The 144179-nt window shown below is 43.6% G+C and overlaps 1 protein-coding gene across 3 annotated transcripts; it reads left to right on the forward strand.

The window, feature by feature from the left end:
- The first annotated feature begins 6224 nt into the window (after nucleotides 1-6224).
- Nucleotides 6225-96063, forward strand: LOC120914988 (putative ciliary rootlet coiled-coil protein 2). Of its 3 annotated transcripts, XM_040325348.1 has the most exons (14): nucleotides 6227-6366; nucleotides 15053-15141; nucleotides 29595-29793; nucleotides 30481-30608; nucleotides 41591-41714; nucleotides 52702-52899; nucleotides 54080-54300; nucleotides 56516-56654; nucleotides 58557-58624; nucleotides 73600-73676; nucleotides 73772-73854; nucleotides 79146-79244; nucleotides 90070-90192; nucleotides 95438-96063. In XM_040325348.1, the coding sequence occupies exons 2-14, from the start codon at nucleotides 15089-15091 to the stop codon at nucleotides 95519-95521; spliced, it is 1596 nt and encodes a 531-aa protein (XP_040181282.1). In that variant the 5' UTR covers nucleotides 6227-6366; nucleotides 15053-15088; the 3' UTR covers nucleotides 95522-96063. The 3 variants fall into 3 exon arrangements, with proteins under 3 accessions (XP_040181284.1, XP_040181283.1, XP_040181282.1); XM_040325350.1 differs by lacking the exon at nucleotides 90070-90192 and having other exon boundaries at nucleotides 6225-6366; XM_040325349.1 differs by lacking the exon at nucleotides 79146-79244 and having other exon boundaries at nucleotides 6226-6366.
- Nucleotides 96064-144179: the final 48116 nt, after the last annotated feature.

Consider the following 144179-nt stretch of genomic DNA (forward strand, 5'->3'; position numbering starts at 1 on the left):
CAACATGCTGGTGATGGCAGCAGGTGTTAGCACCTGGGACTCCCACAGAGGCTTTATTGCTGGCCCCCTTCCCCCGTTATCCTCTGGGGAATGCTCTGTTATAGAGCCATGGACCAGGTACCTGGGTAGTAAAAATAAAAAAAAGCACATATATGGGTGCGTTTCTCACTGCTGCAAGGCACACTCTTAAGCTGGATAGTGCAGCTGGGTTTTTGCCGAGGGCTCTGACTTTTTTGGATCACACAAATTAGACCGCTCTGTGTAGGTGTTTTCCTTCTGTGCCCTTCTTTGATAATTTCGAAGAGGCAGAATGAGAACAGCCGTTGAGGGCTTTTGTAGTCCCTCACTGCCGGGCGGTTCAGTGCCCCTTTTAGGAGAGCCTTTTCAAAAGGTGGGCTTCTTTTCCGGTGGTGGACCCTCCGGGTGTCATATATAGGTGACCTCTCTTCCTATTGCGGGAACCCCCACTTGTATGGATCTGACTGATAGAAGATCCGAAGTACTGACCCGTTCCATGTTTACCATGCTGGGGTCTGACTTGCGACCTTTGTGGCCACTACTCTGGGGTCTCAGTCACTCACGGAGTGAGCATTTTGCACCAGACAGTGGAGGAGCACCGACTCTCTCCCGAAGTTATTAGGCTAGCGGACCAGCTGGTCCAGGGCCTCATATAGGTCTGTGATTCTTCATTGAATGCTGCGCCCTTGTTATCCAGGGCTTCTGTTTCAGAATGGTTTTATGCACACGGTGGTTCGAATCCGGACACTGACGCCAATTCTGCCTCAGGCCTAGTGGATGTGTTATTCCCATTCAGACCCTCCGAAGATTCGGTTGGGTGTTAAATGTTTAGGCCAGCAGGTGTAGCTCAGTGGCAGCAAGCCTGTCTTCCATGTGTGCGACCCAGAGTTCAAATACTGGGCATGCTAGGTTCCGACTCAGCGTTGGAGTGGCGAAGGTCCTTCTTCCCCTGGAGAAATTGCGGACTCTTTAGTCTGCGGTGAAGGTATTGGTATCACGCAATCGGTCTTCTCTCCGGGCACCTGGTCCGGGGTCCGGGGCCTGTGGGTAGCCTCCTTCGAGGTGGTACTGTATGCCCAGTTCCACACTCAGGTTTTCCGGGAGAAATACTGTCCAGGTGTTAAAAATCGCTTGTCTCTGAAATCATCAGATTCCGGTGCGCCACCTAGTCAGTCTTTCTGAGTTGGTGACAGAGATCCCAGGCTCTTCGGTCCGGGAAGTTGTTTCTTCCCTCCAGTGGTCGGTATTTACGATGCCAGCCTCAAGGGTTGTGGGCCTGGGGGGTCCCGTCGGCTCTGAGTCGCTGGACTTGCGTGGATCTGCGGCCACACCTCCCTGTATGTACCCGCTCTCGTCTGGTCTCTGTAGTGACCCAGGGTCGGGCCTGGCTGGTGCCTGGGTGGGTGACCGCCTGGGACCACCGGGTGCTGTGGACCCTGTCTACCGGTCTTTGTCCTATTTTAGGTGATCAGGCTATGTTTCTCCTTGTGGTTGAGGAGGTTGCAAGGTCGTCTGATCTGGTTTTAGCCAGACAACGCCACGGCAGTGACTTCGGTCTACTTTCAGGTATACCAGCAGGCGGGCTACTGGAGTCGCCAGATGCTGGACCATGGTGTCTGGTCTTTGTGCTGGGCTCCCTTGCAAGTGAGCCTCACAGGGCATGGATCTCCTGGCCGCTCATCTCCACCGCAAGGGTGTCAAAGCTAGTGGCCAGGTCTAGTGATCTGGTACAGACGCGTCAGTTGCGCTGGTGGCCCTGTGGGGTCTGTATTGGCAATTTTTTGTAGTTGCTTCCTCTGCTGCTCCACAGAGTGGGGGCTTAGGAGATCCCGATGATTCTAATCGCTCCAGCTTGGCCTTGGCGTCCTTGGTTCGTCTACACTGGCGGTTACCAGGGCGGGAGGTACCTCTGTCTCGAGGTCCCATGTTTCATCCTGTTGTACAGTCACTGACTTGCTCAACATGGCTATTGGAAGCCAGACTTTAAGAGACCGGGGTCTGTCCGACTCGGTCATCTCAACAATGCTGAGGGCACAGTAGTCTTCTTCCGGAGGATCTACCGTCGCGCCTGGCAGGCTTGCATCTCTTGGTGTGAAGAGATGGAGTGACATCCACGGACGTACTCAGTGCCCAGGGTCCTGCTGTTTTTACAGCTTGGAGGGGATCTAAAAATTGCTTAACCTCCCTGGTGGTATGATTATGTCTGGAATTTTGTACCAAAAGCGGTACAATTATTTTGCATGGAGATTTGGCGTTTTATACTGTAGGCCTGCAATTCTTAGGAATAACTCACTTAAATCTGTCCAAACAAGAGTCTAGTAGACATCCCGGGTATGATAAAGTTTGAAACAGAAAATCATAAATTATAATATAATAAATAACTATAAATAATTATAACAAATAATAATGTAATTATAATAAAAAAATAATAATAATGTAATCAAATCAAAAACACTAAAATTTGCTCAGTTGCAGAATTGTCGCTGTCATTACTTTTATTTTTTTATGACGAATTTCCCCACAAAACGCTATCGCTCAATTCTGCAAGTGATTATAATTTATTATTGCTGTTTTCTAGCTGCTCTAAAATCACTTTTGACATAAAGGGACACTTTTGGTTGCTATGGACAATCTACAGTTTGCAGGGAGAAAGAACAGTATTTATTTTATAAAAGCACATGCAGAACACTGGGCAGACCACTAGGGACAAAGGGGGTGTGTATTTTTTACATACAGTACTGTAATCTGTAAGATTACAGTATACTGTAGGTAATGTGCTTATTTACTTTTTTGAATTTGGCGCCGTTCTCCGCCCCCGTGCGTCGTAACATCGCAGGGAACGGAGATCGGCGGCACATAGGCACTGTTTGAACTGAGCGAGGACGTCGCTCGCTCAGACAGCAGAAATGCATTGCAGGATCCAGGGACAAGGTAAGTAACTTGTGCCTGTGGATGCTGCGAGGCAGCCCCGAGTCTGGCTCGGGAATACCGCTTTTGTATTGAAATCTTACCCCGAGCCAGACTCGGGAATACCGCCAAGGGGGTTAAAGCACCGTTTGGGGGCAGATTTCAGTCTTGGCTGTGTTCTTTTTGTGGCCTTTTCCTGGTGGGTCCCTTGTTTGTGCAGGGGGTTTGTCATATACTTTCCCCTCTTGGCCCATCTCTCCCCCCATGGGTTTTGACTCTGGTGCTCTTGGTTCTTCTGGCACCTTCCTTTTGGAAACATCAGAGAGACTCTCTCTTGACACTATCTCAGAGGGTGGCCCCTTTAGTAGTTAGAGGGGTTTCTGAGTTGACGGTCTTGTCTTGCAAGCCGCCATGCTTGATCCTCAATAAGAATTATGTGGTGGTGCACCCGCGACCTTCCCTTTTTCCGAAGGTGGTTTCAGCCTTTCGCCGGAATAAGGACATTGTTCTTCCATCCTTCTGTCCTCGGCCGGCGCATCCTACGGAGGTTGCCTTTCATACTTTAGGCGTGGTACGTGCTTTGTGGGTGTATCACCCTGCTTCGGCTCCGTTTCGGAGATCTGACTCTCTTTTGTGTAGGTGTCTGGTCCACAAAAGGGCCGGGCGGTCTGGTCGACCACCATTTTTTGGTGGATCAGGTAGGCTGTCATACAGGCCTATGCTCTTAAGGGGCGGGCTCCCTTTCCGGTCACGGCACTTTCGACCAGGGCAATTGGTGCTTCCTGGGGGGTTTTTTCCGACATCATGCGTCGGTCTCACAGGTATGCGAGGCGGCGACTTGGTCGTCCGTTCACGTTTTTTCCAAAATGTACACGGTTGCTGTGAGTGCATCTTCTGATGCTTCTTTCGGCCGCTAGTTTTTGCAGGCGGCTGTTTAAAGTTGCACCTCCTCCGTTGAGGAGCTCTGCTTGTTTTGGAGTAAAATTAAAATTGGTTTTATTTCCCACCCCTCGTTTTTGACACTGCTTGAGGACATCCCACTTGTCAAGATTTAAGGAGCTGTGTCCGTCCATGGACGATAAGAGAAAATAGGATTTTTTGTACTCACCATAAAATCCTTTTCTCTGAGTCCATGGACGGACACAGCTCCCACCCCTCCTTTAGTGCACATTAGCTGTCACGTGTCCCGCTCTATGCACACTACACATCCCTTACTCCTTAGGCCCTGTACTCACGACCAAACATGTCTGCTGAAACTGGTCCGCGGATTGTTTACGCATGGACTTCTGTTCGATGGTGTGTACAGCCATCGAACAGAAGTCCCCGGGCAGACATGTCCGATGAAAACGGTCCGCGGACCGGTTTCATCGGACATGTCTGCTCGTGAGTACAAGGCCTAAGTCAAATTTTAGGAGCAAGCAAGAAGGGGTGACTACTTTCCTATATACAGTGGGACCATGGAGAACAGATGTAACCACCCTCAACAGGAAGTTGGATCTCAGCAGCAAAAAATAAATGTAATTTGGAGGAGGCTGAGAGCAATAGAAGGTCCTTTTTTTGAGCTAAGAATACATACGTGAATAGATTTTTTTTCTTTAAACCAGAGTTTAGTGTCACTTTTTTCCTGTTTAATGTGACAACACTGAAGAAATGATACTTTGCTACAATGTAAAGTAGTGAGTGTACAGCTTGTATAACAGTGTAAATTTGCTGCCCCCTCAAAATAACTCAACACACAGCCATTAATGTCTAAACTGCTGGCAACAAAAGTGAGTATACCCCTAAGTGAAAATGTCCAAATTAGGCCCAATTTGCCATTTTCCCTCTCCGGTGTCATGTTACTCGTTAGTGTCTAAAGTAAAAAAAAAAAGGAAACGGTATTACACTATCGAGAGTCTTTCTTTCATCCGAGTACTTGTGGGATATCGAGTGCAGCAGTGACACCCTCCAGGACGTGGATGACAAACATAATAAGGCCTAATGAGCTCAACCTTCTGGTGAGTAAGAACCCTGAAGGGGTGTGTGGCGCACGGTGTGAGGAAATTAAAGTGAGGTGCACATCTTCACCATCCTATTAGGAACACAATCTGGGCTCATTTGGACTTTTTTGGCTCACCATCCGTCTTCTAAACACGTTATAATGGGAAAGTGATGATAGTGCTGCTTTAGTAACTTTAGCACTTACTGAAAGTACTTGTGGACATTTACTATTTTGGTTTTAACTGTATATTATGAGCTAGATTCACGTAGCTCGGCGTATATTTTGGCCAGCGTAGCGCATCTCATATGCGCTACGCCGACGTAAAATAGGGCGCCCAGACCATTATTCACAAAGATCTGACGCCGTACGTTGCGCCGGCGTAGTGTAACTAGGCAGGCGTAAGCCCGCCTAATTTAAATGTGGAAGGTAGTGGGCGTGTTGTATACAAAGTAGCCGTGACCCCATGTACATTTTTTCACTAACGAACGGCGCATGCGCGCGCATGCTCAGAGTCACGTCGCATATACTCCCTAAGATACGTCGGCTCAATGCTTTCGACGTGAACGTAACCTACGCACAGCCCCATTCACGTACCACTTACGTAAAATTCGACGGCTGTTCCGACGTCCATACTTTAACATTGGCTGCACCTCATATAGCAGGGGTAACGTTACGCCGGACGTAAGCCTTACGTAAACGGCGTAGCGGGCACAAGTACGTTCGTGAATCGGTGTATCTAGGTCATTAACATATTCTATGCGTAAATCTACGGAAGCACCCCCCTAGCGGCCAGCGTAAATATGCACCCTAGATACGACGGCGTACTAACACTTACGTCGGTCGGAGGAAGCTAGAATTCAGGCGTATCTAGCTACCAGAATGGCACGCATAGATACGACGGCGCATCTTTCTACTTACGCGGCGTATCAATAGATACGCCGACGTAAGAGCTACGTGAATCTAGCTCCCAATGTTTTGCTTCTGCTCCTAAATACCAAAAGGGATTTTATGGTACAGTTGTCCAGTTGTGAAAAGCAAGGAAACAACTTTCTAGGGACAAATCTTTACAACCGGTGGCTGACCCTGGAAATATAAGACATTTGGTTATGGTGCCTGCACACAGCAGCAAAGCATCCAAAGAATGTGTTGCTATGGTAATTCCTTTATTCTTATTGACTCAGTTTCCATGTAAAAAAAAAAAAACATGTTGTCAGTAGGCAAATATTTACATCCTTGCTTCTGTAATCGCTCACCCTCTTCAGTGTTTAATTGTGCAAGATAAAAGCTGAGTTTTCTTTAATCTTCTCACGTAGGTGGGTGGGGCGTTTCTCCTAGAGACAGATTCTGTAAGACAGACAAACATAACATTGCACTTTATAATGCTTGTACTAGTGCAGTATAATATATGTGGGGGAAAGATCACAGAATTACTTTACTGCAGAACATAGAATTCCATCAAGGTGAGTTCATTTATTCCTTTTTATATCTTCAGTTTGCCTGCTATAGAGGAAGGTGCAAAGTCTTACCTGCTAGAACCAGAATTCTACAATTATTTTACATGCAAGATGTAAAACATTCCAAAAGTATATATTCATAACAACCATGACATCCTGCCAAGGAGCATGTCACAGATTAACATTAACATATTTGTCACAAGCCCTGTAATTCCAATAAGATACAGGTAGATGTTTCAAGAGTTTATGATTCCTGCACAAATATCAAATAAAACTGTTACTATTGGGATTTCTTCCTTCTGCTACTGTATCAAATCAATATTTGGTGTGCCCACCTGTTGCCTTAAACACATTAATAACATTTTTAACCACTTGAAGACCAAGCCTTTTCTGGCACTTTTTGTTTACAAGTTTAGGGCCTGATTCACACCTATGCAGATTGCAGTTTGCATATTCCAGGTGCATTTTGCATTTTTCAATACACGTTTTTGATACATTGAAGTCTATGGAACCAAAAAAACTGAAAAAAGTCCCTGGCCCTTTCCATAAAATGCACAGATGTGATGATGACCCATAGGAAGCCATGTTAAATGCACTGTAGTGTGTTTCTGCAAAACTGAAAATGCACAAAAAAAAGCATAGGTATGAACCAGGCCTAAATCAGTATTTTATTGGTGGAAAATTCCTAACACCCAAACATTATATATATATTTTTCGCACAGACCCTAGGGAACAAAATGGGTAGCGTTGCAGTTTTTTATGTCACATTTTAATTGCACAGTGTTTTTTTAAAACACTTTTAAATGAATTAAAGGAAAAAAAAACACAATATTTACCCCAATTTTTTTGTATAATATAAAAAGATGATGTTAAGCTGAGTAAATGGATACCGAAAATGACACATTTTAAAACTGTGCATGCTCGTGGAATGGCGACAAACTACAGTACTTAAAAACCTCCATAGGCATAGTTTTAAACACCTTTACAGGTTACCTGTTTAGAGCTATAGAAGAGATCTAGCGTTAGAATTATTGCTCTCACTCTAACGTTCGTGGCGATACCTCACATACGAACACTATTTACATATGAATGCCTGACCTACGTGTGCTTTCGCTTCTACTCGTGAGCACGGAGGGATAGGGGCGGTTTATTTTTTTCTTATTTATTATTTTTACATCAACCCTTTTTTTAAATCAATTGTATTCCTATTACAAGGAATGTAAACATGCACAAGCAATAGGGGGGAAAAAGACCCCACCCTAAAAAGTGGTTACCTAATGGGACTAATGTGGCATGTATTCAGACTAAGTAAAAGGTATTCAAGTTAATTTCAATTTAATCTCAACATATATGTGTATGTATCAAAAACCTCTCAAATCTCTTCTTTACCTTTTTAACCACTTAAGACCCAAACAAAATTGGCGTCCTTTTTCCCCCACAAATAGAGCTTTCTTTTGGTGGTATTTGATCACCTCTGCGATTTTTATTTTTTGCGCTATAAAAAAAAAACAGAGCGACAATTTTGAAAAAAAAACGATTTTTTACTTTTTTGCTATAATAAATATCCCCCAAAAATATATATATAAAAAAAATTTTTCCTCAGTTTAGGCCGTATTTTTCTACCTATTTTTGGTAAAAAAGCATTTATCGATTGGCAATAAGTGTTTATCGTTTGGTTTGCGCAAAATTTATAGCGTTTACAAAATAGGGGATAGTTTTATTGCATTTTTTTTTTTTTTTACTCCTAATGGCGGCGATCAGCGATTTTTTTCGTGACTAAGACATTATGCCGGACACTTCGGACAATTTTGACACATTTTTGGGACCATTGTCATTTTCACAGCAAAAAATGCATTTAAAATGCATTGGCCCAGATTCAAAAAGGTATTGCGCCCGCGCAACCATAGGTTGCGCGGCGCAATAGCTGTTTTTCTCCCGCGTAGCGAATGCCCCTGATTCAGGAACATCGCTACGCGGACTGCAGCCTAGGATATGACAGACATAAGCCTCCTTATGCCTTCATATCTCAGGCTGCATTCTTGCGTTGGCCGCTAGGGGGCGCGGCCATTGTGATCGGCGTATAGTATGCAAATTGCATACTACCACCGATTCACAAAAGTTGCGCGGGCCCTGCGCACGCAAGGTACGGAGTTTCCGTACGGCGACTTTAGCGCAAGGTTGCTCCTGCTAATAGCAGGGGCAGCCAATGCTAAAGTATAGCCGCCCTTCCCGCTCGTGAAATTTAAATTTCACGTCGTTTACGTAAGTGATTCGTGAATGGCGCTGGACGCCATTCACGTTCACTTAGAAGCAAATGACGTCCTTGCGACGTCATTTGCCGCAATGCACGTCGGGAAAGTTTCCCGACGGAGCATGCGCTGTTCGCTCGGCGCGGGAGCGCGCCTAATTTAAATGATTCCCGCCCCCGGCGGGATCATTTACATTAGGCGCCCTTACGCCGGGCTAATTAGCATAGCGCCCGCACAATTTACGGAGCTACTGCTCCGTGAATCGCGGGCAAATCGAAATATTTGCGTGGGCGCAGAGCAAAAATCGTTGCCCTTTGCCCACGCAAATATTGCGCGGATCTACCTGAATCTGGGCCATTGTTTATTGTGAAAATGACAGTTGTAGTTTGGGAGTTAACCACAAGGGGGCGCTGAAGGGGTTATGTGTTCCCTGAAGTGTGTTTACAACTGTAGGGGGGTGTGGCTGTAGGGAACACACAATCGATGACAGCGCCACAGTGAAGAACGGGGAAGCAGTGTTTACACGCGGCTCTCCCCGTTCTTCAGCTCCGGGGACCGATCGCGGGACTGTAGCGGCGATCGGGTCCGCGAGTCCCGCGGCCGAGGTCATGGAGCTTCGGACCGGGGCGCGCGCCTGCGACCCACCGCTGGGCTTTATACAATCACGTACAGGTGCCATTCTGCCGACGTATATCGTCGTTAGGCGGTCCTTAAGTGGTTAAAGCAAAATATGAAAAATAAATGTTTAATCTTTCGCTTTAAAACATTTTTTTTTTTACTTTTGCCCTGGACCAAAAGTGGCGTCATGACATTGTTTCGGTCCTCCAAGGCCAAAGAGGTGATCAAAGTGGATCTACTCTTTGATCGCCTGTGTGTCCAGCCAGTGGCACCGTCGGATTGTTTCTCGGGCGAGCCGGCAGAAACGGTAAGATACCAGGGAGATACCAGGGAGCTTCTGAAAGCATGCCAGCGGTTCATGAGCCGCTCAGAATACTTTCAAATAAAAGACTGAACAACAAAAAATACTGGGGTTATGGCTGATCCCAGTAAACCACTTGCAAACTGCAATGTATATATATACGTATTGCGGTCAACAGGTAGTTAAGGAACTCAGCAGGTAAATTGTTCCAAACATCAACATTCTTCCATGGATTTAGGCTGTCTCTGTTGCCTCAGAATCTTCATGTAATCCCAGACAGACTTAATGATGTTAAAATCGGGTCTCTGTGGAAGCTAGACCATCTATTCCATAACTTTTCAATGAACATAGGGCCTGATCCACAAAAACCCGGCGTAACTTAATTTTTCCCGTTTAAGTTACACCGCAGCAAAATCTCTACCCAAGTGCCCGATCCACAAAGCACTTACCTAGAAATTTTGAGCGGTGTAACTTAAATCCGTCCGGCGCAAGGCGTTCCTAATCTAATGGGGCGAGTCCCATTTTTAAATTAGGCGCGCTCCCGGACGTACTGCGCATGATCCCGACGTTATTTTCCCGACGTGCTTTGCGCGGTTTTACGTTGCGCTGGGTTTTGAGAATCGCGACGGGCGTAAAAAAGAGTTGCGGCGGGAAAAAAATGTTTTAAAAAAAAAATGACAGCGACGCGGGATAGAAGGGTATACTTTTACAAGGTGTAAACAGTTTACACCTTGTAAAAGCAGCCCTAATTTTGCGACGGCAAACTAATACTTACGGAGAAAAAACGAAGCGTGGATCTCCGTAAGTGCTAATTTGCATACCCGACGCTGGATTTCGACGAGAAATGCCCCCAGCGGCGGCTGCGGTACTGCATCCTAAGATCCGACAGTGTAAGTCCCTTACACATGTCGGATCTTCTGCCTATCTATGAGAAACTGATTCTGTGGATCAGTTCCATAGATAGAAACAGGGATACGACGGCGTATCAGTAGATATCTATGGAACTGATCCACAGAATCAGTTTCTCATAGATAGGCAGAAGATCCGACATGTGTAAGGGACTTACACTGTCGGATCTTAGGATGCAGTACCGCAGCCGCCGCTGGGGGCATTTCTCGTCGAAATCCAGCGTCGGGTATGCAAATTAGCACTTACGGAGATCCACGAAGCTTTTACGCTTCGTTTTTTCTCTGTAAGTATTAGTTTGCCGTCGCAAAATTAGGGCTGCTTTTACAAGGTGTAAACTGTTTACACCTTGTAAAAGTATACCCTTCTATCCCGCGTCGCTGTCATTTTTTTAAAAAAAATAAAAAAATTCCCGCCGCAACTCTTTTTTTTTTTTTACACCCGTCGCGATTCTCAAAACCCGGCGCAACGTAAAACTGCGCAAAGCACGTCGGGAAAATAACATCGGGAGCATGCGCAGTACGTCCGGCGCGGGAGCGCGCCTAATTTAAATGGGACTCGCCTCATTAGATTAGGAACGCCTTGCACCGGACGGATTTAAGTTACACCGCTCAAAATTTCTAGGTAAGTGCTTTGTGGATCGGGCACTTAGGTAGAGATTTTGCGGCGGTGTAACTTAAACGGGAAAAATTAAGTTACGCCGGATTTTTGTGGATCAGGCCCGTAGTTCTTTATGACTGGCTCTATATTTGGTGTAATTTCCTTGCTGCAAAATTAATGATGGATAAGTATTTGTACAAATCAGTATTGAAGAAAGCAATGATTCTGTCCAAATCTCCAAATTCCACAACAACTCTGCAGAAATGCAGCCCCAAACTTGCAAGGAATTTTCACAAGGCTTCACTGTTGCCTGCAGATACTCATACTTCACCACTCTTTGGGCCTTTGACAAACAAGCTTTCTTCTGTTGATGCCAAATATTTTAAATTTGCCTTAAGTCCAAAGCACCTGCTGCCATTTTTCTGCACAACAGGTTTTGTGTTTTCTTCATAGGCAAGTCAATTAGTCTTGTTTTTACATCAGAAGTAGTTTTTTTTTAGCAACAAGTCTTCCATAAGGACTATTTCTGCCCAGTCATTTCTGAACTGTAGATGAATTTCCCACTGCCAGATATGAGCTGATGGTGCCACTGGAAATCTTTCGATTGCCAAGGGCAGTCAGCGTGATATGTCTTTTATTTGCTGCACTAAACTTCCTTATCACAAACAACAATTTCCCAGCACACTTACCAGCTAGCTTGCAAAAAAACAACCAAATTGACCCTGTCTAACAACTGTGAGGGGTTGGTTAGCTCAGTGGTAGGTGTATTTTTCAGTGAAGTCTGTGCCAGTCCAAACTGTGTTTTAGGGGCCTGGTAACTAGGGTTGTCCCGATACCACTTTTTTAGGACTGAGTACAAGTACCGACACTTTTTTTTATGTACTCGCCGATACCGAATACCGATACTTTTTTTTAAATGTGTCCCCAAATGCAGCCATGTCCCCTGTATAACAGCCATGTCCCCCGTATAACAGCCATTGTCCCCTGTATAACAGCCAATGTCCCCTGTATAACAGCCAATGTCCCCTGTATAACAGCCATTGTCCCCTGTATAACAGCCAATGTCCCCTGTATAACAGCCAATGTCCCCTGTATAACAGCCATTGTCCCCTGTATAACAGCCAATGTCCCCTGTATAACAGCCAATGTCCCCTGTATAACAGCCATTGTCCCCTGTATAACAGCCATTGTCCCCTGTATAACAGCCATTGTCCCCTGTATAACAGCCATTGTCCCCTGTATATCCAGCCATTGTCCCCTGTATATCCAGCCATTGTCCCCTGTATATCCAGCCATTGTCCCCTGTATATCCCCTGGGACAACTTTGAGTCACCCGAGGAGAGTAGTAAGGAGGCGCGCATAGCGAGCTGCAGTGAACAGTGGCTGTGGCCAAATTGTGTTAACAGTGGAGAGGGTGGTGGACTTAAAGGGGCATGGTGTGCCCATAAAATATGATTAGATTAATAAAATAAATGTCACAGTTAAAATATGAACCTAGCTTATCTTAAAAGTGGACACAGTCAGTGGGGCAGTTAATGGTGTTAGTAGGGCAGTGGATGGTGTCAGTAGGGCAGTGGACGGTGGCAGTGGACGGTGTCAGTGGGGCAGTGGACGGTGTCAGTGGGGCAGTGGACGGTGTCAGTGGGGCAGTGGACGGTGTCAGTGGGGCAGTGGAGGGTGTCAGTGGGGCAGTGGAGGGTGTCAGTGGGGCAGTGGACGGTGTCAGTGGGGCAGTGGACGGTGTCAGTAGGGCAGTGGACGGTGTCAGTAGGGCAGTGGAGGGTGTCAGTGGGGCAGTGAACAATGTTAGTAGACCAGAGGACATTTAATTGCCAAAAAAATAAAAATAAAAGCAATCCACAGAAGAAAGAATATATTAGATAAAGATTACAGAGCTCTGGACAGTGAAGTGATTATGCCAGGATGGGACTGCAGGGAGAACTAGACTGTTCTTCAATCAGCAGCCATGTCCCTGGAAAGAGCAGCATGACAAGTCCCACCACTGGAGAGCTGTGGACTGATCTGCAGGAAGATAAAGACCCTCATATCTGCACTCACCCAGCTGTCGGTGACCCCTTATCTCGCACAGCAGGCTCTGTGTTTGTTCCTCCCGCTGTGCTGTCCAGACAGGTCACATGCTCGTCTTGCAGAGGGGAGAGGGGAAGAGCCCGAGGCTGTGTCTCTGCACGGAGAAGGCAGTGGTGTGTCTCTCCCCCTCACAGCACACAGTCACTCCAGCAATGTGTCCCCGCACACATTTACACAGCACCAGAAACTCGGGCAGACAGTGCAGGCAGGGAGAGAGACACCGGCTGCACGGAACCCTACACAGTAATATAGGAGACTCCTCAGCACTGTTTTCCGGGGCTCAGGCGGACTGATTCCTACTATTAATCACCGCGGCTGGGAACATTACAGACAGCGTTCGTTTGAACAGCTGTTTTTCCCGCTGCGCATAGACACTCCCCCTTGCTCGCGATTGGACAGATCCGTCCAAGGGGGAGTGTCTATGCGCGGCGGGGAAAACAGCTATTCAAACGAAAGCTGTCTGTAATGTTCCCCGCGCCGCGGTGATTAACGTTGTAGCGGCGGCGGCGGTTTCGGCGGCGGCGGGGGGGGAAGTATTCTATTTTAGTATCGGGGGTATTAGCGGGAGTACGAGTACTCCCGCTAATACTCGATATCGGTCCCGATACCGATACTGGTATCGGTATCGGGACAACCCTACTGGTAACCCAATTTTATTAAAACAGATACACAAACTTGCTCATGCGGGTGTTTTGGTTGCACACAACATAAACAGGTAACAAAACACCAAGCTACTTTGCTCTCTCTTCAGCAGTACCTCTGCTCTCAGTATTTGGTCCCTCAAACCAACTGCACTTCAATGCAAATATATTTAAAGGGGTTGTAAAGGTGAAAAAAAAATCCCTAAATAGCTTCCTTTACCTTAGTGCAGTCCTTCACTTGCCTCATCCTTCGATTTTGCTTTTAAATGTCCTTATTTCTTCTGAGAAATCCTCACTTCCTGTTCTTCTGTCTGTAACTACACACAGTAATGCAAGGCTTTCTCCCTGGTGTGGAGAAAGCCTCTTGAGGGGACGAGCAGGAGTGTCAGGATGCCTAATAACACACAGCTCCTTTCTCTATCTGCAAATTAGAGAGCATCCTGACCCTCCTGCTCGCCCCCTCCCCCTCAAGAGGCTATCTCCACACCAGGGAGAAAGCCTTGCATTACTGTGTGTAGTTACAGACAGAAGAACAGGAAGTGAGGATTTCTCAGAAGAAATAATGACATTTAAAAGCAAAATCGAAGGATGAGGTAAGTGAAGGAGGACAGCACTAAGGTAAAGGAAGCTATTTAGGGATTTTTTTTTTTTTTTTTACCTTTACAACCCCTTTAAGCCCGTCAAAGCTAGGGATGAGTCCGATGTTTGAGTCGAACATTGAGCCGAACAGCGAACAATATGGTCCTTCAGGCATTAGGGGGGCCAGACTGTTGCCATTGGGCATAGAAAATGTCCCGATCTCAGTGTGAAAAAACAATGCCCCATCTTTGATGTCATTGAGCCCCATCTTTGGTGTCATTGGGCCCCATTGTTGGTTTCATTGGGAGAAATTGGGCCCCATTGTTGGTGTCATTGGGCCCCATCATTGATGTCATTGGGAGGAATTTGGCCCCATTGTTGGCATCATTGGGAGAAATTGGATCCCTTCATTGGTTTCAGTGGGGGGAATTATTGCCCACTGTTGGTATCAGTGGATGAAAAAGTGCCCCAAAGGCTGGATGAAAGCAAGCAAAGGGCCACATCTGGCCCCCGAGCCACAGTTTGGAGACCACTGCTTTAAACTGTACATGTACTCACTGGCCATACAGATTTTTTACTAAAACACTATTAACCTCTATTTACTATTTCCTGTTGATTTATGCTTTCATACCTATTTAGGTCTAAATATATAGTCTTAATAATTACCGTAGTTCTATGTCATCAATACAAAATACATTTATATTTTATAGAATCTATATGATGATTGTGGTGGCATATTATCGACAATGGAAAACAGTTTTATGTATCATTTGGATGAAGCAGACAGTGGATGCCCAAGGTATAGTTCACTTGTATATTAAAAGATGTGACATGTGCTTTTTACAAGTGCATGTGAGTGGCAGGTTTTGAAGATCTATCCCTGTTTTTTGGGAATCTGACAAACTGGGGGTTTGGCAATGGGATGCTCAGTTTGTAAAGTTTGGGGTTAAGCATGGAACATTAAGGGGGGTGGGGGCTGTGAAGTCCAACAGAGAATGTCAGAGAGGACATGTACAGTACCATGAAAAAGTATTCATACCCACATTGAAATGTTCCACATTTTTTTATGTTACAACCAAAAATGTAAATGTATTTTATTGGGATTTTATGTGATAGATCGACCAACACAAACTGCCACATAATTGTGAATTGTGAAGTGGAAGGAAAATGATAAATGGTTTTCATTTTTTTTTTACAAATAAATATGTGAAAAGTATGGCATGCATTTATATTCAGACCCCTTTACTCTGATACCCCTAACTAAAATCTAGTGGGATCAATTGCCTTCAGAAGTCACCTTATTAGTAAATAGAGCCCACCTGTGTGTAATTTAATCTCAGCTGTTCTATGAAGCCCTCAGATGTTTGTTAGAGAACCTTAGTTAACAAACAGCTTTACATAGGTCAAGGAACACACACACCAGGGATAAAGTTGTGGAGAAGTTTAAAGCAGGGTTTGGTTATAAAAAAATACCCCAAGCTTTGAACATCTCATGGAGCACTGTTCAATCTATCATCCGAAAATGAAAAGAGTATGACACAACTGCAAACCCACCAAGACATGGCCGTCCACCTAAACTGACAGGCCGAGCAAGGAGAGCAATATGTGGAGAAGCAGACAAGAGGCCCATGGTAACTCTGGAGGAGATGCAGAGATCCACAGCTCAGGTGGGAGGATCTGTCCACAGGACAACTATTAGTTGTGCACTCCACAAATCTGCGCTTAATGGAAGAGTAGCAAGAAGAAAGCCTTAAGAAGTCCTGCTTTCAGTTTGCAAAAAGCTATGTCGTGGACACAGCAAACATGTGGAAGAAGGTGCTCTGGTCAGATAAGACCAAAATATAACTTTTTAAGCTAAAAGCAAAATGCTATCCCCACCGTAAAACATGGTGGTGGAAGCATGTTGTGGGGATGCTTTTCTTTAGCGGGACAGGGAAGCTGGTCAGGGTTGATGGGAAGATGGATGAGGCCAAATACAGGGCAATCTTAGAAGAAAACCTGTTAAGCCCTGTACACACGATCGGTTTGTCCGATGAAAACAGACCGATGGACTGTTTTCATCGGACAAACTGATCGTGTGTGGGTCCCATCGGTCTTTTTTCCATCTGTGAAAAAAAATAGAACATGTTTTAAATTTTTCCTATGGATAAAAAAATGATAGAAAAATCAGATCGTCTGTGTGGAACTCCATCTGAGAAAAATCCACGCATGCTCAGAATCAAGTCGACGCATGCTCGGAAGCATTGAACTTCATTTTTTCGGCTCGTCGTAGTGTTGTGCGTCACCGCGTTTTGGCACGGTCAAATTTTTGACTGATGGCATGTAGGCAAGACTGATTAAAGTCAGCTTCATCGGATATCCGATGAAAAAAATCCATCGGATTAGATTCCATCAGATATCCAATCGTGTGTACAGGGCTTTAGAGTCTGCAAAAGACTTGAGACTGGGGTGGAGGTTCACCTTCCTGCGGGACAACGACCCTAAACATACAGCCAGAGCCAGATCAAAGAATATATATGTGTTAGAATGGCTCAAAGTCCAGACCTAAATCCAATTTAGAATCTGTGGCAAGACTTGAAAATTGCTGTTCACAGATGCTCTCCATCAAATCTGACAGAGCTTGAGCTATTTTGCAAAGAATAATGGGCAAAAATGTCACTCTCTAGATGTGCAAAGCTGGTAGAGACATCCCCAAAACGACTTGCAGCTGTAATTGCAATGAAAGGTGGTTCTTCAAAGTATTGACTCAGGGGGGCTGAATACAAATGAAAGCAATAAAAACGGGTGCAACAAGTGTAAAATTAATGTCCATAATTAAGCATACGGTATATTATTAAATTAAAAAAGTTCAAATGAATGCAGATATGGGATTCGCAGTGTAAGGTGCTGTAATCCAAATCTACAGTATGTTCTCCAACCACCGTGCTTTCAAAAGTGCAACTTGCATACATAAAGTGCTTCACCCGATGTAACAATCAAATGCACTCACCGAATGTGTACGGCCATAAATGACCATCAGGCATGTACAGGGTTCTTTAACAGGATCCTCTCTCTTGCGGCCTCTCTCTGAACAGGATCAATCCCCAGTTTAATTCAACAGAAACTGCTCTCCATTAATGTCTGTATATTCCAAATACAGGTTCTCCAATGAGTGAGTGAGAAACTTATATAGTGCAACACATGCGAACTGAATCGCCATCTGGAAAGTTCAAAAGGCTCCACCACAATTAGCCACAAAAACGGAAATAGTGTGATACAGTCTTTTTATTAAGATTACTTACAGGGTAAAAACTTGGTGTAAACTGGCAGGTATACACGCAGCTTGAGGGGAGGCAGTGGTCGGGCTTGTCACTGAGAGCGATACAATCCACGGCATGCGTCTCAGCTGTTTCAATTGGAAAACATACAGCTCCAGTGTCAGACGTGCTGTGTCAATTTTCTATGCATTTCGCGATCCTTGCGTCATTAGGAAAATCTGAATACAAATGCAACCCAACTCTTTTCACATATTTATTTGTAAAAAAAATTTAAAGACCATTTATAATTTTCCTTCTACTTCACAATTATGTGTCACTTTGTGTTGGTCTATTACATAAAATGCCGATAAAATACATTTAAGTTTTTGGTTGTAACATGACAAAATGTGGAAAATGTCATGGGGTATGAATACTTTTTCATGGAACTGTATATGGTTGCCTTAGCAGGGGTCTCCACGCTTTTCAGTATGAGTGACACATCTTAAATTTTACACATTTTTGCAGGCTAAAAAAAAACCTGTTTTATAAATGAATGAATAACATTATTCAATAATTGCCAAATTTAATCGCGGCACATATACAGTATTATTGATTACTTGCTATTTGATTACTCTTGGGGTCACATGTATATAATATATTGTGTATAAGAGAAAGCCGTGCTAATTTTATTTTTTTTTTCACAAGAAAAATGTTTATTCAAATTTTTACAGTACAAGCGATGCATATACACAGTTAATCACAGATATCATATTGTATAGATTGTCATAAAATAGTCGGTTTGTTGATATTAACAGGAGAGAGGTGTTCAAAAGCTGTCATATGTCATTACAATGAGATACTGGTTTGGAAGCAATACATCCCAGCAAGGTTACTTAAGGAGGTCCAGGGGGAGGGGGGAAGGAGGAAAGAGGGGAGTAGGAGTGAAAGCGGGGGGGCGGGGGACCTCATCTAAGCAGTTGGATTTGCATAAAATAGGCAGCAAATAGCTTTCAGGAGATCATAATAGTGGTCCATTATCGTGGATCATCATTGTCACCTGCTAACACAGAGTTCAATACTGAGCACCATGAGGACACCGTGGGAGGTGTAGCATCCTTCCAGTGGAGAAATATCTCTCTACAGGCAGAAACTTAGGAATAATTTAGTGTATTTGCCCCGTATACTAGCGTTAAAGACATTTAACAACAACAATTTAGGGTTAGTTCCCAGATCCAGGGAGGTAATCTGGTCAAGGCTGCCAACTATTCCTGACAGGACCAGACCATGTGGAATAAAGAAGGCGGCCCTCAGGTCACATCTGGGACAGGCCACTGGGGTGCTAGGATTAATAATTGTCAACCGTTTCAGGGGGTAGTAGGCTCTGTGGAGGAATTTGACCTGAATAAATCTGTCTCTAGCCGAGATCATATTGGTAACAACAGAGGATACACATGTTTCCCATTCGTCCTCTAACAGATCAGGAATGTCCATCTTCCATTTGTCCAGGGTTTTTTCAAATTTCTTTGTGGGGGCTATAGACAAATGGAAATACAGGGAGGTAAGGGGTTTTGTCCTGGCAGTAAGTAAACCCCACAGAGTCTGATTCCAGTGTGAGAAGTGTCATGAACTATTTCCTATAAGCATGGCGAAGCTGTTAATATCGGAACAGCATCCATCTCGGTAGTGAGTAGGCATCCTTGAGATCGGAGAAAGATCTCAGCTTACCTCCCATAACAATGTGTTTTAGTTTCACTATTCCTCTTCTCTCCCAGATCTGCAGATCTGGAACAGTATTCATATGTGGTAGATTAGGGTTACCCCAGAGGGAGACGTGAGGGGAGAATGTTCCAGGGGAGCCCTGTGCCAAGTCCTAGCCCTGTGCCATATCGTGATTGTTGTACGCATCAAGTCCGTGATGCCAGGGTGTGATCTCGTCTCCTGAACACCATGTTACTAAGAGAGGAGTATGACCCCATTATGGCTGCTCCCAGAGTCACTGCTGGGTTGGGAGAACCACCATCTAACCGTCACCAGGACAGCCGCCCAGAAGTAGACCTGGAAATCTGGTAGGAACAAGCCCCCCTGGGTGATGGGGAGGTAAAGGGTGAAGATGGCAAGTCATGGGGGCCTCCCGTTCCAGATAAAGGAGGAAATTATACTTTTTAGCAAACAATGAGGCAGGGGAAATCAAGGCGAGTTACGAAAGAAGTAAAGAAATTTAGGCAAGTATACCATCTTAATCAAGTTTACCCAGCCTACCGTTGAAAGGGGAAGAGCCCTCCAGGCCGTACATTTCTGCAAAAAGTTTTTGAGTAGTGGTTGGAGATTTAGCTCATAGTATGAGGATAGCGGAGTCCCAACCCTTACTCCTAGGTATTTATATTGTTGGTGGATGATGACCCGCTAGGTGTAGCGAGAAGAGGAGTGATTTACCCCAATTGACCTTGATGCCTGAAAATGAGCCGAAGACATCTACTATTTGAAGCGCATGTGGAAGGGAGGAAACAACCCTGAGGAAGAGAAGGGTGTCAACGGCATACAGGGATATTTTATCCGTAATCATTCCTACCTCAATTCCCTCTACTGAGGGGGCAGATCTGATGCGGGCCACCATGGGTTCCATGGCTAGCACAAAAACAGACCACGGGAAAGTGGGCAACCCTATCTGGTGCCCCTGGAAAGGGAGAAAGTCGATGACATCGAATTGTTTATGCGTATATGGGCTGTGGGACAGCATCTGAATCCTTCCGATAACTCGGGGGCCAAACCCAAATTTGGGTAGGAAGGCCCAGAGGTAGCGCCACCCAACCAAGTCAAAAGCCTTTTCGGCGTCTAAGGAGGCTACAACCTCCGGACCGTTCCTCATTTGCCCTGGAGAGATGGGTGAGGAGGCGTCGTATATTAATATCAGTTCCCCTGCCTGGCATAAATTCGGACTGGTCTGCATGCACCAGTACTATGATCACAGTGTTCAGTTTGGCATCCACATTGAGGCGAGAAATTGGTCGGTACGAGGAACACTGTTCAGGGGCCTAACCAGGTTTTAGAATGACGACAATAATCGCCTCAGACATTGTTGGGGGGAGAGAGTTCTCCTCCATGGCCTTTTGGAGCAACAGTTTAAATTAAGGGAGTGATTCTTCCACATATGTTTTAAAGAATTTGGCAGGGATGCCATCTGGGCCTGGTGTTTTGCTATCTTGCAGGGAGGCCACCGCCTGCTGAAGCTCCTCTAGCGTGATAGGGCCATCTAATGCTTCCCTGTACGTGGATGTCAGGCAAGGGAGCTTCATCTCCTCAAGGTATGCTGTTAGCTCCACATCCATGCATACCATCCGGGGGGCTATAGAGCTCTTGATAAAAAGATGTAAATCTGTCATTGATAGCGGTGGGGTCGGTCAAAGCCATCTCATCTGAGTCGCATATAGCCAAGATAGTCACCGAAGAGGAGCTTTTCCTTGCTAGCCATGCCAACATACTTGTGAAAAATTCTGAATGAACAAAATAGTAGCGCTATGTGTTTGTATATTGATTGGCGCAGTGGGCTGGAAGAAGGTTGAAGGGCGCATATCATTTCCTTTTTTCCCTTTTTGTTTATTACATGCCAACATACTACCCGTCTTCTCCACATGCTCAAATATTCTTTGGGACTGATGCAGGAATTTAGTTTTAGTGGCCAATGTTTGGAGCAGGAGAAAATCCTTCAATGCTGCCTGAAAGTCTGAGTATACCCTGGGGGTCCTGGTCGTGGAGTACTCCACTTTGAGTGCCCCCACTTTTTCCTCAACTCTCAGGGTGTCCTCCCTCAGATCCCTCTGGGTCCTATGGATGTATGATTGCAGGCTGCCTCTAATGAAGGCCTTAAATGAGTCCTAGGATGTGGTCAAGGGTACAGAGTGTTCTAGGTCCCGCCAATAATGTATCGCCTCAGATCTATATGGCTCCGAAAACATTAAGTCTGACAACCAAAACCTGGACAGTCTCCACAGACTCTCCCCCGGTGCATTGGAAACACACAGCTTCAAGGCTAGCGTGATCAGATATGCCACGGGGGAGAATAGAGATGTCCCGGACTCTGGAGAGGACAGACCCCCCAGCATAGGCAAGGTCTATACGTGAGAGGGTTTTGTGTGTGGCTGAGTGACATGTATAGGCACGCTGAGAAGGGTTATGCCACCTCCACACATCAGTCAGGTTGGAGGCCTCTGCCCAAGAGAGCAGCTCTGAAGATGAGCCCGCTCCGGGTGAAAGTCTGTCCACCCCAGAGTCCGGAACTAGGTTGAAGTCCCTCAGTATCATCACATTATCTGTGGCTAAGGTGTCAATTTTAGAGAAAAGCTGATTAAGTATTCTCATGAAGGCTAGGATTGGGGGGCAGGTACAGTCCCACCACCAGCAGCTCCAACCTGTCCACTATGGCATGTAACATTACGTAGCGGCCGGATCTAATTCCAGTGCCAGCAGTCTAAACGGTAGGGATTTGTGTATAAGGCTGCTGACCTGTCATGATCTGTGTCATGACTCTGGTCACCTGCTGGTGGCACTGTTCTCTTCAGTAACAGGGGTGCAGTTCTGGTGGCCTCCAGCAGGTGTCGCTCAATACAGATTTGCACAGGTATTTAAGCCCGCCCTAAACTGGAGTTCAGGGCTTCAGTATTTGCTTGTCAGCCTGTTCCCTGCCTGACCTGTTGCCCATCTGTTCCTGCTTCGCTCCCTGCCCTGGATCCTGTCGCTTATTGACCCCGGCTTGTATTTTGGACTTCGCTGCTCTCTCCTATCCTTGACCCCTGGCTTGGACCTCGGACTTGCTTATGCCTTATCCCTTGCATTACCTGCTTAGTGGTTTTTGGTTGCTGTGTCACGCTTGCTTCCATTGATTGTTTTTCACGTGTGCTTTAACTTAATAAACATATATATATTTTTCACTATGTTGGTGCCTGTTTCCATTAGTGCAGCCCATTGACCTGTACTCAGTACTCGGATGCCTGCGTGGGCATCCCCTGACATAATACTGAAGCCATATAAACAGGTCGGCTGCACTTGGGAAATTGGCTCTGGGCATTTGGTTTTATAAAAATGCATCTAGAAGAGATTGTGTACCTGTCACTCTTGGCAACAGATGACAGAGATTTCTGCTATCAGGAATTAAGTGAATACACTAGTGAGCAGTTGTTGGAATGTATCCGTATGGCTCATGTTTTTATTGATCATGGCAGTGTTTTGTTTGATGATGTGCAGCCATTGATTCGGATCTGCACAGAGTTGGCTCAGTCTGATGCTGCTACTGGGCGTGACGATTACACACCTCCTTTTAGTGCAGCTCAGGTAGAGTCTTTGGTGTGGCTGTTGGAGGATGATTCAGCCTTCTTTCATGAGCAGTACTCAGCTTGTCCTCAACAGGTGCTTGCAGCATGCATTAATTCTGTGCAGTCTCTGGTCAGACAAGCCAGGTGCAAATCTGATTTTGTACAGCCATTATTACAAGCCTGGTCCAGTTTGTTGTACTCAGCCCCTGCCAGCTTCCAACCATCCATTTCTAGTTACCAACCTGCTGGGATGTCTTTTTCTTTACCCCCAATTCCCACTTTTGCTGAACAATACACCCTGCTAACAACAAAGTACCAGTCCCCTGTTTCCTCCTGCTGCACTTACCCTGCCTTTAACCCTTCTGCTGCTTCTCAACTGCCTCCGTTTGTTCCACCAAAATCCTCTTCACCCCTACCAGCCGTATCCATTACCTCCAACCCTATACCCATATACAAACCCCCAGTGGTGAAACCAAAGAAGAAGAAGAAAACGTTTTTTCCAACCCACTCGATCCTGCCACTAACCCAATCTGCATCCACTTCAGCCAACCTGCTTCAGTCTGTTCCAGTGCCATCTGTTCAGCCTGTTCCAGTGCCATCTGTTCAGCTTGTTCCAGTGCCGTCTGTCCAGCCTGTTCCAGTGCCATCTGTTCAGCTTGTTCCAGTGCCATCTGTTCAGCCTGTTGTGCCAGTTGCCCAGCCTGACGTGCCAGTTGCCCAGCCTGACGTGCCAGTTGCCAAGTTTGTTGTGCCAGTTGCCCAGCCTGACGTGCCAGTTGCCCAGCCTGACGTGCCAGTTGCCCAGCCTGACGTGCCAGTTGCCCAGTTTGTTGTGCCAGTTGCCCAGCCTGACGTGCCAGTTGCCCAGCCGGAGGTGTTCCTGTCTGCTGCCCAGCCGGAGGTGTTCCAGTCTGCTGCCCAGCCGGAGGTGTTCCTGTCTGCTGCCCAGCCGAAGGTGTTCCTGTCTGCTGCCCAGCCGGAGGTGTTCCTGTCTGCTGCCCAGCCGGAGGTGTTCCTGTCTGCTGCCCAGCCGGAGGTGTTCCTGTCTGCTGCCCAGCCGGAGTTGTTCCTGTCTGCTGCCCAGCCGGAGGTGTTCCTGTTTTCTGCCCAGCCGGAGGTGTTCCTGTTTTCTGCCCAGCCGGAGGTGTTCCTATTTTCTGCCCAGCCGGAGGTGTTCCTGTCTGTTGCCCAGCCGGAGGTGTTCCTGTCTGTTGCCCAGCCGGAGGTGTTCCTGTCTGCTGCCCAGCCGGAGGTGTTCCTGTCTGCTGCCCAGCCGGAGGTGTTCCTGTCTGCTGCCCAGCCGGAGGTGTTCCTGTCTGCTGCCCAGCCGGAGGTGTTCCTGTCTGCTGCCCAGCCGGAGGTGTTCCTGTCTTCTGCCCAGCCGGAGTTGTTCCTGTCTTCTGCCCAGCCGGAGTTGTTCCTGTCTTCTGCCCAGCCGGAGTTGTTCCTGTCTTCTGCCCAGCCGGAGTTGTTCCTGTCTTCTGCCCAGCCGGAGTTGTTCCTGTCTTCTGCCCAGCCGGAGTTGTTCCTGTCTGCTGCCCAGCCGGAGGTGTTCCTGTCTGCTGCCCAGCCGGAGGTGTTCCTGTCTGCTGCCCAGACGGAGGGGTTCCTGTCTACTGCCCAGCCTGATTTGCCACCGTCTGCTGATCTGCCACCATCTGCGGCCCAGTCTGGCGGCCTGGTTCCTGTTGTCCGCCCCGACGTCCTGGGTACGGGCTCCCAGCCTGACGTGCCTGACTTTCAGTTCGATGTGTCACTTTCCCAGCCTAATGACCCTAAATTCGCTGCCTGGCCTGTTTCCACCTCTAGATACCAACTTCCAGACCCTGGTGGTGGTAGGATGCAGGTTCCGTTTCCGGACTCGGGGGGCTGGTCTCCCAATGGGTTAAAGGGCTGGGACCGAAGGACTATTTGGGACTCTTCTGCATCCACATGCACTACCAGGGCAAGGGCAGAATGGGGTGTCCAGAGGCCACCCCTTGGGGGGGGGGAACTGTCATGATCTGTGTCATGACTCTGGTCACCTGCTGGTGGCACTGTTCTCTTCAGTAACAGGGGTGCAGTTCTGGTGGCCTCCAGCAGGTGTCGCTCAATACAGATTTGCACAGGTATTTAAGCCCGCCCTAAACTGGAGTTCAGGGCTTCAGTATTTGCTTGTCAGCCTGTTCCCTGCCTGACCTGTTGCCCATCTGTTCCTGCTTCGCTCCCTGCCCTGGATCCTGTCGCTTATTGACCCCGGCTTGTATTTTGGACTTCGCTGCTCTCTCCTATCCTTGACCCCTGGCTTGGACCTCGGACTTGCTTATGCCTTATCCCTTGCATTACCTGCTTAGTGGTTTTTGGTTGCTGTGTCACGCTTGCTTCCATTGATTGTTTTTCACGTGTGCTTTAACTTAATAAACATATATATATTTTTCACTATGTTGGTGCCTGTTTCCATTAGTGCAGCCCATTGACCTGTACTCAGTACTCGGATGCCTGCGTGGGCATCCCCTGACATGACCCCTCTGGAGTAATTAGTATATGTGGAGTGGTATTGAGGTCCCATCCCAGGTCTCCTAAGACTCAAAAGTTTACTGCCCGTCAGGTGAGTCTCCTGCAGTATGCAAATTTTGGGGCAGTATGTTTCAGCCATATGCGTCTAGTATCACATTTTCAAACCAGAATCCATCTACCAGGGTTAGATGCAGGACCACTGCACAGGTCAGGACATGGCATCTCAAATACCTAATGACATACAGTACATGAAGACATCCCTTGTGAGAAAACAGTAAAAAAACAAGTTATACAAAACATTACCACCCAACCCATCCACCCCGCCAACCCCAGCCCCAACCTTGGGGAGGCTTAGGATCCCAACTCAGAACCAAGGTGAACACGTCCGTAATGGTGAAACGCGCACGGAATGGCATCCACAGTTCAGCAGTTAGATAATGCACATTTGGTCTCTTGCTGGAGACCGGATCAGATATGTGGGTGCAGTCTCCCGGCAGCTGCCGGGGGCAGAAACTTGAACGGTAACGTTGCATGAGCTGTCAAAGTTGCCGGCCTTGACCAAGGGAGAGGGAAGGAGGGGAGGATATAGCAAAGGATTGGCAGTCATGTGACCCTCCAATCGAGGTGCCCCATCCACCCATGGGAAGAACTAGGGAGCAATGGCCCCCAGACCCCTACAGTCCATGAGGTAAAGTGTTAGTTGACATATGGGGACCTCCAGGGTTTAGGAGGTATGCATAGGCCAGTGTACAATATATAGGAGGCACGTCTATAAGGCAGCAAACGGCCATAGCTCATGTCAAAAACACCCCCCCCCCCGCAATAGTGATACTTATCTGCGAGGTAACGCATTGATCCACATGGAGGCCTCCTCTGGAGCAGAGGCGGCTCTTAAATTAGGTGGACGCCTAAGGCCTCACGCTCACAGGGGCCTCGTGTTTGCCTAACTTACCCAATGCATTACCCCAGTTTTGAGGGACAGGGGACCTTAACGTTGGTGTGCTCAGGCAGCGTTAAGAGCCCTGACTCAGGAGCGGGGCCGCCAGCGTCCCTAACAACCAGTGAATATCGGTGACACCACCCCTTGTGACGTCAATGACACAGCATGCCCTCAGTCAATGATGTCACAAGGGGGCGGGTTCAGCAGGTGACATCTCCGGGTGGCCCCTGCCCCTTAGGTATTAAAGAGCAGGATCTGGAGGCCACCTTGTTAAAGGGGGCGTTTCCAGATTCCGATAAGCCCCCTGCCTGCAGACCCCCACAATCACCGGCCAGGGTTGTGGGTAAGAGGCTCTCGTCCTTGAATTATTTTTCCCATAATGGGGGTGAGTGGGGCCCCATGTCAAGTTTTGCCTAAGGCCTCACAAAGCCTAAAACCACCTCTGCTCGGGAGATGTAAAGAATCTAACCGATTCGCCGTCTTCCACCTGCAATCTATCCGTCGTAGGATTTGCTTTGCTTCTGAGTTTCCAGTGAGTAATCTGGGAAGATCAGTTTGGCGTTTTCAAATCGAAGTTCACCTTGGGATCTCGCTTCCTTCATTACCGTATCACGATCACGGAAGTGAAGCAGCTTGAAGATGAAAGTGCGGGGTGGCGCTCCCTGTGGCCCACTGGTCGAGGGCATGCAATGGGCTCTTTCCACAGTAAAAATGGGGAAAAACGTGCTGAGGGAAGTAACGCTTATTGCGATTTTTTTTTACCAAAAATAGGTAGAAAAATACGTATCGGCCTAAACTGAGGAAAAAAAAAAGTTTTTTATATGTTTTTGGGGGATATTTATTTTAGCATAAAGTAAAAAATATTGCATTTTTTTCAAAATTGTGGCTCTATTTTTGTTAATAGCGCAAAAAATAAAAACCGCAGGTGATCCAATACCACCAAAAGAAAGCTCTATTTGTGGGAAAAAAAGGACGCCAATTTTGTTTGGGAGCCATGTCGCACGACCGCGCAATTGTCAGTTAAAGCGGCGCAGTGCCGAATCGCAAAAAGGGGCAAGGTCATTAACCTGCATAATGGTTAATAGCGCAGTTTTTTACCTTTATATAATATATTGTAGTTTTATTTCATTTTTATTTCATTTGTAAATGTTCAACCCTAAAAAAAAAAACTTAATGCCAGGGTCAGTGTTTAACTTCTTCTTTTTTTATATATATATATATATATATATATATACTGTATTTATCGGCGTATAACACGCCCCTTAACTTTAGGAGGGAAGTTTCAAGAAGAAAACTTTCCACAGCCCCCTGCGTATAACACGCAGGCACAGTTTACCATCTATTTTCAGGGTAAAAAAGTGAGTGTTATACGCCAATAAATACAGTATATATATATATATATTTGAGAGGCAATTTTCCCTGCACTGGTTTGTGACTGACCATAACAACATTGGGGGAATTCAATAAATCTCAAGAACTGCAGTGCAGCGCTTCTTAAATTATAAAACACATATGTGTACAAACTTCCCAATATTAGGACCACCACGGACACCACCACAGTTTGTGAACAGTTGGGGCTTACCAGGTTCCAATGACCCTCATTAAGGAAAGACCAAACAGTGCTTGTTTAGTACTCCACAGAACCTCCGATCTGCTTCTGGAGTCTCGTCAGGCATTTACACCAGTGTGGCACATCAGGGGCACATCAGATATTGTGATTGCAAAAAAAATAAAAAAAATGATGCCCGGAACCCTGCTTTAAAGCGGGGGTTCACCCTGTTAAAAAAAAAAAAAAATGTTTTTTTTTATTAGACCATTACATTCGGCATCGTAGCGCGAGCTACGGTATGCCGGTCTTACATTTTTTATCCCCGTACTCACTGTGCTATGGCTCATTGAAGATTCCGGGGAATGGGCGTTCCTATGGTGAGAGAAGGTGATTGACGGCCGGCCCTGGCTCGTCACGCTTCTCCGGAAATAGCCGAAATAGGCTTGGCTATTCACGGCGCCTGCGCATAGCCTGTGCGCAGGCGCCGTGAAGAACCGAGACCTACTCCGGCTGTCTTCGGGGAGCGTGACGTGCCAGAGCCGGCCGTCAATCATCCTCCCTCTCCATAGGCACGCCCATTCCCCGCGGGAGTCGGATTCTTCAATGAGCGATAGCACAGTGCGTATGGGGATTAAAAATTTAAGACCGGCATACCGTAGCTCGCGCTACGATGCCGAATGTAATGGTCTAATGATGTGAAGGAGGGTGAACCACCGCTTTAAGCATTGTTGTATCCACGGATTTACACTATGGAGGGTATGGTTTTCTTCCTTTATGGTATCATTTGTGCCTCATTGCATACTGAATTGCCGGACACACTGTGGTATAATTGCCTGATGAGACCCCCAGAAGCAGATTGGAGGTTCTGTGGAGTACTAAACAAGCACTGTTTTACCTTTCCTTAGTAAGGGTCATTGGAATCTGATAAGCCCCCACTCTTCACGCAGTGGTAGTGGTAGTTTGCATTGTGGTCCTAGTATTAAGAATTTTTGAGGCTTTTTTTGGGGATTTACTTTTTTTCCATGATGTACAGGAAAGATTACAATTTCCTGCTCTGCATTGGGACTTTTATACATTTTTTGTACTATACACAGCTTATGCATTGTTCATTATTTGCACATACTGTGTTTTATAACGTCATAAGCACTGCACTACTGTTCTTGAATTTATGTATGCCCTGTAGTAGGTAAGGTATTGTGCTAGCTGCTTTGAACTATTACAATTCCTTTGGCTCTTAGCGCTTTTTTTTAATTCAATAAAGCTGCTGCGCTATTGCCTCTTGTTAATGTAGTATGTCAAATTCTTTAAGCATTTTTACCACTTTTGGTTCTGACTGCAGCTCGTGCACCAAATTCAGGTAGTCCTAAAATGCGTCACTTTTACATTGTAATTGCATTGAATGCACCTAATGTAAAAGTGGAGCTATTTGGAAAAACAGTCTCTTGTACATTCTAAAAGTGGTGCAGCGTGAGCCAAATTCAAGTACAAATTCTAGACAGGTACATGGATTCGGCATTATCGCCACCACTTTTAAAATGCGAGACAAAATCGCAAAATCTGCCTATGCCAGTCTTCATGAATTCCAGGGATTGTCTTGCTCTTGTAACTGGATTTTCCAGTTATGTTCGCAGTGTACATTATTACGAATCTATGCAAACTGACTCTGTCATTAGATGAAGCTGGCCTTTAAATACCCTCAACTGGTGTTTCTTGTCATTTCCAAAGTTGTTCTTCAAGTCCAAGATATTTTGAGGATGAATTAAAAAATGAGTTTGCTTGGTCAGAGAACAGGAGGTTTGCTCTTCACCAGAGCCTAAGGAACGCTCGCCATGCCTTACAGCATCAGAATGACTGCTTACAACAGCAACAAAATGACAAAGCCAACAGCGATGTGACACTTGAACAATTGTTACGGAGACAAGAGGTAAATTTCAACAATGGCATATTTGTAAAATAGACTGTGCACATATAAGTCACAGTTTTAACATAAATGATCTAACCATACCACGATTAGAAAGAAAAGTTGAATATAATCTTACGTGATACATGTTCCATGTTATGTTTTCATATGTCATTTTTGTTTTGTGCTTTTTGTTTAACCCATTTCTGCTGCCTCCTCTCGACCCTTTTGGATCTTCTAAATGAAGACGGGCATTTTGGTCATGTGATCACTGTGATTGGCTGTCATAGCGGTCACATGATCGGAAAGCTCCCGATTGCAAGAATGCATCGGGAAGTTTCCGATCCCCACCAGTGACTGTGCTGGTAGCGCACATGGCACGCGCTCTGAGCACAGAAGTGTCTTTACATAGGGCCTTATATATACAGCCTTTCAGTCTTAAGGCCACCCACCAAGAAGCTGTATATATTCCCCACATTTGCAGGAATAGGTTAATCAAATCAATGAATTGAACAGCACAGGATATAGCATATTTACATTTGTTTTTTGCCCCATTTGCACACAACAAATGTACATAAACTTTCACTGGGCAAATGGCTGAGCAAACTCTTTCTAAATCAACCACTGTTAAGAATGCGCTATGCTTTTCTTTTATATCAGTTTGCACAAATGGAAAAAACTACAGCAGAAACTAGCATTTATTTTTTTCAGATTTTGGAATCAAGATTTTCTTATTTGAGAAACAACAATTTCAGCCCAGGGTTTGTCAGTCGAAATATAACGGGAACTAAAGAAAACCAGTGTATTCATTTCTTACCAGCTATCACTGATTCCAGCAGGTATGTACAAAGAGATCATAATATCACATTAGATGCAAATAAATGATACTGTACCTTAGTCAAAACATATTTATGGCGTTTTTATTGTAGGTTAAGAAGCATTGGCCTAGGCTAGTGGACTGACGCTTATATTACATTTATATCACTTTTCTTTGACAAAAAATCAATATCTAACATGTGCTTTCATGATCTCCTCCATTAATACTTTGGTACATTATTATGATTACAATTATTATTTATTACTAATAATATTATTAATTATTATTATATTAATGCAATTAATATAGGATACTTCACAAAAATATTCTAGCTTGCTAAAATATTATAATGTCTTGTCTGGATTTTGCTGCAATATTAATTTTATTTACCAAGTAATTACACAAAATCGCACTCAAAACAACTGCACTAACTGTTAAAAAAGGTGTAAAAATTGTACAGTTCTATGTCCCTAAAATATGTTCTTAGGTTGCCATTAACTACACACTTTGTGACGATGGGGTAGATACAATTAGATCGGATTGTGAGATGCGCTACGCCACTGTAACTTACATTAGGCCGGTTCGAATCCCCAAAGAATTTGCGCCATAAGTTACGGCGGCGTAGTGTATCTCAAGCAGCGTAACGGCGTGGAATTCAAATCGGCGATTAGGGGGCGTGTTTCATTTAAATGAAGCGCGTCCCCGCGCCGAATGAACTGCGCATGCGCCGTCCCTAAATTTCCCGCCGTGCTTTGCGCTAAATGACGTCGCAAGGACGTCATTTTTTTTAACATAGACGTGACTTAAGTACATTCCGATTCACGGACGACTTACGCAAAAAAAAAAATTCAAATTAAACGCGGGAACGACGGCCATACTTAACATGGCAAATCTAACTATACGCAACAAAATACCAGCTTTAACTATACGCCGGGAAAAGCCGACTACAGACGATGTAAAAAAATGCGCCGGCCGCTTGTACGTTCGTGGATCGTCGGAAATAGCTAATTTGCATACCCGACGCGGAAAACGACGTGAACGCCACCCAGCGGACGCCGAAGTATTGCATCTTAAATCCGAAGGTGTACAAAGACGTACACCTGTCGGATCTAACCCAGAAGTCGTCGTATCTTGTTTTGAGGATTCAAAACAACGATACGACGCTGGAAATTTGAAAGTACGACAGCGTATCAGTAGATACACCGGCGTACTCGCTCTGTGGATCTACCCCTATGTGTTTATCTGTGCTTTGTGGTCTCAGATAAGCATGGATTCAACCATACAGGTCATTTGACTGCCAGCACCAAAGATAGCACATGTATTTCGGGAACATGTAGAAAACTGTTAAAGCTTTCTGTTTTTTTTATCTCTATCTATGTCTTGCCGGAGACATAGCAGGGTGCGAAAATATCCTTTAGACCAGCCTTTCTCAACCTTTTAACCACAGAGGAACTCTTTATATAATTCCCAGGGAACCCCTGCTAAGATGAATTGATCAGGGTCATTGGGAAAATGTCCCTTACATTGGTGGACAGTGAGAAGAATACACCACTTACAGTGGTGGTATGTTTTTTTTTCGGCACGAGAGAGGGAGGAGTCTAGAGATGGCGCGGTCAGTGTGGAGGAGTAGCTAGACGGGATGCCTGCTCTCCAGCCCTGCTCCGAACTGATGCCGATATGAGCGTGAGCTGGATCCCCCGCTCCCTCCACTGAAGAGTCCCCCCCCCCTCCCTCCCTCCTCCCCCCCACCGGATTGTAGCTCCCGGCCGGTCGGCCGAAACGGACTTGCACGGGTCTCCCCGAACTGCTAACCTGGCGGGTGGGCTGTTGCGTGGGTTAGGCGGCTCCCCTGGTTTCCCTGGCTTGCAGGCTGGCTGGCGGTGCGGCGGTGCTGCATTGTGTCGGCCGGTGCTGCGTCTCCCTGGTCTGCCTGGTCTGCCTGGTTCTCTGGAGCGGGCGGGTGGATGAGCTGCGGAGGTGTGCCGAGCGGCTTCGGGAGGGGGCCTGGGGGGAGGGGGCGTCACGCAGTATCAGGTGGCCCAGTGGCTCCATAGCTTGCAGCCCAGCGAAGTGAGGCACTGGCCCCATCATTAAAGCCAAAGCCAAAGCCATAATAGTAGGTACAGAAATAACCTGGAACTCACTGCAGCAGCTCGTAAGCTCTTCTTAGTCAGACAACTATTGGACTGGTGAGTACATTCTATGAGCACACTTCATCCATCAAAGTGGTGAGTACAAATGTACAAATGTCCTTTTAAGAAATATGAACTAAGAAAAAGAAATATACGAATTGGATACCTCTTTCTGAGGAGATTGACAAATGGATGGGACTGACATGAAAGCATGAAATAATGCTCATAAGGGACATGTGCTCAACATTGTCATTTGAAGTGTCTGTAAAGATGTCGGTAACTTTATAGTCTCCCCGGTGGTTCCCTCTTGATACTTTCCCTCTTCCCATGGGGGTTAATTAAAAACACAGTGAAAAACTCTTTTTTGCAAAACGAGACATACGGAACGTTGTTTTTTTTTTTTTTTTGGCGCACTATATTCAATAGACGGGCACCAGAATCGCAGAGAAGAGGGGGGCCAGTATACTTGCTTGTGGCTCCGAATACCCTTATCCAAGGCCACAGACAAAGAGCGGAAAAATTATAGCAACCCTAAACTGTGATAAAGGAAACATCAAAAGGCACTGTTTGGTGCTATACGCAACACATACTGTACTCTTTCCACGTTATACCGCAGTATTCACAATATATAGGCGAGTCGGCAGAAAACGTGTTTAAAAATCCCTTGCAGATATAACTGTAAAAGCGAAGTACACAGTGCAAGTAAACAAACCATAGAGCCCTGAAAACCCGTAGAAGGAGGTCTTTGAGGTATACGGGTGCTGGAGACCGACAAGAGGGGGGGTCAGTATACGAGTTGGGTGCTCCTAATAGCTCCAAGTCAAGCTAAAGATTAGAAATACTATAACAACTATAAATTAAGATATAAGAAACATCAAAGGGTATTGTCTTGTGCAGTAGACACCAATCACAAGTTCAAACGGTCTTCCCATAAAATCTCTCTAAAGTGACGCAGTTACAACCCAGGTGTGAGGATGACCACAAGGGGAAAAATAGCGAAAGGTGGGGCAATCCCAAAGGTCCCCCGCTTAAGTCAAAGCCCAGGCCCGATGTGTAAATTTGTGACCCATGGGACAAATGGAGATAATCAGCACATAGAAAAACCACCAATTGGTAGAGGAGGCCAAGCAGAAAAAGAAAAGAAAAAGGATAAGAAAAAAGGGCCTGCGAATACCTTGGCGGACTCAGAAATATTCTCAGAGTCACTCTCAGAGATTAGAACAGACCAAGATAGAGAAACAGACAAAGAAACAGACTTCGAACAGGGTAATAAGGAAGAAACACAGGATATGACACTTTTGCCAACAAAAAGGGAAATGGAAGGAATGTTCGCTGCCCTAGAAAGATCACTTAAAACGCAAATGGAAAAAATGGAGAGAAATATGGGGCATTTATTGGAAAGAGTGGAAGAAGTGGAGAAAAAAGTCGAATACAATGTAACCTCAGTTAAAAAACTAGAAGATGAAATAAAAGCATTAAAAATAAACCAACGAGAACAGGCGTATAAATTAGAAGATCAAGAAAACAGGGATAGAAGGAAGAATATAAGAATACGCGGAGTTCCAGAAACGACACAGGCTGAGGACCTCCCAGAAATAATAAGAAAAATTTGTAATCCAATACTAGAGAGAGAAACAACTTCCCCACTAAGAATAGAACGAGCACACAGGATAAGACGGCCCAGGGAGACAGCACAGGGCTACCCAAGGGACATTATTGTACGTTTTGAAAGTTGGGAAGAGAAAAACCACCTATGGAGAAAATTGAGAGGGAAATCACCGCTAGAATATGACCAACAGAAAATTCAAATTTATCAAGACCTGTCACAGGAGACGTTAAAACGAAGAAGAAGCTTAAAACCACTGTTAGGAGTGCTGCAGGAGCATGATATTCAGTATAATTGGGGATTCCCAGCGTGCCTAATAGGCAGGAAAAATGGCATTTCGGCAAGACTGAGGTTTATTGAGGAAATACCAGAATTTTGCCATAGTCTGGGTATTCCAATACCAAAAAATTATTAATGTTGATTGGCCGAGGAGGGGGGGAATGGTGGGGGGGGGGGGTGGGTGGGGAGGGAGACGGGGAGGGTCAACATAGTAAACTACCAGAGTGGGACTGGGGAGAGGGGGGACCCAGAGAGCACTCCTTCCCCAGTTCCCCAGTATTGGGGGATAGGAGACCGGGCTAAAATAGAACTCCACCTTAGCCTGAAGAGCAAAAGAGCGCCAGGAGCGCCAAATAGAAAAAGCTCTAAATGACCATAGGGTCAGGGATTGATTGGGGGGGAGGGGGGGGAGGGGGAGCGGGTGAGAAAGCCCCAAATGAAGAACAAGGGGGCAAGGTATGGGTGGAGGGGAAGGTGGGGGGAGGGAGTAGGGAGGGGGAGGAGGAGTTTGGGAGGGAAAGGGGGGGGGCTTGGGCGGGAGGAGGGAGGGGAAGACCAGGAGGGGGGGGGATAGGGACTCAGATCTGTGTGTCATGCAGCAGGAAAGAATATACATACTGGAGAAAGACGGAAAAAAAAAAAAAAAGATATGACAAATATAAACTTTTTAACATACAACGTAAGAGGTCTCAGTTGCCCGGAAAAAAGGCATATGGTATTAAGAGAGGTCGAAAGATATTCCGCGGAAATAGTTTTTTTGCAAGAGACACATATAACACTGGATTCTAATGTTAGATTGTATTCTCGGGCAGTTCCCACTTGGTACTATGGGGACTCTCCAAAAAAGAGAGCTAAGGGGGTCGCCATAGGAATAGGGAAGAACATCTCTTTTACAGTAGAAGATAGGAAGGTAGACCCGGAGGGCCGCTATTTGTTTTTAAAAGGAGTACTCCAAGGAAAAAAATATACGCTAGCTAATATATACTGTCCAAATAGCCAACCACATAAATACCTGAGAGGGATCTTGAATGTCTTAATGGATTTTAAACTAGGACACGTAATACTAGCAGGAGACCTCAATTTCTCAATGGACTATCAACTGGATAGTACGTCCGGGGCACTGAGGCGAAATATTAAACAGCTGAGATTATTAGAAAAAAAAATGTACAGCTATTGTTTAATAGATCCGTGGAGGATTACATACCCAAATAAAAGGGACTATACATATTATTCCTCTGTGCATGGAACATACTCAAGACTGGATTATATAATGGTAGACCACGAGTTACTGGAAGAGGTAGTTAAAACCTCAATAGGGGTAACTACAATCTCAGACCACGCTCCCGTAATGGTGAAAATTAGATTCAAAGAGAAAGAGCAAAGAAAAGGATCATGGAATTTAAACGAAGAACTGATAGAGGATACAGAGGTAAATAATACAGTGAGATTGGATTTGGATCAATATTTCACCTTTAATAATACACCTGAAGTAAGGGTGGCTACTGTATGGGAGGACCATAAGGCATATATTAGAGGGAAACTAATTTCAATAGGAGCAGGGAAAAAAAAGATAAGAAAATTAAACATGAAAAAATTAATAACAGAGCTAACTGACCTGGAGCAAACTCATAAAGAGCAAGGAGAAGGTGAAGTATATCAAGAAATTGTGTTAAAGAGGGCCCAGCTCAGAGATTTGATGAAGGTTGAAACAAGGGACATATTCAAAAATGTTAGAAAAGAGAGGTATAAATGGGGGAACAAACCAGGGAAACATCTAGCCAGAGTATCTAGGAAAAAAAAAAAAAAAAACTATATAGAAAAAATAAAAAACCAAGACGGCCATATGAAATATAAGACGTCTGAAATTGCGGAGTCCTTTCGGACTTTTTATAGTTCATTATACTCAATAAGAACCAATGAAACTCAAGAGCAAGAAAATATCAGAAAAAGGAAAATCAGGGAATACCTAAAAGAAGTGAAATTACCTAAAATTTCTCAAAATGATATTGAATCCTTAGAGGCCCCAATAACGCAAGAGGAGATATACAGAGCCTTCCAGGAAACACCGTGTGGTAAGAGCCCAGGTCCTGATGGCTTGCCGATTAAATATTATAAAAAATTTAAAGATCTCCTAGTCCCAGAGATGTGTAACTATTTTAATAAAATAGGAGAAGAAGAGGAAATAAGAAAAGAATCTCTCTTGGCAAATATCTCTATTATCCCCAAAACAGGAAAAGATGGAACCTTGTGTTCCAACTATCGACCAATTGCATTATTAAATGCAGACCTGAAGGTATATGCGAAAATATTAGCAACCAGGATAAAAGATTTAATGCCGCAACTAATAAACACAGATCAGGCGGGTTTTGTAACAGGCAGAGAAGGAAGAGACAATAGCATAAGGACTCTGTTGTTGTTACAACAGGATCCAAAAAAGAAACCCCCAGTCGTACTCATGTCTCTAGATGCTGAAAAAGCATTTGACAGAGTCGACTGGGGGTTTATGATGGAAACTTTACAAAATATAGGCCTGGGACCAAGGTTCATGAAATGGGTAAAGAACTTATATAGCCAACCGACGGCAAGGGTGAAGGTCAATGGGAGTGTGTCGTCGGTGTTCGAAATGAAAAATGGAACCAGACAGGGTTGCCCGCTCTCGCCTCTCCTGTATGTAATAGCGCTGGAACCATTGTTAGCAAAAATCCGGGAAAACCCGGGTATAGGGGGGGTGAGAGTGGGTGACGAAGAACATAAGGTGGCGGCGTATGCGGATGACATACTCCTATATTTGACCAAACCTAGAGTCTCCCTCCCCAATGTCATAAAGGAAATAAAAAGATATGGCGAACTCTCAAACTTTAAAATAAACCCGATAAAAACGGTAATTTTGAATCTAGGGATAGATAAAAAAGAAGCAGAAGAACTACAGAAAGAGTTCCCATTTACATGGGAAAAAGAAGCTATAACTTACTTAGGAATAAAAATTACACCAACAATTGAAAAACTTTATCCGGTTAATTTTGTCCCTTTAATCAACGACATTAATCAAGACCTGAAAAATCTCGCAAAAAAACATATCTCCTGGATAGGTAAGATTAACGCGTTTAAAATGATGATATTACCGAAAATAACATATAAACTTCAAATGCTCCCAATAAAAATACCGCAAAGTTTTTTTAAAGTAATTAAAACAGTAATTTTGAAATACATATGGGCAGGTACAAAGTCTAGACTAAGCTACTCAATGTTGAGCATGAAAAAAAAAGGAGGGGGGTTGGGGCTCCCCGATATAAAAAGATATTATCTTGCTGTTAATTTAGCCAGAATGGTAGAATGGACAAACATACACACCAAAAAAAAATGGGTACGTATGGAAGAAATATTAAGTAGGACACAATTAAATAGAAAGGTATGGATACCACAGAAAATGAGGGAATTGGGCACAAATACACACAGTATAACAAGGAACGTATTTAGAATATGGGACACAATAGTTAGACGGGAAAAATGGGAGTATAACTCTCCATTAATCCCATTAGTAGGCACAAATTTTTTTCCACCAGGTAATGGAACACGTTTTGGAAAGCAATTGGGGGAGAAAAAACTAAAAGATATTGTCACACGGGGAAAAATTAAATTAAGACAAGATATAAAAATAGGAGAAGGGGAACAAAGGATGAGTGAATGGGAGTATTTGCAGTTAAAACACTTCGTGAGCACACTACCACAACCGATTAGAGATGACAAGACACTACACCCAATAGAAAAAATATGCAACACAGACAAACCCCTGACACATGGTATATCAAAGACATACGGGATATTAACGGAGCTTGAGACCCAGGAAACACTGTCCTTCTTAGAAAAATGGGAAAGCGATTTGGGTATAAGGATTGACAAATCACAAATGATAGGTGCAGTATATAACCACGCTCTAGATATGACTACCATAGAAGCAAACTATAAATGTATGGTTCGATGGCACTTGACTCCATCTAGAATGAATAAGATCCACCCAAAAAACTCAGAGCTATGCTGGAGAAACTGTAAACAAAAAGGAACAACTCTGCATATATGGTGGGACTGCCCGAGAATACAGGAATACTGGAAAGAAATTTTGGAATATATTGCCGAAATAACAGGGGAGAAGATTTCAGGTAGCCCGCTGCCCTGTTTGTTTCATGGAACAGAAAAAACAAAAAAACAATATGGAACAACTTTGGTCCCAGTGCTGCTAAATGCAGCAAAGGCCCTGATCCCAAAAAATTGGCTATGTCCAAAGAGGCCATCAATTAAAGAATGGATAGAAAGGGTCGATTATATAGAAGAGATGGAGTATCTTGCCTGTGGAGAGACTGGAGGAGAGGATAAATACAGGGGGGTTTGGGAAAAATGGAAATGGTTTAAATCTACAGAAAAGTTTGTCCAGGGAATGACAGAAACAGATAGCTGAGAAACCAAAGAGAAGATTACATGGCACACAGATCTAGGGACGGGGGGGATGGGGGGGGAGGGGGGGGAAGGGGGGTTAAAAAAAAAAAAAAGGGGGGGGTCAGTTATGTTAAAACAGCAAGTAAGGTAGTTAGACTTGTTAGTCGGGAAAAGAATAATGAATGGCTTAAAAATGACAAATTGGTAATTATATAAAAGAAAGGAAACCCGAACATATGATATGGAAAAGAAAAAACAAAAGAAAAGAGTATAAAATACCAACACGGAAAAAAAAAAAGTATCATAATATAAAAAAAAAAAAAAAAAAAAAAACACGGATGATGCGAAGCCACAAGAGAGACGCTATGGGTGGTCGAACCGTGAGCCAGTCTCGTTGCTACATGTGAGCAGAGTCTGACGTGGAAAAAAAAAAAAAAAAAAAAAAATACAGTGGTGGTATAATAAATGCCATCTTTATCGACAGCTGAAAAGATCACTGGTATCATGCTGCTGGCTTTGCCAACTGACGTTGGACCCAAAACTTTGCAGGAACCATCAGATGGGAGATCAACCAGCCATAGTTTAAGGAACTCTTAGCAACCTCTGCTATAAAGCCCAATTTAAAGCAAACTTGTTTGTTTCTTACCCATTTTCTACTGTAACCCCTCTGTTTCATTTAAAAGCCAAAAACTAGGAAAATCCCTGGAATTTTCAAGCATAGAGAATTATATAACTCACTCCCATTCATGTGACAGTGCTTGTGCTTGGTAGTTGGTCCAATGCTGTCACACAGTGGCGTAGCGTGGGGGTTGGGGTGCCGTGGCCCCGGGTGTGATATTTAAGGGGGCGCCATTTCAAGCCAGTGTGTATCACTACTGGTTGTGTCCTCCTAAATTTAATTTCTTGTGTCCCCGGTCGCCCGAAGCTCCGGCCGCCATCTTTCAATGTCCGGTGCCCTGTGATTGGGCCATGGGGGTCATGTGCGGCGTGGGGCTTTCCTGTGCATGATCCTGAACTCCCACCTCTGCACATGACCTTCTTGTGTCCCTGGCCGCCCGAAAGCTCCGGCCGTCATCTTTCAATGTCCAGCGCCCTGTGATTGGGCCATGGGTGGGCGTCATGTGCGGCATGGGGCTGGCCTGTCTGTGATCCTGAACTCCTGCCTCTGCACATGACCTCCATACGCCTGATCACAGTGCGCCGGGCACTGAACAAACATGGCGGCTGCCTCCTCCTATCCTCCGGACCAATGTCATGATGCAGCACAAGCAGGTGAGGAGGAACATGGACTGAGGAGAGAGAAACAGAGGCAGAGGCAAAGTGAGAGAGAGACAGAGGCAAAGAGAGAGAGAGACAGAGGCAAGAGAGAGAGACAGAGGCAAAGAGAGAGAGACAGAGGCAAAGAGAGAGAGACAGAGGCAAAGAGAAAAAGAGACAGAGGCAAAGAGAGGGAGAAACAGAGGCAAAGAGAGAGAGAGAGACAGAGGCAAAGAGAGAGAGACAGGCAAAGAGAGAGACAGAGGCAAAGAGAGAGAGAGAGTCAGAGAGAGAGGCAGAGAGAGAGGCAGAGGCAAAGAGAGAGGCAGAGAGAGAGGCAGAGGCAAAGAGAGAGAGAGAGAGAGAGAGAGAGGCAGAGGCAAAGAGAGAGAGGCAGAGGCAAAGAGAGAGAGGCAGAGGCAAAGAGAGAGAGGCAAAGAGAGAGAGAGAAAGAGAGAGAGACAGGGGCAAATAGAGAGAGAGAGAGACAGAGGCAAAGAGAGAGAGAGAAACAGAGGCAAAGAGAGAGATAGGCAGAATTAAAGAGAGAGAGAGAGACAGAGGCAAAGAGAGAGACAGAGAGAGAGATACGGCAGTGAGAGAGAGACGGGCAGAGAGAGTTACTGTAGGCAGGACAGTATAGTGGTCAGTGTAGTGGACAGTATAGTATTGTGGTCAGTGTAGTGGACAGTATAGTATAGTGGTCAGTATAGTTTTCAGTGTAGTGGACAGTATAGTATAGTGGTCAGTGTAGTGTAGTGTAGTGTAGTTCTCAGTTTAGTTATCAGTGTAGTGTAGTGGTCAGTGTAGTGGACTGTATAGTATAGTGGTCAGTGTAGTGTAGTTCTCAGTGTAGTGGTCAGTATAGTGGTTAGTGTAGTGGAAAAATAGTATAGTGGTCAGTGTAGTGGACAGTATAGTGGTCAGTGTAGTGGAAAATTGTATAGTGGTCAGTGTAGTGTAGTGGACAGTATAGTGGTCAGTGTAGTGGAAAAATAGTATAGTGGTCAGTGTAGTGTAGTGGACAATATAGTATAGTGGTCAGTGTTGGAATAAGGTTGATCAGTACTATTGTATTTGAAGGGACTCGGGGGGTGCTAAAAGTCCACAGGTTAGGGGGGGGCGCAAATTACATTTAGAATCCTCAGCCCTGTGTAGGCTCTGACTAGTTTACACAAGGCTTCCTCTTCTTAGTGAATGTGCAAAATTGTGGGAACAAGAGTGAAAGATGATTATGTTTTCCTGAGCAAACTAGCTGTATACTGTACTGGTATTCAAAATAATTATATCTGTTTATAGAATTACTGATTTAGAAAGGGAGATAAATGACATCAACATGAAGATGAGAAGATATTCTTTATTAAAGGAAAATAATGTACATAGATGGAACTTATATGAAGAAAGAAAAAAACAAGAAGCAGAGGTACATTACAAGAAATTGCAAAAATGTTTTGCCATAGAGAACATAACACTCTCTAAAGATGACACAATCAGTTACAAAAGCTTCTAAAAGTGCTTATTGATTTTTTTTCACCTCTCTATCTATATAGTAAATGTGAGAGAATTGATGAATGCTCCATCTTTTATCTATCTTTATTACCATGACAAAAATGACATCCCAAACCTGTAGCTACCCTCAGAGGCTGTTGTCATTGACAGAGGTTTACCATGTTTTGATACAATACCTAGACCTAGATTGTAATCTTCAAAAACCTAACTAGATTTAATTAGAAACATAAAACTCTTACATAAACTAAATAAATACATAAATATGCTTCTAAATAATAATACATTTTATTAATAGTTAATAGTGCAAAAAGGAAAATAGACTGTGCACTTTACAAGTGCAGTTGCTTCAATGCTAAGTAAATGATGGGAAGCACTGCTGAACCCCATCATCCAATTATTTTCAAGCAAGGATGCTGTTTTTTAAAAAAAAATTCCTTGCATGTTATTGTGTATTCTTTGCAAAGTGAAGCGTCACCTGGTTTACTAAACTCCGGAGCAACTACACTTGCAAAGTGTATAGCATATCTGCCTTTAGTATCTCTACCCCATAGTGTCCATAAACATATATTATACAGTATGTGCAGCAATAAATCAGTGCTTATCCAGAGATATAATCCAGTTTCCAATTCCACATTTTCCCTTTTTCATACAGTGTACAGTCTTCACAAGAAATGTTTGTCTCCCATTTCCTTTGACCCCTTAACTAAATACCTAGGTAATAAAAAAGCAAAAAGCAAAACACTGGTATATGATGAAGAAAGAAACATGAAAATCTGGTTTACGTCCCTTTTATGTCCCCCATGCAAGCTCAATTTTGAGGTATAGGAAGAGGAGAAACACATAGTATAACTTCTTTACATCACACAAATTAAAACCACTGACAAATATAGTGCTAAAACCCAGCAATAAGGATAAACGCTTAATCCCGTCTAGGAGTGATGCATACCTCCCAACTTTTTGAGATGGGAATGAGGAACACCTGTCAGAAAAAGTATGCAGGCATAGGACACACCCCTTGCCACGCCCCCTTAAAGGAGAATTGTGCAAAAAAATAAGATTAGTTTAACCCATAAGTCCTTTTTTTACCACTACTATTCCTTTATATTGGATTTTTGAATTTACAAATGCAGCAATTTAGAAATCAGATGAAAGGTTTAGGGCTGGAAAACACTTTTTGATAAAAAGCGCATTTTATATACAACTCTATAGATCAGACCAAAATGAGGGACAAATGAGGAGGAATGAGGGACAGAGGGACATTGCTCCAAATCAGGGACAGTCCCTAGAAATCAGGGACAGTTGGGAGCTATGGTGATGCACCATCAGCTCCTACTTTCATGCTTGGTGCATAAGCTTCATCCAACTCGTTTCATCTCCAAAATACTTTATCAGGAGCATCTACCTGATGCATATGAACACATTTAATTTATGTTTATGGACATTGTTCTGTCATATTTGTATTTTTCTGTGTTGTACCGAACTGCAAAATGTATTTAATTGTTTTTATGTATGCTGACTTCTAGTGGTGGCTTAGGATCATTACAATTTCTTTGCCTGTTTAGTGTTGGTTAGTTCAGTGCTTGCTATATCTTCTCTGTTTCTTCCATATTTTCTCAGTTGATGTTAGTATTTTAGAGGGCTTAGGAAAGTCATTGTCTACTTACACTTCAAAAGACTAGGAAAACATCCTTTATACTGCAATTATGTGAAGCAAAATTGCATTGGATATAACTTCTGTGACTTATTGGACTTATTGAAGAGTAAAGCTGCATGTGGATGGTGCTATGTCAGCAGGTGACCAAACTGTCCAGACAGACTGGATCTATGGAGGTATATTAATGAATAAAGTAACATTTGAAACATAACAGTAAGAAAACATATTTCTATTTTTAGAAGCCACTAAAGATTAGACTACAGTTATCTGCAACATTATAATGTGTCTGATCTCACTAATTAGAATCAAAACTTTCAATTTTGTAAAGCTGTGCATGCTTTTGATTATTCTGTATATTGAATTTGCTTGGGGAATTACAAGAATTACAAGAACGGTTGTTGCTAGACTTGTTTCTAAACTTAACCTGCCTGGCGGTATGATTCTTTCAGATTTTAGGTGCTGAAAGCGGTAAAAAATTTTGCATGGAAATTTGGCGTTTTATATTGTAGGCCTGTAATTCTTAGTAATAACTCACTTAAATCTGCCCAAACAAGAGTCTAGTAGACATCCCGGGTATGATAAAGTTTGAAACAAAAAATCATGAATTATAAAATAATAAATAACTATAAATAATTATAACAAATAATATAATTATAATAAAAATTATTCAATAATGTAATCAAATCAAAAACACTGAAATTTGCTCAGTTGCAGAATTGTCGCTGTCATTATTTTTATTGTTTGATGACGAATTTCCCCACAAATCCCTATCGCTCAATTCTGCAAGTGATTCTAATTTATTATCGCTGTTTTCTAGCTGTCTAAAAGCACTTTTGATGTAAAGGGACACTTTTTGGTTGCTATGGACAATCTCCAGTTTCCAGGCAGAAAGAACAGTTTTTATTATATAAAACTGCATGCAGAACACTGGGCAGACCACTAGGGACAAAGGGGGTGTGTTTTTTATTCATACAGTACTGTAATCTGTAAGATTACAGTATACTGTATGTGTATTGTGTTTTTCACTTTTTGAATTTGGCGCCGAACTCCATCCCCATGCTTCATAATGTCGCAGGGAACGGAGCTTGGCGGCACTGTGAATCGAGCGAGGAGACACAGCGGAGGAGCCCGCACACACAGCGGGGACACATCGCAGGTTCCAGGGACAAGGTAAGTAACTTCCCCCTGTATCCTGCTTTGCAATCCCGAGTCTGGCTCGGGGATACCGTTTTTGGTATAAAAAATTCACCCCGAGCCAGACTCGGGATTACCGCTAAGGAGGTTAAAACTATAAGAGAATTTCAGTAAAATAGTCTTCTCTTCTATGGAGTTTCGGCAAAAGTTAAATAATTCAACTACTCTTAAAAAAGAAAGATACATATCATCTTTGTAAGCCAAGTCACAGGTAGATTGCAAGATATCACAACTTTATGTAACTGCATTGTGCCACTATACTTCCTCCAAGCACGCTAAGATACAGTATTTCACAAAAGTGAGTACACACCTCACATTTTTGTAAATATTTTATTATATCTTTTCATGTGACAACACTGAAGAAATGACACTTTGCTACAATGTAAAATAACTCAACACACAGCCATTAATGTCTAAACCGCTGGCAATAAAAGTGAGTACACCCCTAAGTGAAAATGTCCAAATTGGGCCCAAAGTGTCAATATTTTGTGTGCCCACCATTATTTTCCAGCACTGCCTTAACCCTCTTGGTCATGGAGTTCACCAGAGCTTCGCAGGTTGCAGCTGAAGTCCTCTTTCCACTCCTCCATGACGACATCATGAATCTGGTGGATATTAGAGACCTTGTGCTCCTCCATCTTCCATTTGAGGATGCCCCACAGATTTACAATCGGGGTTAGGTCTGAAGACATGCTTGGCCAATCCATCACCTTTAAACTCAGCTTCTTTAGCAAGGCAGTGGTCATCTTGGAGGTGTGTTTGGGGTCGTTGTCATGTTGGAATACTGCCCTGCGGCCCAGTCTCCGACGGGAGGGGATTATGCTCTGCTTCAGTATGTCACAGTACATTGGCGTAAAAATGAAGGATGGATGGCCTCACTCCAAACCAAACAGGTTGTCTTTATTTAAACGAACAGCAAAAACATATTGGATCACAGCAACAGAAACAGGAGGATAACCGACGTTTCGCACTGACTTAGTGCTTATTCATGGCTTATTCATATGTCACAGTACATGTTGGCATTCATGGTTCCCTCAATGAACTTTAGCTTCCCAGTGCCAGCAGCACTCATGCAGCGCCAGACCATGACACTCCCACCACCATGCTTGACTGTAGGCAGACACACTTGTCTTTGTACTCCTCACCTGGTTGCCGCCACACACGCTTGACACCATCTGAACCAAAAATATTTATCTTGGTCTCATCAGACCACAGGACATGGTTCCAGTAATCCTTAGTCTACTTATCTTAAGCAAACAGTTTGTGGGCTTTCTTTTGCTTTATCTTTAGAAGAGGCTTCCTTCTGGGATAACAGTCATGCAGACCAATTCGATGCAGTGTGTGGCGTATGGTCTGAGAACTGACAGGATGACCCCCCAAAACTTCTGCAGCAATGCTGGCAGCACTCATACATCTATTTCCCAAAGACAACCTCTGGATATGACGCTGAGCATGTGCACTCAACTTCTTTGGTCGATCATGGCGAGACCTGTTCTGAGTGGAACCTGTCCTCTTAAACTGCTGTATAGTCTTGGCCACTGTGTTGCAGCTCAGTTTCAGGGTCTTGGCAAACTTCTTATAGCCTAAGCCATTTTTATATAGAGCTGCAATTTTTTTTTCAGATCCTCAAAGAGTTCTTTAACATGAGGTGCCATGTTGAACTTCCAGTGACCAGAGTGAGAGCGATAACACCAAATTTAACACACCTGCTCCCTATTCACACCTGATACCTTGTAACACTAACGAGTCACATGACACCGGGGAGGGAGAATGGCTAATTGGGCCCAATTTGTAAATTTTCACTTAGGGGTGTACTCACGTTTGATGCCAGCGGTTTAGACATTAATGACTGTGTGTTTAGTTATTTTGAGGGGACAGCACATTTACACTGTTATACAAGCTGTACACTCACTACTTTACATTGTAGCAAAATGTCATTTCTTCATTATTGTCACATGAAAATATATAATAAAATATTTACAAAAATGTGAGGGGTGTACTCACCCTTGTGAGATACTGTATTCTCCAGATCACTAAAGTCCCACTCACAGCAATTGCCACTATGATCCTGCTCGCAGTAATCATCTCGAAGTAACCCACTGAAAAGTAGAGGCAGGAAAAGTGCACGTTTTCTGCATTAAGAGGGAAGCAGCCATCAAAGCACAGGCTGTCCAAGCTTGTTCACTGGCAGAAGAGTAAACTGCCCAGGCAAAAGCACAAGCCACTCAAGCTCCTGCACAGGAAGAGGCACAAGCTGCCCAGGAATAAGTGTAAGCTGCCCAAGCTCATAAAAAAGCAGAAGAGCAAGCTGTACAAGCACTAGCCCAGGTAAAAATAGAAGCTGCCCTGGCAGGATAACAAGCTGACCACACACGATTGCAAGCAGTAACAGCTCAAACAGAAGCCCAGCTAGAAGTCCTAAGAAAGAAAGGGAGGAAGCAGCAGTCATAGCTGAGCTATCCATTTTATAACAAGCTGCAGAGGAAGAGGAAGATGTACATTGTGACAATCTAATGCTCCTGAAAGGCAGACCTTGAAACGTATCCTAAGCCAGAATGATGTCAACACAATTGCAAAGGACCAAATACTGTACACCAACCCAAAAGTACATTTGGCAGTGGGAGAAGTTGCAGCAATCACCACACCTGTCATCCTGGTGCAATAGACAGTTCTCCACCTCCCAAACTATTAACATCCTATGAAGCAACTCATGTGTAACCAGAAGTTCCAGGAAGTGCTATTTTTCTTGAGCTTGGAATCACCAAGGAAGACCCACACCTACCAAAAGGTCTCTTTCTTGTCTTGTAGTAAGTTTATAAAATGTTGTCCTTGCACTGTTCCTTCAGTTACCACTACACCAGTCAATTTCACAGTGATTAAAATCACCATTATTAACACTGTTCCAGCCTGTGCTGCCCTTTCGATCTGCAGCACTCCTTTTCAGCTTTGTATTTACAGTAGCTCTTTATTTAGAGTTTTGCTTTAAAAAATTCTGGGTGTCTTTAAAACAAACAGTCATTGCCTGTTCTGGATATAAATGATGCTCTTTAGTAAATAATGCTTCTAAGGCCTCGTACACACGACCGAGTTTCTCTGCAAAAATCAGCAAGAAACTTGCTGGGAGATATTTTTTTGCCGAGGAAACCGGTCGTGTGTACATTTTCGTCGAGGAAACTGTCGAGAAACTCGACGAGCCAAAAAGAGAGCATGTTCTCTATTTCCTCGACAGGAATGGAGAAACTTGCCTTGTCGAGTTCCTCGACAGCCTAACAAGGAACTCGACGAGGAAAACGTTGTGTTCCGCCCGTCGTGTGTACGAGGCTTCAGGCTCATTTACACCAGCAGCTTTGGACTGCATTGCCCAATGTAGTCCCAATGCAAGGTCAACGCAAAAAGCCTTATGTTTTATGGTTCCAGTTTACACCAAAGCACTACATTGATTTGCTTTGAAAAAACTAGGACATTTCAATGTGCTGTAGCACAATTCGCTGTAGTGCATAGCAATAAAATGGAAGTAGTAAAGAAAAAAAGGAGCATTCCAGGGTTTTTGTTTTTTTACCAGACTGTCTTTATTGGTGATAACTGAAGACAATTTAGTTTTTTCCTTTTGTGTCCTTTTTAAAAAAAAAAAATTGTATGTTTTTGGTGTATCTTTCATTATTTGAGCTTTTTTAACTATAGAAAAAAGGGAAGAGAAAATTTAAATGTTTAAACTTTTAACAAATATCCCCAAATTATTAAAAAAAACACAAATTACTTTATCAGTTTAGGCTGATATATATTCTTCTACATATTTTTGGTAAAAAAATGTCAATAAGCGTATATTGATTAGTTTGCGCAAAAGTTATAGTGTCTACAAACTATGGTAAAGATTTATGGCATTTTTTTTTTTTTTTACTAGTAATGGCGGTGCTCTGTGATTTTTAGCGGTACTGCGACATTGCGACAGACAGATCAGACACTTTTGACAAATGTTTGGGACCATTGACATTTATACAGCGACAGTGCTCTAAATATGCACTGATTACTGTGTAAATGTGGTCAAAGCAAGAGCTGTGCTGTTGTAAGCTAAATTGTGACACTAGTGATAGTGAAATGCTAAATAAATATCAATTAAAATTATGAAACACTGACTGAGTGAAAAGATTTTTTTTTTTCATCAGTCAGTGTTTCAGATTTTTAATTGATATTTATCTAGCATTTCATTATCACTAGTGTCACATTTTAGCTTACAACAGCACAGCTCTTCCTTTGACCATTATTATTAATGTTGTATAACATTTTAGTTGCCGCTTTACTATTTATCGAATTAGCGCAGTACACCCCTCTTTTTCATACTGTGTAAATGTCACTGGTGAGGAAGGTGTTAACACTAGGGGGCGATCAAGGGGTAAATGTGTGTTCCCTAGATGTGTTCTAACTTTATGGGGAGAGGACTGACTGAGGAGGAGACATATCGTTGTTCTTACTTAGTAGGAACAAACAATATGTCTCCTCTCCCCAAACAGAACAGGGATAATCCCTGTGCTGGCTCTCGTGCATGCGATCTTGCGTGACCAGCGGCGATCGCCCTCTGGTGGCTATTAAAATGGAAAAAGTACCCGTACGGGGTTTCACCCAGTGGTGCCATTCTTACGCAGTATATACATGTGAGCCAGTTGGGAACTAATTAAAGGTGGACCAGATCTAGCTTTTTTTTAATATAGTGTCCTAGTTAACCACTTCAGCCCGGACCATTTTGCTGGTCAATGACCGGGCCACTTTTTGCGATTCGGCACTGCGTCGATTTAACTGACAATTGCACGGCCGTGCGACGTGGCTCATAAACAAAATTGGCGTCCTTTTTTTCCCACAAATAGAGATTTCTTTTGGTGGTATTTGATCACCTCTGCAGTTTTTATTTTTTATAAACAAAAATAGAGTGAGAATTTTGAAAAAAATTTAATATTTTTTTACTTTTTGCTATAATAAATATCCCCCAAAAAAATATAAAGAAAATATGTTTTCCTTAGTTTAGGCCGATACGTATTCTTCTACATTTTTTATGTAAATTTATTGATTGGTTTGCGCAAAAGTTATAGCGTCTATAAAATAGGGGATAGTTTTATGGCATTTTTATTAATATTTATTTTTGTACTAGTAATGGCGGCGATCAGCGATTTTTATCGGTACTGTGACCTTATGGCGGACACTTCGGACACTTTTGACACATTTTTGGGACCATTGGCATTTTTATAGCGATCAGTGCTATACAAATGCATTGATTACTGTAAAAATGTCACTGGCAGGGAAGGGGTTAACACTAGGGGGCGAGGAAGGGGTTAATTATGTTCCCTAGGTGTGTTCTAACTGAAGGGGGGGTGGGACTGACTAGGGGAAATGACAGATCGCTGTTCATACATTGTATGAACATGCGATCAGTAATTTCTCCCCCTGAAAGGACCGGGAGGTGTGTGTCCAGCGGTGATCACGCCCGCCCTTCACTTTTCATTCACTGATCAATTATATTTCAATCAATGAACTTCACATTATTATTTATAAGGGTACGGTGATAGTACATCAGATAAGGATTGCCTTCTGAGTATATGTGAAATCTCCATTAATAGCTGTAAAATAATTGTAATTATGAATATATTTAATTTAGATTTGTATCTATGTAGGGGTGTAACATAGCGTCCAAGAAGGCCATGTTAAACAGATGATTTGGTTCCTAAGCTTGTGTATCTAAATAATGGGACCCAAACCTCTACACATATTCACTTCAAAGGATCCCATGTTTAGATATGCAATGAAGGTGCCACGCCAAGCCAACCAATGAGGCAGTCTGTAATGATATACATAGACTAGATGGGAGGGAAGCACACACTCTATGGTAGAGCAGTCACCAGAATGGAACCTTTCGGGAAATGGTAACTATGGGAAATCTCGTATCTAAATGTTTGTCTTATGACTTGTTTGTCCTGTTGTTTTGTAGATTCATGTTTTAAGTATTATACTCTGGATTCTGTTACTTTAACCTAAGATTTTATTCCTTTGTATAGGCTATAGATAGATTGATGTGTATTAGTTAAGACTTCCTTACTATTAACCAATGCATTTTTGTTATTGTGTTAAAGCGTTCACTCATGGTCGAAGAACTGTCATTAACCCAGATTTTAATTCTCAAATATAACTTATGGGTAACACCATTATTCTTTGAATTATTATAAGGCTTTGTCACAACACTGCAAACTACATGGTGATTCCATAATATTTTCCTCAGTATTGATGATTCCATATTTTTCCTTTGCTTGATCTGCAAAAACAGTTACAACTGACTACAGTTCTTTTTCTTTTTTTACGTTTTTCTTAAAGCCAGAAGGTTGGAAAGTTAAATGAAAATATTTTTTTACACAATTAAAGGGGTTGTAAAGGAATTTTTTTTTTCATAATAAGCATCCTTTACCTGCAGACATTCTTCTTTTCACTTCCTCATTGTTCGTTTTTGCTCAGAAGTCGCTCTATTTCTTCTCTGTTCTGTTCACTTCCTGCTTGTCTGATTTTACTGACCACCGTGATGGGAGGCTTTACTGTGGTGGTCAGTGACGTGCTCGCCCCCTCCTGGGAACTACATCTGTGTGGCAGGACGCTCTCTACATGTTAGAGACTTCAAGGAGGTGTGAATTACTGGGCGTGCCGCAATTCATACTGGGAAATGTAGTTCTTACATGAACAAACGATGCAAACCAGGAAGTGAATGAGAGAACAGAAACTAGAATGCCGAAGGTAATATAGATGAAGGAATTTAATAGGTATTTACTTGTTTTTTTAACAGAATCATTACACTATTCTGTCTGTCTACCTTGCAGACATTAATTTTAGGCAAAACATTTTTTTTCCTTTAGTGACCCTTTAAACAATTGAATGAACATTTTCCAAGAGTGGTGGTTCCATACTTTTTGCCAGGGGTTGTATATCTAACATATGGGCAGATCTTCTTTGACTGCCAAGGATACCTGAAATATAACATATGCAGTATGAAGTATTTTAAAATTGTAAAAAAAAAAAAAAAAAATTATGCGAACTTCACATAATAAATTAATTGAGTGAGGGTGCAATAAGCTTACAGTAAGGGCTTGATTACACTTGACCAAATTTATAACGCTTAATAAATGCTCCTATAGCGTTAGTATGGGTGTTAAACTTGCGTTAATGAGCTTTAGTGTGGGTGTTAGACTTTCATTTTACAAGTTAAAAATGCTCCCAAAACAACCTATAGCCAGTTTTGAAGTGTTTGATGAGCGTTAAGGCGCGTTAAAACCACTCTACAAATGCCTTTTCCATTATGGGAAATACGGTAATCTTAATGCCCTACAACTGCATCGCAACTGCCTGCCAGAGCATTTGCAAAGCGTTACCATAGACTTGAATGGGAGGAGTTGAAAGGCTTTAAACGCCTCCTGACTCGACATGAGGCTTCAATTTTGAAGCGTAGCAACGCGCCTCTAACGTTTCATGTTTCAATAGTGTGAACAGCACCGTGTGCTGTACATTATATCTTTTGCATGGGTGCTTAAGGGGCATTTTTAACGCCTCCCAAATGCCTGCTTTTAATTACAGTGTGAATTTAGCCTAACACCTATATGCAGTCCACATGACTCTCTTATACACATAATCACATGGTTTGAAATTAGTAATATGCTTGTGTACAAGTGTCTGTTATTTGTTTTGCTCCTGTGCAAATTTGCAGCGGAGCCGCAGCATTGTAAGAACAAAGTCAATTATTTATATTATGCTAATGAATGCTAGAGGAAATTTGTTCAGAGGCCGAAGTTTCCAACCCGCATTTAGCTGCGTTTTGTATTTGGCCGTTTAAAAAAAAATGCTTCTAGACGTAAACGCGGTTAAACGCGGCATGTAAACATGGCTAAATGGCCGTTTTTAGACACTGATTTCTAGCTGTCAAGTTAAAATGTTAGCTAATCTTACATTTTTTTCTAAAAAGGTGAACCTACATTTCAAGCAGAAAGTAAAAGGTCTGTTCTAATTAATAATTTCTACGATATGTCCTTAGAATGCGCAGATGCAGGAAGAGCTGAGACAACATGCAGAACTTGTGGAAGCTAAATGCAACAATGCACAACGTGAGAAAGATGCCCTAGAACTAGAGATCACGTCACTTCATTCTGGACTTCACCGAGAAAAAGTCACCTCCAAGGAACTGGAGAAGAAATGTGTGAAACTTCAGTCGCAAATACTGGCAAACAGAAATGTTAGTGCATAGACAACAAGTCATTATAGTTCCTTCTTGATTTAGCAGCATATACATTGCTGTTCAGGGGTCTTGTTGGCAACTGCATACAGATCCCACAAATGTATTAAAATTTTAAAAATATGACATTCTCAGGTCAAATTAGCTTGAAGCAGCTTAGAAGGAGCTCAAATGAAGGCCAAATGAACCTGCCAATGAACTCTAGTACACATTGCTGCAGGCGTGATGCGTTGCATTTTGGTGCAGCAATTTTAACTTGAAATGCTAAGTTTGACAGGCTGTCAAACTCACTCACGGAAGTCAGTGCAACTGCCTCACAACCGTCATCCAAATCCTTGGTTTGCAATTGTAGCATGGTCGATCAGGGCAAAAACCTTTGTTTGGTAGTTAAAGCCTAAAAATGTCAGGAGGTGGCAGCATTGCCTCTTAAACGCATGCAAACGTCCTCTCATCAGCCTCTAAAATATTATCCACTACAGATAGCTTTTCAGGGGGGTGATAATTACTCCTGCCAGTGTGAAAAGAGCCAGAGATACCTCTCTTCACCTGGAAAACCTTCTTTTCTACTCTATATATTCATAGCTATAACCTTTGATGCAATTGCAATTTTTTCTTGAAAATATTTCCTAATAATGGCTAATTTTACAATTTGGTTGTCCTTAAAGTAACATTTAGTTTTGAGCTATGATATCCTTTGCAATATTCAACAATTGACCTGCAGTTTGCATGCCATAAAAAAAAAAAATCCACTACACGTGAAGATGACCAGCACTGCCTGCTACTAATCTGATTCAGTGTAATTTATTATGACTGTCCAACACATGACTTTAGACTTACAAAAAAAAAACCTCACATTTTGAAATACACTAGACGTATTGTATGTACTCTTGCAGGAGATAATCTTATGACATAAAAAGGCTGATTTATTGTTCCTGTTTTACCATGGGGCATTCTGAATGCTAATATAACACATCATATTATATTGTAAATTATGACAGATGAACATAATTCAATTGCTTCTAAAGTTATTATTGTGTAAATTAAAACCATATGGTCGTGTGCTGCATCTGGGTGACATTGAGGGGCGTATTAATGAAGGCATCAATGATAAGGGCAAATATAATATTATCTTAGTGGATATAGGATAAATGTCACATGTCTGTGTTTTAATTGAAAACAGATTAATGAGAGTCTTCATCTTGAAGTGTCAGCTCTGAAGAAGCACAGCCACACACTGGAAAATGCTGTCACAACATCGACAAGCGAAAAGAAATCACTCCATTCACAAATAAAAAATCTACAACAAGAAAATCAGAGTTTGTGTTCTCAAAAAGAACTTCTGTATAGCATAATGAAGAAAAAGGGTAAAAGGAAACATCACCGTGAGGAGCAAAGCAAAGGGTACAGTAAATCAAACATTTAGTGGTAATTCAATTGTAAAAAAAAAATAATTTAATGACAGGCCCATGAACGTCCGGCCGTGTGTGAGAGCTCCTAGTGTTGTGTACATGTTTTACATGGGAATGGAACAGCTTTACAGTTTTAAAATAAGTGATTATACTTCAAATTTGTTGCACAAGAGCGTTGATACTGTGTGGGAGAAAGTGGAACATGTTGTTTAAAGTGAAGAGAAGTTCATAGAGATATGAAAGAGTTTTATTAAAAGATACGGTTTTCATATATTAATTTTATTCTATTATTGCATCTGGGCATATAGGACTGTATATTTGTACACATATATAGACTGCTTGTCACGATTTAGCCTGCAGCTTTCCTGCCTGCCTAAATCTTATCGCCTTACTGCAGTGCCTAGTCCTCTGACTCCTTTCTAATGTGTTGTTTGGCTTCTGAGCTTGCCGATGGGTGCCGCCTGCAATTCTGCAGGTTTATATTTCCTTTCCTACCATAAATTTTTGGCCCGCTTCCCAATTTGTTTTCTTATATATACATGTGCTTAGTGCAGCCCGTGTTGCCTGAGCAACTTTTCACTTCTCTGAGCTCCTGTTCTCTTACTATTAGGTGTATTCTTGGTCTGATTTCATGTGCACTGACCCTGGCTTTGTTTACTGTCTGCGCTTACCTGCCGCCCACCCTGACCTTGGCTTGTTTTCTGGATTTCCTTTTGTCTTTTGCCATTGTACTCTGCACACATGAGTGGTCTCCACATCCTCTGCAGGGCATACCTGGGGGCCACAACCTGGTTCTAGCTTGCTGCAAGTCCATCCCCACCATCAGGGGCCCTGGTAAAGAAGTAGGCTGGGGTTTAGATTCTGCACCCTTGAGAACCCCCATTTGGCAAGGACTCACTATCACAGACTCCTGACACTGGTCCCATGTTATAATTTATAGAAACAAAGCAAGCTTCTCTCTGAATTTGCACCTAACCTAGCCCACAGTAGTATTATTCCCAAGAAAACCTGCCATCCGCAAACTAAACAATGTAACTTCTGATATTTACGCCATATTTAGGGTGACTTTGTATGAACTCTTTTGTAGAACTATCTCAGAATGTTCTGGCATGTTTTCACTGTGAGTGGTATTTGGTGAGTTTTCCCCTTTAGCTAAATACCCTGCAGACACCTTCAAACTAAAAATGTACAAATGAGACTACACTGCATGGGCCAAATTCTCAAAAGAGATACGCAGGCGGAACTGCTGTTCAGCCTGCGTATCTCTGTGCCTAACTTTGGAAACGATCCTCAAAAGGATTTTTCCAAAGTTAGGCAGAAGATCTGACATCTGTAAGACACTTACACTGTCAGATCTTAGGATGCAGTACCGCATCCGCCGCTGGGGGCATTTCTCATTGAAATGCCGCTTTGCGTATGCAAATGAGGACTTAAGCAGATCCACAAAGCTTTTAAGCATTGTGGTTTCTGCGTAAGTTCCGATTTGCTTGCGCAAAATTAGGGCTGGTTTTACAATGTGGAAAGTTAGTCCACCATGTAAAACCAGACCTTTTTTTCGATCGCCGAGTTTTTTTTTTAAATTTGATTTTTTTTCCCGGCGCGTATTTTTTTTTCACCCGTCGCAACTTTATTGTCCCGTCGCAATCCACAAAGCCCGGCGTAAATTACGTTCGCGCACTGCACGTCGGGAAAATTACGTCACACGCATGCGCAGTACGGCCGGCGCGGGAGCGCGCCTCATTTAAATTGTAATCGCCCCCCGGAGAGGAGGACCGCCTTGCGACGGAGGCACTTAAGTTACACGGCGTGTAATTTCTAGGTAAGTGCTTTGAAGATCGGGCACTTAGGTAGAAATTTAGCGCCTGTGTAACTTAACTGCTGAAATTTAAGTTAGGCTACGTTTTTGGGAATTTAGGCCTCAAAAGTCTAGAAAAAAAGTTGATGCTTGTATATGCGCCTTTACATGATTTATATGCTAATTAATAAAATGTGATCAGTGGGTTAATTGATCCAGGTAATGAATGTAAGGGACAGCCATTGCCGGTGTCATCAAAATAAAAAAAAAATTATTACCCGCAGTCAGGATAATTATTAGCTCCGTGATCACGTTTTTTGGATAAACAGAACAGTTTCAGAGTTAAAATAAATTCACAGGATTGAAAGACTTTAGGCTTTTTTCTACCTTACTAGGTTACTGTTTGTTTCAGAGCTACTAGAGACATCCAGATTGAGCAACCTGAAGATAACAGTTGTGTGAGCCCTATACATGGCAGTTTACTCTCTGGGTCATCATGTGATTCTAGCTTCAGAAATTCTAGGAGGCCACAAAAGCTAAGAAGAAAAAAGGTATATTATATTGTGGTGGAAATTTGAAGATGTATTTATTATGTATTGTCATAATGGCACCCAGTTTTAGTACTTCCTCAACCCGCTCTAAATAGAACTGACTGGGGCAGTCTGAGGCTGGTTTAATAAGGGTATAATCTGGATATGCATTATTCTATGGAATGGCGCAGATTAAGGATTCTATTAGCAATTAATATGAGAGCTTGTGATCGTTTCTGGAGTCAGGGGGGCACATGCACTCCCTGCCCAGACACGCCCATAAGACTTTAGCCAGCATTGTATGTATTTGTATTCATTGTATGTAGTTCTATTCATTGTATTGTATTGTGGTTTTGTTGTATTATTTTGTTATTGTTATATTACTGTATTGAATCCCTGTTGGAAGGGTTTCCGTATATGGGCATCTGCTGGGTGGAGCTCACACCCTGTGAGCTCACTTCCTATGGAGGAGGTCACATGTTGTGACATCACTTCCTGCTGGGTCTTTAATAAAACTGCCTGTGAGGGCGTCGGCAGACCAGTGATGACTGGGAGCTAGAATGGAATGAGAACAATTGGTGAGGTCTCTTGACTTGAATGGATGGGCAGAGAATGGACGGTGAGTGAACTTATTTAGCTTTAAGATGGCTTATTTCATTAAGACGGAGTATGTGCTTTTTAGCACAGGGCAAAATGGCGGTATGCTCTGCACAAAGCCAATTTTGCCACCACAATATCAAAGGAAAATTGTGAATTGAGACATTTGGTTGATGTGTAAAGGGGTAAATATAAAGCAAATATAAGGCCAGACTGCACAAAATAAACTAATGCAGACCTTAAACAACAAACACCTTTAGGTTCTTTTCACACTAAAGCCTCGTACACCTTACAATTGTTGGCCAACCGAGCATCAGCTTTTTGTCAAAAGGGTGTGTGCCAGGATCTTGTCTTGCATACTAACGTTACACAATTGTCATGCCACAAACACAAACGTAGTGACGTGCTACGAGGAATTTCAGCTCTTGAGTGCCACCCTTTGGGCCCTTTCTGCTAATTTTGTGTTTGGTGAGCACTGATTCCAAGCATGCGTGTTTGTACTTTTGACTTTTGTGTGACGGATTTGTGTACTGACCATCAGAAAATCTGACCTCAAACCGTTGTATGTCGCACTGCCCGCACTGCACAGGTCAACTACTCATTGTTGTCTAGGGGATTTGAGAACAGCGATATACTTACTTAATTCTCTGATCCTTCCCACACAAGACCAGTCCCTGTGGCTCCTACCCCCAGCAGTCTAGCATTCTTGTGCTGTGGTCTGTCCCTGCTCCTGGACAGGAGGACGTCAGGAAGAGTCCACCGCTGGATCATGGCAGAGTGCCGTTTGCCAATGGAGCAGAGGATCGGTTGAATAATCAGCTTTCTCCTCTCCCCTGGACAAAACGCGCAGAAATCCTGGGAATTGCTGGTACAGCTGCACTGCATGGAAAAACTTATTTTTGCCTGTAATTGGACTTTAACTTCTGCAGGCTGGCCAAAAAATATCTGTTTTGAGTTATTGCTTATTTTTATCTTTTGGAGATTTCAGAACTGAACCCCTCTAATTATGATGGCGTCTCACAATTACTGAATAACTTTTTTACATTACAGAAGATACAGCAGAAATATTGTGACGTTATTGGTTGCTTCATAAGGGCAATTAGGGCTATTTTCAAAAGGCTCTAGATTTCAGAAAGATACACATTGTCAATTCATTATTACTTCTACAGCCACCTGTCCTATATCAGACTATAACCTGTGATGAACTTCTAAGAAGAAAACACTGTCAACTACCTTTTGCAAATAATTTAGATTGATAGTAAAAATGTTTCCTTTTCTATGTAAATACTATCTAGCCATATCTAGTCGCTTATAATGTTTCCACAGGAAGTGAAACGTGAGTCAAAGGATGATGACCGTAAAGATATAGATGGACTTCAATTGGATTGTGAGAGGTATACAATTTATGATAAATGGTATATTTATTATTATCATTATTATTTTTACATTGGTCATATTTCTGTATATGCCAGACATGTTGTGGCCTAGAGTGACTCAGGTGGTGTGCCGAGTTGACTTATTGCCATGCTTTGACAGATTTGTCCCATAGCCACTCCTTTGTTATCTTGGCTGTGTTCTTAGGGTCATTGTCCTGTTGGAAGATAAACCTTCACCCCATTCTGAGGTCCAGAGCACTCTGGGGCAGGTTTTCATCATTGTTGCATTAATCTTTACCTCGATCCTGACATGTCTCCCAGTTCCTGTCTCTGAAAAACATCCCCACAGCATAATGCTGCCACCACCATGCTTTACTGTAGGGATGGTATTGGCCAGGTGATGAGCGGTGCCTGATTTCCTCCAGACATGATGCTTTCCATTCAGGCCAGAGAGTTCAATCTTTGTTTCATTAGACAAGTGTGGGGTGTCATGTGCCTTTTAATCAGGAGTGGCTTCCTCCGTCTGGCCACTCTACCATACAGGCCTGATAGGTGGAGTGCTGCAGAGATGGTTAATCTTCTGGAAGGTTCAGCACTCCACAGAGAAATGTCGGAGCTCTGTCAGAGTGACCATTGGGTTCATGGTCACCTTCCTGACTAGGGCCCTTCTCCCTTGATTTCTCAGTTTGGCTGGGCAGCCTGCTCTAGGAAGAATCCTGGTGGTTCCAAACTCCTTTCATTTATGGATGATGGAGGCCATTGTGCTCATTGGGACCTTCAATGCTGTAGACATTTTTCTGTATCCTTCTCCTGATCTGTGCCTTGATACAATCCTGTCTTGGAGGTCTACAGACAATTCCTTGGACTTTATGGCTTGGTTTGTGCTCTGACATGTACTGTTAACTGTGGGAGCTTATATAGACCAGGTGTGTGCCTTTCCAAATCTCATCCAATCAACTGAATTTACCAATCAACTGAGTGTAAAACTGGGTAAAACTCCTGCGCTGTGTTGGATAAGTGGAAGGGGAGCAAGGGGAGATAGTGAGGGTGAATATGGGCACTGCAGCAAACAAAAAAGGGTCTATCCTATTTAGACAAAGATAATTGTGCGAAAAAAGTTGTGATGTCTGCGCTGTGAAATACTACTAATAAATGGGGGAAGGGGGAGGGGGGAAGGGATATGAGAATAGGGGGTGCAAATGGGTCTGTGGGACGGGGAAGTAATGAGATGTACATACACAGTAAAAGTACAACCTGAAAACAGTGATTAAATAAACATAATCCTCGGCAGAATTGAAATAGAATATACAAAGTGAAAAATCTTCAGTGGATACACATAAACAGTCCCGAATTGAATCAAACAATAAAGAAGGAGACCAAAGTTCCAAATGAAGCTGATAAAAAAGTGGATGGGTGAATGATCAGAAGTAAAAAGTTCCAAAGCCAAATAGGTGGAGATGTGCAGCACAATCGAATCCAAAAACGTGCAACCCTCACCGTTAGTGATCCTAGCAGCTTACCTCCCGGCTGTCACTCAGAGCCAGATCAATTACCAGTGCTCCAGCCTCCCAATGAGTAGATGTCTTCCTGGTAGATCTCAATAATCGACCATACATGTGGGAAATATAATAAAGATTCTGTAGCGTTGTCCTACTGCCACAAAAAAGGGGGGGGGGGCTCTGTAATGGGTAAGTGGATGTAAACTTACACAACTTACACAATGTATAGAAAAGAGTGGCTATCTCCACGAGCGCCGAGCTCGTCACCCTAGCTTCTCACTGCCGCAACTCTCTCCCTTCAGTATCCGTGGAGCCGACCGCTCATGCGAAGGTAGAAGGGGCGGGGAGGGAGAAGAAAGGGGGCACATCGCGTAATTCCGTACAACAAAGTTTTATTAAAAGGACATAAAACCATCAGTAAAAAAACTCACATGGGGCAGGGGCACATGGCGGTCTCATATCCTACGAGCGCCGCGCTCGTCCACCGTCCGTCAGGTGCTGCTACCCAATCAGTGCTCAAAGTCCCGACGTGTGTTCGTCACATCACGTGACTTCATCAGGGGAATCAACTGAGTGTCATTGCAAAGGCTGTGAATACTTATGTACATGTGATTTTTTTTCATTTTTTATTTTTAATAAATTTGCAAAGATTTCAAACAAACTTTTACACCCTTATGGGGTATTGTTTGTAGAATTTTGAGGAAAATAATTAATTTAATCCATTTTGAAATAAGGCTGTAACATAACAAAATGTGGAAAAAGTGAATGCTGGGAATACTTCCCGGATGCACTGTACATCTCACCTACCACTATCAAGCTGGTTCACACTGGATGCATTATATTTAACCACTTCCCGCCCGGCCCATTGTCAAATGACGTCCACAAAGGACCTCTACCGATCCGGGTGGACGTCATATGACGTCCTGGGCTTTGTGGGGGGATATCTGAATGATGCCTGCAGCTAGAGGCATCATTCAGATATCCTTCTCTTCTGCTGGCGATTCTACACAACGTAAGAATGATCATAGCGGCGATTCCGCTGCTAGATCGTTCTTACAGGCGGCGGGAGAGGACATCCCCCCTCCCGCCGCCATCCGGTACTTCTCCGGGCTCTCCCGTGCCATCGGGGGCCCGGAAAACGAATCGTCCGGCGCTGGCAGGAAGCATAGAGATGACTGGTGACCAGATGGTCACCAGTCATCTCTATGACCGTCGGAGGACCCGGGCGCGATGTGATGACGTCACGCCCGGGTCCCCGTAAGTAAACAAAGCCGCAATTGCGGCTGCTAAGCAACAGCAAGCATGAGATCGGTGAATTTTTTTTCACCGATTTCATGCTTTCCAGCCTGGAGGAGAGATGTGGGGTCTTATTGACCCTGCATCTCTCCATAAAGAGTACCTGTCACACACATTCCTATTACCAGGGATGTTTACATTCCTTGTAATAGGAATAAAAGTGATAATAAAAAAAAAAAAAATTAAAAAAAAGTGTAAAAAAATAAATAAATATGTAAAAACAAAAAAAAATAAAAAAATTTTTTTAACGCCCCTGTCCCCAGTAGCTCGCGCGCAGAAGCGAACGCACACGCAAGTCCCGCCGACATATGTAAACGCTGTTTAAACCACATATGTGTGGTATCGCCGCGTGCGTTAGAGTGCCAGCAACAATTCTAGCACTAGATCTTCTCTGTAAATCTAAACTGGTAACCTGTAAAAATTTTCAAAGCGTTGCCTATGGAGATTTTTAAGTACCGAAGTTTGGCGCCATTCCATGAGTGTGCGCAATTTTAAAGCATGGCATGTTAGGTATCTATTTACTCGGTGTAACATCATCTTTCATATTTTACAAAAAAAATGGGCTAACTTTACTGTTTTGTTGTTTTTTTAATTCATAAAAAAAAAATTTGCCCAAAAAAGGCGTTTGAAAAATTATTGCGCAAATACCGTGCAAGATAAAACGTTTCAATGACCGTCGTTTTAATCCCTAGGGTGTCTGCTAAAAAAACATATATAATGTTTGGGGGTTCTGCGTAATTTTCTAGCAAAAAAATTGTTATTTGTACATGTAGGAGAGAAGTGCCAGAATAGGCCTGGTATGGAGGTGTGTATAAAAGCCCTGTATGGAAGCGGTTAACTGCATAAAACAAAACAAAAAAATAAATAAAAATTAATGGACAAGAGAAATATATTGTTTCCAGTATCATCTTTTGTTGCAGTACTTAAGAAAACATTCTTGCATAAAGCCTAAGTTATAAATGGAGAAAATGGGTTAAAAGGCAAAAAATATTACAAACATAGCTTGGTAATATATATAATATATAATACTAGCATCAATATGAGATGTATACCTTGTTATAATCCAGCTGTGGGCTGCAGTGTTTTGGATCAAGTAGACCAAAGAAGAAGTATGTCACACCTGGGGGTGGAACTGGAATATTGTGAAAGAATCTCGTCCTCCAAGTTGTTGCATGCTGATAGGTGGGTATTTCCCGCCCCCCCAAGAGTCAAGTAACTCTTTAACCACTTTCCCCCCGGACCATTTGTCAGCCTTAAGACCAGAGGTGTTTTTACAATTTGCCACTGCGCTGCTTTAACTGGTAATTGCGCGGCCATACAATGTTGTACCCTTTTTTTCCCACAAATACAGCTTTCTTTTGATGGTATTTGATTGCCTCGGCGATTTTTAATGTTTGCGATATAAACGGAAAAAGAGCGAAAATTTTGAGGAAAAATGATATTTTCTACTTTTTGTTATAAGAAAAATCGAACAAACTCAATTTTAGTCATACATTTTGGCCAGAATGTATTCAGCCACATGTCTTTAGTAAAAAAAATGCCAATAAGCGTATATTTATTGGTTTGCGCAAAAGTTATAGCGTCTACAAACTAGGGTACATTTTCTGGAATTTACACAGCTTTTATTTTATGACTGCCTATCTCAATTTTTGAGGTGCTAAAATGGCAGGGCAGTACAAAACCCCCCCCAAATGACCCCATTTTGGAAAGTAGACACCCCAAGGAAACTGCTGAAAGGCATGTTGAGTCCATTGAATATTTTTTTTTTGTACCAAGTGATTGAATAATGACAACAAAAAAAAAAAGAAATTTCAAAAAGTTGTCACTAAATGATATATTGCTCACACATGCCATAGTCATATGTGGAATTGCACCCCAAAATACATTCTGCTGCTTCTCCTGAGTACGGGGATACCACATGTGTGAGACTTTTTGGGAGCCCAACCACGTACGGGGCCCCGAAAACCAAGCACCGCCTTCAGGATTTCTAAGGGCGCAAATTTTTTATTTCACTTTTCACTACCTAAGACAGTTTTGAAGGCCATAAAATGCCCAAATAGCACAAAATCCCCCCAAATGACCCCATTTTGGAAGGTAGACACCCCAAGGAATCTGCTGAGGGGCATATTGAGCCCACTGAATATTACATTTTTTTGTACCAAGTGATTGAATAATGACAAAAAAAAAAAAGAAAAAAGAAATTACAAAAAGTTGTAACTAAATGATATATTGCTCATACATGCCATGGTTATATGTGGAATTGCACCCCAAAATAAATTTTGCTGCTTCTCCTGAGTACGGGGATACCACATGTGTGGGACTTTTTGGGAGTCTAGCCGCGTACGGGGCCCCGAAAACCAAGCATCGCCTTCAGGATTTCTAAGGGCGCAAATTTTTTATTTCACTCCTCACTACCTATCACAGTTTTGAAGGCCATAAAATGCCCAAATAGCACAAATCCCCCCCAAATGACCCCATTTTGGAAAGTAGACACCCCAGGCTATTTGCTGAGAGGCATGTTGAGTCCATGGAATATTTAATATTTTGCCACAAGTTGCGGGAATATGACAATTTTTTTTTTTTTTGCACAAAGTTGTCACTAAATGATATATTGCTCACACATGCCATGGGCATATGTGGAATTACACCCCAAAAAACATTCTGCAGCTTCTCCTGAGTACGGGGATACCACATGTGTGGGACTTTTTGGGAGCCTAGCTTCGTACGGGACCCCGAAAAACCAAGCACGGCCTTCAGGATTTCTAAAGGCATACATTTTTGATTTCACTCCTCACTACCGATCACTACCTATCACAGTATTGAAGGCCATAAAATGCCATGATGGCACACAACTCCCCCAAATGACCCCATTTTGGAAAGTAGACACCCCAAGCTATTTTCTGAGAGGCATGTTGAGTTCATGGAATATTTTATATCTTGCCACCAGTTGCTGGAATATGACAAACTTTTTTTTTTTTGCACAAAGTTGTTACTAAATGATATATTGCTCACACATGCCATGGTTATATGTGGAATTGCACCCCGAAATACATTCTGCTGCTTCTCCTGAGTACGGAGATACCACATGTGTGGGAGTTTTCGGGAGCCTAGCCGCATACGGGGCCCCGAAAACCAAGCACCGCCTTCAGGATTTCTAAGGGCGCAAATTTTTGATTTCACTCCTCGCTGCCTATCATAGTTTTGGAGGCCATGGAATTCCCAGATGGCACACAACCCCCCCAAATGACCCCATTTTGGAAAGTAGACACCCCAAGCTATTTGCTGAGAGGCATGGTGAGTATTTTACAGCGCTCATTTATTTTTGAAAATGAAGAAAGATATATATATATTTTTTTTCTTTTTTCAATTTTCAAATCTTTGTGACAAAAAGCAAGATCTGCAAAATACTCAACATACCTCTCAGCAAATAGCTTGTGGTGTCTACTTTCCAAAATGGGGTCATTTGGGGGGGTTTTGTGCCATCTGGGCATTCCATGGCCTCCGAAACTGTGATTGGCAGTGAGGAGTGAAATCAAAAATGTATGCCCTTAGAAAGCCTGAAGCCATGATATGCCCATGGCATGTTTGAGCAATATATCATTTAGTGACAACTTTGTGCAAAAAAAATAAAATAATAATAATTCTCTTTCCTACAACTTGTGTCAAAATATAAAATATTCCATGGACTCGAGATGCCTCTCAGCAAATAGCTTGGGGTGTCTACTTTCCAAAATTGGGTCATTTGGGGGGGTTTTGAACTGTCCTGGCATTTTATGAACAACATTTAGAAGCTTATGTCACACATCACCCACTCTTCTAATCACTTGAAGACAAATCCCTTAGTGAGACTTTTTGTTTACATGAAGACATATTTTTTTTTGGAAAGAATATTGCGTTGAACCCCCAAACATTATATATTATTTTAAAGCAAAGGCCCTACAGATTAAAATGGTGGGTGTTGCATTTTTTTTACCACGCAGTATTTGCGCAGCGATTTTTCAAATGCATTTTTTTGGGCAAAAATGCATATTTTTCTATTTTAATGCACTAAAACACACTATATTGCCCAAATGTTTGATGAAATAAAAAAGATGATCTTAGGCCGAGTACATAGATACCAAACACGACATGCTTTAAAATTGCGCACAAATGCGCAGTGGCGACAAACTACATACATTTTTAAAAGCCTTTAAAAGCCTCTACGGGTTACTACATTAGATTTACAGAGGAGGTCTACTGCCCTCGATCTGACCTTTGCGGTGATACCTCACATGCATGGTACAATTGCTGTTTACATATGACGCCAGACTGACACTTACGTTTGCCTTTGCGCGAGAGCAGGGGGGGACAGGGGTGCTTTTTTTTATTTTTTTATTATTATTATTTCATTTGCTTTTTTAATTTTATTTTAAACTGTTTCTTACTTTTTTTATTATTTTTATAATTTTTATTGTTATCTTAGGGCAGTGATGGCGAACGCGTGGCACGCGTGCCGCTCCCGGCACGGCAAGCTGTTTCGGTGGGCACGCCATGAAATGAAAGCATACAGTGAAAAATCTAATTGTCCACACCGCACTGCAAACTACATCCCCCATAGTTCTATCTATTGGCTAGCGGTGACGTACCTGAGTGGGAGTGACAAAGAATAAGCGACGGGGGGGGGGGGGGGGTGACGTGCGCACGCTAATCCAATCCACACTGCACCCACCAATCAGCGGCTAGCTGCCGAAATAATCAGATCTGCGCTTCTAATATTTGCTTCACCCACCAGCCAATCAGTATTGCTGTTACCCGCCCTCCTCCTGCAGCCCGCCACATTTGACAAGAAGATGCAGGCAGAGATGAAAGCGTGGCTGTGCTGTATTGAGGTGGGCGGGAGTGTGCTCTGCTCGGCTCTGTTCCCTGCACTTGCCGTGTTGTAGAGAGCCTGCTTCTCCTCTGTCAGGACCAGAGCTGCTGTGACTCTGACAAGAGCCATCACAGAGCAGGCTTTCTGTGATGGCCCCCCCTTCTCCGGTCAGCAGCACCAGCAGAGAGACCTTCCTCGGCAGGACTGAGTGGTTTGCAGAAGGGGACTGAATTACAGGTAATCATTGTTCAGTAACTTTTCATTATGCAGTAATTTTTCAGTGTGCAGTCATTTTTCAGTGTGCAGTATGTTTTATTATGCAGTCAGTTTTCAGTGTGCAGTCAGTTTTCAGTGTGCAGTCATTTTTCAGTGTGCAGTCAGTTTTCAGTGTGCAGTCAGTTTTCAGTGTGCAGTCAGTTTTCAGTGTGCAGTCAGTTTTCAGTGTGCAGTCATTTTTCAGTGTGCAGTATGTTTTATTATGCAGTCAGTTTTCAGTGTGCAGTCAGTTTTCAGTGTGCAGTCAGTTTTCAGTGTGCAGTCAGTTTTCAGTGTGCAGTATGTTTTATTATGCAGTCAGTTTTCAGTGTGCAGTCATTTTTCAGTGTGCAGTCAGTTTTCAGTGTGCAGTCAGTTTTCAGTGTGCAGTCAGTTTTCAGTGTGCAGTCATTTTTCAGTGTGCAGTATGTTTTCATTATGCAGTATGTTTTCATTATGCAGTATGTTTTCATTATGCAGTATGTTTTCATTATGCAGTATGTTTTCAGTGTGCAGTATGTTTTATTATGCAGTCAGTTTTCAGTGTGCAGTCAGTTTTCAGTGTGCAGTCAGTTTTCAGTGTGCAGTCAGTTTTCAGTATGCAGTCATTTTTCAGTGTGCAGTCATTTTTCAGTGTGCAGTCATTTTTCATTATGCAGTATGTTTTCATTATGCAGTATGTTTTCAGTGTGCAGTCAGTTTTCAGTGTGCAGTCAGTTTTCAGTGTGCAGTCAGTTTTCAGTGTGCAGTCAGTTTTCAGTGTGCAGTCAGTTTTCAGTGTGCAGTATGTTTTCATTATGCAGTCATTTTTCAGTGTGCAGTATGTTTTCATTATGCAGTCATTTTTCATTATGCAGTCATTTTTCATTGTGCAGTATGTTTTCATTGTGCAGTATGTTTTCATTGTGCAGTATGTTTTCAGTGTGCAGTCATTTTTCAGTGTGCAGTCATTTTTCAGTGTGCAGTCAGTTTTCAGTATGCAGTCATTTTTCAGTGTGCAGTCAGTTTTCAGTATGCAGTCATTTTTCAGTATGCAGTCATTTTTCAGTGTGCAGTCATTTTTCATTATGCAGTATGTTTTCATTATGCAGTATGTTTTCAGTGTGCAGTCATTTTTCAGTGTGCAGTATGTTTTCATTGTGCAGTAACCTAATGTAATTCTGAAACCTACATTCTGAACAAATTTGGCTGAAACGTAAATTTTTGGTCCTTTTGGGGTGAATTAAGAGGGATGATCAGTCCCATCCTCTGTACAGAGACGCTGGCAGGTTTAATTCTGTGTTGGCACTTTGAAAGAAATAAGTTGGTTTTGTCGCGGTTTGGGCACTCGGGCTCAAAAAGGTTCGCCATCACTGTCTTAGGGCATGTAAATATCCCCTATGATAGCAATAGTTAGTGACAGGTACTCTTTTTTGAAAAAATTGGGGTCTATTAGACCCTAGATCTCTCCTCTGCCCTTAAAGCATCTGACCACACCAAGATCGGTGTGATAAAATGTTTTTCCACTTTCCCAATGGCGTGGTTTATATCCGGGGAGGGGACATTCCCTCCCACTGCTTGTAAAAGCAGTTTAGAGGCTAATTAGCCACTAGGATTGCTTTTACATGAAAGCTGGCTGAAAAGAATGATACCAAGATGATACCTAAACCCGCAGGCATCATTCTGGTATAACCATTCAAAGTCCAGCAACATACCATACGTTGATGGTTCTTGTTGGACATGTATTGTAATCTTTTTTTTTTCATGCAGCCTGTTGGCTGAACGAAAAAAAGAGATTGATCGGTGGGTATGCCCACCATTAGAATACCTCCCTTCATCCACCCACTTCTAATGATGGGCATACATGCACCATTTATATATGCCGAAGCATGGGGGCATCCTCCCACAAAAAAGTTATGCTGCTCACACACGTATGTACGCCGCATAAAAAGTTATGGCGCATACACACGGTCGGACTTTTCCACGGTCAAGCTTCCGACGGAATTTCGACCGTATGTACGCGGCATTAGGAGCAAAATCGCTCCTCCGCCCCTAATGCCCCCATGCTTCGGCATATATGCTCTTTTTTTAACTGTGGTGGTGAAATCACCTCCCACAGTGTTAGAGTCGCGGCTTTATGTATCGTGGGAGCAAACGCTGTTGCTGTCACGCTAAATAAATCTGTGCTGCAACTGAATGGCGTACCTGCTAAGCAAATGATGGTTAACATTATAACAAAGTAACATTACATTTTAACATTAAGATCTTACCATACCATACCTGCAAAGCAAATACCAAAAAAATAAAAACAGTAAAAAATAAAACATTTTTTAACGCAACCTGTGCCTAAAAAATATACATGCCGAAGCATGGGGCCATCCTCCCGCATAAAAAGTTATGCCGCGTACACACGGTCAAACTTTTCCACAGGCAAGCCTCCGTCGGAATTTCGACCGCATGTACGCGGCATTAGGAGCAAAATCGCTCCTCCGCCCCTAATGCCCCCATGCTTCGGCATATATGCTCTTTTTTTAACTGTACAGCGTTGGAGTCACAGCTTTATAAATCGTGGGAGCAAACGCTGTTGCTGTCACGCTAAATAAATCCGCGATGCAACTGAATGGCGTACCTGCTAAGCAAATGATGGTTAACAATAAAACAAACATTACAGTATAACATACCATACCTGCAAAGCAAATACAATAAAACATTGTAAAAATAGAGAGAATAGATATAGAACAATAGTGAGTGGACAGTAGAGAGTGAACATAAGAGAACAATAAAGAGAGGAGAAAAATACAACCACAACTATTTTTGGATTTTTTATTTTATATTTTTTTTGTGTTTTTGTGTGAGTTTTTTTATTTTTATTTTCACTTTTTTTCACTTTTATAAAAACTGTAAGAAAACTGTAAACTGAACGTTGCAGATTATGGTCTCTCAAAATGTGATGGCCATCACATATTCCGAGACCCTGTGTTGGTGTGCCTAGGACTGTGTGGTGCTGTACCCTACGCTAAAACTCAACTAGTGTGTGGTAGCGTTTGAAACATACACCAATGCAGAGACCAGGTTGGTCAGGACAGTCGGGACAATAAAAGCGTGTGTCACGCCTAAATCCGAGTTTGCTGCAGACACGACATCTTTTTTGGCGTTTTTTTTGGGTAGGGGTACCAGGGAGGACAAAAGGAAAATGCCTCTCATACAGCCGGCTCACTGCATTTGCGTTGGGAAGGTGGGGCACAGCACCATCTGGAAACAGAAGGGCTTTGACGATCTCTTCCTGGAATTTTAGGAAGGATCCAGTCCGTCCTGAAGCTCTGTATAGCACATGAGCGTTCAGCAAAGCCAATTGAAACAAATAAACAGACACTTTTTTGTACCAGCGTTTGGACCTCCGGGCAATTAGGTACGGCGCCAACAACTGGTCATTGAGGTCCACCCCTCCCATGTTAAGGTTGTACTCGTGGATACAGAGGGGTTTCTCCACAACACCAGTCGCCGTAGGAATTTGGACTGCCGTGTCTGCGTGAAGCGTGGACAGAACGAAAACATTCCGTGAATCCCTCCACTTCACTGCTAACAAATTATTACACTGTAAGCAGGCTCTCTCCCCCCGACTAAGACGGGATTCTACAAGCCGTTGGGGGAAGCCCCGGCGATTAGGTCGCACGGTGCCACATGCGCCAATTCCATAATCAAAAAGGTGACTAAAAAGTGGCACGCTTGTGTAATAATTGTCCACGTACAAGTGGTACCCCTGTCCGAATAAGGGTGACACCAATTCCCACACTATCTTACCAGCGCTCCCTATGTAATCTGGGCAATTCTTCGGCTCTACGTGACTGTCTTTTCCCTCGTAAACCATAAAGCTAGATGTATAGCCTGTTGCCCTGTCACAGAGCTTATACATCTTGACCCCGTATCTGGCACGCTTGCTGGGAAGGTATTGTTTGAATGACAAGCGGCCAGAAAACTTAATCAGGGACTCATCAACGCAGACAACTTGATGGGGATTATACAAGGCTGCAAACCGTTCGTTGAGGTGGTTTACGAGGGGCCGAATTTTGTAGAGCCGATCGAATCCAGGGTCTCCCCGAGGACGACAGAGTTCATTGTCACTAAAATGCATGAACCGCAAGATCTGCTCGTATCGTGTCCTGGCCATGGAGGCAGAGAAAATGGGCATATGGTGAACTGGGTGTGTGGACCAATACAACCGCAGCTCACTCTTTTTAGTAATGCCCATGAGGAGGGATAGGCCCAGAAAGATCTTAAATTCGGAAACCGTAATTGGCTTCCAATCTCTGGCAAGGGACAGCTGGGGATTAGCGGCGATGAATTGACCAGCGTACAAATTGCTTTGGTCCACAATAGATCTATAGAGATCTTCGGTGAAAAACAGCGAATAAAAATCCAGTGACGTAAAATCAACTGTATTCACCTGAATTCCGGGTTGGCCAGTGAATGGGGGAAGTACGGGTGCTGCAGAAGTGATGGGTACCCAATCAGGATTGGCGAATGCAGCAGGAAGGGCACTATGGGGACGGGCCTGTCTTTGTCGTCTTCTTCTTGGTGGCAGCGGGACACTACTCGTGCTTGCCACCTCTCCAGCTTGAACTGCACTTATGGGACTCGCCACGTCACCAAGTGTTACTGCAGTGCTGGATGTATGACCAGGATGTCCTAGGCCGCTGGTGCTTGCCAGTTCACCAGAAGGAATAGCGGCGCTAGTACTTCTCTGCTCCATACGAGAGCCCTGCGGTTCTTGCACCTCAGCGACAGCAGAAGATCGGGGTCTGGTACGCCTAAACCCTAGCAGGGACCACAACTCCGTCGTCAGAGCTATCTGTCAGGGAGCCACTGTCGTCTACAGGATCGTATTCTGAGCAAGAATTTGACAGATGCGTGACCTCCTCATCACTATCTGTCAGGCTCATAAACAAGTAGGCCTCTTCATCACTGTACCATCGATTTGCCATTTTGGGCTCTAAATTTAGGGGTACGGTGGTGAGATTCACAGGCAAAAAAGCACCTGACCTGTTAGCGACTGAGTCAAGCGCTACCAAAAAAACTGTTAGCGATCACAGAGATCAGGCCTGACTCTGCGAACGCTGCAGTTATGTGTTTTTGTGTTTTGTGTCAGTGATCGATCGATCGATACTGCACTTCGGTGGGCTGGGCGAAGGGGCTAAACGCAGGTGCTAGCAGGTATCTGGGCTGATCCCGCTAACCATGCGTTTTTGGGAACCCTAAATTGCAGGGGACGCTAGTATAGATCTGATCAGATCAGGTATCGATCCGTTCAGATACTATACCACTAAAGGGAGGCGTATGGTGCGTGCGTGGGTGTTAGCGCTATTGGCACTAATCTGACGCTGCCTGGGGCGACGCAGACCCTATCTGGCGCTAAAACCAAACTTTGATCACCCGCCAGGCGATCAGGGGGTTAAAACTTTATTGCAAAAAATATGGCGGGTGCCTTGATGCTATAAAAAATGAACTAGCTAAACTGCGTCACCCGTGACACTTATACTGTGATCACTGGTGACAGGGGGTAATGAAGGGGTTAAACCTTTATTGGGGAGGGTTAGGGGGGGTCCCTAGACTTTTTGGGGCCTAAGACTAATTACCCTAACAATTATTTTTGTCACTAATGACACTAGTACAGCGATCAAAAAAAAATCTGATCGCTGTACTGGGTGACACAGTGACAGGCAGTGAAGGGGTTAATTTGGGGGGTGATCGGGGGGTGATCGGGGGGTTAAATGTATGCCTATGTGACCTGGTGTTAGTGTAGTGTTGTGCAACTCACGTTTCAGATGCTCTCTCCCTCTCAGTCTGGAACGAAAAGACCGACACGAGGGAGAGAGCAGTACTTCCCCTGTCAATGTTTACAAAACATTGACAGGGGAAGACAACCATTGGTTTAGAGTGATCACCAGGTCCAGGCCTGGCCTGGACCTGATGATTGATCAGTTCTGCAACGAATCTGATCATCGGGAACGGCGGGGGGGGCGCGCGCGCGCGCCCCCTTGCCGTTCACGCGCCCGACATTATACTATGTGCTTCCGCCTAGGAGAGCCAACTTGCCGACGTAGAATGGCGGTGCGCGGTCGGCAAGTAGTTAAATGTAACAATTTGGGAATATATTGCATAAGATGGGTTAAATGTTTCCATAGTACACATAGTAATCATTGTGGGCCAGATTCACGTACAGCGGGCGCAAGTTTACGTAACCGGTTTACGTTACACCGCCGCAATTTTTCCGATTTAGTGCCCGATCCACAAAGCACTTACCTGGAAATTTGCGGCGGTGTATCGTAAACAGGTCCGGCGCAAGGGGGTCCAATTCAAATGGGGCGGGTACCATTTAAATTAGGCGCGCTCCCGCGTCGGACGTACTGCGCATGCTCCCGTCGCAAATTTCCCGACGTGCTTTGCGTGAAATTACGACCCGCCGACGTTTTGTGAATCGCAACGTGAAAAAAGATTTACGCCAGGAAAAGTAAAAGATTGAAAAAAAATTCAAAAGCGACGCGGGAAAGACAGGCATACTTTAACATGGTGGAGTACTTTTACACCATGTTAAAGGTGCCCTATCTTTGCGACGGAAATCTAACACTCGCGACGACGTAACGACGGGAAAAATCTTCGTGGATCGCCGTAACTCCTAATTTGCATACCCGACGCTGGTTTACGACGCGTACCCCCCCCCCAGCGGCGGCCGCGGTACTGTATCCTAATATCCGAAAGTGTAAGTCCATTACACCTGTCGGATCTTCTGCCTATCTATGCGTAACTGATTCTATGAATCAGTCGCATAGTTAGAAACAGAGATACGACGGCGTATCAGGAGATACGCCGTCGTATCTCTTTTGTGAATCTGGCCCTGTATTCTTACCCTAGTTTTGTTTGTGATAATTATAGAGTATACATTTAGATTGGAACACATTACTGTTGTGCATACCAGTGTAATTTTCAATTAACATTTTAATGTGTGCTGACTGCTCCTAGGTTTCTGTAGTCTTGAACACGTTAATTACAAGATGTGAGCTGAAATCAGCATTGCTTCATTCATTTTTGGGTACTAAGACATTTTGTTTTCTTTCCAGTAAAAGATCTGAAATGAATGCAGAGATTATTCTTTCCTGCTATCAACATCTGGCAGATTTACTGAGGAAACTGGAATGTAAGTTTGGGTTGTACATATTGAAATATTACACAAATGGCAGTAAAGATGAACACCATTTCTAGTAGTGTTTAATGTTCTTGTTATTTTTATAGGTCATCTCAAGAGCAATGTTAAATTAGATAAGGAAAAGGAACAGATTTTTACATTTCTTTTGGGAACTGTAAAGGAACTCCAGGTAAGATATGTTGGGTATCACAAAGGTAGAGCAGACACAGACATGAACGGTATGTCCCTACATTTATATATTCTGGGTTGATTGCAAAGCTTTTTGGGTTTGGTAAAATATTAAAAGGGGGAGAAGGGTGCTGAAAAGTGGTACAGTTGCAAACAGGGCAGCCATCAGGAATTATGGGGCCCCTTACACAGCTTCAGGCATGGGCCCCCTGGAGCAGAGAACGGGGGGGGGGGGCTGCCGCCTGAAATTGAGAAGCGGGGTGGGTGCTGGTGCGAATTGAGAAGCGTGGGGGGCCCTTTACAATAAAAAGAAGAAATAAAGTGGGGTAGCCATCCGGGGCCCTGGGGACCTCTGGGCCCTTTAATGAAAAATAAATATATATATATATATATATATATATATATATATATATATATATATATATATAAATATATAAATTATTTTTATATAAAAAGAAATTCCAAAAAAGGGGGGTTGCCATCCGGGACCTCTGGGACCTTTAATAAAAAAATAAATATATATAAAAAAAATAAAATAAACATATATAAAAAAAAAAGGTGGGGGTTTCCACATGGGGCCCTGGGGACCTCTGAGCCCTTTAATAAAAAAATAAATATATTTATATATAAAAAAAAAAGAAATAAAATAATATAATTTTTTTTTATTTTTTTTTATAAAAAAAAAGGGGGGTTGCCATCCGGGGCCCTGGGGACCTCTGGGCCCTATAATAATAATAATAATAATAAATATATATATATATATATATATATATATATATATATATATATATATATATATATATATATATATATATATATATATATATAAATACAATAAAAAAATACTTATTTTTTTATAAAAAAATACTTATTTTTTTATAAAAAAAGGGGGGTTGTCATCCTGGGCCCTGGGGATCTCCGGGCCCCCCGTACCCCTAAAAAAAATGGCCCTTTAATAAAAAATAAAATAAAAATATATTATAATTTTTTTTTTTTAAATAATAAAAAAAGGGGGGGGTTGCCTCCGGGCCCCTGGGGACCTCCGGGCCCCTTACAGGTGTGCTGCCTGTACCCCCCTGATGGTGGCCCTGGTTGCAAAAGGGTCTTGAGGGGTGGTAGGACCCAGAGTAATAACTCTTGTTACCTGCAACTGTGAATATTTAGAAGTCCCCATACATCATTGTTGTATATATGTAGACATCAGAGTAGGGTTTTTGTAGGCAAGGAATCAAAATGGTATTGAATACATTCTTTAAACCTCTTCCTATAAACATTGTATGCCTATTTATGGTGTTCTTTGAAACATGTATGTAAAATAGTGACTGTATGGGGTTGATTTATTAAAATCGACAAAATCTACAAAGTATGATGCAGCTGTGCATTGTAGCCAATCAGCTTCTAGCATCAGCTTGTTTTATTAAGCTTTGACTTAAATTTTGCACTCTCTATTTTTAGTAAATCAACCCCTATGTGTCTGTGTAAGTCCCAATGTCTGATAGCAAGCAATAAACACCAATCACAATTTTAAGTAAACAGGGTCACTTTTCCAGCACTTAGATGTGAAAATAATCCGAATAAACTAAATAGCTGCTATATTAAGACAAAAAATCATAAACAGTGAGAAAAAAGTTCTAATCAATAGTTCTTCTGGCTTAAAGGAGTTGTAAAGGAAAACAACTTTTTGCCTAAAATTAATGTCTGCAAGGTAGACAGACAGAATAGTGTAATGATTCTGTTAAAAAACAAGTAAATACCTATTAAATTCCTTCATCTATATCACCTCCGGCATTCTAGTTTCTGTTCTCTCATTCACTTCCTGGTTTGCATCGCTCGTTCATGTAAGAACTACATTTCCCAGTATGAATTGCGGCACACCCAGTAATTCACACCTCCTTGAAGTCTCTAACACGTAGAGAGCATCCTGCCACACAGATGTAGTTCCCAGGAGGGGGTGAGCACGTTACTGACCACCGCAGTAAAGCCTCCCTTCACGGTGGTCAGTAAAATCAGACAAGCAGGAAGTGAACAGAACAGAGAAGAAATAGAGCAACTTCTGAGCAAAAACGAACAATGAGGAAGTGAAAAGAGGAATGTCTGCAGGTAAAGGATGCTTATTATGAAACAAATTGTTTTCCTTTACAACCCCTTTAAGCAGTGCTTCACATTAATTACATACAGAAATAAACTAATAGTAGTGTGAATCCAGGTGAGAGATGTTAATCCGGAGTACTTGTATAACAGTTCATAGGGAAAGCATATGTTTAAATATTAAACCTTCACCACACCAAGTGATTCCACTCCTTTAGGAGTTGCACTCTCCAGATTTATAATTAATAAATGCCTTTGGATACATTATGTCTTTGCGATCACTGCCTAGAAGCCATCTGCCCGAATATCCAGAAATGATAAACAAAAGCATTTCAAACGTTGCGGTCCTGTGATTCACTCAGCTCTACAAGCCATAACCATTCAGTGTGCTTGGACATAAGGAAGGAAACAATCCTCATAGTGTGAATCCGTTATAACTTTATTCATAAACGGAACCCCTTCCCTTATCCCTATGAACTTACAAACAAATTTAAAAGATAGCGTTCGGTATAAAAATATTGCACTGTGTATTAAGTTCCAATAGTCTCACCACCATTCGTGAAGATCTGATCGTTCATGGTGGTTCCTGGGAGGAGATCAAAACAGATGACAGATGCAGAAAGCGGTGTGGTCAATTCCGTCTTTGTCAATAGGCGTGGCCCCACGGCACAAACTTGCATCTTTATAGCCTCCCAATATTGCACATTAACCCCCTTATGAAAGTTGGGACAAAATCCTCAATGGCTCTCACCACAAAAGTCCCCCATTGGTTCTCTCCATCAGTGGTGCTATTTTGACTTCTTAAGGCGATCAAGTCAAGTGTAGGAATGGCAGTTCCAAAGATCCCCACATCCACATGCTGAGGCTGTCCAAACCACTCGCCCACAAATCGCCAAGGTAAAGCTATTGCCAATACATATTAAAGGCAAAACATAAATTCATATTAGTTCATAATTGATTCTTATAGTACATTTCATAAACTTTACACAACAATAAAAGCCTAATATCTATGGAATCTTAGGTACAATTCCTCCTGACCTGCATGAACTGCCCCTTCTGTATATTCTGTAACCAAGTTGAATGATGGCCACTATGTATCGACAAATAACTATTTCAATCTGAGGACTTGAAATATACCTTAGTAATTAGTTGTTTTGGCTGTCTGAAAACAGTGACATACAGGTAGTTGACCTGATCTGTACTGGGCTGATAATCTAATTTGATATTATTAGTCCTTTAATGACTATTCCGTGCCTGCCCAGACCAGGAATTAATCATCAATTTACCTTTTATAAAACAGGAGTTCAGTTCTCCTTTGGGCACAGATTAATTTATCCTCCTACTCGCCCATGAAGAGGTTAGCTAGACTGGGCACTCATTTTGTGCCCATCGCAACCCCATCTTCTGAGTATAGAAACAATCCCCTTACCAAAAGTAGTTGTGTTGTTCCTTATATCCGAGCACACTGAATGGTTATGGCTTGTAGAGCCTGAGTGAATCACAGGACCGGAAATCCTTTTGTTGATTGTTTCTGGATAAACGGCCAGATGAATTCTAGGCAGAAATTGCAAAGGCATAACATATCCAAAGGCGTTTATAACTGTTATTGGCGTATAACACTCACTTTTTTACCCTGAAAATAGAGGGTAAACTTTGCCTGTGTGTTATACGCAGGGGGCTGTGGAAAGTTTTTTTCCTAAAACGTCCCCCTTAAAGTTAGGGTGCGTGTTATATGCCTGTGCGCGTTATACGCCGATAAATACAGTAATTATAAGTCTGGTGAGTGCAACTCCTAAGGGAGCGGAATCACTTGGTGTGGTGAAGGTTTAATGCTTAAACATCTGATGTTTTCCATATGAACTGTTATACAAGTACTCTGGATTAACATCTCTCACCTGAATAAACACCAATAATAAATAATTTATTTAGTAGAATTTATGTAGTTTCATGGAAATAAGGAATAGCATTCACTCTGAGTGGTTTGAAAAAATGTGCTATTAGAAAGATTTTGCAAGTGCACAGCACAGCCCATAAGATGATAGACAAGGTTAAGAACTCTTATGCCCTGTACACACGATCGGTTCATCCGAAGAAAACGGTCTGATGGATTTTTTCATCATATATCCGATGAAGCTGACTTTCATCAGTCTTGCCTACACACTATCAGTTAAAAAAACGATCGTGTCAGAATGCGGTGACATAAAACACTACGACATGCTGAGAAAAATGATGTTCAATGCTTCCAAGCATGCGTCGACTTGATTCTGAGCATGCGTGGATTTTTAACCGATGGATGTGCCCACAGACGATCGTTTTTTTCTATCGTTTTTTTAACCATCAGATAATTTTAAAACAAGTTCCTAGTTTTTTCACCGATGGATAAAAAACTGATGGGGCCCACACACGATCGGTTCATCTGATGAAAACAGTCCATCAGACCATTTTCATCAGACGTACCGATCGTGAGTATGCGGCATAAGCTCTGCTTTACTGGAGGAAGAGTAGTTTTTCAGGGGTTTGTTCACCAGAGGGGTCTAAGGAGCCCTCAGTGTCAAGTTGCTCAGTGCCACAGCCCTCTTCAAAGGATACTGGCAGTTAGACAGAGGTGAAAAAAAACTGTGAGTCCTGGAGCCTCCTGGTTTTTCTAAACCAATTCTATTGTTTTATTAGCTTTTTCTTTAAAGGGGTTGTAAAGACAAAAATATTTTCCTCTTAAATTAAAGTCTGACAGTAGCTGATAAAGTAAAAAGTAATGTTTTGCATTATAACTAGTTTGATACCTGTTGAAATCGAGCTGTTTTATTCGCCTCCGTCACTCCTGAATCGTTATTCTCACTGACTTCCTGGTTTGCGGTGCGCATTCATTCTTGCTACATCACGGCCTAATGGGAACTACAGTTCCCATTAGGCTTAGCCTCCATGCCTGTGAGGGATAAGAGAGCATCTTCACACAGGGCTGTAGTCATAGGGAGGGGGTGAGCACATTCTGCTTTCCACCATGGAAAACAGCTCAGATGCTGGTGGAAAGCAAGAAGAGGAGAGACAGGAAGTGGCATTTTCAAACCTGGATTACTGTATTTTGGAGGTCAAAAGGAAAAACGAGGTAAGTGATATTTAAATGCTCTAGCTTACAGCAATCAATTGATCTAATAAAAAACAAACCTTTAGTGTTCCTTTAACTTCCTTTTCTTCATTGTATCACAGGATGGTAAGCTTTCAAGTAATAAAAGCAGAGATCAAGTGGAGGAACTTCTAAATGAACGTAAGGATTTGCGAGAAAATTACCACATGAGACTTAATCAGGTAGATGATATATAATATATACTGTACCTATGTCACAAAACAATAGTAGAATGTTGACTCACCAAAAACTAATAATGTTTTGGTAACCAAGTTGGGGGATGTTCTTTCAGAAGATTCACCTTTTGCAGTACTTTAGTATGTGCTGGATTTGCGTGATCCTGCAAATTAGGAGGGGCTAACACCATATGTGGTCAAATAGGGTTTTAGGAAAAAAAATATTTAAAGAAAGAAAAAAAAGTTAAATACACTTTGAGGGGTCTCTCACTTTACAAAAAATATTATATTTTTAAAATTGCTATTTTCAAGTCCTCAAGGCTATTATTCGTGCACTGTTATTTAATACAAACTGTAAAATAGTGCATACAGTATTTATTTTATGGATTGTTTTGCATAATGTCAGGAAATGTCATATGCTCTATCACGTATACAACTTTGGTTTATGTGCCGGTATACATAATCTAAGTATGGTTTTCGGATGTGGTTGCTACTGCTGGTTTTGTCTGTGCACATTGACATATCTGGCACTTTTTATACCTACAAGGAAATGTGCCATTTTTCTCAATTTCCAAATCTCTGATGAGGAGGGTGCTCGGTTTTTTTTGCTGTCTATATAGAATAAGTGGTTGGGTTCTGAGAGGATTTCTTTACTTCTGTAGTCCTTATGTAATATTGGCTGTAGTTTCTTGGACTTCTTTCTCAGTTAAAGAACTTTAATGCCTCTTATGCCGCGTACACACGATCATTTTTCGGGTTGTAAAAAACGAAGTTTTTCAGGCTCTAGAAAAAACAACGTTTTTTTCAACTTCATCATTAAAACAGCCTTGCCTACACACGATCGGTAAAAAAAAATGCTCTAGCAAAGCGCGATGACGTACAACACGTACGACGGCACTATAAAGGGGAAGTTCCATTCAGATGACGCCACCCTTTGGGCTGCTTTAGCTGATTTTGTGTTAGTAAAAGACGATTCGTGCTTTTCTGTCTGTTACAGCGTGATGAATGTGCTTACTCCATTACGAACGGTAGTTTTACCAGAATGATCGCTCCCTTCTCATAACTTTCTTCTGAGCATGCGCAGGTTTTTCACGTCGTTAAAGCCAACACACGATCATTTTTTACAACCCGAAAAACGACAACGTTTAAAACGTTGTGGAAAAATAGAGCATGTTCGAAAAAAAATTGGGCTGTTTTTCAGAACCCGAAAAATGCTTTAAAGCACACACGATCGTTTTAAATGACATTTTTAAAAAACTTCGTTTTTTACAACCCGAAAAATTATTGTGTGTACGCGGCATTACACACATTTCCGAGAAAAAAAGTCCAACAGGCTTTTTTTCTTGGAAAGTCAGGCCGTGTGTAATGCCGCGTACACACAAAAACGAAGTTTTTTAAAAATGTCATTTAAAACGATTGTTTTAAATGACGACCCTTTGGACTACAGGAGAGTCAGGATGCCCACTAACACACAGCTCCTTTCTCTATCTGCAATGTAAAACCTTTATTCCAAAACAAAACTGTTGCTGTAAGTGCTTTTAAAGTGTTAGATGGAGTTTGGCTTCAATTTGCTAGGGCATCTAAATCGGCTAGTACATCTAATACTCCCCTTCCCCCAGATTAACATTACTGCTGTCCAAAGGTGCCTCTCTTGTTGCTCCATCCAGAGTCACTCTAAAGGCCCATACACACATTCAGACTTTTTGACAACAATGGTCCGACGGACGTGTTTTATCGGACAATCCGACCATCTGTATGCTCCATTGGACAATTGTTTTCGATTTTTCAATGGACAAATGTTTGCTGTGAATGCTCTCAAACTTTCCGACAACAAATGTCCGATGGAGGATAATCCAATCGTGTGTACACAAGTCCATCAGACTAAAATCCAAAGTTCAAACTAGCATGCTCAGAACCAATGCTAAACATCAGACAACAATAGCAGAAGTTGCCCAAAGGGTGGCGGTAAAGAACTGAAAAACCACGTGGTTTGGTGAATGTGGGCTGAAAAAATTCTGCAGACCAATATCATGCCCAACGCCCCTTCGGACAAAAATCCACGGAAAAGTCAGATGGAAGTCCGATCGTGTGTATGAGACTTAAGACAGGAGCTTTATTACTGGCTTGATTAGATGAAAACAGAGGGAAAAAAGCCTAAAAAACAAAACGAATGCAGCCACCACATCTAAGGATTAGTAAGCTGCAATATATTACATTTTGGTTTTAGGTTTAATACCACTTTAAGTTTTTGACCTATGTTCAATCAGGACTCCCTGAGTGTGTGCTTAATTTGCTTCCCAGATTAGAAAAGAGGACATATGTGAGGTATTCAAATGTGTGAAACAATCAGAGCCACCCTAATAATTAATCAAGTGCAAAATTGCAGCCGCTATACACTCTAAGTGAAATCACTATACTTTAAAAATCTCTCTCTCTAAATATATATATATATATATATATATTGTAGCAGGGCGGTACACTGTCAGGATGACGGTCTCATAGACAGCAAGTTCACTAATGAGTCAGCTATGTTCTGGGCTTTAAGTAATCACTAGACCAAGGCTATAGGCTCCCAGTTGGAGACGACTCCACCCTGCAGACAAGAGGTCTGGGTATGGGAGTCAGTACGGCTTCACCTAGTAGAGAGAGGTGAGAATCAGTGTAGCACGAGGCTACTTGCTTCACGCACTGAGGTGCTGAGCATCCGGTCTGTGGGGGACAGACCAAGGCCCTAAAGCATAAGGCCTGAGCTGGAGAGCTGTGTTTACAAGCCAGGAGGGCTGAATATAATTTACTTTGGTAGCAGGACTGAAGTACTGAATACCCCTGCGAGGGAATCTTCTGTTTGTTTTAAACTTTGTTTTAAATAAAAGTGTGCGAAACAAGTCCTGAAAAGGAGTTGTTAATCGGTTTCAGCGGCTTTGCTGTAAATTGAAATTAACAACAGGTGCACTAGATGGGCAACAATGAGACAACCTCCAAAACAGGAATGGTTTTTCAGGTGACCTCCACCTGAAAACCCATTCCTGTTTTGGAGGTCGTCTCATTGTCAAAAACAGTCAGAAAAGATGAGTAGGGAAAAAAATGTCAGACACGTCTCCTCGTCTGACATTTTTTTCCCTACTCATCTTTTCTGACTGTTTTTGACTAGTTTTGCATTTGGCTTGGGTCAGTGTCACTACTGGTAGCACAAGGCAATACTTGGACCCTATGCAGGTTGCACAGGCAGTCCAACTCCTGCAGGATGGCACATGAATACGTGTCATTGCCAGAAGGTTTGCCGTGTCTCCCAGCACAGTCTCAAGAGCATGGAGGAGATTCCAGGAGACAAGCAGTTACTCTAGGAGGGCTGGACAGAGCCGTAGAAGGTCCTTAACCCATCAGCAGGACCGGTATCTGCTCCTTTGTGCAAGGAGGAACAGGATGAGCACTGCCAGAGCCCTACAAAATGACCTACAGCAGGCCACTGGTGTGAATGTCTCTGACCAAACAATCAGAAACAGACTTTATGGGGGTGGCCTGAGGACCTGACATCCTCTAGTGTGCTCTGTGCTCACTGCCGGACACTGTGGAGCTCGATTGGCATTTTCCATTGAACACCAGAATTGGCAGGTTCGCCACTGGTGCCCCATGTTTTTCACAGATGAGAGCAGGTTCACCCTGAGCATATGTGACAGACGTGAAAGGGTCTGTAGAAGCCGCAGAAAACTTTAGGCTGCCTGTAACATCGTTCAGCACGACCGGTTTGGTGGTGGGTCAGTGATGGTCTGGGGAGGCATATCCATGGAGGGATGCACAGACCTCTACAGGCTACACAATGGCACCCTGACTGCCATTAGGTATCAGGATAAAACCCTACGCTGATGCAGTGGGTCCTGGGCTCCTCCTTCACGACAATGCCTGGCCTCATGTGGCGAGAGCATGCAGCCAGTTCCTGGAGGATGAAGAAATTGATACCATTGAATGGCCCCCACGCTCACCTGACCTAAATCAAAAAGAACACCTCTAGGACATTATGTTTCGGTCCATTCAGTGCCGCCAGGTTGCACCTCAGTCTGTTCAGGAGCTCAGTGATGCTCTGGTCCAGATCTGGGAGGAAAAACCCCAGGACACCATCCGTCGTCTCATTAGGAGCATGCCTCGATGTTGTCAGGAATGCATATAAGCACTTGGGGGCCGTACAAACTACTGAGGACCATTTTGAGTTGTTGCAATGACATTTCAGCAAAATGGACTAGCTTTCTGCAGATATGTTCTGACTTGATCTGAAGAAGGGCGTTGGCATGTAAGCCCGAAACGGACATCCATGTCTGAATATTTTAAAAACTTTTTTGGTATGTAACCTAACGAGAATATTTGGAAAAATAAAACCATTTGCAGCAACTCTTGAACTTTTCTTATATATATATATATATATATATATATATATATGGTCGGTGGGAAGACCTGTTTGCTGGCACTATACCGAGTATACCGAGTGCAGTTCTCCTCCACTTCTTTGCATATATTATATATATATATATATATATATATATATATATATATATATATATATATATATATATATATATGTGTGTGTGTATATATATATATATATATATATATTGTGAGGGTGGGACTCTGTGCTATGGGAAAGATTGCTGGTTTACGCCAGATTTTAGAGAGAAAGGCACGCTGATTGTACAGCTGTGTGTTGGGCTATTTAGTTGTGACCTGACTATGGCTCAGGGCCCCACCCACAGACAGAAAGTCTGTCCCGGGAATCAGGTGTAGTGATGAGAGGTTATTGCGGTCTGTCACTGCTGGAAGAAAAAGTCCTCATGAGTTTAATGAAGCGCCACCTGAGCAAAGTGGTGAAGTTATGTTATTGCAGCCTGCTGTATTTAAAAATGTGTCTGCAGTGGAGCCACTCTGTCCTGTGTCTCCTTTGGCAGTTGGAGCCGTACTGCATAGTACCTCAGATGGGAGCCCAGAGAAAGTAGACTGGGACAGATGGGCCATAAGTTTGTTGGCTATATTGAAAGAAGGCTCAGTGGGTAAGAGTGGAGTGGACACAAGTTCTGCTATGCAAAATGGAGAATGGAGAGACTGCAGGGCCGGTAGACATGGGTGCGTTGGCTTTTGCAGAAGTTAACCCTGTCCAGTTGGAAGGATCTGAAAAGGACGCATACATAGCAGAGGTTTTGTCCACAGCAAAAGAGATGAGGAATGTTGAGCGTCAGGTTGATGGGGTAATGGATAGCGATTTGGAGTCGCTCAGTGTTGCTCAAAGTGAGAGGATGAGTGTGACACATGCAATTTGCAGTGCTCACGGGGAGCCGCAAGTTTTGTCAGTTGCCATTGAGGTAGAGGTCTCTTTAAATGACTCAGCCTCTCACGTTTTAGTAAATGAGCCCATCCACATCGTTAGTAAAAGAAAAGTTCCTAGAGTTCTGTGTTTAGATGTGGCATGTCTAGAAATAACTGAGATGTTGTTGCAATTGGTGTACACCTGCATGTATCCACAGCGTAGTAGCAATCGGTGGACACAGGTGGTACAGGCGGTGTTAGGCAGTGTTGATGAAAATTGGTTGCTGTACTGTTGGTTAATTTTGTGCAAAGTTGTCTCACAGTTCTCTTCGAGAGTGCTTCCAGCGGCGGTTGTGTGCAGAAGGCGCTCAGGAGAATTGTTAGAGAAATCAGAAATAATAGACATAGTGGAAGTCTCTCCGTATGCTAATGTCATGGGGTGTATTCCTACGGGTGCGGTCCGAGGTATGGCTGAGCAGTGGTTGGTACATGACGCACGTACTGTCTCACCCTCTAGACCTCATGTAAAGGAAGGGCTCGGAATGGACGTGGCAGTAGTGGGAATTCAGTCCATCACTCGCAGAGAGGTGCGGTTTAACGTACCCGGAGACACTTTGACAGGAAATGACAGTAATGGTAACTGTAACGGAAAAGTGTATGAGAAGCACTGTAGAGCACTATCGGACAGCTCAGAGGTATTGGTTGAGGTACCAATGGACACAGAAATGGTTAAAGAGATTGGTGTGGGAAAATGTGCATTGGTAGGACAATTGCTATTGAAGTGTTGGACAACAGGGGGCAATGTAAAAAACTGAGGGACTGTCCCATAGGGAGTAACTGCTTGCCTGTAGGTGGTCCCTCCATAGACACTGTCCTAGCAAACAAGGAGACAAGAGGTCCCAATGACAATGTTGAGTTGAATAACCCCTTGTGGAACATTGTTAGTGAGGTTAAACAGAAGGATGTGGTGTTGATCTCAGATGGTTTGGTTGCCAAAGGTAACCACATAGGGGTTAGTGAACCTGAGAAACAAATGTTGTTGGTTAATGTTGCGTCAGGTAGTGAGAGCGATCAGTCCCTGACAGATTTCATGGAAGTGGGTCCCCAACAGTCCCAGGAGAGTAGGTCTGTGGGAGGAAAAATAAGGATCTTGAGGCCAGAAGGTAAAAGGGGCCTACGCAGCCAATGGCTGGCACGGAGGTGTCCCATTTATGATGATGGGTTTATGTGTTCCTCCCTCCGGTTCGAAACAAGAGGGGAGGAAATGTGAGGGTGGGAAAGATTGCTGGTTTACACCAGATTTTAGAGAGAAAGGCACGCTGATTGTACAGCTGTGTGTTGGGCTATTTAGTTGTCACCTGACTATGGCTCAGGGCCCCACCCACAGACAGGAAGTCTGTCCCGGGAATCAGGTGGATTCCCAAATCCCTCTGAGAGGAGTCAGAGGCTGTATGCATGTCTGCAGGAGGCAGATGTCATTAATGATTGAGCAGCAAGAAGCTGATAGGAGTAAGCTAGGTGTGTGCTTAACTCTAATAGGTAGATTCAGGTACGGCCGCGCAATTTTAGGACGGCGTAGCCTAGCGTGTTTACACTACGCCGCCTTAAGTAAGAGAGGCAAGTACATGATTCACAAAGTACTTGCCTCCTTACTTAGGGCGGCGTAGTGTAAACGCGGCGGGCATAAGGGCGTCTAATTCAAATGGGTTGGGGGGGCGTGTTTAATGGTAATGAGGCTTGACCTCACGTTTTTTATGTTTTTTTGTCACTGCGCATGCGCCGGGCGACTACATTTCCCAGTGTGCATTGCGGTTACGTACGCCGCACGGGCCTATTGATTTCAACGTGGACGTAAACGACGTAAATCCCAATTCGTGGACGACTTACGCAAACAACGTAAAAATTTCGAATTTTGCTGCGGGAACGGCGGCCATACTTGACATTACTATTCCACTAGAGCCTAGCTCTAACTTTACGCGGCCTATCTCTTACGTAAACGGCGTAAAAGTACTGTGTCGGCCTGGCGTATGTTCGTTAATCGGCGTATCCCCTCATTTACATATTCTACACCGACCGCAATGGAAGCACCACCTAGCGGCCATCCCAAATATTGCAATCTAAGATAGGACGGCGCAAGCCGTCGTATCTTAGATAAGTTTAAGCGTATCTCTGTTTGAGCATACGCTTAAACTTAGGTCGGCGTAGATTCTGAGTTAGGTCGGCTTATCTACTGATAAGCCGGCCTAACTCTTTGTGAATCTACCTAGAATAAACTATTTGTTCTGAGGAACAGACTTTAGGCCTAGGCTAGAGGCCTGAAACAGCCGGATAGCAAGTGTGATAGCCAGGAGGCTAAACTGTTGATTTGGCAAGATACAGGAATGGTGGAACCCCCTGCGAGGGCTGCTATTGTATTTGTGAACTTTTGTGCTTTTAAATAAAAGTGGGCTACCAGGCCCTTAAAAACTCAGTTCTGGACTGGCGTACTCACTGGAAAACGCACCTATCCCTGGAGTCTAATAACCCCAATCTTACAATATATATATATATATATATATATATATATATATATATATATATATATATATATATATATATATATATATTTTTTTTTTTTTTTTCATTTTCTGAATCCGCATTTTTGGGATGTGGATATTTTAGCACTGCTGATCGCTTCAAGTTTTCTTAGGTGATATTTTACATTATTGATTTACTTACAAGCAGCTGCTTTTTTGTGCATTTATTTTCTTATAGTTGTCATCTATTTTCTTTTGAGCAATAGGGAACAAGTGATTGGTTTAATCATTGGTTCTTTTTTACACATATTTTATAGTGTCTGAAATATTTCTAAAGGAGTTTTGTGATCACAGCATACACTTTTTTTTTTTTTTTTTTTTTAAACATCAGCATTGTAATAGCAGAGAAAAATAAAGGAAGAAATTACTGTGCTGCTAAGTGGGAGTGGGGCAGCTGCTAGCACTAAAACATACAGAAAAATATGTGACAAAGGTAAAAAAAAAAAAAATATGCAGCGCTAAAGGGGTGAGCAAACCCTGGTGGACAGGATGTATAAGAGGGATATAAATCAATATATACACAAGTAGGAAAAAATGCCACAATAGCGACGTTGGTAAGAAAATCAAAAATGGGTATAACAGAAAGTGAATTGCTGTATATACAAGCATCTCAGCATAAGTGACTCATGTTGGTCCAAACATCAATAAAATGTGAACGTAAGCTGATCTTAAAAAGTCTAATGAAAAACTGCACACAGCAACAGATGAAATGTCTATGCGACAATGAGGTTGATATTAACAGATCTTCCAGCTGATTGGGAGGTGGGGTGTAGAGCTTGACGATGGACTAAGATATAAACAAGGAGACAATCCTATACAGATAAGTTGGATACTCTTAGGCCCCGTACACACGGTCGGACAAAACCGATGAGAATGGTCCGACGGTTCACCGCTGAAGTGGCCTGATGGTCTGATGTGTGTACACACCATCCGTTCAAAATCCGATCGGGTCAGAACGCGGTGACGTAAAACACACAACGTGCTGAAAAAACGAAGTTCAATGCTTCCAAGCATGCGTCGACTTGATTCTGAGCATGCGCGGGTTTTGAACCGATGCTTTTGTGTACTAACCATTGGTTTGGTCCGATCGGGCAGCGGTCCATCGGTTCAGTTTTGAAGCATGTTTTAAAATTTTGGACCGAAGGAAAACAGACCGATGGCCTATACACACGGTCGGTTTGGTCCGATGAAACTGAACTTCGGTTCATTCTCATTGGTTCGGTCCGACAGTATGTACCGGGCCTTACCGTGTGGCGTGGACCCAAATACCTTTCAGTCTGGGTCAATCAAGCAGAGGTAAGAGTGATGTTGCAACAGGCTCTTCCCGTCAACGTCTCTGTCAGTGTTTTGTAGCCTCTCCCGTCATAAATCCTGATGAGATCCTCCACATTCATGAACTCCCGGCAGCTTGCTGGTGTATGCTGAAGCAGTAATGTTACTCTTCCACAGCTTGAGGGTATGGAAAAAACATGGAAAAAAGCAAAAAAAGCCTCCACATGGCGTAGATTAGAATAACCAAAAAGGGGTTTATTAAAACACAGGAACGAAACAAAAATATAAAAATGGCAGATAAAAAATAGTAAACATCCGGCAATGGTTACACAAATCACAGATCACAGATAAAAAAAAGCGCAGTATAGGCAGCAGGCGTAGAACCCTATGCATTTCGTCCTATAGGACTTCTACAGGGGTATACACTAGCCAGCCAACGTCCTCTCATAGCCATTCAATTATGTCTACAAATACTATATAAGCGCAGAGGTGGCTGGCTAGCGTATACCCCTGTAGGGACGAAATGCATAGGGTTCTACGCCTGCGGCCTATACTGCGTTTTTTTTATCTGTGATTACTTTGTGTAACCATTGCCGGATGTTTACTATTTTTTATCTGCCATTTTTATATTTTTGTTTCGTTCCTGTGTTTTAATAAACCCCTTTTTGGTTATTCTGATCTACGCCATGTCGAGGCTTTTTTTGCTTTTTTCCATTTTTTTTTTCTATACCCTCAAGCTGTGGAGGAGTAACATTACTGCTTCAGCATACACCAGCAAGCTGCTGGGAGTTCATGAATGTGGAGGATCTCATCAGGATTTATGATGGGAGAGGCTACAAAACACTGACGGAGACGTTGACGGGAAGAGCCTGTTGCAACATCACTCTTACCTCTGCTTGATTGACCCAGACCGAAAGGTATTTGGGTCCACGCCACATGGTAAGAGTATCCAACTTATCTGTATAGGATTGTCTCCTTGTTTATATCTTAGTCCACCGTCAAGCTCTACACCCCAACTCCCAATCAGCTGGAAGATCTGTTAATATCAACCTCATTGTCGCAAAGACATTTCATCTGTTGCTGTGTGCAGTATTTCATTATACTTTTTAAGATCAGCTTACGTTCACATTTTATTGATGTTTGGACCAACATGAGTCACTTATGCTGAGATGCTCGTATATACAGCAATTCACTTTCTGTTATACCCATTTTAGATTTTTTACCAATGTTGCTATTGTGAAATTTTTTCCTACTTGTGTATATATTGATTTATATCACTCTTATACATCCTGTCCACCATTGTAATAGCAATACAAGCAATGGATATTTGATAGGCCAATAAATACTTACTTAAAAAATCTCCATTCATGTTCTCAGTTCTTCCTGTCTGCTGGCCATCTCTTTCCATGATGTCTTGTTGCCCGCAAGCAGTGATTCCTGTATTGACTCTTGAAACTTTTCCTCTCAGCACCTCTATAGTCCCGAAGGCAGGCTCTGTGAAATGTGTGATGCAGCCTACTCACATTAAAAAAGTGTCATAGAACTCAAGGAAGTAAATGACTGAGATTTCTTCAAAAAGAAAGGTTACTTCAAGATTGTTTGGATTAATAGGAATAGGCTAGAAAAACTTGAAATACAATGTGGAAATGAATATTATGGCATTTTGACTATCGATACACTTTAACTCTTAATAGATTACAGCTGTTATAATTGAACTGAAACATCTGAGACAAGCATATAATGGGATTGTAAAGAATTCTTTGGATCCTGATGACAGGGATGCAATAGCGTGGATAAGCAGAGTACAAGCAATTAAGGTAGGAGTTCCAATAGCTAAGGTTTGCCATAAAACAAAATTGTTCTTCTAATCTAGTACACTTCCAGAATTACAAAAATTGTGGACAACATGATTGAAATGTATTGTTTAGACTCACCTCAGTGCCATTGACTCCTTATTATAAAACATTTAGAGATCCATTTCCTAAGTGCTTTATCAGCACTGTTTTGTTTAAATGGGCATATCTACTACCTGTGTGACCTTGTGCACAGGAACCCAAAAGTACCATGGTCACCCAAAAGGAATCTTCACATAACAAGGCAAATTGTCAGGGTGGAAGAGGGTCTTCCCCTGTGGTACTCATAGTCTATGCTGCTCTGTATTGGGACCTCATCCTTGTTATGCCTTGTACACACGACCGGTTTTCACAACGAAAAAACTGAAATTTCTTATATTGGTCGAGAAAACTGTGTGTATGCTCCCTGGCAGTTTTCTCGATGAAAAAAATTGCTGCAAAAAAATTAAAACTTGCTCTCTTTTTTCTCGTCGTGTTTCACGTCAGTCGTTTTCTCGTCGCAAAAAATGGTCCTGTGTATGCTTTTCCATGGGGAAAAAATGCGCATGCTGAGAATCAAGTATGAGACAGCAGCGCTCGTTCTGGTAAAACTAGGGTTCGGAATGGAGATAGCACATTCATCACGCTGTAACGGACTGAAAAGCACGAAGATTGAAAAACGCGAATCGTCTCTCACCAAACTTTTACTAACACATGGATCAGCAAAAGCAGCCCAAATGGTGGCACCATTTGAAAGGAACTTCCCTTTTATAGTCCCATCGTACGTGTTGTACGTCACCACGCTTTGGTCGGACGTCAAGCTGGAGAGGAATCACGTTGTGAAAAACGACGGGTTTTTGAACGTCAGGAAAAACGATGGTGTGTACGCGGCATAAGAGTTTGTTCATACCAGTTCAGTAAAGCTGTGTTGATTGTCACAGGTCACACAAAAAACAATTGCGACAAAATTATTTGCTACAAAATAGCAAACATAGATTTAAAAAAATATTTATATCTTTTTTTCTTTTTTTTAAGTCCTGACCACAATGATTAACCACTTCAATACAGGGCATTTTCACCCCCTTCCTGCCCAGACCAATTTTTAGTTTTCAGCGCTGTTGCACTTTGAATGACAATTGCGCGGTCGTGCAACGTGGCTCCCAAACAAAATTTACGCCCTTTTTTTCCCACAAATAGAGATTTCTTTTAGTGGTATTTGATCACCTCTGCAGTTTTTATTTTTTGAGCTATAAACAAAAGAAGAGCGACAATTTTGAAAAAAACACAATATCTTTTACTTTTTGATTTAATAAACATCAGAATTTTAAAATAAAAATTTTTTTTTTTCCTCACTTTAGACTAATACGTATTCTTCTACATATTTTTGTTAAAAAAAATCGCAATAAGCGTATTTGATCGGTTTGCGCAAAAGTTCTAGCGTCTACAAAATAGGGAATAGAATTATGGCATTTTTATTTATTTTTATATTTTTACTAGTAATGGCGGCGATCTGTGATTTTTATTGTGACCGTGACTTTGCGGCGGACATATCGGACACTTTTGACACATTTTTGGGACCATTCACATTTACACAGCGATTATTGCTATAAAACTGCACTGATAACCCCTTCCCTGCCAGTCACATTTACACAGTTAACACTAGGGGGCGCTGAAGGGGTTAAATATGTTCCCTAAAGTGTGTTCTAACTGTAGGGGGAGGGGGACTCACAAGGGGAGGAGTTTGATGTGTGTTCCTCTGTACTGGGAACACACATCTGTCTCCTCACCGCTGACAGGACATGGATCTGTGTGTTTACACACACAGATCCATGGTCCTGCCGTGTTTGCGGGTGCCCGGTGGACATCGCGGCCGCCGCGCACGCGCAACGGGTCCCGAGCAATGCGGCAATGCGCGCCCCCTAGCGGCCGGTAAAGCAAGGACGTCATATGAAGTCCAGTCTGAAGGACGAAAGGTCCCTGCCGACGTCATTTTACTATGACTCGGTAGGGAAGAGGTTAAAAAACATACATAGAAAGCCATTATATAATTTATTTAGGTAAAGTAAATCTTTGAAATAATTTTTGCAATTTGACTTTACAGGCAAAATACTACAAAAAAAGTAAATAGATACTAATGAAAGTATCTAATGCCTTTTTTTTTATTTATTTTTTATAATTTTTTATTTAAAGTATTTCATATTTCATATTACATGTACATATACATATAAATATCAACACCATTGCATCTCCCATAGGTGAACTCTCATTCAAATGTTATTAAAGCGGAGTTCCGGACACAATTTCACTTTTTAAATATAAATACCCCTGTAATACACAAGCTTAATGTATTCTAGTAAAGTTAGTCTGTAAACTAAGGTCCGTTTTGTTAGGTTTTTACAGCATTTAGACACTTTATAAAATAGAAATTGACTGGGGCCATCTTAAGTGTGGGCATCATGAAGCCAGACTGTATGACTTCCTGGATTTCAGCCTTGCAGATCTCGCACATGCTGCACAAGCAGTGTAATAGGTTTCAGATCAGGTTTCAGCACCTGTACTGTCCAAGTCACATGATTCTTCGAGACTGGGGAGTGCACAGACTCCTGGAAAGTTACACCCACTACATTCCCAGGAGTCTGTGCGGTGTAGGTTAGGAAGCTTAAGCACCTAGGTGCAGGAAGTGGGAAGATTAACTATTCTGCCTAGCAACAACACTTTGAAGGCATCTAAAAAAAAAAAAAATTTTCTTAAAGGACTAATGACATTTTTTTAAAACTACTGATGTAATGTTATATTTATGGGTGGAACTCCACTTTAACAAAAGCCAACTGTAAAAAGTTCTCCTATATCATTGCACCCAGTCTGGGTTGTGCTCTATGGGCCTAATCCTCAAAAGAGATACTCCGGCGTTCCTGGGGGGGAACCCATGCCGTATCAAAGCCGGCATGGGTTCCCCCCCAGGAGCATACCAGGCCCTTAGGTCTGGTATGGGTTGTAAGGAGACCCCCCCTACGCCGAAAAATCGACGTAGGGGGTCCCCCTACAATCCATACCAGACCCGTATCCAAAGCACGCTACCCGGCCGGCCAGGAATGGGAGTGGGGACGAGCGAGCGCCCCCCCCCTCCTGAGCCGTGCCAGGCCGCATGCCCTCAAAATGGGGGGGTTGGGTGCTCTGGGGCAGGAGGGCGCACTGCGGGCCCCCCCACCCCAGAGCACCCTGTCCCCATGTTGATGAGGACAGGACCTCTTCCCGACAACCCTTGCCGTTGGTTGTCGGGGTCTGCGGGCGGGGGCGTATCGGAATCTGGGAGTCCCCTTTAATAAGGGGGCCCCCAGATACCGGCCCCCCACCCTAAGTGAATGGATATGGGGTACATCGTACCCCTATCCATTCACCTGGAGGCAAAAAGTTAAAGTTATTAAACACACAACACAAGGTTTTTAAAATAATTTATTAGTCTGCTCCGGAGGCCCCCCCTGTCTTCTTTATTAGCTCTAATACCAGGGGGGGCTTCTTCTTCCACTTTCCGGGGGTCTTCTCCGCTCTCCGGGGGGGGTTTCTTCTTCGACTCTCCGGGGGGGGGGTCTTCTCCGCTCTCCGGGGGTCTTCTTCTATCTTCGCCGCTCTCCGCTGTTGACTCGGCGCACCCCGGTTCTTCTGCAGCTGTCCGGTGCCTTCTTCTTCAGCGCTGGCTGCCTGCTATCTTCGTGTGTTAGCTCAATTACTAGCAGGCAGCCATCACGGTCTTCTGTGACGTCAGGTTCTTCTCTTCCCTTCTTCCGATGTTGACACGTCGCCTCTTCTCACTGCAATGATGGAAGCGCGCCTTGCATCCCATTTATATAGGCATCACCGTCCCATCATGCTCCGGTAGGTACCCACGTGGTGGGTGCCTACCCACGTGCACCCACCACGTGGGTACCTACCGGAGCATGTTTAATAACTTTAACTTTTTGCCTCCAGGTGAATGGATAGGGGTACGATGTACCCCATATCCATTCACTTAGGGTGGGGGGCCGGTATCTGGGGGCCCCCTTATTAAAGGGGACTCCCAGATTCCGATAAGCCCCCGCCCGCAGACCCCGACAACCAACGGCAAGGGTTGTCGGGAAGAGGTCCTGTCCTCATCAACATGGGGACAGGGTGCTCTGGGGTGGGGGGGCCCGCAGTGCGCCCCCCTGCCCCAGAGCACCCAACCCCCCCATGTTGAGGGCATGCGGCCTGGCACGGCTCAGGAGGGGGGGCGCTCGCTCGTCCCCACTCCCATTCCTGGCGTAGGGTTGTCTCCTTACAACCCATACCAGACCTAAGGGCCTGGTATGCTCCTGGGGGGGGAACCCATGCCGGTTTTTTCTTTGAAAATTGGCATGGAGTTCTCCCTCTCAGGAATGCATGCCGAGCGACGCTGACAATTGTTCTTTTTTGTTTTTGTTTTCCCGGCGCTTTTTTTTTTTTTCATCCGTCGCAACTTTAGTGTCCCGTCGCAATCCACAAAGCCCGGCGTCAATTACGTTCGCACGCTGCACGCCGGGAAAATTACGTCACACGCATGCGCAGTACGGCCGGCGCGGGAGCGCGCCTCATTTAAATTTTAAACGCCCCCCGGAGATGAGGACCGCCTTGCGACGGAGGCACTTAAGTTACACGGCCTGAAATTTCTAGGTAAGTGCTTTGTGGATCAGGCACTTAGGTAGAAATTTTAAGTCAGTGTAACTTAACTGCTGAAAGTTAAGTTACGCCGCCTGGCTGAGGATTAGGCCCTATATGCCCATCTGCTCCAATCTGACAAATATTGCTCCATTATTCTTTCCAGAAAACTTCAATTCATTCTTTACCTATTCTTTTTTTCCCTGATCTTACTTTTTACATTATAACTTGTTCTCAGCCAGTTACGGGTTCTTCTAACCAACTAGACCATATCCTTTTAAATTTCTTCGGGCAGCCTCTATTAAAATATGTGTCTCTATATAGTGGTAGACTGCTATTTACTAAGGACTTCCAAAAGATCACAGAAGAAGGAACGTTTTTTTTTTCCAATTCAGCGTAATTGTCTTTCTTGCATAGAAAAGAAGCAGATTTATTTTGTGTTTTTTTTCCAATTATGAAAGTCCTATTTTCAACTAGCCCCAACAGTAATACCTTTTCTTAAGTGAATTGTAGCCAGCGTAGCTTGTATAAGAAACATTTTAACAGACAATGCATGCTTCAACATGGTTTTCAATTTCAGGACTCTTTAAAACTCCTTAAACTTCACGATCAAGCACCTATGAATTCCCAGAAAGGAGGAAATTTTCTAGAAGAATCACGCTGAAACGTATCAAAACCTACCAAAGGTTTATTCACATTTTACACTTTTTACTAACAATGATTATTTTGATGTGACACGTTTTACCTTCTATTTTAAACAAATTTGTTGATGTTAAAAATGCATATAAAATCCAGTGTAACATTATGCTATTGAATTACATCATGAAGTACACTACCATCATTATCACATAGTAGATATAAAATCAAACACATAAAGCTCTAGTAAAAAAAAAAAAATTATTTGTCACATTTTTTATTTAGTAGGTTTAATGGTAAATGCACAATATGCACTAATAAATAGCAGCAGGTAAAACTAGTTTTACCTGTTACTTGTTTTACTTGTTATGGTCACAGTATTTCATTGTTATTTGCACAACTTTACTAAATTAAAGCGGACTATGCCAATGTACTGCAACTAATTCCAGACCTGGGTTTACAAATAACAAGAATATTGAACTTCTATTGCACCATATCTATCCAAATAATATATATTAAATAGTCTAACTACCGTATTTGCTGGCGTATAAGACGACCCCCTGATTTTACAGTTTTACGATTTTTTGCCTGTACCCACAGTATAAGACGGCCCCCCTTCCGAGGCTTCGAACGCTTCATATTTCTTTCTTCTGGAGCCATAGTCTTCTTCATTCTTGCTGGAGCTGGAGCCATATCCTTCTTCCTTCTTGCTGGATTTGTAGCCAATCACAGCGAGCAATGTATTCTATTAATGAATACAAAGCCTGCTTGGATTGGCAGAGGCTGTAACATCATCTGCCCACGCATCTCTGACTCTCAAAGCCAATCCGAGCAGGCTACTGTATGTAGCTTGCTCGGATTGGCAGAGGTTGTTACTCGAATCCGAGCAGTCTCTATATTCATTTGAATACATCGATCACCGGGATTGGCTAAGCGGTATATACTGTATGTAGCCAAAGCTACATACAGAATTACCGCACATCCAGCAGGCATCCGAGCAGCTGACCCGTCGTATAAGACGACCCCTGCTTTTTGGCCAGTTTTTTTAAGTGTAAAAGGTAGTCTTATACGCCAGCAAATACTGTATATATTATTAGAATACTATAATATCAAGGATCTAATATCGTATCATAATACAACTAAGTGGTTTTAAAATCAACCAACATGCCCATATCTTTAAAGGTTTGTCAGCCATACCTATGGTATTGCACCTAAATTCTTCTTTATAACATACAGTATATCAATTTTTTGTAACCATTGAGCTAAGTTCGGTATAGACTTTTGCTTCCAATACATAGGTATATGCATTGGCATCCCCCCCCCCCTTTTCTTCTCCCTTCCTCCTTCTTTATTCTTCTTTTCCATTTTTTTATTTCCTTTTTTTGTGGAAGCTAAAAGGTCTAAATATATTTTTCTGTTCTTTTTTTTTTTTTTCTTCAATTTTAAACTCTTTATTTTATTTCAATGAACAACATTTCATCATATCAATTTAATTAAACAAAATAATCATAAATCAACCTTGTCTTGATCAGACATATTATTCATCGATTCCCCCCCCCCCCCAAAAAACAAACAAAACAAGCAGCATCTCTAATTTTAATATTAAAATTATCAATATCTCTCCTCTGCCCCCCCCCCCCAAATTCCCCAGGGTTCACCCTCAGTTACATGCTCCCATTCCGAGATCTCACAATTTCTTGATGTCTTCTCCTCAACCCTCTAGGTCCTCAACAATGAGAGTCTCTCCCTCTTCTGATTTGATAAAAAGATTGCGTGGAGACCATATCTCCCTATATTTCTCTTGTTTCTGCCTTCCTGTCCACACCAGGTTCTCTAACCTGTTCTTTTTGTATTGGTGTTTGGAATGGCAATAAAAATAATAATAATAAAAAAAAAAATCATATTTTTTTTCAACTTTCCATCAATTAAATCTTCGACCCTTGTTGTTGTTTTAACTTTGGATAGTAAAACATTTTTTTCTGCCAGTAAATACCTTATACAGCCCACTTCCTGTTTCTTGTCTGGTCATTAGCCTAGGCTTATGACATCATGCACAGCTCTCTCTCTCTCTCACTCTCGTGAGATTTTTCCAGGAAGGGAGGGGGGGATGAGTCATAAGAGGGCCAATGAGAGCTGCAGAGCTGGAGGTGAGTGTCTGTGTAAATACAGGAAATACAGGCAGCAGCTTCAGCTGCCCACAGTAAAAATGGCTGCATCCAGACTTAGTGGAGGGAGATTTCTGCAGCATATTTGGCAAATACAGAAACATAGTATAAATAAAATAATGTGCAAAGTGGTTGGAGGGAAGCTTTAGAATGACAAAATATGTTTTTATTACAAATTATGTGAGCAGACTGCAGTTCCTCTTTAAGGTTTGTGTGTTATGTGCACAATAGTGGCAAATGCAATATCTCAATTCCTAGAGACTCCAGCACTCATGTATTTATTTGCAGCAATCTCCTATAGGAGTACCACATAAGTCAGTAGATATTTAGGAAGTAGAGTGCAGGGAAGCACATTTGGATGATATTCTTAAGACACAAATTTGGTTTACATCAATTTCTTCTATTTTACTTTATGTTAACATGTACTAGTGTTTGAAATAAATTGATGAAATGCTAAAAAAAATTCAGGTGCTACACAAATGTATTACACATACATCAATTATTGTATTAGAAATCTTAAATTGTATTGACATAACCATATTTAAATAAATATTTCAAATGTTAATAATAAGGTATATGGTGTAGTGAGTCATGAGGTCAGTCCAAATTTATATTTAATAACATGAGTTGGCACATTTTTGTGATTTAATAGTTTGTACTGAAAACAAATAAACAGTTATATTTCTAAAATAAGTTGCACTGTCATTTCTGTTGTACTATACTGTATATGGGGCTTAAACCAGTATGCTGCTTTCCCTGTTTACAGTTGTATACATATTCTGGACGACCTGCTGTATGCGGAAAAAAAATGTTGATGGTTTCAAATGCATTGTTGCTACTAGGAGTGAAATAGCTATATGTTTCATATCATATAACATGACATTTAAAATAAGTGTTAACCGCTTCCCGACCGTATTAATTACAAAATACGGCAGCAAGGTGGCTCTGCTGCGCAGGATCTAGTACGTGATCTTGCATATCTAGGTTTAGGGCACGCATGCGCGCCGCTGGCGACCCGCTCCCACTGTGATTATGTACAGCAGGGGTTGATCTACAGGTACCACAGACTCTATGTCCCAGGGCCGGTCCTGGGCGGGTGCGGGGGGTGCTCCGCACCCCGGCACTGCAGAGGGGGGGCGCTGAAGTGTCAGACTGCTCTCCTCCCTCCCTCCTCCTCTCCTTGCGTAACACACAGAGCCAGTTCTAGTGTAAGGCAGCTGCTAGGGCACCAGGAGGGCACTGAAGCCGGGAGTGACAAACTGTTCCTGAAGCAAAGTTACGCTGCCAGACAGTGCCGCCGCCCTCCGCTCTTATTTAGGTCAGCAGTACAGGCACAAAGCGCACCATGACAGACAGCACAGCCCCCCCCACAATATGAACTTCAGCCGCTGTTTCCACTTCCCTCTGTACCGCTGGCATCTCTTACTATACAGGGGAGGGGGGCAATCAGCAGCTATGTGATGTCCCTCTACCAAGCACAGTTCACTTCCTGAGTGTCAGTGTGTGTACAATGGACAGAGGAGGAGGGGCCTCTGACCCGAGCAGACACCAGATTCAATGCACAAGTTTGTCCCTCTGCTTGTACACTCTGCAAACTTGTCGATACATGCTGGGGTCAGAGGCTCCTCCCCTCTCCATTGTAAACATGACACTCAGGAAGTGACCTGTGCTGGCTGGAGTGACATCCTGCAGATATCGCAAGGAAACATGTACAAGGGCTGCTGCATTTATACTTCTCATGTAAGGTAAGCCTGACACTTCCCCCTCCACATGTGACACTGGCCTCCCCCACCTGTGACACTGGCCTCCCCCACCTGTGACACTGGCCTCCCCCACCTGTGACACTGCCCCCACACCTGTGACCGGCCGTCGTGGCTTTTATTTTCAGAACACCGGCCCCCACATCCTCCCGTACTGCAGGTACTGTACCAAACGCACACCATCTACCCGGCGGATAAGACCCCGCCCCCCGTATTGCGTAGGCGCATCACAGAGTCGGCTCTACACGGCGCCTGCACACCGACTAGGAGTCGTGTAGAGCTGACTGCGCAGGCGCCGTATAGAGCCGACTCGCAGGTTTACCTGTTCGGCTCCTTTCGGAAACTCTGTGACGTGCCTACGCAATACGGGGGGAGGGGCCTTATCCGCCGGGGGGGAACATTTTCTGATAGACATCAATCATCTGGGCCCAGATTACATTGCGGCTCAGCTTGGAAACGCCTACTCCTGCGGGAGAAGTACCCGGAAGCCGGATTGCAAATATAGATTATAAGGGATGTACAGCCTAAAAAAAAAAGTGCAGACTGTACATGCTGGTAGTATAAAGAATTTGGTCTTATATAAATGTTATTTGGGTGAACCTCCGCTTTCAAATAAGCCATTTGGCCTGATTTACTAAAGAAAAACTACAATTTTGTATGGAAAAAAAATCCACTCAAATTCATTTCTGATTCATGAATACTTGTGTGTGAACCAATAAGAGGCAACGCTGTGCACATTACTCTTCCCATGTCATTTGCAGATAAAGTGAAGCGTGTTCAAAGTTGTTGTGTGCATAAAGTTTTGTATGCGCAAATATTTTATGGTGCTCCACTGTTGGACCTTTCAGCTAATAGGCTTTCACCATACTTGAGGTGTTGTGCCTTACTCAGGACACTAGATGTCACTATTTATTCATAATTCAAAGTGAACACTAGGAAAATATTTTATACTAGGTAATTGGTGTATCAGAATGGTTCTAAAATGTAAAGACAAGCAGAGAAATTCTTAACATAACTACATAGTTGTTTACTGTCTCCTTTCCAAAGCCTCTGTACACACAGTACTGTATATGGTATGTTAGTTGCACAATAAAGTTGATTTACTTTGCAAGTGAAGGTGCAATCTGCAAGGGAATTTCCCTAAGTAAATGGGGTGAAATTTCACTTTATAAAGAATAACCAATCACGTGCAAGGGAAAAAAAAACAAAAAAAAAAAAAACAAGCATTTTTGCTTGCACAATATTGGGTGATGGAAGTCAGAAGAGCTCTGGGGATAATCCCCCTGCAGAGTGAAACTGCACTTACAAAGTGACACAGTCTATCTGCTTTTCGTAAATCAACACTAATGTGTCTGATTGGTCAAGTAAACACATTCTCCTCCAGTCTGGTTTAAATTAAACTCTGGGGTTGATTTAATGAAGGTAAATAGGCTGTTCACATTGCAGGGGAAGTTGCATTTTGCAAGGGAATTATCCCCAAAGCTTTGTGAATGTGGTGAAATTTCACTTTGCAAAGAAAAAAAAAAGAAAAAAATGTTGCTTGCACATGATTGAATGATGGAAGTGAGCAAAGCTTTACCTCATTTACTAAACTCTGGGGAAAATAAATTTTCCCTTGTGAAGAGAAATAAATCAACCTCTTTGTCTGTACATATCCAGACTGACTTGTGAATGTTAGGTCGTTATTAAAAAGGCCTGTAATTCTATAAATACTAATTCAAAGGCAATAAAACACACACATATATGGATAGTAATTGGATATAGTACCAAGAAATATTCCAGTGTTAGCAAAATACAAGAACAAAATTGCAGACCACCTTGCAAAGTCTCCAGTAATTTTAGCAGATAATAAGCATGAGCAATTTCCCTTCACCTTTTTTTATTTTTTGGTGCACTCCTTTTTCTCTCTTTTTCAATTCAACTCAACCCCTCTTGATTCCTTAAAGCAGAGCTCCAGACCCCCCCACACCAACATTTTGTAAGTCAACAGCTACAAATACTGTAGCTGCTGACTTTCCTATTAAAGGGGTTGTAAAGGTTTGTTTTTTATTTTCTAAATAGGTTCCTTTTAGCTAGTGCATTGTTGGTTCACTTACTTTTTTCTTCGATTTCCCTTCTAAATGTTTTTTTTCTTTGTTTTCTTTGTCTGATTTCCTCACTTCCTGTTCCTCCTCAGTAAGGTGTTTAGTAAGCTGTTCTGGCTGATAAACCACCACTCAGATGATGGTGTGAAGTTTACTGAGGAGAAACAGGAAGTGAGAAATTCAGACAAAAGGAAAAGGTAAGTGAACCAACAATGCACTAGCTTAAAGGAACATATTTAGGAAATAAAAACAAACCTTTACAACCCCTTTAAAGCACTTTCCTGTTTAGAGATCCCACAGTGTCCTCACCCAAGCTGCTTCTTGAATCGGCTCTCAGGTTCTACACCACCATCTTGGGTAAGGGAAACATGCGCTTTTTCGATGGGCCGAACTTCTGGCTGAGTTTTCTGACAGAAGTGGAAGTGGGAGGTGCCAAATGTGACACTGGAGGGGAGGAGGGGGGGTATAGACAAGCAGAGCTTCCACTGGCTGTCAAATTAGGAGCATTGGTGGTGGCCTCGGTTCATTGAAGAAAAAAATACCACCCTTTAACTGTGGTTGAACTTGAACATGATTAGACCTCACTAACGATAGAAAACGTAACAAGTGCTCCTCACACCCTTCTCTCTAGAGTACTGTACTCATGCAAATTTAAACCTAGATCTCACATCTGTATGTCACACACAGCATGACTTCCATTAAGAATATAATCCTAGAATGTAACTTTAGCCATAGGAACCAAGGTAAATGCTTGTAGGGCCATGCAGTGTCTGGTGTGTGGAGGAAAAGGACTTGTTAGCATTACTTAATGGTACATTGGATTTACTGACCTAGTAGGCTGCACAGAGAAGCATGCTATTCCTTTCACAGCCTGGACTTATTGCAGAGCTCAAGCCCTCTGAAAATAATATTACAGGTACATTTCACTGCAGCTTTTGCCACATCATACTGAATAGAGCAGGCATGTCCAAAGTCTGGCCCGCGGGCCAATTGCGGCCAGCGTTTAGGTTTTTAAACAGCCCCACTGGTAATTTGGATATATATATATATCTTTTGTGGCCCCCAATGGATGCCCGAGCACGGCGGAGGTCACAAAAGATATATGTGTCTCGGAGGGGACAGGGAGGGGGCGGGACGAGGCTGCATTTATGTCCTTGGTGAGGCTGCATTCATGCAATGGTGAGGCTGCATTTGAGGCTGCATTCATGTCAATGGTGAGGCTGCATTCATGCAATGGTGAGGCTGCATTCATGCAATGGTGAGGCTGCATTCGTGCAATGGTAAGTCTGCATTCATGCAATGGTGAGGCTGCATTCATGCACTGGTAAGGCTGAATTCATGCAATGGTGAGGCTGCATTCATGCAATGGTGAGGCTGCATTCATGTCAAAGGTGAGGCTGCATTCATGGCAATGGTAAGGCTGCATTTGAGGCTGCATTCATGGCAATGGTGATACTGCATTCATGGCACTTGTGAGGCTGCAGATGGGCACTGACCCTTATTTTGCTTCACAGTTCTTTATTTAAAATTTAGGCTTTTTCCTGAAACGTCCCTTTTTAAAGTGAAGGTGCGTGTTATACGCCAATAAATAGGGTATATCCAAATGACACGCCGTCCTTAGTCCTGAGCGGCGTTCGGGGATTTGCTGGGGGCCACAAAAGATATATACAGTATATATCCAAATACCACGCCCAATCTCATCTCTTCACCACACACAGCCACAAAGGCAAGAGAATTCTTGTTGGGCAGTGTATTAGTGCTCGGACGAACACACTTAGTCCGAATTTTAATGGTTCAAACAATGTCGGGCAAAATGGTCGGCCCTCACGCATGTTCACTTCATGAAATCTGTCCCTCTTTGAAAACAGTTTGGACACCCCTGGCATAGATCATACTACAGAAACATCAAGACATCATACTTGAATTTATAACTTTACAAGTGATAGCAGTAGCGAGAACTCAAGTAACTTCCAACATGGAATGGCACAGTGGCTGTGTTTGGCATGGTACAGTGGCGACAATGGCATGGCACAGTGGCTGCCTTTGGCATGGCACAGTGGCTGCCTTTGGCATGGCACAGTGGCGACTATTGATGGCACAGTGGCTGCGTTTGGCATGGCACAGTGGCGACAATTGATGCGCACAGTGGTGACAATGGTATGGCACAGTGGCAACAATTGATGGGCACAGTGGCGACAATGGCATAGCACAGTGGCTGCTTTTGGCATTGCACAGTGGTGACAATTGATGGGCACAGTGGCGACAATGGCATAGCACAGTGGCGACAATTAATGGCATGGCATAGTGGCAACAATTGATGGGCACAGTGGCTACGTTTGATGGCATGGCACAGTGGCGACAATTAATGGGCACAGTGACTGCGTTTGATGGCATGACACAGTGGCTATGTTTGATGGCATGGCACAGTGGCGACAATTTTATGGCACAGTGGCGATAATTTTATGGCACAGTGGCGATAATTTTATGGCACAGTGGCTGCGTTTGATGGGCATGGTGGCTGCGTTTGATGGGTACAGTGGCTGCGTCTGAAGGGCACAGTGGCGACAATTGATGGGCACAGTGGCGGCAATTGATAGGCACAGTGAGGCTGCAATTGATGTGTTTTTTTTTCGTTTGTTTGCCCCCCCCCCCAAAAAAAAATTTGAGCACCAGCCGCCACTGCTCTCAATAGAACAATACTTATTAAAACAGCATATTAAAACTTAAAAAAATCAATATTTCCATAATCTTTAGAGTCTCGTTTTGTTAAATGTAATCTTTTACAATATTTAAAATGTATCAACATATATATATATTTTACAAGTATATTATATTTTATTCCTTTTTTAAATGGTGTAAGAATATTTTTAATAATTGTAAGTTGTGTGTCATTAAAGGTGACTTTATTTTGGTAGAATGCAGAACATTAGTTGAACCACTAGATGTCCTCAATAAATTAGACACATGATCCCAAGTCATTGATAGTTCTATGTAAAGTCATTTTATATGCACATGTAAATGATTTAAAAGGGAAAATACACTTTAGTCACATTAACTCTGTATAGTAGTCATCGATAATAGGACAAGAGTTATACTTAAGCTGCTATAGTCAATCTTCCAGTACTAAAACCTATTAAGTGCTAAATGTAATTTTTCCATTTAAATTTGTATTAAACCCAAAAGCAAACATTTAATACATTGCAGCTCACCATTTCTTAGATGTAATGACTGCATCTGTTTTTTAGGCCTTCTTTCTTCTATTTTCACCTGGGGATCCAGCCAACAAGTCTACTTGCTATCCAGCAGATTGTATCAGTTACAGAGATAAGGAAAACCATTTAACACCGACAGGGTGCTTAAAATGAGCAGCTTTTATTTATTCATGTAAAACCTTTATCCCAAAAGGAAAAAAAATAGTTTGCTGTAACTGCTTATAAAGTGTTAGCTGGAGTTTGGGTTCAGTTTGTTAGTTTATCTAAATCTGCTAATCTATCTAACACTCCCCCCAATGATACCCGCCATGCCCCTGTGTGCTCATTCATCCATAGTGGGGGCACTCTAATACAGGAGGTGTGTTACTGACCAGATCACCAGGTGAAAACAGATACAAAAAGGAAACCAGGATACAAAAGCCTAAAAAATTAAATCTGATGCAGTCACCACATCCAATGGTAAGTGAGCTACACATTTTGGTTTTGGGTTTAATACCACGTTTGCTGCCTCTGAACACACAGCCAGCGCTGAGGACTTGGACTAAAAATCCAAATAAGGACACCGTAATTTTCTCCTTCACACACTCCAGCAGCCATGATTTTTTGTGGGGTATACATGTGTGGAATCAAATTAAGCAGGCTGAGTAGTGGATGTGATTGAGCCAATAGTGAGGGGTGAAAGCTCGCTAATACGCATATAGACACTGGAGGGTCTTAAAATCTGGTAAGCACATATACTTGCCCTGTCTATTGGGGAGTACCGGGTGTCATCACAGATTGAACATTGGATCAGCACACGTTTTGAGTTCACTTTATGGATGTGGAATTGGGACATTTGGAATATTAGGGCTAGATTCACATAGAACCGCGTATCTTTGCGGCGGCGTAACGTATCCGATTTACGTTACGCCTCCGCAACTTAGACAGGCAAGTGCTGTATTCTCAAAGCACTTGCTCCGTAAGTTGCGGTGGCGTAGCGTAAATCGGCCGGCGTAAGCCCGCTTAATTCAAATTTGGATCAGGGGGCGTGTTTTATGTAAATGTACTTTGACCCAACGTGATTGACGTTTTTCCCGAACGGCGCATGCGCCGTCCGTGGAATTTCCCAGTGTGCATTGCTCCAAAGTACGCCGCAAGGACGTAATTGGTTTAGACATGAACGTAACTGACGTCCAGCCCCATTCACGGACGACTTACGCAAACGACGTAACTTTTTCAAATTCCGACGCGGGAACGACAGCCATACTTAACATTGGTACGCCACACTTACGCCACCATATAGCAGGGGTAACTATACGCCGGGAAAAGCCTAACGTAAACTGCGTAACTTTACTGCTTTGGCCGGGCGTACGTTCGCGTATCTAGCTGATTTACATATTGTGACGTGTAAATCAGCGTACACGCCCCTAGCGGCCAGCGTAAATTTGCAGTTATGATCCGACGGCGTAAGAGACTTACGCCTGTCGGATCTAATAGATATCTATGCGTAACTGATTCTAAGAATCAGGCGCATAGATACAACGGCACAACGCAGAGATACAACGGCGTATCTGGAGATACGCCGTCGTATCTCCACTGAGAATCTGGCCCTTAACGTTTTTCTTTTTTTCATTTTTCACGTTTCATCTTTATTGCAAAATAACTGTTTTTTTTATACTTTAATCATTAAGGTCACGTTTTGACAGCGCTACATGTTTTGATTTAGATTTTTTGCTATGAAGTGTACATTGTTGTGAGAGCTGCTGTAAAAACAGCAGTTTTACTTACCTTTTCTCTTATTCCACTGGCAACCATCACTCTCCTCTTCTCTCCAATGCTCCTGGTTGTGGGTGGGTCCTCGCTTACAATGCAGGACTGCTGGTCTTGTATTGTATGCGATAAGGTCATAGGGCCAAATCCTCAAAGGAGATACGCAGGTGGAACTGCTGTTCAGCCTGCGTATCCCTGTGCCTATCTTTGGATCTGATCCTCAAAAGGATTTTTCCTAAGATAGGCAGAAGATCTGACATCTGTAAGACACTTACACTGTCAGATCTTAAGATGCAGTACCGCATCCGCCGCTGGGGGCATTTTGAGTCGAAATGCCGCTTTGCGTATGCAAATGAGTACTTAGGCAGATCCACAAAGCTTTTTAGCTTTGTGTTTTCTGTGTAAGTTACGTTTTGCATACGTAAAATTATTTCTGCTTTTACAAAGTGTAAACTAGTAACACCTTGTAAAAACAGACCTTTTTTTCGATCGCCGCGATTTTTTTTTAATTTAGATTTTTTTTTCCCGGCGCATAACTTTTTTTTTACCCGACGCAACTTTATTGTCCCGTCGCAATCCACAAAGCCCGACGTAACGTAATTTCGCGCGCTGCCCGTCGGGAAAAATGACGTCACACGCATGCGCAGTACGTCCGGCGCGGGAGCGCACCTAATTTAAATGGGAATCGCCCATTTGAATTAGGAACGCCTTGCGACGGACGGAGTTAAGTTGCACTGCCGCAATTTTCCAGGTAAGTGCTTTGAGGATCGGCACCTAACTTCAAAGTTAAGTTACGCTCCGTTTCTGAGGATTTGGCCCATAGTGTCTGTGACTGATGGAGGAAGGGAAAAAAAGGGGCTTTGGGGGAACAAAAAGACATAGGCCCAGATTCACAAAGCACTTACACCGACGTATAACAAGTTACGCTGACGTAAGTGCAAATGTGCACCGTCGTATCTGTGCGCCAGACCCACAAACTAATATGCGCCTAAAAACAGGCTACACCCCGCCGACGTATCTTGCTTACGCCAGCGTAGGGTGGGCGTACATTTAGGCTGGGAGCATGGTGCCACTCCCATTGATTAACCATTTAAACATGCAAATGAGAGAAATACGGCGATTCACGAACGTGCGTGTGCCCGGCGCATGCTACGCGAGATGCGCGTAAGTTGTACGTCCGGCGTAAAGTTATTCCCCATAAAGGAGGTGCAACCCAGCAACAGACATGCTCAGGTCTGCACCAGGGAACACAAGCCGGCGTATTGTGCGTTGGACGTGTGTCTGGCTAGGCGTACGTTATGTTCACGGCATACGCAGTGATCCGGCGTAGCTTAGGCAGTTGTGCCGGCATGGTTATGAGCAGGCGCAGGGGGGTGCATCCACTTCACGGCGCATGCGCAGTTCGTGATACGTACCTGTCTGGCGATCGGCCCATCATTTGCATGGGGTCACGCCCACTTCCACCTACGCCGGCGTACGCCTACGAAACCCACGCCACGCTGGCGCAGCGTTGGGAGCACTGGCTTGCTGAATGCAATGCTTGCCTCTCTGCACTGCGTTGGCATAGCGTACAGTGTTTGCTCTATGGCGGCGTAATGTGCGCCTTGCTTTCTGTGAATCTGGGCCACACTATTTACCATTAAACATCTGGGGGCAGATTCAGGTAGAATCGCCTTACTCTGCGGAGGCGTAACGTATTACATTTACGTTACACCGCCGCAAGTTTTACGGGCAAGTGCTTGATTCACAAAGCACTTGCCTGTAAACTTGCGGCGGCGTATCGTAAATCCGTCCGGCGCAAGCCCGCCTAATTCAAATGGGGCGTGTATCATTTAAATTAGGCGCGTTCCTGCGCCGAACGTACTGCGCATGCGCCGTCCCTAAAATTTCCCGACGTGCATTGTGCTAAATGACGTCGCAAGGACGTCATTGGTTTCGACGTTAACGTAAATGGCGTCCAGCGTCATTCACGGACGACTTACGCAAACGATGTTAAATTCCAAATTTTGACGCAGGAACGACGGCCATACTTAACATTGGCTAGACCACCTAGGGGGCATGTTTATATTTACGCCGCGTATCTCTACGGAAACGGCGTACATTTACTGCGACGGGCAAAGCGTACGTTCGTGAATCGGTGCAATGACTCATTTGCATATTCTACGCCGACCGCAATGGAATCGCCACCTAGCGGCCGGCCTAGAATTGCAGCCTAAGATCCGACGGTGTAAGTCACTTACACCTGTCGGATCTTAGGGAGATCTATGCGTAACCTGATTCTATGAATCAGGCACATAGATACGACCGTAGTATCTCAGAGATACGACGGCGTATCAGGAGATACGCCGTCGTATCTCTTTTATGAATCTGCCCCCTGATCTTTACTCCAGTCAAGCAGAGATAATGTGATCAATTTCCTGCAGGCACGATTAAGCATTTCCTCAGTCTCCTCATCCAGACTGATCAGACTGTAACATTGCAAGTTTATAGCAAATATCAAAAAGAGAGACTGTGCCATGCATTTGAGACCACAACCAGGAACTGGACAGGTACAAGGATTTACATGATTAGGTCTCTCCAAGCCAGCTGTGCTTTACTTCTAACAATTGCTCTGAACCATATTATTATATAGGTCTCTATGTGCCTGCGTAATTAGCTTTTAGCCCTGCGGTCACGTGTTATGTCTATTGTTAATATTATGATCCTATGGTATATCCTTTTCTGTTCATTTTTCAAGAGAAGCATCTTCTTGAGATGCTGGTTACTTAGTAGAGTAGCAAATAGTATCGCTCAGTTCAGAGCTTTTTTTCTCAGAAAATAGGTGCAGGAACTCAACCACGACCCTGTTCAGCTTTCACAAACAGTAGAAGGGTCTTAAAGGGGTATTAAATACCAGGGTTACATTACATACAGAGTGCAGAGTTCAGGGGGTTACATACAGAGTGTAGAGCTGTCACTTGTAAACACAAAAACTGGACTTCTGTGTTTACAAGTGATTGTGGTGAGCAGGCATCAAAGGGTCTGAGCCAGAGGTGGTGGAACTGAGTTCCCCCAAGTTCCCCCAGAAAAAAAGCCCTGGCTCAGTTGAAGAGAATGGTAGAACTGTAATTATTAACTAACTCTGGAGAATTATATGGTGATGGCATACACTTCACCATGCGTAAAAGGAAAAACCCAATGTGGAGGAAACCACATTGGGGCTGTTTCTGAAGAAATGCCCTTCCTACTGAATATTAAAAAGTTACTTGAGACATTGCTGGCATAGAAGTAGTGTTGAGTTGTATTTTTCTGTTGGAGAATTACAAGGTAATGTAACATTATATAGCAGTCAAAAGGAGAAAATGCACTGTAGAACCCTGGAAGAGATTAGGACTCAACCACTTCCCTTGCTCTGGAGTTTAGTGCCCATTCACACCTAGGCGTATATACGCCTGAAGCGCGATGACGCAGCAGCCCCTGATACGCTGGAGGGGTGAGTTTACATTGTCGGCTATGGAGATGGTTCACATCTCCACGCCGAACGGCGAACGCCGAAACGCCTGAAGCCCAAAACAAGTCCCGGACCTTTTTTTCAGGCGGCTTTCGGCGTTCGGCCATAGCCGACAATGTTGATCACCCCTCCTGTGTATGTACCGCGGCGTATTTTACCGCGTTTTGTCGCGGCAAATCGCGGGACAAAACGCCGCAATTTGTCGCGGCAATTCGCGGTAAAATACGCCGCGTTGTAGTGTGAATAAGAGATTTCAAGAGACAAAGCCAGGGTACAATTCTTCAAAACCTTGTAATTTACTATAACTTTATATATTATTATGTGTTTCATATAAAAAATAATGTACAGCCCTCTGTGAAATACAGCAACAGACTATTTAATCCACTCCTGCTAAATATAAATTCCAGAAACAGTGGCCCAGATTCAAAGAGCAATTGCGCCTGCGTAACCATAGTTACGCAGCGCAATTGCTTACTTGCCCCGGCGTAACGACTTCTTTTGATTCAGAGAGCTTGTTATGCCGACTGCAGCCTAAGATATGCGTGGCATAAGACTCTTATGCCCTCATATCTTAGGCTGCATTCTTACGCAGGCCGCTAGGTGGCGTTCCCGTTGTGGTCAGCGTATAGTATGCAAATTGCATACTAACGCCGATTCACAATGTTACGCAAGCCCTGCGTACGCAGTTTACGTCGTTTGCGTACGTCGGGTTTCGGGTAAGGCTGCACATGCTAAAAGCAGGGGCAGCCAATGCTAAGGATACCCGTCGTTCCCGCGTCGCAAGGTTTACATTTTACGTTGTTTGCGTAAGTGAATCGTGAATTGCGCTGGACGCCATTCACCTTCACTTTGAAGCAAATGACGTCCTTGCGACGTCATTTGCCGCAATGCACGTCGGGAAAGTTTCCCGACGGAGCATGCGCCTACGCTCCGCGCGGGAACGTGCCTAATTTAAATGATTACCGCCCCCTACGAGATCATTTAAATTGCGCGCGCTTACGCTGGGCATTTTGCTGGAGCGCCCACGCAATTTACGGAGCTACTGCTCCGTGAATCGAGGGTAGCGCAGAAAATTTGCGGGGGCGCAGGGCAAAAACGGTGCCCTGCGCCTACGTAAAAACTGCGCAAATGTTACTGAATCTACCCCAGTGGTTCTACATTTTAGAGTACACCTAGAGTGACGTGCTACGTCACTTCCGGGTTACGTCGGGTGGTTCGGCTGGAGCGCAAGCCAAACACCCAGACAGCACACGCTGTCGTGCTTACTAGCCAGGCGACGGTACCCATACGCCGGCTACTAGCAGCCTTCCCAGCTGTTAGATTGCAGACAACGACTTCGCCCTTTTTGGCCCTTGGCTTTTAATTTCAATTTTGTTTTTCTTTTTCCCTTGTATATATTTTTTACTTGTACCTGCATATATACTGAGTGCCTGCTCTGCACACCTTGGCGCTAGAGGCACGTGTGTATCCTGGCTTTATTACATATTTTGTAGTAACCAAACATATAGCAGGTTATATTTTATTGTCTATTTTAAATAAATATAATTTTTTTGAACTTTGGATAAGTACATTTTTTCTGGCCATACGTTATCACACTATTGGAGCCCCTGGTCTTGTCTCCTTTGAGGAATCAACACAGCATAGGAGCGGAGACTCTGGATATCTGAAAGCTGTAGGAGGGAGCAAAGTTGGAGCAGAGGAGCGCTTAAACTACGTACCTGCTACCCCAAGAGGGGACCTCTTTCTGGTGAGTGGGGAACCTGGAGGGGAGCACCGGGAGCACGTCGGAGTGTGGTATAGGAGCACCCCCCTCTTTTCACCATCTAGACCTCTACACTGGACTCCAACAAGATTCCCATATTCCAATATTATCTCCTTTTGGACATTGTACATCACTGGCCTAGACAGGCAACCAGTCAGCCGTTTATTGTTCCATTTTACATTGTCCTGTGTATATCACAGGGTGGACTGGTGTTGTTGGCTGACTATCCCTTATTTGTGCATGTACTGTTTATGCAACTGTTTCCAATTATTGGTTTAATGTGGTTATTTTATTTAGCCATTTACAGTGACCATTTGCATATATAATGTTTGATGAAGATATATAGGGCTTACCTATTGTAATTTGTGTATGTTTAATTACTGATGCCCATATACTGTGCTAGCGCCCACATTACACAGGCATATTAGCCCATACAACTCACTGACCACCAGCACATTACCAGAGCACATTTGTATGGTTCTTTCCTCTTTTCCTAGTGCTCTTGGTATAGCTGTAGGTCACGTAGCTCATGTTCCCTCAGTCTTTCGACCCCATGGGATTTCTACCAATATAAGACCTCAGTTGGTTCAGTTACTAAGTGGAGTACACATTCACAACTTCGGTCTAGGCAGATCCATACTGGGACTTTAAAGTGTAGCAATACGCTTAGGCAGCGCCATTATTCCTAACTCTCTACACACCACACCTAGAGTGATGCCTTCTCAAGCCCTCTGTGCTGGAAGGAGTTTAGGTTGCTATTAGTGTTAAAATAAGACATACCAATTACCCATAGCTTGCAATCGAAAGTGTATCTCTAGGCAAAGCATTTTTGGGGTTTTGAAAAGAGGGAAATAGTTAGGCCCCGTACACACGGCCGAGGAACTCGACGTGCCAAACACGTCGAGTTCCTCGTCGAGTTCAGGGATGAAGCCGCCGAGGAGCTCGGCGGGCCGCCTTCTCCCATAGAACAACGAGAAAATAGAGAACATGTTCTCTATTTTCTCGACGAGTTCCTCGGCGGCTCCATCGAGCCAAAAGTGTACAGACGACAGAGTTTCTCGGCAGAATCCGGGTTTGAGCGAGTTTCTCTGTGAATTCTGCCGAGAAACTCTGTCGTGTGTACGAGGCCTTATGCCGCGTACACACCATCACTTTATGTGATGAAAAAAAATGACGTTTTTAAAAACGTCACTTTAATTGACTGTGTGTGGGGGAAAACGTTGTTTTATGTCTTGTAAAAAACGACCAAAAAAAATTGAAGCATGCTTCAATTTTATGTGTCGTTTTTCAAAAGTGCACTTTTTACTTCACAGAAATTGACCGTGTGTAGCAAAAAACGTCGTTTTCTAAGACGTTTTTCCATCCACGCATGCCCAGAAGCTACTTATGAAGCAAGCTTCAATGGTAAAACGTGGTGGAACGTAACCTCACTTTGCAAGATCATTGTGAGAAAACGATGGTGTGTAGGCAACTTCGTCTTTGAAAATTGAAGTTTCAAAAACGTCATTTTTTACTTCACAGAAAGTGTCGTTTTTTTTCATCACATAAAGTGATGGTGTGTATGCGGCATTAGACTTTCTGTCAAGTTCTTTGTTTTTGTCTGTGTCCCCATTGGGAAGATCTATTGCTGTTTGTAGTGGTCAACAGTAGTTGACCATTGTTACTGAGAAAGAAATGAGGGAACATCCAAAATGTTATGCCGCGTACACACGATCGGTCAAACCGATGAGAACGGTCTGATGAACCGTTTTCTTTGGACCAAACCGATTGTGTGTGTGCCCCATCGGTTATTTATGCATAGGTTAAAAAAAAAGCAATCTTGTTTTAAATTTAACCGATGGATACCTAACCAATAGAAAAAAAAATGATCGTTTGTAGGCACGTCCATCGGTTAAAAATCCACGCATGCTCAGAATGAAGTCGACGCATGCTTGGAAGCATTGAACTTCGTTTTTTTCAGCACGTCGTTGTGTTTTATGTCACCACGTTCTGACGCGATCGTTTTTTTAACCGATGGTGTGTAGGCACGACTGACCATCAGTCAGCTTCATCGGTTAACTGATGAAAACGGTCCATCAGACCGCTTTCAACGGATGGACCGATCGTGTGTACAGGGCTTTAGAGTTGTCTCCAGAGCAAGAGGTAAGAAGAAATCTTCTAATGGGACATCAGTTATGGGGAAAACTGTCTAGGGGAGATTTTCTACAACTCTCTGTTGTGTCTCTGGGAAGGGAAGATACATTTCCCTAATGGTACGCAGACAGGAAAAAAGGACCTAGCAGAGGGTTTTAACCCTTCCATACTCTATCCAAAAATAAAATAAGCTTTTACATACTGTATATCTACAACTTCAACTTTGAAACATTATGCTTGTGCTGAAGTAATAAGAGCAATAAACCCCTAATTAGGAGGTAAATCAAGAATCAGAGCTAATTAGATTTCCAAGACATTTCACCTACCTTATATCCATAGACTGCATGATGCTGCATCTGTCCCCTGACAGCTCTGCAGAGATAACTGAGCCTACTGACCGCTCAGTTCTCCCCTTCGCTATGAGCAGAGAGCCATGACTGTCAGTCACCGACTCTCCACCCCTCCAGCACTCACTGGAGCACTGGGCTGTGGAGGGGGCGGGAGTGACTGGCTCAGGCTCTCCAGGCATCTGGTGGATCCCAAGCATATGGTCATGATCTTTTCTGAGCCTGGACCGGCTGAGTGACCTCAGCCGACAGCCAGTGTTAATTTTGACATTTTTGGCATCATTTTCATCAGCGGCATCTTTCCAGTGATGAAAACTAAACAAAAATCAATTCCAGTTTTCATCACGAATGAAAATGGAACAAAAATGTGAGGTAAGGACATTTACTAATGTGAGCTTATGCAATATTCTTGTAACTAAACTTGGTTTTATTTAAAAATACATTATATGACGACTAAATCTCTGTCTTTAGTTTGTTCAATCCTTAATACCATAAATAAAAACATGTTTTAAAATTTTTACTCCAGGAGTATATAATGTGTTTGGAAATTCTAGAGAAATGCTTAAATAGTGCATTACAATTTAAATAAACCCATTCAATTATAGTCAACTAAAATGTACTGGAGATTTTAATCGACTAAAATGTGACTAAAACTAAAACAACTCACATAACTAAAATACAACTAAACTAAAATGGCAAAAGATTCCATAAAAATATCCCCATGTTTGTAGACACTATGGGGCAGATTCATCAAAGAGATACGACGGCGGATCTCCTGATCCGCCGTCGTACCTCTGAGTCCAGCCGGTCGGATCTATGAGGCTGATTCATAGAATCAGATTCCGCATAGATCTCCCTTAGATCCGACTGGTGTAAGTGACTTACACCAGTTGAATCTTGGGCTGCAATGTGTCGTCGCTTTTTTTTACGCGTCGGATATGCAAATGAGGAGAACCGCCGATTCAAGTCCGTACGCCCGCCCGTCGCTTTTTTTTAACGTCGTTTGCATTCGGCTTTTTTCGGCGGATAGCTACCCCTGCTATATGAGGGGTAGCTAATGTTAAGTATGGCCGTCGTTCCCGTGCCGAGATTCAAATTTTTACGTCGTTTGCGTAAGTCGATCGGGAATACGGATGGCCACAATTGACGTAGCCGCCGCAAACAATGACGTCCTAGCGACGTCATTTGGAGCATGCACACTCGGAAATTTCGCCAGCGGCGCATGCGCAGTTAAATCGGCGCGGGAACGTGCCTGATTTAAATTGTACACTCCCCCTAGCCGCGGAATTTGCATTCCGCCGGGGGAGTTACGATCCGACGGTGCAATTTTCGAGGTAAGTGCTTGATGAATACAGCACTAGCCACGCTAAATTGCAAGGGCGGATCGTAAAACACGTAGATCGAGCGGATCTAAAGATCCGCTGATCTACATGAATCTGGCCCTATAACTTTTGCGCAAACCAATCAATATACACTTTCTGTTTTTTTTTTTTTACCATAAATATGTAGCTGGATACATATTGTACTAAATTGATGAAGAAATTCGATTTTTTTTCATTTTTTTAATGGATATGCATTATAGCAGGAATTCTAAAATATTGTTTTGTTTTCAAAATTGTCTCTCTTTTTTTGTTTATAGCGCAAAAAATGAAAACCGCAGAGGTGATCAATTACCACCAAAACAAAGCTCTATTTGTGGGGAAAAAATTACTGTATTTATCGGCATATAGCACACACTTTTTTACCCTGAAAATATAGGGTAAACTATGCCTGCGTGTTATACAGCAATATCTGTTTACTACCAACAGGGGGCGGGGATAGGGCGGTCGGCCCCGGGTGCCACCCATGTTTTTAGCTATGACTAAGCATTGGTTATCAATGTGAAACTAGTTAGCTCTATTACCCCACTGTCTGCTGTTTTTCCTTGCTTTTGTAGTATTTTTTACCAGAATAAAAGGCAACACCTTTTTACCTTTTATTGGAGTGCGGCTGTCCAAAATTTCTTTCCTCCCATTTATGCTCTGTGCATTGCCTGCACCCACTGGATTTTGGGCTATTTTATTTATCACTGAGGTACATCATCTGGAGCGGCAGTTCTTTCTTTCTATTGCCACCCATTGGAAGAGTGTCAGGCCGGCCGGCCGACCTGCCTCTCCTGGCCAGGGGACAGTGCTGGCAGTAAAGCCCAAATTCCAGAAAACATGACCTCTCCTCCTGTGTAACTCCCAATGTAAATACAAGCCCCCAAATCCCTCAATCAATGCCACTTGTTGTGGCTGCTCTCCTCCTCCCACTCCACCTCCTCGTGTGTAGCTTTTGATTGGAGGAGGAGAGCGGTCACGTGACCGTCAATAAAAGAGAGGAGAGCAGTCACATGATGGGGTCCATGAGAGAGAGCAGCGTTAATGGAGGTATTCAGAAGCTCTGATCCACATTGAGAGTGACACAGGAGGAGCGGTGTATAATAAGGGGCTGATAGGCTGACAGTGTGAAGTTGTCTCAACTTTAGAGTATGCTGGCAGCGCTGTCCCATTGCTGAGAGTGCAGGGCTGTGCTTGCAGCCCTTTATGTTACTGTGCCATGAAGACTATTGTTTTTGCTGCCGTAAAGGTGACACAAAAGACAGCTAGTAATTATGTTGCGTGGTATCAAAGGACAGAAGTTGGCCTTTTGTTTTAAAGAAAAACTGAAAATGGTTTCATGTCAGTTTTATAAAAAAAAATTTCTCAGTTTACAGTATCTCACAAAAGTGAGTACACCCCTCACATCTTTATAATGAAAGAGGGCTGTGGGTTGTACAGGGGTCCACGTATTGTGCAGGAGGCCCGTGTACTGTGCAGGGGGTCCATGTATTGTGTATTATGCCGGGGGCCTGTGTAAATTTTTTCCCCCGAAAATTCCCTCTTAAAGTTGGGGTGCGTGTTATACGCTGGTGCGTGTTATATGCCGATAAATACTGTACATCACTTTTATTTGGGTACAGCATCGCACGACTGCGCAATTGTCAGTTAAAATAATGCAGTGCTGTATTACAAAAATGGCCTGGTCATGAACTGAGTAAAACCCCGAAGTGGTTAATTCACTTTAGCCTTAAATTTCTAGAGAAAAAATCTTTAAATAGTTTTTTTTGGGAACATGCAGAAGAATAAAATCTTGAAGATATGTAGTATCCTCCATACTAAAGCTGGTTGTTAGGTTTCTCCTAATTACGAGGGTGTCGTTTGCTTCTGTCTGCTACTGTTGCGTGTTTCCCAGTAGGTAGAATGCAGAGATACAATGTTTTAGGTTGTGAAAATGTATTCTGCCCTGGCCAAGGGATTATGCCAATGATGTGAGATGAAGTAGAGGATATATACTTGGAGAGGCCTTCAAGAAAGGGTGCTTGCCTTCCAGAGTTTACCTGGTAACAATGTGAGCAGCAGGGTGCAGTGCTTTCCAGGTTGCTGCCTGGAGAGAATGCAGATTCAGAGCTGTCCAGTCTTTGCTCCCAAGTCTTTTGCCTAGATGTGGAAACCAGAGCCCAAAAATTGTTTGTTCTTCTATCTGCCCATCTACTTCTAGAATGTCCTAAACTAGTTTGTGCCTGAGCAGAAAGGCCCAGATTCACGTAGAGCGGCGCATTTTTAGATCGGTGTAACGCATGTCATTTAAGTTACGGCGGCTGAATTTTGTGGTTTTAGTGCCGTATCCACAGAGTATTTGCGCCCAAATGTGCGCCAGCGTAACGTAAATTCCGAGGCGTAAGGCGGGGTAATTGAAAGTGGGAAGGAAGTGGGCGTGCTCCATTGAAATGAGCCGTGACCCCATGCAAATGAAGGGCCGGCCGTACTGCACATGCGCGCACGAATCTGCACCTCACTGGGCATGCTTAGAACTTGGCCCGGCGCAATCAGTGAGATAGGAAAAAGGCCAAGCAGACTTAGTGAGATACGCCCTGTGTATAAATAGCCCCACACAAACGCCCTTCCATTGCAAAAGTACATCCCTGTGTTCCCCTTCCTAAAGCAAGTTGCTTTTGCTCTGTTGTTTGTTGGTGTTTGTTGGTGAGTGTAGTATTGCTACATTAAAGATTTATTGTAGTAGGAGGTTGTAGTAGCTGTGTGTTTTTTCTGAGTGTTTTTTCTGGGGTTTTTTTCTGTTTGTTTTTTCTGTGTTTGTTTTTGATTTTGTATTAGCTGTCTGCTTGTGTTGTTTGATATTGCTGTTTGATTTTTGGGTGTGTTTGTTCTGTGTCTTTTTGTGTGTGTGTTTGTTCTGTGTTAGTATTTGTGTTTGTTTGTTGTGTTTGTTTTTTTTGTCTGTTTGGTGCTGAGTGTTGGGTGAGATGGCACCAAAGAGACGAAAGTTTAATTTTTCGGTGAGAGAAAAGCAAATACTTGCCAGGGCCATCACCCGATTTGGGCGTTATTTACATGGCCCTGAGAGCCGGGACACCCCCCCGGCCAAGAAGAAGGCGATCCTTCAGCAAATTACGGACGAGATCAATGCGGGGGGGGGGGGAGACGAGGACCACCAGTGGGATAGCTAAGAAGATCAATGATCTCAGGAGCCTGGTCCGTGACAAGATGGCCAAGATAAATGCCCATGCCACGGGCACTGGTGGAGGACCACCCTGCTCCGTCAGGCTGACTGAGGAGGAGTGGGCAGTGGCCCGGTGCTTTCACAGCCAACAAGTGGTGGGCCTGCCTGGCTTTGACTCCGAGGAGGGCGTGAGGACAGGTAATTTTTTTTTTTCTATCTGGTGTGTGGGTGGGGGAAGGGAATATGTGCCAAGTGTGTGGATCCTCCAACCTGTGTATGTTTTGTGTCATCCACAGATGGCCAGGAGATTGCTGGGCCATCAGGCCAGTCTGCACCAACCCCCGGACAACAGACTGCAGAAGAGCCCCAAGAAGGGCAGGAGTCCTCAGGGGAGGGGAGTGGCCACACCTCACATCATGAGGAGGTTGAGGGGGAGGAGGATGAGGGGGGGAGGATGGGGATGATCGGATGGACCTTGCCAGGGAAATCCTTTTGACTTTGGATGTGGTTCCCCCTGAGGCTACCCCTGAGGCTGGCAGCAGTCACGCCTCCATCAGGGGTAGCCCCTCCCACTCCTCCCTCAACAGGTCTCCCCCCACAAGGGTCTCTCTCTCCCCTTCTTCCAGGCCACAAGCCTCAGCTGCAGGCAGGAAGGCTACCCAGAAGACCAGGGGGGTGGCCGAGTTCCTGCCGGCCAATCTGCGGAGGGACCAGGCCCGGCAGACCCAACATCTGGGTCAGGTCACCCGTACTTTGGCCCAGATGCAGGACAGCCTGGGCTCAATTATGGACTCGGTCAGTGATGTGGGCACAAACTCCTTGGCGGTCATAACATGCATTTGTGACCTGCAGACCGCCACAGCAGGCTTGGCCCTGGAGGTGAGTGCCCTGACCCAGGCTTTCCACGCAAACACCCAGGCTGTCCAGGCCAATACGGCTGCCCTCACTGTGGGTCTGACCAGGATAGCCGTGGCCTTGGAGGGCAGGCCAGCAGGAGGACAGTCACCAGGGGAGGCTCCTCCTTCCCCTGCTCCCCCCCATGAGTCTCCCCTGGTTGGCCGTGGCCGTGCCCGTGGCCGGCCCAGGCGTAGCTCACGCCGCTGCCGTTAATTTTGGTTGTACTTTTTATTTTTTATTTTTATTATTTTTTTTATTCTACTGTGATTATGATTTGTTGTATGTGTGTGAATGATGTATGAATGTGGGGGTGGCATTCCTGATGAAAAAAGGGTGTCACCCTCAGTTTTGGTGGATTAGGGATTGCCAGGTCCATGTGAATGGTGTATGAATGCACAGTAACATAATTGGAGCCGTGGCGTGGCGTTGCTGCTCCCTAGTACCGTGGGGGGTACTTGAGTCTAATCCAATTAGATGAGGATGTGATGTGTCTGTGCTAGGGACCACAGTGGGTGTGCATGCGTGCATTCTCATGATTAATGTGTGTGTTTACTGTGCAAAGATGCATTCTGCGAGGCGTCTCCTGGCTGCTGTTCGAGGGGACACCCTCGGTTACTAAAGTTACTAAAGTCACTAGTATAGCTATGAGCATGGATTCCCCTGGCATTTTGGCATACAGATTGTTGTCCTGCAAGTGTGTGTCCTTAGCTCTTCCCTAACGGTGTTGCTTTAGCTGACATTTACACGGATGGTGCAAAGTTAGGGCAACTTTTATAAGGTGTAACTTTACACCGTGAAACTAGCAGATGCGCACAGGGCGTAGCCTACGCCGCACAAGCGTACTTTTGTGGATCGCCGTATCTCCCTCATTTGCATATTAGCATAGAAAATCAATGGTGTGTCTAGTGTATTTTGCGCTTCAAGATGCGCCGGTGTAATCGTTTTACGTCGGACAGAAAAATCTGGTTTTCAGGCGTATTTCGTTTTGAGGATACGGCGCAAAGATACGCACGGCGCATTTTTGAATTACGCCGCGCATCTCTAGATACGTCGGCGTAAGTGCTTTGTGAATCTGGTCCAAAGATTTTTGCTGGGCATCTGAAAATCATTTAGCACTGCATCCCATGCCTTATATAAGCATAAAATATCAAAGATCAAAGGGTTTGTGATTTTAAAGGTGCAAAGATGCAACGACAAAAGTAGAAAAAATATATACAAATTTATTTAAAGAGCATCAAAAACAATATAAAGACATAAAAAAATGTCCGATATGATCATACAATACATAAACAGGTGCAGACTGATTAGATCTCGAAATGTCTTCAGGAGAATTATTATCAGGCACTATAACATATGATCACTGGAGAGTCAAGAAATAGAAAAGATTTAAGAGATAAAAAGTATTTTGCATACATCACAAATATCAAATATAAAAATACACCTTAAATTTTATTTCCTACATTGGTGAAGAGATTGAGGGGGAAAAAACCTAGGTCAATTAATTACCAGTGTGTTCAATGAATACATTTAAAAGGATTATAGAGGCTCCAGATTCATGGGGATGAATCAATTTGGATTAATTGGTGTAACCATGGAGATATATATATAGCCAGATTCACGTATGGCGGCGTATCTTTATGCCAGCGTAGCGCATCCCATTTGCACTACGCCGACGTAACATAGTGAGGCACATACTGTATTCACAAAGCACTTGCTCCCTAAGTTATGTCGGCGTAGCGCAAATGGCCCGGCGTAACCCCGCCAAATTCAATGTAGGCATGTAGTGGGCGGGCTTCATTTAAATTAATCGTGACCCAATGTAAATGAGGCCCGTTGGTACGGCGCATGCGCGCACATGCTCAGAATCACGTCGCAAATACTCATTGCTTTCGATGTGAACGTAACATACGCCCAGCCCCAATCACGTACGCTTACGAAAACGACGCAAAATACGACGGCTGTTCCGTCGTCCATACCTTGCATGGGCTGCGCCATCTTTTTGGTGGTTTATCTTTATGCCGTAAAAACGCCTTACGTAAACAGCGTTCGTGAACAGTACGTTCGTGAATCGGCATATATAGGTCATTTGCATATTCAACGCGTAAATCCACGTAACGCCCCTGGCGGCCAGTGTAAATATGCACGTAAGATACGATGGCGTAGGAGACTTACGCCGGTCGTATCTTAGCCAGATTTAAGCGTATCTGGTTTCCAGAATACACTTAAATATACGACGGCGCGCATTCGGACTTACGCCGGCGTATCTACTGATACGCAGTCGTAAGTCATACTGAATCCGGCTAATAGTTTGTGCCTGAAACCTAATGTGTCCTAGCCTGGCCTGTGCATTGGCCTCTGAAAGATAGCTGCTCTACTGGGTCTACAGAATCTACGTTGGGCTGTGGCAGAAGCCAAAATATTCCAATGTCAGAGGTCAAAAATATACTGGTGGATAGTAGCCCATCTAGGCCAAACATGTTCACTGAGAAGTCTACTCAGTGGAGGGAATTTTTGCTGCTTGTTTTGGGTACCCTGTACCCCTAACCCTTTCTCCCCAAGACATATAGGTACATTTTTTGTAAGTAACGTTTTGAAGGATACTGAAGTTTGTCTGTGTGTCGCTGTTGGTAGTTCGGCAATTACCCAGGTGCATCTACATGGCAGGTCACTATTGGGAGGGCTAGGAGAACCTCCAAAAACCCAGAAGCTCATAAGAGGTTATTGCTACATATACTAAATTAAAATATATAGGATAAAAATATAAAGGGAGAAGAAACTCATGCTATTCATAGTCACATTTTTTCCAGCTAGCTGTGGTTTGGTATGACTAACTACATACACCGTCTTCCATTTGTAGCTGTCACACAAGAACACATAATCCTTCTGCATGTGCATTAAATAGAAGAACATGGAAGTTGTCATAAATGACTACTATGTACATTTCATTCAAAAGATTAAGGGCCAAATCCACAAAAGAGATACTCCGGCGTAAGCCGTCGTATCTCTGGTTCTAACTTTGGAACTGATCCTCAGAAGCAGTTTTCCAAAGTTAGGCAGAAGATCCGACATCTGTAAGGGACTTACACTGCCGGATCTTAGGATGCAGTACCGCATCCGCCACTGGGGGCATTTCGAGTCGAAATGCCTCTTCTGGTATGCAAATTAGCACTTAGGGCGATCCACAAAGCTTTTGTGCTTAGTTTTTTCGCCGTAAGTTTTAGTTTGCCAAGTGTAAAACTAGGGCTGCTTTTACAAAGTGTAAAGTTAGTAACACCATGTAAAAGCCCATTCAAGCGACGGCATTTGGTATGCATTCCCGAGGGAGAACTCCACGGCAATTTGTAAAATCAAAACCGGCATGGGTTCCCCCCCAGGAGCATACCAGGCCCTTAGGTCTGTTATGGGTTGTAAGGAGACCCCCCCTCCGCCGAAAAATCGACGTAGGGGGTCCCCCTACAATCCATACCAGACCCGTATCCAAAGCACGCTACCCGGCCGGTCAGGAATGGGAGTGGGGACGAGCGAGCGCCCCCCCCCCCTCCTGAGCCGTGCCAGGCCGCATGCCCTCAACATGGGGGGGTTGGGTGCTCTGGGGCAGGGGGGCGCACTACGGGCCCCCCCACCCCAGAGCACCCTGTCCCCATGTTGATGAGGACAGGACCTCTTCCCGACAACCCTTGCCGTTGGTTGTCGGGGTCTGCGGGTGGGGGCTTATCGGAATCTGGGAGTCCCCTCAAATAAGGGGTCCCCCAGATACCGGCCCCCCACCCTAAGTGAATGGATATGGGGTACATCGTACCCCTACCCATTCACCTGTAGGCAAAAAGTAAAAGTTAGTAAACACACAACACAAGGGTTTTTAAAATAATGTATTATTCTGCTCCGGAGGCACCCCCCTGTCTTCTTTATTAGCTCTATTACCAGGGGGGGCTTCTTCTTCCACTCTCCGGGGGTCTTCTTCCACTCTCCGGGGGGGGTTTCTTCTTCCGCTCTCCGGGGGGGAGCTTCTCCGCTCTCCGGGGGTCTTCTTCTATCTTCTCCCCTCTTCCGCTGTTGACTCGGCGAACCCCGGTTCTTCTCCAGCTGTCCGGTGCCTTCTTCTTCAGCGCTGGCTGCCTGCTATCTTTGTGTGTTAGCTCAATTACTAACAGGCAGCCGGCGCGGTCTTCTGTGACGTCAGGTTCTTCTTCTCCCCTCTTCCGATGTTGCCTCGTCGCCTCTTGTCACTGTAATGATGGAAGCGCGCCTTGCATCCCATTTATATAGGCATCACCGTCCCATCATGCTCCGGTAGGTACCCACGTGGTGGGTGCACGTGGGTAGGCACCCACCACGTGGGTACCTGCCGGAGCATGATGGGACAGTGCGCCCCCCTGCCCCAGAGCACCCAACCCCCCCATGTTGAGGGCATGCGGCCTGGCACGGCTCAGGAGGGGGGGGGGGGCGCTCGCTCGTCCCCACTCCCATTCCTGACCGGCCGGGTAGCGTGCTTTGGATACGGGTCTGGTATGGATTGTAGGGGACCCCCTATGTCGATTTTTCGGCGTGGGGGGGTCTCCTTACAACCCATACCAGACCTAAGGGCCTGGTATGCTCCTGGGGGGGGGAACCCATGCCGTTTTTTTCTTTGAAAATTGGCATGGAGTTCTCCCTCTCAGGAATGCATGCTGAGCGACGCTGTCATTTTTTTTTATAATTATTTGTTTCCCCGGCGCGTATATTTTTTTCACCCGTCGCAACTTTAGTGTCCCGTCGCAATCCACAAAGCCGCCCGGCGTCAATTACGTACGCGCGCTGCACGTCGGGAAAATTACATCACACGCATGCGCAGTACGGCCGGCGCGGGAGCGCGCCTCATTTAAATTTTAAACGCCCCCCGGAGAGGAGGACCGCCTTGCGACGGCGGCACTTAAGTTACACGGCCTGAAATTTCTAGGTAAGTGCTTTGTGGATCAGGCACTTAGGTAGAAAGTTACGCCGCCTGGCTGAGGATTTGGCCCTAAATATTTAAAGGCTGAAATGATGATTTATAGGAGCACTGCCATGAAAAAGGTTTGGTGTAGGAGGAAAGCATGATAGTATGGCCTCTTTCAGGAAGTGTTTGTACTTGGTGTTTCTATGGAAACACATTACATTATTTACAGTGTGTAGAAGCATGTGCACAGAATATAATATATGAGCCAATTCATAATTTTCATTTGAAAATCATGAATCCAGTATGACTTTTATTAGTACCATTGCAAGATGTGTAACAAATGCCCCAAAAATGCCACATTAACACTGTGAGGCCCTGTACACATGACCGGTTCATCCGATGAGAATGGTCCGATGGACCGTTTTCATTGGTCCACCGCTGAAGTGGCCTGATGGTCTGATGTGTGTACACACCATCAGTTCAAAAACCGATTAGGTCAGAACGCGGTGATGCAAAACACAAATCGTGCTGAAAAAAACGAAGTTCAATGCTTCCAATCATGTGTCGACTTGATTCTGAGCATGCGCGGGTTTTGAACCGATTCTTTTCTGTACTAACCATCGGTTTGGCCCGATCGGTCAGCGGTCCATCGGTTCGATTTTAAAGTATGTTTTAAAATTTTGGACCGAAGAACAACAGACCGATGGGCTATACACACGGTCGGTTTGCACCGATGAAACAGAACCTCGGTCCATTCTCATCGGTTTTGTCCGACCGTGTGTAGGCGGCTTTAAACGAATTTCAACTTAACACTGAGGTGTGCACAAACTTCACTGTTAGGTTTTAAAGTATAAGTAGTACTCTAGCTGTTTTTAGAGCTACTACTCCGTTTTAAAGGAAACTACAATGATTTGAACAGGTACACATTTGCGCGTTAGCGTTAAAGCACAGCTAAAATGTTTTAGCGGCGCTTTACGGCTTTTTATGCAGCGATATTCAGCCGCTAGCGGGGTGCTTTTAACCCCGACTAGCGGCCAAAGAAGAGGTTAAAAACACTCGTGTTGGTGTGCTTCTGAATCGCTTTTCAGGCGTTTAGGAAGCGCTGTCCATTCATTGCAATGGGCAGGGGTGTTTGGGAGTGCTGTTTATATTTACTACCCCAAAGATGCTGCTTGCAGGAATTTTTTTAATGTCCCGCAAGCACACTCGCCCCAGTGTGAAAGCACTTGGGCTTTCACATTCGGGCTGCATGGGAGGCACTTTACAGGCTCTATTTCTAGCACTAAAACACCTGAAAACTGCCTTAGTGTGAAAGGGATCTAAATGAAAATAAATTTTGATATATTTTTTTATATTGTATATGATTGCAGGTTTATGATTTTTTATTTCATTTTACATAATGATCCATGGGTTATTTCTTCAACTTTGTATAAAGTGTGTTTAGTATGCCTGGTAAACATATCGTTTTAAATGTATGAGCAGAGAGACTTGGCACCTCAGTGTGCTCTTTAACTTTTAGGAGTTGAATTCCTTTTAGGACAAGGCATGTCTTATATTATTCCGATGCCCTCAGGACAAACTGCCTAATGACCTTCCATTCTGTACCTTGTCAAACAAGGCTGCTAGAATCTGTAAAGAAAGTGAATGCTGGTATTAGAATTAGAAAATTAACATAGTGTATAGGACCCCCTTTCTTAGCTAGGGTTCCTCCAGAGGTGGCTAGTCATTCCTTGAGCAGTTATCAATTTCTGCTTCTCAGGCAAGATGACATTTTTCCCATTAAGCACCAATGTAAGGGACATTTTTCCCATTGACCGCCGATGTAAGGGGCATTCCTCCTTCTGACCACTGTGGGAAGGCCCCCTTGGCAGAAGTGTGAGAAAGTCCTTTTTCTACTGACTGCCAATATAAGGGGGTCCTTCTCCATTGGCCACCAATGTAAGGGGGCACTTCACTTTCCACAACAAATAAAATAAATGCTACAACTTTCACCATCTGCATCTTTTTCTGGCCATTATTATCATTTTTTTTATTTCATTATTATTAATGAAAATATCTGTGTCATTTAGACCAGCACTAAGTGACAAATACATAAAGTATGCAACATTCCATATTATTTCATATATTTCATATATTCTCATATATAAAATTACTGTTAACCATAAATTATGGTGAATGGTGGATATAGTAATTGTTAGCAGTGGTCCTCTAAAAGATATTTCAAGGGTTTCGCAGAAAGTTTGAGAAAGACTATTGTAAAAATAAACTTTGATAAAAAAAAAAGGAGCGCCTGGTGTCCAGAGAAATGCAACTTCTAAAGTATGGTTCATAGATGTTTATTAAAAAGTAGTAACACAGGAGGGGTCGGGTAGAAGATGGCTGCCTAGAAGCCGAGCTCCTCACCAGCACAGACAACCGGAGCTCCAAACCGCACACAGGGACACAGGAGATCGCCGGTTTCTGCTCCTCATGGTGGGGGAACACATCCCAGACATGTCCTGCAAAAGAAAAGAGAAAAGCTGCCTGGCGCAGCTGATGAATTTCCTTTCCCGGTCGCCCGGACACAGCAGCCAAGATTGCGGCAGAGGCTCTCCATGCTCTCCAGGCAAGTAGCCTCAGGGGACAAAATAAACAGGGCTGTCGGACAGAGGAGGTCACACTGATTCGCAACATGCCAAGGTGAGCTTACAATTTTCATCCAGTTTTACCAGCCTCACTAATAGTAAGTAAATAATTGTGAATTATTGCGCTCAAGAAAATACATCAATCAGGAAATCCCAAATGGAAGGTGGAGGAGCGCAATGTTTCTAACATCCACCAGCTCCGTGATGTCTTCATGGAGGAGTGGAAGAGGACTCCAGTGGCAACCTGTGAAGCTCTGGTGAACTCCATGTCCAATAGGGTTAAAGCAGTGCTGGAAAATAATGGTGGCCACACAAAATATTGACACTTTGGGCCCAATTTGGACATCACTCACTTTGTACTCATTTTTGTTGGCAGCAGTTTAGACATTAATGGCTGTGTGTTGGGTTATTTTGAGGGGACAGCAAATTTACACTATTAAACAAGCTGTACACTCACTAATTTACATTGTAGCAAAGTGTAATTTCTTCAGTGTTTTCACATGAAAACATAATAAAATATTTACAAAAATGTGAGGGGTGTACTCACTTTTGTGAGATACTGTATATGAAAGAGTTTAAAGACATACTACTAATTGCTTGTGCTATTACAAAGCATTTGGCTTTGGTTTGATAATGAATATACTGATGACAGCATTTTTGAACATATGATGATGGTTATGACATTGATGTTGAACTGTCTGTAAGAAAATTTTATAAAAACTATTTGAAAGAATATCTTTGTAACAAAAAAAAGTAGCAACACCTACATCAAGCCAGCTTGTTTCAGCGAATAGACTCCTTTGCAACTAAAGCTGGCATGCTGCCATCCTTTTTTCTGAAACCATCATCCAACATAACCAGTCATTGGAACTGTTCCCTTTTAAATAGTACGCAGCAACAGCCCTGAAGAAAGGGGAGACAATTCCCCCAAAACGTGTTGGCTTGATGTACATATTGCTACTTTTTAACAAAAGTCTATGAACCATACTTTAGAAGTTACATTCCTCTTTCTTTCTCTCTTTTGTTTTATTCAAGTCTACATGCTGAAACGACCATAAGGTCACACAGAAAGGGTAGCAGCCCAAACCCCAAGTGGGCCGAGATCCACCATCTATCACTGAGCACTATCCACTGGAAGGCATTCCTTCCTTTTTGCCCACATGAATACCCATCCAGGACCAGTGTCCAATCCAGTCAATTGAGCGTCTCCAACACAAGCGTTATTGAAGTAAGCCAAAGACCAGGAAAAATAATACTTAGAAGGAACAAGCTAAGAAAAGACTCAGACATGAGACACTATTCAAGCCCAAATATGACAAACAAGGAGGATGCAGGGCACTGAAGCCATAGAAATACAGAAAAGCGTGCCAGACCAAAATCTGATAAAATAGTCCATGATAATTTTAATTGTTGATAAAAAGGTAATATAAAAATATCCAATTTGTTTCAGTGATGACACCACCGTCCCTTCATCCGGGCTTAACACAGGATACAGCTTGGACGGACTCAGAGAGAACAGTGACATCACAGATCTATATTAGTTCCATTATTGAACTCTCCCATGAAGGAACAACCTAACAGCAGTGCCTGAGCTGCAATGGAGCCCTCATGCCTGCTCTCATTTCATTCTTTTCACCTATGCACAAACTGAGGAGTTAGAAAAAGTAACTACTGGAGGTGCAAATGTTACCCAGAGATCACCATGATAGATTAGTAGTTACCACATACTACACCAATCCAACAGATATGCAACACTGAAGCCTCGTACACACGACCGAGGAACTCGATGGGCGAAACACATAGTTTTCCTCGTCGAGTTCCTTGTTAGGCTGTCGAGGAACTCGACAAGGCAAATTTCTCCATTCCCATCGAGGAAAAAGAAGACATGCTCTCTTTTTGGCTCGACGGGATCCTCGACAGTTTCCTCATCGGAAAATGTACACACGACCGGTTTCCCCGGCAAAAAAAAACCCAGCAAGTTTTTTGCTGGTTTTTGCCGAGAAACTCGGTCGTGTGTACGAGGCCTAAGATGCATTTAGGGAACATACCCTGTCATAGAATCCACTGAGTATACAAAACTATAATTGCCTTTATTCATTCTGTGTCAAGCTACATTTTTATTTCTAAGTAGAAATCCTTTTAACATGCCCTGAATCTCACAACCACTGATATACATATCTAGCCCAGAAATGTACAGTGTTCATGACTTAATTCATTGTGCATGCAATTTAAATACATTTTCCTTCTGGATATTAAAAGTGGCTCGGTAATGTTCTTGTTCAATTACAGCACTGAATATGTTCCCCTAATTATCACTCTGCTGAGGAGAAAATGTAAGTCTGTACTTATAATTAGTCATAAAGTCTATACGCCATAAGTTCTAATACTTATGACAGAATTATCTGAGCTTGTTAATAGGTAAACCCCAAGGGGTCCATAAGCATAACAAGAACAGTTGATAAGTAAGATCTAAACACACATATCTTTATACTGTGCACATCTCCGGCTTCTCAAATAGCAGTAAAAAGGTCCTTATATCAACTGGAATTAGAAACAAGATGTGACATTGATAACTGAGTCATATGCACAGCTCCTCTAAGCTGTGAGTCACATTTCCTGTTTTCCTCTGATGGGTAAAACTAAAAGCTAGATTAATAGTCATATGGACTGACTCCTGTGCCATTTTGTTTTTGTTGTTTTGGATATACAAAATAGTCCAATGCAATATGATAAATATAGTTAGCTGCAATGATTTTTTTTTTGCAGCTTCTATATTATTTTCTCTTAATAAAATAGTATCAACCAACAGAGGTATTAATTATTTAGACAACACAGTTTCTACTCACTGGTGTTTTCTTGGTGCTGCTCAGTGCACCAGAGGCGTAACTAGAAACTTCAAGACCCCAGTGCAAGAAACCATAAAGGACACCCCTGATCCACAGCTATGGCCCCACAGTGGCAGAATGCCAGGGCCCGGTCACAAGTGGGACTTTTGCGACCCCGGTAGTTCCGCCACTGGTGTCAGTCATTTTTATTTTTTTTATTATTTCACATTTTTTTTTTACATTTTTGTTTTTTTACAATTTTGTAGGAGCCCCATTCTAAACCCCAGTTTAGATCTAAATAGACCTCTAATGTTCCACCTTTGAGACAGAGAAAGGAGATTGAGGAGATAGCCCTCAATCTCCTTCTCTTCAGTCTTAGTTAGCTGCTAGAATGAATGGACGGGAATAGCTCTGTACAAAGCTTGGTTCACAAACTAAAGTTATGACTGTACACAGTTTACTATGCTTCAGTTATGAATGAACAGATAGCATTGGTTCCGCTATATGCTGTCCCCGTCGCCCCTCCTATTCAGGTGCACAGGGGGCTGCATGGGCCCCCTGGAGTATGGAGTCATAATTGTGATCCCTGTATGTATGCCCCTGCTCCTAACTGTATCGGTTTTGGAGGGACCTTCCCAAGATTTAAATAAAATCCTGGTGTCCTGTGAATCCGTGCTGAGTTCTGGAGTCCCGTACCAGAACAAGTTCTGACACTTGGCTCCAGTAACTTACCTCACGGGTACATGCCAAAATGGGCACCCAGGGCACTTGCCCTGCATCTCTTATGGGTGCCAGGGTTCCCATAAACCACAATGGGGGCTATGTGGCAGGCAGTATCTCTTTTATTTGGGAGAGGGAGGTGGTATGAGAATACAGTATGTGCTGGGGGTTGCTTTGGGAGGAAGAGGACTTGTGCTAGAAGGTGTTGTGGGGGATTTTGAATGCGACTACCCCAGCACAAGTCCCTTTCCCTCCCAAAGCACCTTCCAGCACATATCCTCTTAACCTCCCCCATCACTAGTCCTGGTGTAATACCCTTATTACCTGCCTCCTTCAGTTACTGTGTCCCTCAGATTATCAGCGCGGCTCTTTCAGTGTAATGTCCCTCCTTCATGGCTCCTCCTCCTTCTGTCTGTGTACAGGAGAACATCATAGGCGAGGAGGCCTCAGAGAGTTCTGTGTGCAGGCATTCAGCAGGGAGAGATACTGGCTGCCACAGAGGGGGTGATTGCCAGTGTGGGACCCTGGGCACCCCACAAGAGATGTGAAGCAGGTGTCCCGGGTGCCCACACTAGTGCACCCTGTTCGCCAAGATAGAAATTCCACGTTTTAGCGGTATATACACTGTGTTCAGCTAAGCGTCAATGTTTTTGCTCATGGAAGGAGCAAAGTGAGAGTAGAAAGACATCTTGGGTATCTGTTTGTCCAACCCACACCTCTGAAATGTGTTGTTTATTAAATATCTAGTGTAGTCAAGGAGTATCCATAGATTTGTTTTCATTCAAACGTTCCATTAATGCAGTGTTTCTCAATTCCAGTCCTCAGGCCCCCCCAACAGGTCAGGTTTTCAGGATTTCCCTCAGATGAAAAGGCTGTGGTGATTACTAAGGCAGTGAAACTGATCAAATCACCTGTGCAAAATAATGGAAATCCTGAAAACCTGACCTGTTGGGGGGGCCTGAGGACTGGAATTGAGAAACACTGCATTAATGGAACATACAGAGATGAAGGGGCAGATCCACAAAAGAATTACGCCGGCGTATCTATTGATACGCTGCATAATTTTAAAGTTCCCGTGTCGTATCTTTGTTTTGTATCTACAAAACAAGATACGACTGCATCTGGGATCGATCCGACAGGCGTACGTCTTAGTACGCCGTCGGATCTTAGGTGCATTTTTTTGGCGGCCGCTAGGTGGCGTTTCCGTTGAATTCCGCGTTGAGTATGCAAATTAGCTAGATACGGCAATCCACAAACGTACGTCCGGCCGGCGCATTTTTTTATGTCGTTTGCGTTCGGCTTTTTCCGGCATATAGTTACCCCTGCTATTATGAGGCGTACTCAATGTTAAGTATGGCCGTCATTCCCGCGTCGAATTTTGAATTTTTTACGTTGTTTGCGTAAGTCGTTCGCGAATAGGGATTTGCGTAGAATGACGTCACCGTGGTAAGCATTGGCTTGTTCCGGTTTAATTTCGAGCATGCGCACTGGGATACCCCCACGCATGCGCCGTTAAAAAAAACGTTGTTTACATCGGGTCACGACGTATTTAGATAAAACACGGCCCCCATCACATCCATTTGAATTGCGCGCCCTTACGCCGCCAAAGATACACTACGCCGCCGTAACTTACGGAGCAAATTCTTTAAGGATTCCAAAAAAAAGTAAGTTACGGCGGCGCAGTGTATCTTATATATGCTACGCCTGCCTAAAGATAGGCAGATCTTTGTGGATCTGGCCCGAAATGTCTGATGGTATCTTAACAGTACCTATATTCAAACAGAAAAGAAGATATATGGCCCATAGTTGACATTCTGTGCAGTTTTAATTTTTTTGTCATTCTAAGCTAATGAGGCTTAAAACAGTTTGAACTATTTTGTACCGAAAGTTGGTCGTAATTCATGAAGTATTACATTTCACAAAAAAAAAAAAAAACCCTTGCATATTCCCAGTGAAGGGACAAGTGAAGGGACAAGCCTTAGGTGATCCACAAAGATGAAACAAATCCTCCTTTATAAGTTATACCGGTTTATCTGATGCCTTTTTCTCCTGTAGAGCATTCTAAAACACAAAGATAAAAGAAATAGAAAGCAGGGAGGAGTGATCAGATACCCCACATACTGCAGAGCTAAAGCACAGAGCTCCGTGAAATCTGATCGGTTATTAAAGGAAACACAAACATTTGGCATTTACTTTTTTTCTCAGGTTAGAATTGTTAACATATGTACAATTCATTACTTAAAAAATAAATTAACAAGTAGTTTCTGTTGCACCTATGCCCCTCAATATACATCAAATAAATAAGTAAACATGCAAAACAAAAACCGTGAATATGCATACAGTGCTTCAAATAAACACAAATCTCTTCATGTTTCCCTTTTCCTGATATTGTACAATGGTGAAAAATAGTGAGGAATATTCTATATATTTACAATAGCAAATATATTATAAAAATCTCTTTGAAATTTCTTTTCTCATGAAATGGTGAAAACTTCATATATAGTGATACACATTTTGTGCCAATCCTTGTAAATCATACACCATCGTTCATAAATTAGCTCACCTCCACGTTTGACCTGTCAATCCCAAGTCAAACTGCATTTTCCCCACATAGGGGTGAGCAGACAGGCTCTGCAATCCTCCTCCTTGTTCCCCTTTTATTCCTAGGTGTCACAGACTACTCCACAATATGGGTGTATGGCCCTTTATTTTCTTCATAACGCCACTATGGGCAACTCTCGCAACACAGGATAACCTCTTAGTGTAGTAGTTAAAACCAATCACAGTTTATTAAAACATATTGCACGTACATAGGTAAAAGAATGACACCTTGTATTATTAACAGTGGGGTGCATGGCTCCTGCATCACTTCCAGTTTCGGCAACGTCACCCGACTCCGCCCATAGTGTGTTGTCACGGGACCCCTGAGGAATGTGGTAATGCAATAGTGCAGTACATGTTTAAACTTTAATGTGCTATTATTATAGGCTGGGGATACTTAAAAGTATGAGTTACCAAAATAGTAGAACGTGTGCAGTTGTATGTTATTAATTATACGCAACTAAGGCAGCCTTACATGTATCATTTATGGGTGAAAGAACTTGAGAGCTTTCATCTCTCTAAAATGTAATCAGGCGAAAGAAAAAATTGTGAAAAAAGTTAAATAAAAATGAAAAAAACAAAACAATACATAAATAAAAAGAGCACTAGATGAAATAAAAGTAAGCAATCAAAAATGTACCCCAAAAAAGAGCATAAAAAAGCAACTAAGCAAAATTAAGAGCTTCTGCTTTTTTGAAACTTTGCTAATTAGTGGTAATTTGTAAAATCAATGTCTTCTATATCATTCCACCCACGCCCAATACAATCTTTCAAAATGTCCCTTTAACTTTCTACTCAAAGACTACACATGCTCATTTAGAAACTGCAGCTGAAAGCTCCATTATTAAACATTATTAAACACATATTGCAATTGAGTATAAACTGATTGCTGTATGATTGCTAGGTATTCTAACATCAACCATGACATTGTTTTAGAACATGTTAATTGTTCTTGCTATTTTGATGTCTCTGCTTTTCTGGATGGTTTGTGCCACTATTGCATGTGTTTAATCCCCTTTGGAAAACTCTCCTTGTCAGCATTTATACTGCTTTGAAGTTGGATCTACTATTACTGGCAACAATAAGATTGTCACAAACATTTCTTGGCTTGTTAGCAAAGTTTATTATTCTGCTGCTCATAATATGAGAATGAGCTTTTTGTTAATATAATAGCTGGTAGTGACCTAATTTTAAAGGAACACTAAATGCATGGTAATCACAGTCTTGGCATAGCTTCCCTCTATTTAATACCCCGATTCTTCTAACTATGAAATTTTTTCTTCGCTGCATACACTTTTGTTGCTCTCGATGAATCATTTTGTTCAAATGCATGTTTATTTTAATCTGTGCACTCATTTGTACCTTTCTGGATATCTCCATAATTTTGTTCTATTCTGACATGTGCGTAGGCAGGAAGATTATTCATTCTTTTCATAACTATGCTATAAGCAGGAATTGTTCAGATTATCATTTCTTTCAGAAAATCCTCTCTAAAAGTATGAAAAGGAGTGACTAAAACTCTGTATTTCCTACTGCAACAACATTATATCGGACAGTTCAATTCATATTTATATTACTTCGAAAGAATCTAAAGCACAGATGTAAATGGTCCCTGTGATAGAAACGTATGATTAACATTAGGGATGAGCTCCGTGTTCAGGTTGAAGATACGTTCAACCCAAACCCAACCCGTTTGAAGTTCAGTGAAAGGGGGAGCAAACAGACCATATCTGGCTAGTTTGTCCTTCTGAACCCCCAGCTGATGTACGCAAATATCAGCTGGAAGTCTGTCATTTTGTGGCAGTGGCTGCCAGCGGTTGTATGTAAACAGACAGTCCTGGAAATCTGGGTGGCATCATTGACTGAATATGGTCATGACCATATACATTATTGACCGAATATGGTCATGACTATATTTGGTCAATGACAACATTAGAGGTAGTAGCAAGTGTACATTTTGTGGCAGAGGGTCTCCTTTGTGGTGGATCAACATCAGCAGTTCATCACGATTGACATGTATCTGCATAGCAGGAGAGCATGAGTGATGTTGGATATATATGGGGGTGGGGGGGGATGCAATTTTTTTTCAATAAATGCCTTTTTTATTGATGTGGGTATTTTTATTAACTTTTTATTGCGAATCAATAACAAGGGGTACTATGGATCACAGGCTGGAATGTTTACATTCAAAAACCATCCAAGGATCTGTCATTTTTGATGGGAGCAATGGTAGGTAAACATCATCTATGGATCATCTATGGATCACAGCACGTTGTGTTTACATTCATAAGCCATCCAGGGAGCTGTAATTTGCGATGGGATTGCAGGCAAACATCATCAGGCAAACATTGTTGTGTGGCACGCTGTCATATCAGTAGGTGAAAACTGTTGGGCAGAGGCTCATTATGATTGATTATTATGATTATTTGCTAACAAACATTACAGGGGCCCTTCTTGCCATAAGGTCATTAGTATCGATAGGTTTGTGGCACACTGGAGGGGTAGCAATAACGTACGCAATTATCAGGTACTATCAGGTAGTAACAAAAGTACACTTACCAAGGCCAAGATGCTGAGGGTGGCTCCCTTTGCGACCCGGCGCGGTCCGCCCCCTGAATTGGGGACAGGGGAGCAGACGCACCAGGAGGCACCGGTACCGATGGGAAGGTGAAGGTTCGGTGCGTGAAACAGGAACAACCGGGCAGTAGTCCACTTGGGAATGGCTGAAGATATGGCAGGGAATTCCAGGAGGTCCGGGAAGCAGGATTGGTAGGAAACAGGGAAATCCAGAAAACAGGCTGTGGTCAAGGAAGTTCAGATAAACAGGGTAGTCCAAAGTTCAAGCCAAAAGGTCAAGGGCAGGTGAGATCAGAATAGTCCAATAGGCAAGCCGAGGTCAAGGTAGGAGAAGGCAGCAATCCGGTAGAGTATAGCCAAGGTCAGGTAAACAGGAACAAGATCAGATAAGGTTTTTCCAGGATCCAGGAAACACTCCAAACAAGCGCTGTGACAAACCAGCAACTAGCCACAGGAAAGGGAGAGGTTTAAATAGCCCGCTCAGGGCTCTGATTGGCTGGACGGAACTACAGATCTTGCGCGCCCGTGTGCGCGCACCTGCACGCGCCCGCGCGCGCCAACACCACGCACGCGCGCGCCAACACCACGCACGCGCGCGGCGCAAACAGCCGCGATTGCACCGTTCTGGAAGGCAGGTAAGAGTTAGTGCCCTGACAGTGCCCCCTCCCTAGGGGCGGACTCCGGACGCCTAAACTGTCCATCAGTTCTGGATGGTCCCGGTGAAAAATTCGGATCAGGCGAGGAGCATGTAAATTTCTGGAAGGTTCCCATGAGGTGTCTTCAGGCGGGTAACCCTTCCACTTGACAAGGTACTGGAGTTGTCTCCCTCTCTTCCGGCAACCTAAAATAGATTCGACCTCAAATTCTTTTTCACCTTCAATCTCCACTGGAGGAGGTGGAAGTTCCTCCCTTCCTGGAAAAGAGTCTGGAATAACGGGTTTGAGCAGAGATGCGTGGAATACGGGGTGGATCTTGTATGACCCTGGTAATGTTAGTTCAAAAGCCACAGGATTGATCACTCTTTTAATTTCGAATGGGCCTATGAATCTGGGACCTAATTTCCGAGAAGGAATGGGTAACCTAAGGTTCGTGGCTGATAGCCATACCTTCTCCCCGACTTTAAAAACTGGACACTCCTTCTTTCCCTTATCATAGGATCTCTTGTAATTTTCCTGGGCCTGTTGCATGTTTTTTTGAAGTCTTTGAAAATTTTGTTGTAAAGCAACTATATGTTCTTGGACAGCAGGTACAGGAATCTCGGGAATTGAATTTGGAAGAAAAGTTGGATGGTAACCATAGTTAGCCCAAAATGGAGTTTGGTTAGTGGATGAATGTAGAGAATTGTTATACGCAAATTCTGCGGATGGTAGCAAAGACGACCAGTCATCTTGCGACGAGGAGCAGAAGCAACGGAGATACTGTTCCAACGTTTGGTTGGTCCTCTCTGTCTGACCATTGGACTGCGGGTGGTAAGCTGATGAAAGGCAGATTTTAATCTCCAGAGATTTACAAAGTTCCTTCCAAAACTTAGATGTAAATTGCACACCTCTATCCGAAACAATGCTTTTGGGTGTTCCGTGGAGCTTCACGATCTCTTTGAAGAAAACTTTAGCGGTTTCTGCTGCAGAGGGTGTGCCAATCATGGGTACAAAATGTGCAAATTTGGACAGCCGGTCGACCACTACTAGGATTGTAGTAAAGCCTCCAGAAGGTGGTAAGTCTACAATAAAATCCATAGAGATGTCCGCCCAGGGGCGTTCAGGAACAGGAAGAGGTCTGAGTAAACCCCAGGATTTGGCGTTTGGGCCTTTGTAACGCTGACACCGAGAGCACGAAGTTACATAGTCTTTACAGTCCGACCTCCACTTTGGCCACCAGAAGGAGCGGCTAACTAGTTCCGCGGTTTTCCGAGCTCCAAAATGGCCTGCTAGTTTATGGTCATGGAATATGCTCAGTACTAGTTGTCTCGTTTGTTCAGGTACAAAAATTTTGCCTCGAGACCATAGTAAACCGTCCCGTCTTTCAAGAGAGAGTGAGGGTATGTTGGTAATTTGAGTGGAAGCCGTCTTTAAAGAGGAAAGTAGATCCAACTGAGAAATCAGAAAGAAATTTTGGGACGTCAAGATGGTACTGGGTTCTGACTGATCAGGGGTTTAAGTGAACATTCTGGATAGGGCGTCAGCTTTTCCATTCTTAGATCCTGGTCTGAAGGTTATGTGAAAGTTGAAGCGGGCAAAGAACAAGGCCCAACGGGCTTGCCTAGGCCTCAGACGTTTGGCAGATCGCAGGTATTCCAAATTTTTATGGTCTGTGAAGATCAAGATGGGGTGAAGAGCACCCTCCAAGAGGTACCTCCACTCTTCTAGAGCGAACTTAATGGCCAATAGTTCCTGGTCCCCAACATCATAATTTCTTTCCGAGAGATTTAGTTTTCGTGAAGCGTAAGCTATGGGGTGCAGTAAGGATTTGGGTCCTTGCCTTTGTGACAGGATAGCACCGATGGCTGTCTCCGAAGCGTCGACTTCCAGGATAAAGGGCAAGCTTGGATCTGGATGCCTAAGGATAGGGGCTGAAGAAAACAAGATTTTTAACTTTTTGAATGCTTCTTGAGCTTCCCGGGACCAATGAAAGCGAAGACCTTGGTGAGTTAGACGAGTGATAGGGGCCACAATGGATGAAAAACCAACAATGAATCTTCGGTAAAAGTTGGCAAAGCCAATAAAACGCTGTACCCCTTTTTTGTCAACTGGCGCTGGCCAATCCTGAACTGCTTTGACCTTTTGCGGATCCATGGATATACCGTCGGTTGAAATGATGAACCCCAAAAACTGAATTGTAGTCTTCTCAAATTCGCATTTTTCCGCTTTAAGATAAAGCTTGTGTTCTCTGAGGATTGTCAGGACCTTCTTAACGTGGGTGCGATGTAGTTCGAGTGATACCGAAAAAATGAGGATGTCGTCCAAGTAGACGACTAGAAAATCATCCAGATATTGACGAAAAATGTCATTTACCAGATGTTGGAAAGTGGCAGGGGCGTTGCAGAGGCCGAATGGCATTACCAGGTATTCAAAGTGCCCGAACCTTGATCTAAAAGCGGTCTTCCATTCGTCCCCATGCCTGATCCGGATAAGGTTGTAGGCCCCACGGAGATCGAGCTTAGAGAAAATCCGGGCTGATCGGAAGCGTTGAAAAAGTTCCGGAATGAGGGGCAAAGGATACCTATTTTTGACGGTGATTTTATTTAGCTCCCTGTAATCGATACAGGGCCTGAGGGAACCATCTTTTTTCTCAACAAAAAAGATTCCAGCCCCGGCTGGGGAAGATGAAGGGCGGATGAATTTCTTTCCTAAATTTTCATCGATATAGGCTTTTAGAGCCACCAATTCAGTCTCTGAGAGTGGGAAGATTCGACCAAAAGGGATTTTAGAACCAGGAAGTAAATCAACGGGGCAATCGTATGGCCGATGTGGGGGAAGGCGGTCAGCCTGTTGCTTATCGAACACATCCTTAAAGTCCGAGTATGCAGCAGGAACGTGTTGAAGATCCGATGGTGCAGACATCAAGGTGGAGCAGGAGGCTTTAACGGGAGGAAGACAATGCTGAGAACAGAAAGCAGAAGGGAATGTGATGTCTTTTTTGAGCCAGTCTATAGAAGGTTGATGCACTTGTAGCCAGGGTAAGCCCAAAATAATAGGGAATAAAGGGGAAGGAATGAGATCCAGGCACAGATACTCTCGATGGCCGGTGTCGGAGATGGCGTGGATGGGCAGAGTTTCCATGGTAACTAATCCAGAGCGGGGTAGAGAGCCGTCTGCCAGATGGATCTGTAACTGAAAGTTTTTTGGCCGGTATGGGACATGCAGCTTCTGGGCTAGGGCAGAATCAAGGAAGCAGCTGCAAGCCCCGGAGTCAACGATGGCTGGCAGCCGGACCGCCCCCTGCGGGAGCTGTAGGGAAAGAAAAAGTACAACGTAAGTCTGTGGTAAGTTGGAAATATGGCAATTGAAAAAAGACGGTAGTCTTGACTTACTGGGTCTTATGGGACAGGTGCGAAGAAAATGTCCTGCAGCGCCACATTACAGGCAGAGGTTGGACTGCCATCTACGTTGTCTCTCTTCAGGGGTGAGAGGTGCCCGGAGTAGACCGAGCTGCATTGGTTCTGGATCTGAAGACGAAGCAACAGGTGGAACTGGAGCAGGTGGAGGAGCCGGTGAGAATCTAGGCGGAACCCAATTAGGACGGGATGTCTGGAAGCGTTCCTGCCGGCGTTCTCGAAGACGTCGATCAAGCTGGGTGGCTGATTGGATTAAGGCTTCCAGAGTGGCAGGCGGGTCACCTCTGGCTAGCTCGTCCTTGAGGGATTCCGACAATCCTTGGCGAAACTGGTATTTTAGGGCAGTTTCATTCGACCCTGTGTCAGCAGACCATTTACGGAAGTCGGCGTTGTAGTCCTCTACGGGTCTCCTCCCCTGGGTTAGTTGATGAAGAGTAAGTTCTGCGGTAGCTGAACGGAGAGGATCATCGTATAACTTAGATAAGTGTTCAAAGAAAGTGTCCATGGTGTCTAATATCGGGCTCCCTTGTTCCAACAAACTATGGGCCAAAGCTTGTGGTTCATCTGCAAGGAGGGAGATCATGAAACCAACCTTTACAGCTTCTGAACAAAAAGTCCTAGGTTGAAGAGTCAGATATAGGGAGCAAGCGTTCTTAAATGCCCGAAACTTCTTTCGGTCGCCAGCGAATCGCTCCGGGGTAGGCACACGTGGTTCAGGATGAGTTACCAGCACTGGAGAAGCAGAAGAGGGTTGAGAAGAAGTAGGGCCTGTAGCTAATGCTGCGGAGGCAGTCGAGGATCCGGGGGTGACATTCATCTGTTGTAAGCGACCGTCTATATGCAGATAGCCTTCTTGAAGTTTCTGTACCGCTTCGGTGAGGGCTGAGACTTGTTGGCATAGCGTCTCAAAAGGCGAGCGCACCCTGTCGGCTTCGGACATCTGGCTGGTTTGTACTATCAGGTACTATCAGGTAGTAACAAAAGTACACTTACCAAGGCCAAGATGCTGAGGGTGGCTCCCTTTGCGACCCGGCGCGGTCCGCCCCCTGAATTGGGGACAGGGGAGCAGACGCACCAGGAGGCACCGGTACCGATGGGAAGGTGAAGGTTCGGTGCGTGAAACAGGAACAACCGGGCAGTAGTCCACTTGGGAATGACTGAAGATATGGCAGGGAATTCCAGGAGGTCCGGGAAGCAGGATTGGTAGGAAACAGGGAAATCCAGAAAACAGGCTGTGGTCAAGGAAGTTCAGATAAACAGGGTAGTCCAAAGTTCAAGCCAAAAGGTCAAGGGCAGGTGAGATCAGAATAGTCCAATAGGCAAGCCGAGGTCAAGGTAGGAGAAGGCAGCAATCCGGTAGAGTATAGCCAAGGTCAGGTAAACAGGAACAAGATCAGATAAGGTTTTTCCAGGATCCAGGAAACACTCCAAACAAGCGCTGTGACAAACCAGCAACTAGCCACAGGAAAGGGAGAGGTTTAAATAGCCCGCTCAGGGCTCTGATTGGCTGGACGGAACTACAGATCTTGCGCGCCCGTGCGCGCGCACCTGCACGCGCCCGCGCGTGCCAACACCACGCACGCGCGCGCCAACACCACGCACGCGCGCGCGGCGCAAACAGCCGCGATTGCACCGTTCTGGAAGGCAGGTAAGAGTTAGTGCCCTGAGAGCAATATATCCTAACTTTAAACATATTGGATTTTAGAGCTGCAGTCCCATTCTCCCCAGGGTCTTAAAGTAGAATTGGATATTAGCTGCTTTATCAACAACAGCTAAACCGCAGATTCATTTTTCTGTGTCTCTTTATTCCGTTTTTTTTTAATTGCTTCTTTCTTAATGATATTTATGTATTATTTTATTATTAATATATTTTTACTTAAGACCCGGACCAATATGCAGGTAAAGGACCAGGCCCCTTTTTGCGATTCGACACTGCGTCGCTTTAAATGACAATTGCGCGGTTGTGCAAACAAAATTGGCGTTGTTTTTTTCCCACAAATAGAGCTTTCTTTTGGTGGTATTTGATCACTTCTGCGGTTTTTATTTTTCAAGCTTTAAAGGGGATGTGCCATGAAAAAAAAATATTAAAAGCCAGCAGCTACAAATACTGCAGCTGCTGACTTTTAATATTAGGACACTTACCTGTCCTGGAGTCCAGCGCCGTCCGCAGCAGAGGACGAGCGATCACTCGTCACTCTGCTGCTCCCCCGCCATCCTCAGTGAGGGAACCAGGAAGTGAAGCGCTCCGGCTTCACTACCCGGTTCCCTACGGCGCATGCGCGAGTTGCGCTGCGCCGCTGATTGGCTCCCGCTGTGCTCTGGGAGCCGAGTGTTCCCAGAGCACAACGGGGGGAGGACGGGAGGTGACGTCATGCCCGCAGTTTTCCCGAAACTGTGTGGCCAGAAGTGGGTGCAAATACCTGTCTTTAGACAGGTATCTGCACCCCCCTCCCCCCTGAAAGGTGTCAAATGTGACACCGGAGGGGGGAAGGGTTCCGATCAGCGTGAGTTCCACTTTAGGGTGGAGCTCCGCTTTAAACAAAAATAGAGCAACAATTTTGAAAAAAATGCAATATTTTTTACTTTTTGCTATAATAAATATCCCCCAAAAATATATAAAAAAAAATGTTCCCCCAGTTTAGGCCGATACATATTCTTCTACCTATTTTTGGTAAAAAAAAATCGCAATAAGCGTTTATCGATTGGTTTGAGCAAAATATATAGCGTTTACAAAATAGGGGATAGTTTTATTGCATTTTTATTAATATTTTTTTTTTACTACAAATGGCGGAGATCAGCGATTTTTTTCGTGACTGCGACCCCCCCAGTGCAAACACTGCACTGGGGCGGTGTTTGCACAGAGGGGGTGTTTGCACAGAGGGGGGGTTGCACTGAGGGGGGGTTTCCACTGGGGGGGTTTGCACTGAGGGGGTGTTTGCACTGGGGGGGTGTTTGCACTGAGGGGAATGTTTGCACTAAGAGGGGGTTTGCACTAGGGGGGGGGGGGTTTGCACAGAGGAGGGTGTTTGCACTGAGGGGGGTGTTTTGTACTGAGGGGGGTTTGCACTGGGGGGGGGGGTCTGCACTGAGGGGGGTTTTCACTGGGGGGGTCTGCACTGAGGGGGGTTTGCACTAGAGGTTTGCATTGAAAGGGGGTGTGAACTGAAGGGGGGTCTGCACTGAAGGGGGTCTGTGTAACATACAGGGGGTCCAGAGCTGTGGGGGCTGTATAATGTAAAGGGGTCCAGAGATGCAGGGGACTGTGTAATGTAAAGGGGTGCAGTGATGCAGGGGGCTGTGTAATGTAAAAGGGTCCGGAGGTGCAGGGGGCTGTGTAATGTAAAGGGGTGCAGTGATGCAGGGTGCTGTGTAATGTAAAGGGGTCCAGAGGTGCAGGGGGTTGTGTAATGTAAAGGGGTGCAGTGATGCAGGGTGCTGTGTAATGTAAAAGGGTCCAGAGGTGCAGGGGGCTGTGTAATGTAAAGGGGTCCAGTAATGCAGGGTGCTGTGTAATGTAAAGGGGTCCAGGGTGCTGTGTAACGTAAAGGGGTCCAGAGGTGCAGGGTGCTGTGTAATGTAAAGGGGTGCAGAAGTGCAGGGGGCTGTGTAATGTAAAAGAGTGCTGGGTGCTGTGTAATGTAAAGAGTTGCAGGGGGCTGTGTAATGTAAAGGGGTCCAGAGGTGCTGTGTGATGTAAAGGGGTACAGAGGTGCTGTGTGATGTAAAGGGGTACAGAGGAGCAGGATGCTGTATAATGTAAAGGGGTCCAGAGGTGCAGGATGCTGTGTAATGTAAAGGGGTGCAGAGGTGCAGGGGGCTGTGTAATGTAAAGGGGTCCAGAGGTGCAGGGTGCTTTGTAATGTAAAGCAGTCCAGAGGTGCAGGATGCTGTGTAATGTAACGGAGTGCAGAGATGCAGGATGCTGTGTAATGTAAAGGGGTCCAGAGGTGCAGTTGTGGAGAGGGGGTACACAGTAGTAACAAAGAGATATTGAAGGATGCAGAGGTATGCAGGGGGCACCCGGTTGCCCCGGGTGCAAAATGCTCTAGGTACGCCCCTGTCTACAGGGTCTATACTTTTAGAATATATACAGTTTTGGTAATTTTAAGTAATCTGTTAAACATGTGTGCAAAGAAAAAAATGGCAAAAACTACCCTGGCCGTGAAAGGGTTAAATAACTTGCTTGGGTAATGCCCTAAACCTGCCTGCGAAGTAGCACAGTGTACAGCAAAAGTGACATTTACCAAATA

The sequence above is a fragment of the Rana temporaria genome, chromosome 1 (genome assembly GCF_905171775.1).
Source record: "Rana temporaria chromosome 1, aRanTem1.1, whole genome shotgun sequence".
Lineage (NCBI taxonomy): Eukaryota > Metazoa > Chordata > Amphibia > Anura > Ranidae > Rana > Rana temporaria.

What these genes read in the sequence shown, in the direction of transcription:
- LOC120914988 (XM_040325348.1), top strand. Translation starts at nt 15,089, where the DNA reads ATGGAAAACAGTTTTATGTATCATTTGGATGAAGCAGACAGTGGATGC. An exon ending in GAAAAAAACAAGAAGCAGAG is followed by an intron (nt 41,715 to 52,701) that starts GTACATTACAAG and finishes ATATGTCCTTAG; the next exon opens with AATGCGCAGATGCAGGAAGA. An exon ending in AAATACTGGCAAACAGAAAT is followed by an intron (nt 52,900 to 54,079) that starts GTTAGTGCATAG and finishes AATTGAAAACAG; the next exon opens with ATTAATGAGAGTCTTCATCT.